This window comes from Bactrocera neohumeralis, chromosome 6 (assembly GCF_024586455.1).
Source record: "Bactrocera neohumeralis isolate Rockhampton chromosome 6, APGP_CSIRO_Bneo_wtdbg2-racon-allhic-juicebox.fasta_v2, whole genome shotgun sequence".
Classification (NCBI taxonomy): Eukaryota; Metazoa; Arthropoda; class Insecta; order Diptera; family Tephritidae; genus Bactrocera; species Bactrocera neohumeralis.
The window spans coordinates 62,887,794-63,031,972 of record NC_065923.1 but is presented as its reverse complement, the minus strand read 5'-3'; the positions used below and the strand labels follow the sequence as shown (position 1 = coordinate 63,031,972).

The 144,179-nt window shown below is 34.5% G+C and overlaps 2 protein-coding genes across 2 annotated transcripts; both read left to right on the top strand.

Annotated features, from left to right (window-relative positions):
- Nucleotides 1-33,784: 33,784 nt before the first annotated feature.
- Nucleotides 33,785-142,967, top strand: LOC126763158 (frizzled-2). The gene is made up of 3 exons (XM_050480414.1): nt 33,785-33,799; nt 95,059-95,143; nt 140,524-142,967. The coding sequence occupies exon 3, from the start codon at nt 140,844-140,846 to the stop codon at nt 142,965-142,967; it is 2,124 nt and encodes a 707-aa protein (XP_050336371.1). The 5' UTR covers nt 33,785-33,799; nt 95,059-95,143; nt 140,524-140,843.
- A 27-nt stretch (nt 142,968-142,994) lies between these two features.
- LOC126763231 (uncharacterized) lies at nt 142,995-143,839 on the top strand. The gene has a single exon (XM_050480544.1). The coding sequence runs from the start codon at nt 142,995-142,997 to the stop codon at nt 143,415-143,417; it is 423 nt and encodes a 140-aa protein (XP_050336501.1). The 3' UTR covers nt 143,418-143,839.
- The last annotated feature ends 340 nt before the right edge of the window (nt 143,840-144,179 follow it).

The following is a 144,179-nucleotide window of genomic DNA, read 5'->3' as shown; positions in this document are numbered from 1 at the left end:
AAAAAAGTGATGCATGCTTCTTATCAGTTCTTCGCCGCCGTATTTAAATAGCTCGGCAGACAATTCATCGACCCCGCCGCTTTTTGTTCTTCAGACGGATAATTGTTATTCGAACTTCTTCATGGTCGGTCAATGGAATGTCTGCTCCATCGTCATCGATTGGGGAACAGTGTTTATCATCTATTGGTTTTATGCTGCCATTCAGCAGGCTGGATAAGTGTTCCCTCCATAATTTCAGTATGATTTTGACATCAGTCACTAGATCACCTCAGGGGTTCTACAAGAGTTTGTTAAACCAGGTGAGAACTTAAATTTGCAAACCAAAAACTATCTTATTAATATTTTATGTTACTACAATAATCAAAAATAACATTTGCTCAAAACTAGTTCCAAATATAACACACAGTCAATCTAACCGGCATGCGGCAGATTAAAAAGCAACAATTGATGCAATTTCCGAGGGTACCTGAAACTATAGAGGAATAAAAAATACTAATTTTGACAACAAATTTTTTGTATCTCTATAACTGCAATAACATAGTCATTAGAGATACCCACTACTAGGTTTTATTTTCTATTCTGAACAACATACATAAACCACAGTTTTTACTCTTACTGATCTTTCCACGATAGAGGTTCCTGCCATAACAGGGTTTCGGCTTGCAAGTTATAAAACCATCCATTTTTCGAAACATGTGGAAAAAATTCCATAGAAGAGGTGTTAACATTTCATGTTCTTTCATCGGGAAAATGGGTTTCGGTCTCTCAGCTCGTGGTTGCGATTTCGGTCTTTTAAACCGTGAACCTACAGATTTTCTTACAAAAGGAATATCTCGTGAAGTGTACCAACAATATTTTTAGAGCTTGCAGCGTTAACAATAATCCATGCTCCATTTCGTTCACTTTGTGTTACAACTAAGTATATGCTTAATAGTTCGATCTGGACAGTTTTTTCGGAGATTGTACCGTTGACTTAAAAAACAATTAATGTCAAGTTTTGTGAGGACATCTCGTCATATCAGAAAGCTTTTCATACAATCATTTTATTTCGATCGTTCCGTTTATATGGTAACTATAAGGTAGTGCGGTTCGTTCCGGCAAATGAGCAGCTTCTTGGAGACAAATGGATGTGTGCAAAATTTGAGACCAATATCGCAAAAACTAGCAGACTAATTCGTGTATATACAGACGGACAGATGAAGGACAAAGGATCTGCGATCATACCATTTGGGTGTTACAAACATCGTGGCAAACAGGGTATATGTTCAGGGTATATAACCCATTAGCAATATTCGGTAGCCGTATGAACTGATAAGCTTTTGTAGCTGCTGCAAATATTTGCTTTCTACTCTAATATTTTTCACCGTTGGGTGACCTCTTATTATGTGATTTATAAATACATACATACATATGAATAGGCAATCTAATAAATTATTAATTTATTTTTATAACGCTGCCAATAAATGTCCATATACGCCGCTGACTTTTAAGCGTTTATTGTGCAGCTTGTAGGATATATATGTATATTTATAATATACATATATGTACGTACATATGTATGTACATATATAAGTATTTCTTTTTTGTACAATATCTGAAACGACATTGCGATTATTTATTTTCTTGTGCTCAATATAAATTCTTGCATATGAATATTACTGCTGTTGTTGCTGTTTACATTATTGCCTGTTGCTTATCTTTTCGAGTGTGCATTGATTTATGTGAATTTCTTTTAAATAAACACAATACAGAACGCTGAATTGCCTATGCAATCGCCATATATGTATTTGTATACATATTTATATGTATGTACACTTCCGCACACCTCTTCGCTGGCATACAGATTGCTTTGCCGCTGATTGTGTTGCACAACAGCCGCGTCTTTGGGCGCAGCGGCAGCCCAATTGACTTTATATCGTCTTCGATTGCCTGTGACTGCTTACTTTGGGCTCTTAAATCGCGTACAAAAAAGAAAACTATTTAGATTTATGATATTCTCAAAAGTGCTATATATACAAATAAGTATAAGAATACGCTTATGTGGTTAAATATGCTCGTATGTACATAATGAATGTGTTTAAAAAGGTGTCTGACAACTTGAACGCGTGTAAAGCGAACAACAAACGCAAACATTGAGCGAGTACAAAGCGACGGTAGCACGCAGTTTTGATAATAAACTGTTGTAACTGTTTAACTTCCAATCGAATTGAATTATAAATACGCTCACACAAGACATAAATGACAATTCTGTACCCGAAGATATATGGATGTGCTCATGAATATGAAAGGCTTGAGTTGCCCAGGTCCGTTAGTTTGAAAAGACTCTTGCCTATAAGGAAATACTTGACGACACTTCTCGCAGCTAAAAGCATTAATATTGGCCATTATTACTTTTTCAAAAATGGATACGAAATTTATAACTTTATCTTAGATTAAAAAAAGCAGTCAAAACTCCCAAATCTGTCGTCACCCAATATATTCAAATAGAGATCATATCATCTCAATAACGCCCGAAAAGCTCCTGGAATTCATCCGTTTACTGGGCTCGCAGTGCAAGCTTCAATTGATTTATATTATACATATTCTAGCTCTCAAAGCCTAAAATTTATATACAGTAGAGGCCCGCTAATCCGGACATGGCCTAATCCGGATTCCACTGTAATCCGGACAGGTTTAAAAAACTCAAAATTTCTATTATGTCGAATCCGGAACATCTCTATCCGTTTTCTAATCCGGAAAACATGTTTAAAATTCAATTCGTCATTGGTTTAAGTTTTTTTTTTGTTTTTTTTGGAACATGTGTATTATTAGTTATAATATACAAACAGAAATTTATAAATATTTTATTATAATACATAGATCTGATTTGTCTTCGGTAATCCGGATTTTCTTATATTCCCGATAGGGGTCGGTTTTAATTGATCCGGATAAGCGAGCCTCTACTGTATTGTTAGTTGGCTTAATTTTAGTTGAGATTTCAGTCAACATTGCCCACTCCACTATCGTTTCCTACGACGTAGAAACTTTTTCAAGACTCAGGCGAACAGTTCCTTAGTGTTGGTGTGGACCAAATAAGACAGTGGATAAGTTTTATTTACCTACTTATAACAACAAACAGAAGATTACTACACTAAGCCTCATGATTAAAATGTCACATAACATATTCCATCTTATTTCAAACATGTAATATTTTAGTGGTAACATAACACAATTAATTCAATTGAGTACTGGAGCTTTTCACCATTTTCTATGGACAAGAGACATCCTCGGATCTTCGCTGACTAATCTGTAGTCTCTGGATTAATACAACTTTACACATGGACAGAAAGAACTACTTTGGATAAGTGAGCTTTGACAATCCTAAGAGGCAAAAGACGAACGCCTGAACTGGAAACTCTAGTCCAAAATAGATCGACCTTTAAGTAAATCAGATCTAGAGATATTGACGACGCAACTTTCGACTTTAAGAGATAAAATTTATTCTTAGTACTTTCTTTGTTAGTTGTTTGGAAGATTGTGTGAAGTAGCCTTCTATAATTTCTTCTTAGATGCCCAACAGCCAACCAACTTTCTGCTGCTTAAAGCATAAAGGCTTAACCACATTACTAGTGGTAATCGGTTGCTTGCGCAATTTTTATTAATTGATTGCAAGATTACTGTTAAGGAAGTCAATATTTTAATCCCTAGCTTTATTATTAATATTTAATCTCAAACAGCTCGAAATATAGTCGAAACCAAGAAAGTATCTCAATAATTATACTTTGCTGTAGATCCTGATTCCTATGCTATATAATAGCCTTGACAGACGGCAGCGTTAATCCGGATTAACTGTGAACTTAATCAGATCCAAATTTGTAGGTGACAGACGGCAGCTATGCGAGTTTGAAACTCTCATAAACAGCTCATTGTGCTTTTTATTATATTTTCAATGAAAATTGATAGAAGATAAACATTACGGTTGTTAGCCGACCAATTTTTACCAAACCATTTTTTATTACAAAAGCATATCAACACATTATTTTTAAAACTGCATCATAACATAGAAGTTTTATTGATATTATATTGAGAATTTGATAAACAGCTGTCAGGGTTGCTTGTATTTCATTCACAATAGATGAAAATTGGCCATTTTTAACAATGTTGGCAACGAAAATCTCACAAACTCCCTAAAATTTTTAGAGTTATTTTTGGATTCAGCAACGGAGTTAGCTGTGGTAACTCCTCAATTAATCCCGAAAAATGCAATTAATCTGGTTTAACGCTGCCGTCTGTCAATGCTATAAGCTATTCTCAGAGTAAGAGCGCCATAAAACCTACATTGATATGATTATCATAGCCTCATTTATAAAGATTTCGGTACTAATGTAGATCATTTCAGGTCCTTATGATACAACAAACTTGACTTATCATAGTGAATATATAGAGACCTAAGTAAAAATTATAATTACACATATGTATAATGTTGTATACGAGTATAAGCAAAATGTCATAAACTGTTTCATATTTACTCTTCTACAAAACTGCAACCGTTGGCACCCTACTTGGCAACCAAATCACTATCGGTAACAACTCAACTAATGTCAATCAGAGCAACTCAATTCACAGGAACAACGCTTCCAAACCGACAGGCAGACACACAGACTTATCGCACTTGTATACTTTATATTACACCCCATTTTCATTTAATCTTAATCTAATTTGTTAATCAGCCAGAAAGCAGCTAGAAAATCAAATAAAATTGTGTAAACACGCGGCGTAGGTAAGCGCTACGTTTGCACCTTCATCACAGATTGCTGAAATAAAGGGACTCAACTGAGCTCAACAGCCAACCAACTAACGCGGCCTGTCACTCAGATCGAAGACCATCGTACGCAGTCGTATGTGCAAACATTGTTCGCCCCAAAGGTATCCAATTCAGCGCATCCAACAGGCGCTTGCGCTTGGACTACCTTTCCATCAATATCTGACAATAAAATACATTGAAAAGTGGTGACAATAAGTGCTGCTTGCTCGCTACTCGTTTGTTTGCTCGTTGTTGACAGTTTTAGGCGAGCTGTCTGTCAAACGAATGTCGACTGTGTGTGCATATAGTACATATATGTATGCGCATGTATATAAATTTTGACGCTATCTCGCGAGTTGTGCGATCTATCGACCCAACTAACTGTCAACATTATCGCAATGTGCTATAAATTTCGTAAGCGCACGATGAATAGGCCGAACGATTGCAGCTGGTAAGCTAACCAAAGAAGATAATGCAGGGGTTAGCTGTGTAAAATCATTGCACACCGACTACTTAGATACTTATGTATGACATATAAAGTGAAGTGCTGATTTCAAAGAAAATGGGAGCTCGCCAGTTAATCTATGGCTTAATCAAATTGTCAAGACAAGGTGCTGATAAGTGCTTGTAAACGCTGAGATACAATTGTTGATAAGGATGTGATATTTTTAACTGCGGAAAACATTTTTATTTTGTAATGAATTAATTTAATGCATTTTATATTGATTTATCTTAACCCTTCTTTGGTATATATATCTGATAAGAACTGGTGTTAGTTTCCAAAATTTACTCAAACTATTTTTGTTAATGGCAATTCGCTTGTAAGTTTATAAATATCGGCTGTCAATAGCACTAAAAGAGCACTACTAGGTGCCACGTTCATAAGACTGCCACGGAAGATATTCTTCATGCCCTGCGAATTTTGCGTTGGCTCAGCTTTGATATCAAAAAAGCAACTTGTTTTTCGTCCATTCGCAACATTGCTAAGGAGCCATAGCCGCTGTCTTTTAAGTCGCTGAACTATGTCAATGTCGTCGTATATCCCTTCAGCTCATCGTTCCATCGAATGATATTCGCCGTGGCTAGAGTCGAAATCCGGATGTCTTTCCGTCCGTCCTTTTCTCTCCGTCCGTTGACTCATCGTCCGTTGTCCGTCCGTCTGCACCATATAGCAGGACGTTTATGAGCGATTATGAAACTTGGTACACGTATTTTGTTCTCGATAGAGGACTTTCGAAGATGGGCAAAATGGTACTCACGTGTTGGCAAGAAAATCCTTTGTGTTTCCAGGCTAAGCCATAAATAAAGATATTAAAGTGGTGTTAATACTGGTTCGCAAATAGAGGGACATATTACAACTTTTTTTGACTGTCAACAGTGACGTGTGCCAAGTCGCCTACTAAGTTTTTTGATGACAGGAAATATTTCGTCTTGCCTCGTTCACTGCCAACTCTACAGAGTTTGTTTTGCTTCTTCAGGTATTTCCATATACAGTTCAAAAATGGAAGAAATCGGATAATAACCACGCCGGGTTTAAAAGGTTATGATATCAATATCATCAAAAGTACGTTAACCGACTAACAAAAAACGTCAGAAACACTAAATTTCTACGGAAGAAGTGGCAGAAGGAAGCTGCACTAGGCTTTTTCCAAAGCAGGTTGAAAAAGTGGGCCGCCCACTTGTGGACTGAGAACCTCGTCTCAGGTATCGGATTTCAATGAAATTCGGTATATAATGTTTCTTAACATTGATGACATGTACGAAACTATTTATGTTAATGGCAATTGGCTTGTAAGTTTATAAATATCGGCTGTCAATGTACTAAAACGAGCATACATAGGTGCCACGTTCAATAAGACTGCCACGGAAGATATTCTTATGCCCTGCGAATTTTGAAATCGTTGGCTCAGCTTTGATATCAAAAAAAGCAACTTGTTTTTTTTTTTTTTTTACTTTAAGCTCAAAGCTCAATATGTTCCTGCGTTGCTCTTATCTTTTTTTCTTCTTACAGCTTGTTCGGTAAAGACGGCTCGTATGGAGTAAATGTTAAGGTGGATAAAAAAATCGCTTGGTACTCTGAAAAATGGGTTATTAGACACCTCTAAGAAAATCTCTCCAAGTATCAGCACTTAATTGAAACGGAAAGGCCCACCATCTTACGGTTTTCGATTTTTATACCGGGTATACTAAGTTTGCCAAGAAATTTGTGACACCCAGAAGGAAACGTCGGAAACCATATAAATTATATAAATGATCAGTATGACAAGCTGAATCGATTTAGCCCTAGCGGAGTGTCTGTACTAATATTGTATGAGCAAGAAATATGTAGTAAAAATTGCTCATAATTTTAAAATTCTTCATTTATTCTTCAAAATCAATGTAATTCGTCTTGCCCTCAATACACTTGTGCCAAGGTTATCCCATTCTTGAAACAGTTGTTAAAGAAAATTTCCGGAATATCCTTCAACAGGCGTAGCGATTCATGATAATGTATTCAACTGACTCAAAACGGTTCCGGCGGAGAAATCATTTGAGTTTGCTGAATAGCAAGATAGAAGTCACACGGAGCTAAATTAGGCGGATGCTTTGATTGCGTCACGATTTCGTTTGAAAATTTTGTGAAAAACTCACGAATGCAGCAAGCGACGTAATGCATCGTAGTACAAAAACCAAGAGTGGTCGGCCAATAATTCCGCTATATTTTTACGAATAGAATAGCGCGCAAACGACACATAACACTCAAATAGTGTTTCTTGTTGACAATTTGGGTTGTCGCAAGGAATTCGGAGTGCACCACATCTCGATAATCGAAGAAAACTGTCAAGAACCTTAATTTTTGACCTGCTTTTTACGGCTTTGGCTCATCTTTGCCACGATATTCGGCCGATTAATCGTATATTTTCAGGTCATAAGCAAAGCTCCAAGACTCATCGCCATTATAATATATTTCAAGACATCTTGGCAGTCGGAAAGCATTGTTTTACAGACGTTAACGCGGTGCTGTTTTTTGAGAAAATTTAGTTAATTTTGGAACCAATCGTGCTTTCACTTTTCTTAGGCTCAAATGATCTTTAAAATGGTTTTAATCGATCCTTCCGATATTCCAAGAAAATAATTTAATAAAACTTCTTTGTGGAATAATTTCAATATTTTGAGGTGATATTTTTTTTGAAATCGTGCTGTACCTTTCACGAACCCAGACAACAAATATTAATAATCAGTATCCCAGTGCATTTGGCTGGTTTTATAAAGCTTTTATTAGCTTCAACTGTATGTACATATGTATTTTTCCTTATCGATTTTATTTTATCTCTTCGATCGAGGCTTGAAGGCTTTGTAACACTCGTAGGCTTGTGGTTTTGATAAAACTGAACCACCGTAAGCCTTGTCCAATATTCGCAATGATTCCGCAGACGAAATTGGATTAGAAATATAAATTTTGAGACGCATTCTTTGCTCGAAATTTTTATCCATTGTAAAAATCGCAAAGCACTCTCTGAGGTGCATCGACTTAAGCTGCTGCGGTAAACTAAATGGTTGACAAATCGCGCTCATATTTGTCATAATAGTTAAGGACATACCTACCAAGTTAGCAAAATACATTTGAAATATCATTTAACCGGTGAATTTAAATTACAATTATCTGTTACTTTTTGTCACAATTGATTTTTAGTTGTTGATAGAAATTTTACGTTTAGTGTATTACCCGACGAAATTGTAAAAGAAACTTAACTCCCAAACCTTGATACAAAAGGTATTCTGCATATGAAAATCGTACTGTGCATATGATCGTATACAATGGCATACCGCCTGTTATCAGTCCCATGTGATCACTGCTGACGCATCAATGTCTTCCCCACTAATTTACTGCTGTAAGCATATTTCCTCTGCTCACCACTTTAACTTCAACTGAATGCACATAATCAAAGTAAATATTTATTGAATCCTTCAAAAGGCAACAAATCAACGATTTTTTAAACATTTAACGAGTTTAATGAGTGTTCGGCTGTTCCCTCATTTGTTTTCGTTGAAGATGCAATTACCAACAAACAAAGAAATGATTCGAGCTTGTGAGTAATAAAAATGTATGAGTCAATGAGCACAAGAACAGTAGAAAAACAGAGCTGAGGGGCAAGAACAGCTTGATGATATCTTGAGCTTGAAATCAAGATTTTTTAATTTTTAAGCATTTATTAATAAAGTCGAAGGGAAATATGAGTATCTTAAAGTTTTTTCTTGTTCGAAATGTATGGCTTAAAGGAAGAGTGGTCAAGAAGCTGCTGATGAATATTTACGAGAGCGTGCGATAAGTGCTTAAAATCACCGGCAGATGGCGTCAACAATGCAAGAGAAATTTATTCTCGTGAAACACATTCTCGTAGAAGACGTCTACTAAAACCTCAGCGGAATAGCACTAATTATTTTGTTTTGACCTTCTGCGGAATCGGGCATGGGTTTTGAAAAAGTAAAGTCAGCCCACGATACCATTCATGCCTTTGAAAGGAAATCGCTTGGTGAAATATAAGTATTTTTGGATGTTCTGCATGGAAAATTTTCTCCTTAGATGACGATCTTTAAAAATTGGATTACTGGCTCCCACGGAGAAATAATTGACAAAAGTTCACGATCTTTTTTCGAAAAACAACCAATTTAGGTGAATGTCATTTCAAAAACGTGGATCATGTTGGCATTTGTTCATTCCCACAGCGGTATTTGACGTTGTTTAAACATATCCCGAGAAAATTTCTGCATCGTTGCGTGACGTGCGTTAAATATGAATCAACTGGTATGCTCCGAAGAAGACAAAAACTATCGTAACAGCCGGAAAGATAGTTTCCACGGTTTTTTGGGATTCACAAGATACAATCTGCTTCGACTACCTGAAGAAAAGCAACAATCGGTGAACATCTTCTATCAAGAGAATGCATCGGTTCACACATCTGTCGTCGCCACGGCCGAATTAGGTTAAGAACTGCTGTCCCATTCACCGTATTCGCCAAGTTGTTGTCCCATGTGACTTTATTTTGAATCCAAACTCGAAAAAGTCAGAAACTTCAGTCGAATGAGAGGACTATCGCCGCCACGAAGAGCTACCGTGATTTCTATATTGAGAAATAAATCGGCATTTTATAATTTTAGTTTGTGTTTTGTAGACAAAATACTTATTGGACCGCTCTCGTAGCTCCAGTCAGTTAGAGCGAACGTTGAAGGCAGCGCAATATGCGATGCAAGCGGTCGATACTTAGTGGCAAATGAGTATCCCTTGAACAAATATTTTGTAGCCTTCTGATGTAGTACAAGTGTTTGTATGTTTATGTACGTACATATATAAGTAAGAGTATGTATGTGTTTGTTCGTGCGCAAGCGCTTGTTTGTACAAATACGCAACGACAAAACGCCCTGCTGTTTCACTGTAAATATTTATATTTTACACAACCAAAGGCGCGTAGGCACAACAGCAACAACTAGAAGTATGGCTCAACTTCAGACGACGCGCTGTGAAGTCAATGCCCATTCATTAACTCAAGACGCACCGGGAGAAGGATGTAAGAGAGGCAAGACGCTCAAAATTACCTGCTGCCACATGTGCAAGTACTTGGAAGCAAAGAACATAGAGCAACAACAAAAACGAAAGCGAGATTATCGATAAAAATAATATATATTTACAAATATACATATATGTACATGATTCTACCCACCGACATATGTATCTATTGCACGACTGTCGTTGCCTTATAAGCCACAAACAGTCACTCAGACGAGTATACGTACATACAAGCACTCTCCAACACGAAGATCGATGCAGCAAGATGCGTATCTAAGCACTGTTCAATACTTCATTCGCCTTCGTACCAAACGCTTTCCCGTTTTCGTCGAATGGGCGCTGCACATGCGCAACCGCCGCTTATCTTCGGCATCAGTGGGACATTAATCTGTCGTACGCATACAAATGTTTGTTATTGCCACAAAAAAAGCAAGATGCAGGCAGTTAATGAAAATTCAAATGAAATTATTGAAATGCACCAACAAATACACAGCACATGAACACGCGCATGCGCAAGGAGTCGCAGGCGTCAAAAATGTGAACGTGTCGTGTAACAGCAAATAAATGGCTTTGCAATAACAAATTGTTGCTGCGCACACAACAACATAAGTGTTCATAAAATTTACAACAACAAACAACACATGGGTTATTAATTGCTGTCTGCGGTGACAATTTTGTGGCGCACCGCGGCAGGGATGTTGCACGTATTTGGCTTTGCTACAGCTATTGCTGAGCTGGGAATGAGGTTTCGATTACCGATTAAATCTTGAAAAGCGTTTTATGTCTAGTTTGACTGGTTTAATGTCTTTTCAACCTGTGTCCTTTTCGAGAAGATTCGTCGTTCGAGGTGGAAAGTTTGCGAAGAAGTTCTGCATATATCCCAAATTTTCTATTATAGATCTCTGTTATAAAATTTTCAGGCTTTTTATCTACAAAAATGTCAGAGAGATCTTTGGAGTTAACCCAATTTTCTTTGCCCAGAGATCCTGCGGGATTAGGAAACCTGTCCTTTATGTGCAAAACTTAGAAAACCATTAATCCCAACTGGGCAATCGTAACAACGGTGCCTCAGCTGCATCAAAATGAAACAGACTCCCAAGTTTGATCCAAACTTTACTCATAAAACCCTTACTTTTTGTATCCTGAACAGGATATGCTTGCCACGAAGTTTGTAATACCTCAAAGGAAACTTTTGAGACCCTATAAAGTACAAAGTTTCCCGGAATTCGTCATAGATTATTCACCAAGGCAGCGCTCCAATTTCCAAAGGGCTACTATATAGTTCAAATTAGACAACTATAACATATACAAATGTAGCTGCCATTAAATCTGACCGATCAAAATTAAGATAAGATCAGCAATACAACCGAAGTTAACGTTTTACTTGTTTATTATTTCGTAAACTCGTTTCTAAAAAAAATTAGGTTTGAATGGCTTAGAAACTGCTGGCTTTAAACATCTTTACAGATAACAGTGATCTAAAATTTTCGCATAAAGTAATGTTTTGAATCTCTTTCCGTTCTCGAAAAACCCGTTTTTTTACATTTGACCTCGAGAAATTCTTTTCCACTTATAGTTGGAAGTTTTGGTATATTTTTTTTAATCATGTTTTGAACATATTCACTATCTTTCTGCTTATATTAAATTTATGTAACCTAGTTTTCAAGCGATTATTCCTAAGACTTCTGTTAGATGGCTTTATTTGTAGCAATCCCGAATTTGCTGAAAACAGAGGGCTAGCCATCAAGTAAGGTTGCTGAGATTATGAGATACTAAGTGAAGCCAGGTCCTTCTCCACCTGGTCTTTCCAACGAAGTGGAGCTCTTCCTTTTCCTCCTAGCCAGAGCTGCCGCTGTCATCAATATCATCGGCGTACGCCAGCAGCTGTACACTCTTATAGAAGATTTTATCTTATTATTTAGCTCTGCAGCTTGTATTATTTACTCCAGAAATAGATTGAGGAAGGCTCGGAGAGGTCTTTTCCGATCCTGAAGGAGCTTTTGGTGTTGCTCAAAGTCAGCTTACACAGCCATATTAGCTACTACGCTCGATAAAACCTTATATGCGATATTTAGGAGGCTTAACCCACGGTAATTGGCGCAGATTGTCGGATCCCCGTTTTTGTGGATTGGGCAGAGCACACTTAGGTTCCAATCGTCGGGCATGGCCGGTAATCAATTGGCCCCCGTCGCTTTATTGTCCTTCAGGTGGGTAATTACCAATAAAGCCTCAACAAAGTCGGACTATGGAACATCTCCGGGTTTTAGCTAGACACTCACCCACCGGAGTGAAAAACGGGACTCGACATCTAAGTCTTTCTCGTCTTAATCGTCTCCGTCCTTGTCCCGTCTATAGCATTTATTGGACCGCGGTGATGGCAGCCTTTGCTTTACCGAGGCATCAACCAGCTGGGCAACGTCACCTTCCCAATTTAGGGACCGGACATTCCATGGAAATGCCCTTAAATCATAGTCTTTATTAAGTTTGCTGTGGTCGTCCTTAAAAGTGGAGTCTTTCATGCGATGCTGTTGTTTCTTTTTTATTGGGAGTGATTGCTATCTCGCAGGTCCCAAATCCAACGCCCAACCTCGCCGGGCGAGTAGTAAGGAGTTTTATACACTTTTATATAGCGATCCGCTTGTTTCAAGACCGACGCCCGCTCGCAGCTCCACCTTTGGTGAGCAGACGCTGCATTTAGTTTATTACCAATCCAGTGATAACCTTGAAAGTTAGCAAGATTCCTTAAGTGGTATCGTTAAAAAAATAAACTTTTTTCTAATTTATTGGGAGTTGGTTAAAAGTGTTTAATATGAGTAGAATATAACATTGCAGCAGTTACAACCTTTTATTCGACCTGTCCAATATGCTTTATGTATCTTCGATTTGCCACACGACTGCTCGCTACGTTCAGAAATAATGAACTAAAGTTGCTTCCATCGTTCTGTCCGAACTTTTTTGCTTCAATGAAACTCTGACCGCAAGCAGACAAACAGAAAATTTTCAGTACACAGAAAAACGCAATCCAATAAATTATAACCGTATAACTCTAACAACAACGAGAATATAAAGAACGCAACATTTACTCAAAGGAAAGAAAAGCTAAGGAAAAAGAATTGCATAAAAGTGCAGAGAAATCACAAACTTGTTGCAATATTATCGCCTGTGGACATCACAGCGCGCAGTTATTGTCAAAAAAAATTACTATTTTTTCTTCCCAGAATTGAGTCTTATTAAGTCTATGACAAGCCTTTGTAGGACCGGCTCCAAAACAAAAAATAAAAACAAAAAATGTTGCCGAAGAAAAATTATAAACAACAAAAAGGGGAGATAAAATGTTGGGATAGGAGGAAGGCGTATAACAAATACTCAATGAAAGCTGAGCTGGATTCCAAGCTGTCCCAACAATTTCTTGTTGATTTCCATTACTTCACTGTGGGCTTGGGTGGCGGTGAGAGATTGAGAATTATGATTATTTTCGTTCAAGAGTTATTAACTTCCAGCATACAATATTTCCTTTGGCTTATCATTAAAAAAAATATACGTATTTATGAAAAGAGATGCAATTTCGTTGATAATGAAAAACAAAAACCCTGAACCCTGTCGCTTAATCACTCGAAAAAGTTCAGTGTAAGATTACGGCTGCTTTCTACTACATATAGCATTCATACAAACAAATGGTATACAGAAAATAATCTGATAATAAGTATGAGTATTGCTTATGTTACCTAAACTCTTGCCTCCAAGAGTTCAAATATCATTTGAATACAACTTTTGAATCTTCGCTTCTTCCACATGTGTCCGCATAAGTTTCCTTTCTTCGTTTCGAACCTTTGTCACAATGTGGGTGCTATAAGGTTCTGTATATGAATGTGTGTAGTTGAACGTAAGCGAGTTATCAGCCGTTGGAGCCACGTAAAAGGGGTCGCAGTGAAATGTGAATGTGAAATTTGAGTATGCTCGGGACATCTTGTCCGCACTAATAAGAATTATGTTCGGCGACGTGTGTGGTTGGGAATATTTTGTTCATAAGTACATATTTAATAAATTATTCAACTGATGTGATAAGCGCAGGAACGATGTCTTGCAGCAACTACAAATCGACACAAGTAAATGATTGTTAACTTTTTTCATCCGATTTAGAAGGAAGAATCCCTTTGGGATGCAATATTCAGATAACTAATGGCTTGTTTTGATATAAATATGTATAAAGTATGTTTTGAATTATTTAAGAGATGTCACCGATTGCTGCAAAACTAAAAGAGTAAGCAACATTTTTTTTTAACTTATAAGTTACTTATAAGTTGATTAATTCAATTTATTTTTAATGAAACAGGTGTAAAAAAAAATGGCGCATCCTGGTGACATTGATCCAGACTCTCCTGGTGGTCTGAAATAAAAAATAAAAAAAAATTCTTAATCAGTAAGGATGCTGTTATAGTTCCTATTTCAAATGGAACATTTTTTTGGAAAAATGGCTTTAAAAATCATTTTTTATTTTTTTTTTGAAATTCCTGAATTTTTTTAAAATAGTAAAAACAAAAATTTTGACACGATGCTGATCGGAACGATAAAGGATTATATAAAGAAGGTTCACACAAAATTTCAAGTAAATTGGTTGTATAGAACTTGAGATAATGCCGGTACCGTGTGGAAAAAAGTAGTTTCGAGAAAAACGCGTTTAAAAAATTCGATACGGCCGAACCGGACTAGGTACTGCGTCACTAAAGTAACTGTAGTTCTTAAAATAATTTTAGTTATTAAAAATCCTTTGGAAGATATGTTCTTAAGGGTCTAAAATTTAAATATATGAAAAAAAATCGAATTTTTCAAAATTCTAGAGTAGAATACCCCCTTAAGCAACAAACCATTGTTTGTAGCCATCATCTCCCCTTGGCCCAAAGCTAAGTTTAATGGTTGTTGCACAACTCACTACATACCATTATATAATAGTGTATGTTCCCACGAGAAAAACTTAGAAACTCCAGTCTCCGATGTCCTTCCTCATTCGTTTTCTATCTTTAAAGAGTTAGAACCAACCTAGCTGATTGCTTGTTGTAGTTAGCGATGTACAGTAGTTGTTGACGAAATGTACCAACTGTATTTATACATTCCTTAAAGTAATTTCTAAACTCGTTTAATATTAGTAGCGCATTACGTCTTCAAGCTGGGTACTGCAGTCATAAGTCATAAGTAATCTCAGTATTATCTGGTCAAAAAAATAAAAAATTTCAGTAATCTTCATAGCGGTCATTTTAAGCTATAATTATTTATTAAGATTCATTCATTTCAATCAAGATGGTGTCAAAAACTGAGAGCGGACGAATTGCCGATTCATCATAAAAACAATATTACCTAGTTTATTTTCTGGTCACCTTCATCTTCAGAAAAATACGTAGGTTGCTATATATATTTCTCAGAAAAATTTTATCAACGAAAATATTTTTTTGTTATTTTTTAATTTTTTTTTTGTCGGTTCTTAGCATAGATCCAGATTTTCAAGCTGTAATTATTTATTAAGATCCATTTTTTCATTTCAATCAAGATGGTGTCAAAAATCTGAACAAACCTTTTTTACGGCCAGGACAAATTGCATAGGCATGATTCATGACGGTCTTGCATTATCAGAACAATATCTTTGAGCGAGCGTCGGCCAGTTTATAATTTTCATGAACAAAGATTTTAGTTCTCGATGCACTCTTGTCATCCACGTCGAAAGTTGTGAAAAATGATCGTTCAAAATTTTTTTGGCCGATGAATTTTTTAATTGCCTGTAAATAAAACAATTCACGATTAAATGACAAAACGTTCTGAGTGTTATGCTAACAAATGTCAAACTTTCCAATGGAAATGTCAGATTGCACCTGGCAACACTTAGTGTTGCCCTAGGCCAGAATATATATTGCATCCCTCGTATTTGACATTATTGGAGTTAGGCTCATTGCTATCATACTAAATTATGTCCTTTCTCATTCTGAATAGCGCTTGAAGTAGGAAATGTGTCATTGAAGGACCTTTAGGCTTTAAAAAATCATAAATTAATAATTTTCTTGTTACTTTCCAGCCGTGCTACTTTTTTATCTACGGACGTGGGCACTCCATAGTTACGCGACTGTGTATTTGTCAAAGTCTTGTAAAAATATTATTATTACTATTATTATAGGAACTCAAATTTTCGTGGATAAAATATTTTCGCCTTGCATTCCGACGGTGAAACCATACGGAGCAGAATGATTTGATTATTAGCAAGAATATATATCAATGTTAATGAAAAATTTAAAGGATAGCCTAGAAGTATTTAAGTGAAAATAGACTATAAAATATCTATCAGAGGACCATGAACGAAGAGCTGTAAGTGATATGTCCTCTAAGAGAACAATTGACCTTACACTACCAAACAAATAGCTGGTGGTTGTTAAGTATCAACATACATACTTAGATTCTTAGTAATTTCGTACCTTAACATAGAGGGAGCTTGAATTCAATCTGGGAAATATCAGCGGTCTATTGTGGCGGTCAGTAACTTCTGGGTTTCAAAAAACACTGAATATGTCCAATACTGTTGTCAAGATTTAGAGGTTCTCTCAAGTTCTGAGCTGAAGACTAAAGTTACATATTAACTCGCTAAACAAATTTTCGTGATTGAATTTAATAACTGTTTTTTTTTCTAGTAAAAGGAAATCCATTAATTTTGAATTTAATTCAAAGAATTTTGCACCAACAAAATCTTTCAAAATTGGCAGGACAAGGTAATAATCACTTTGTGCCAAATTCGAACTATAAGGTAGAAGAACCTCCCAACTGAGCCCTCGGAGATATCCTATTTTCTGTTGCTGTCACATTGAAACACAATTCCTTTCCTATTTACGAAGGTTGTCCTCTTCTGAGCGATTGCTTCGTTCAGATTCTAATTGTTGACAGTTTATGTCTGAGTTTGGCCATAGGACAGCAGTCCCCAGTAAATGATTCCTGACAATCTTATCAAAGACATAGTAAAACCTTGTTGATCGTCAATCCCGATTTGGCAACCTTTTGCCTCGACTCACCGCGTTTATATAACGATCGCTTCCGCTTGACGTTGACATAAGTGCCCTACTTTTTATCACCAACTTATTTTTCGGAAATGTATGGTGTTTAGAGCCACTCAGTAAAAATTCATTGATGGAAATTTGATCCATTTGATGTTTTGCATTAACTCGTGTAGAATACATACATCGAACTCTGTTTAACAGCTAGCCTTATTTGAAGTGTTCGCAATGGTATTTTGTACAAAGGTTAGCTTCTCAACAATCTTAATAGAGATTTCACTCGTGATTGAACTCGAAGATTTTCATCATTTAATCGATTGGCCTTCCAAAGCGCGCTGTATCTTTGGCAAGAAAATTACCGGTATTAGAACCACAAACACGTCGAAGTAAAAATCCAAAATTTGGAGTATTTCCTTTGCTGCTAGCCATCTTTGAGCGTTCTCCAACAATACAGAGTCCAGTAATCAGCAAACCGTTTGAAAAGGCAGACATGTACATATTTCTGAAACCATTTATTGGATAAATAATGGATTTATTTTTATTATATCTAATATTTTCGATTTAAAGTAAAAAAGCCTCTGATCCGAAAACATCAATTTCGACTCGAATTTGTTTCATTCCATTTATGTCGCTTGTTTTAAACGCTCATAACCATAAATAGCTAGGTAAAAGCTACATATGTACTTATGTGTATTGCGATCACTTGGGAAAACTGATGCAACGCATAACCTGTGCAAAAGCAACATGCCACAGAATGAGTCACCAGAGCATATTTGAACAATTTAATGGCTAAATTGGGGGAAAAGTGGTTTTAAAAATTTAGACCAACGCAAATTTGTTGTGCATTAAATTTTCAGCAGCACAAATGTGTTTGGCAATAACAATTTTGAGCGAATTATTGATTTCAGTGAATTTTCACATCACGTACGAGGGAAATGGGAGCAAATGAAAAGGCAGAATTTAACTGTTGCAGCAAATGAATTCGTGTGGCATTTAAATGGAGTTGCACAAACAAAAAAGGATAAAACGTGCAATAAAAATGTGACACTCAATTGTTTGTCACTTAACATGCGACGACGAGTGGCAAACAATTTCTGGTGGTAGCTGCCGTTTCGAGCTTGCACCGCTTTAAATTTTGTTGTATTTTTCGCTTTAATTTTCCTGCTGCTACGCCAGCTGAATTTTAATGACGATTTTAATTTTTCCTTATTTATTTTTTGTGCTTGCTGTTTTTGTTTGTGTACATTGTTGTGTTTGTACTTTGCTGTTGCTGCTCTTTTATTGTTGCAAGTAAGTAATACTTCATATACAACGTTGTACGAAAAGGAAAACAAGTGCAATTGACGAAAATACAAATGTTTGAAAATAAAAACAAAATTCACTAAAAAACATTCTGTTCAGTACTTTTTTCTCCGCAACGTCGCCGGTCTGTTATTGGTTCATTTGCATGGCCGGGCACAGAATGTTGCACGTGACTCACATTTTCGGCGTGATTTCGTTTATTTTTGGCTTTTTCAACAGAAATTTTTTATTTCTTTGTTTTTGTTGTTTGTACATATACAAATGTATATATGTATGTATGTTTATATTTTGTACGTTGCACTGATTCCTTTAAATCATGAATTTTGTACCGAAGAAGTACTTTAATTTTGTATTTCCATGTGTTGTTGTATTTGTGCCATTCGCAAAATAATTGCATTGCATAACACTGAATTGACAATCCGTAGCTGTATTAAAATCCAGCTCCTTTCCGATTTTATTGAACCGACAGCCGTGGGAACGCGCTGGAGTGTGTCTGTATCTCAAGAGATGCGCTTAATTCCAAATAATTTTATTTTATTTAGCAAATATACCCGTGGTAAGGCATGTCTGTCGTAAGAGGCGACTAATATCCTGGCCACCAGTCCAGAACCGTATGGAAACTCAACTGATAGTAGCTTCGGCTACGAGGTCTGACCGGAGACTTAATTCTGGTACACGGGGAGCAATAGCCCTTGGAGGTAACTCCAATCTGCTCATTGGGTTTGGCCCATTGTGGAGATTAGTGGTGGTTCCGGTTAAAACCAAAATGCGGGAAGAACTGACCTTGTCAGTTGAATGTGGAGTTGCATTGCAACCGGTGCCGGACCCAAAGCACGGTATGGAAGCTCAACTGATAGTAGCTTCGGCTACGAGGTCTGACCGGAGACTTAATTCTGGTACCACGGGGAGCAATAGCCCTTGGAGGTAACTCCAATCTGCTCATTGGGTTTGGCCCTTTGTGGAGATTAGTGGTGGTTCCGGTTAAAACCAAAATGCGGGAAGAACTGACCTTGTCAGTTGAATGTGGAGTTGCATTGCAACCGCGTGCCGGACCCAAAGCACGGCAGAGGTTTTAGATGGGCCTCGAACTCGACTAAGGTGGTTAATGTGTCCATGCCACACTGCCAATTGGTACTGAAAATCCTTAGCATTCTCAGGGCGCTGATCAACGCATTATTTTTATCCGCTGTGCTTTTGAGCGCCGAGGAGTAAGGCTGTCGTCAGCAGGTACCCACGTTAAACACATCGGATGTTGTTGATATCTTGCGTTTTACATAATTTTATATTTCAAAAAAACTCAATATGGTAAATTTTTTGCAATGTAATTGTTACTGGTTGTTGTTTTACAATTTTTTAGGTGAAATTATTTTCTTCTTTAATATTCTTATAAAATAGCACTAAGACCTTTGCTGGTAATATACAACCATTTTAAAACTGCTAAAAATTATCAGCCCCATCTATTTGTTGGAAATAATATAGACGAAAGAACTGGTAAAATCAATGGGTGGATTTTTGGGTTCGTTTATTCCTTTCTAATCACAATAGTTTCTATATTTCCCAAATACGGGATATCATTTTCATATTGGAGAAAATAGAGGAGCTGGAAATTCTGTCAAAACTCGCTGAAAGTCGGTTGTGCTGCTGCGACTCGATTTTTAAGCACTTCAATCCTTAACCAAGTTTAAAAAAGCACAAATTACTTAACTACCCTGAACAGGGCATACATATACTATATATTTGCCATGACACTTGTAACACCCAGAAAGAAACGTCGGAGATCCTATAAAATAATATACTACTGTACCCAAAAAATTGACATGGTATTTATTTTGAAAATTCTTTATTTATTCTTCCAAATCAATTTCATCCCCTTCAAAGTAATCCCCTCCCGATGCAATGCACTTATGCCAACGGATTTTCCAATCTTCGAAACGCTGGTTGTAGTCACTTTCCGGGATGGCCTTCAGTTCCGTCTTCGCTGCGGCTTGAATATCCTCTATCGTATAAAAACGGTGTCCCCGGAGCGGTCTTTTGAGCTTGGTGAACAGCCAAAAGTCGCACGGCGCCAGATCAGGTGAATACGGTGGTTGCGGAACGATATGGGTTGAGTTTTTGGCGAAATGATCACGAATTACGAGGGCAGATGGTGCATTATCGTGGTGTAAAAACCAAGAATTGTCTTTCCACAATTCCGGCCTTTTTAGGCGGATAGCGTTACGCAAACGACGCATAACGTTCAAATAATATTCCTTGTTGACTGTTTGACCGGTTGGAAGGAATTCGTAATGCACAACACCACGATAATCTAAGAAAACAGTCAACATGACCTTGATTTTTGAGCGATTTTGGCGCGATTTTTTTGGTCTCGGCTCTCTTTTGGCACGATATTCGCTCGATTGATCGGTTGTTTCGGGGTCGTAAGCATAGATCCAAGTCTCATCGCCAGTTATAATGCGTTTTATGACACCCTGGTAGTCGGAAAGCATCGTTTCACACACTTCAACGCGACGCCTTTTTCCAAAAAATTCAATGTTTTCGGTACCAGTCGAGATTTGACGCGCTTGAGGCCCAAAACATCCTTCAAAATGGTATTGGCTGAGCCTTTCGATATGCCAACTTCATCAGCAAGGTCTCTAATTGTTAATCGACGGTTTTTCAACACCAAATCTTTGATTTGTTGAACGTGAGCTTCGTCGGTTGAGGTTGATGGTCGCCCTGGACGCTCTTCGTCTTCGACACGTTCACGGCCGGCTTGGAACTCACTATACCACTTGTAAACATTTTTTGTAGACATAGCCTCATCACCAAAGGCTTTCTGCACCATCCTCAACTTATCCGCAGCAGAAAATTGATTCCGTAAACAAAATTTAATGCAAATTCTTTGCTCAACAAATTTCGACATCGCAAAAAACGAAAAACTCACTTTTAGCAGCTCACAAAACGACACGTATCTCAAACACTAATGAATATTTTGACATGAAATTTGACATAAATATGACTGACAGTACTACCAACCTAAAAAAAAAAATAATTATCCAAATCCTTCGACGCGCGCAGTTTAAATTCAAATGTCACCTTATTTTTTGGGCACAGTAGTATATATAAATGGTCAGCGTGACAAGCTGAGTCTGTTCGTCTGTCCGTTCGTCTGGCTGTAAATACACAAACTAGCCCCTCAGTTTTCGAGGTATCGATCTAAAATGTTACACTTTTTTCTGAGCATATGGCTCCCATAGAAAATGAACTATCAAAATCAAGTTCTTTATTTGGCAAGATATCTTGAAGAAATTGAAACAATTTGTAGAAATACTGTTTTGAGGCTTTTCATTTTTGTAAAAATAAATGGGTTTTCTTATTTAAACAGTTTTTAAATCAAATGATTGACAAAAAATCCAATTTTTTTATCGCTTGATTTATTTTCTTTATTTTTGCGTTGTTTTAATACTCCTCTCTGATCCTTTTTAATACCCAAAATCATGAAACAACATACGTATTTCTGAGCAAAAAATAAAAATAACTCGTTCTTCATTCATTCCATTCTCCAGAAGTTTTTCACATTCACTTTGTTGACAATTTTTTGTCGCTTATTTTTTCTCAGAGCTGTCAATGCGTAGACTAAACAAAACTCAAATGCGTCACATTGCAAGGCGGTAAAAATAAAAGTAGGAAATCATCCTTGCTCAGACAAAGAATAAACAATTCAATTAGTGAGACACAAATGACTAAAAAAAAGTGTAAAATTAAAAAAAAAAATAAATGTACATATATAATTAGTTAAAGCTTAACCTAACCAAAAGGACATAAAAGAAATGTATTTTCAGATTTGTCACAGCTACCAATCACACCTTTTCCAACCTTTACTTGATCCGCTCTGATTGACATGTATGCTTGCTTGAATATTCAAATCTTCTTTTATATTTACAGCTTACTGTACTTTAACACCTTAACGGAGATTAGCACATACAAAACAAAAATTAAAGAAAATATTTCACAAAGAAATTTGTGTAATGCAATTACTTCTCACAAAAACAATTCAACTTAAAAGTTGTGGAAAATTGTAATGAAATACAATCGTACAGCTGTTTCCGCTTTCATTCTTCACCTCATAAATGCCGCACTCAATCAATGCCGTTAGGTGTATTGAGAGTGCACAGCAGTTCCAAGATAACGGTGTGTGGTTCTCCCTCCGATTGCCGACGAAGACCAACCGCAGACGCGTCAAACGTCAATTCATCGTCACCTTCTTGAACTCACTCTCTCTTCACACTCGAACACTCTAATTTCCTTAACGCACTACTCACCTTACAAAACATCATATTTCTCAAATACAATATATTTTCAAATGAAAATTTGTAGCAATGTCGCTGAATGAGGCGTCTATCAAAATATACAAGCCTTGCTGCCTTTCTGGATTTCTCACTCAGCCGCTTTCACAACACATCCCTTCGAGATCTTTTGTTTTTCTTTCTCTTCTACCAAACCCATATCCCTCAATGTGTTTTGCCTGTCGCTCTGTGTGACAATAGAAAAAGTGTCACTTGAATATCCGCTTTCGTGCCGTTTAAAATGAATTGTCCCATTGTCATTGCCGTGTCTCAAATTGCATTTCGTGTACCTGCAGTCCTTTTCTCTTGTTTTTTGGTTTCAGTCTGCAAAAATCTCATTTCACAGCTGTCTGTAAATTGTCTAAATAAATGCTGGCATATACAATTGTCCTTAGACCCACACTTATGCTCACATATAAAAATAAATATTTATTTTGGGTGTAGAAGACAATTAGCGCAAGTAATGAAAATAAAAGCAAAATATCCTTAAGAGCCAGCAGGAAATTATTCCTATTTCTATTTAGTGTAACCCCGTTTGTGTTTGGAGAAAATTGCATTTATCTCAAATCGATTTGTACACATAATTATGAGCGCGTCAAAATGTGTAGAAAAAGAATCTATGCTCAAGTTAGAACGGGGCGTGACGAATATATAGTTACATTTGTATATAGTATGTAACTATATGTGTAAGTATGTATATTGAACTGCGAGGGAATATTGGTTGATTGACATGCGAATTGAGAGATTATTGTGTTGATTGATAGGTGTGAACAGTTTCTTTATTAAAAATTTTGGCGAAAAATGAAATGAAATTTTTTTTATGCTTTTCTTGCGTTCGCAACATCTTTCTCAATGAACGCAAAAGCTGATAATGCGATGCTTCAAAAGTAGAGATCTTTGTTGGCAATGAAAAACTGGTTGATACTTTCATAGGTGAAAGTCTATCCAATCAGTAAACTATTTTCATTTATTGGGATGTATCTAACATGATTAGGCTTTTAGATTTTAAGATATAAATTAGTTCATTACTTTTTACAGAACTTAACACCATTGTCAAAGTGAGCTTTTCGATCGATTCTCGAAGAAAAAGTCGGTTGTCAAATACTTTCACTCAAGAAATACTAATAGCTATCAATCGCTTTAAAACGTATTGTACTTCTGTCTTCCAAAAAGCATATTTCTTTGAGTTTGGCTATGAAACTCAATAGAAGTTTAGAGCACGTTACGAGTATAATTCGAAAACTTCAATAAAAAACATCAAGTGAGGAACAGAGATGCCGGCGATTTCGGTGCAGAACTAACTGTCATGCTTCTTAAGGGGCTATACCAGTGTGACGCATGAAAAATTAGGCGATTTTCGTGAATTTTTTTAAAAGAAAGTACTAAATTGAATGTTTCGACGTTCTATGGACGTAATAAAGTATATTTTTAGCTATATGAAAAAATTTTTTTTTACAAAAATATTGAAAAATAACGGAGTTATGTGCTGTCTGCGGAAGTGCCGAAAAAAGTGCCTCAACTGCTGGCATGATTCCGGTCGAATGAGTAGCTGAATCAAAAAAATTCAAAATGTTTATTAAACTTAGATATATTTTCTATACAATGAACTACGATCTTTGAAAAATATCAAAAATTAAGAAATTGGCGTAATTTTGAAAAAAAAAATCGTTTTTTTACGAAAAAAATGATGTTTATTTTAATGCCAAATTGACAATTTTAAACCAATCAAAAAGATCGTAGTCTATTGTATAGCAAATGTATTCAACTATGTCCAGTTTGAAGTCGATTGGTCAATTTCTCGTTTAGTTATGATGCCAGCAATTTTGAAAAATTTTGTTTCGAGTAAAACGCGTTTAAAGTTTTACTTATATATGTATGTATGTTTGCACCTCTGAGCGGTCGCTCTTTAGAACGCTGCCATTCAAAAACTATTGAAGATACGACATCACCTCTCAGGATATTTTTGAATATGTAAACTATCGAAAAAGCAAATACAATTTTTTTTTTTTGGAAGTGTCACACTGGTATAGCCCCTTAAGTTACTTAATTCATTCTGATTGGTTGGCCAAGTCTTTTACGTAATCATATTTCTTCATTGGCGTACACAAAACGTGGTTAAAGCCGACTTTACAAAGTGCGCCTGTCGTTCTACCTTTCCACTGTTTGGAACCAAATAGAGATTCCAAGTGTAGCCACACATTTATCCACCTGGTCTTTTTAACGGAGAGTAGGTTTTCTTTTCCTCTGAATACTCTCAGAACTGGACAATGTCAATCGACTGCGGTATAAAAATATTCCGCAGAACCTTTCTCTCTCGAAAAATCGTAACGCCGACTTATCAGATATTGTCATCGTCCATGCCTCTTCATCATTTAGCAGGACGGGGATGATGAGTGACTTGTAGAACTTGGTCTTTGTTCGTCGAGAGAGGATTTTACTTCAAAACTTCCTACACGACAGCAGTCTCTTAGTTGTCGCTCTCGCTAAATAAAAAATAAAAAACGTAAAATTTTTCAAAGCTCTAACAAACCTGACGTTATTTTACAAGGGAAGTTCTGTTGTATCATTTGTAATAACAATTGGTAATTTAAAACAAATAAATTTACATAAAAAATTTCACTTTGAACAAAATATTATAATTTCATTGAAGTGAAAGGTTTTAGTATGGCAACAACGAAATTGTGTACATCCCGGCGGTTGTGTTGCTAAAATAACATTTGGTATGTCGCTGCCATCTTACAAATGTTCATATAGTAGGCTTCACGACGCCATTTGCAGTTCATAGTGTAAACACAATGGCTACGACAGACTGCAGCGGCACGACAGTGAACTGAAAACGTCGTTGTTCATCTTACTACATGTACACTTTGAGAAGCAACAACAACACAATGGCCGGCATGTACACAAAACAACGCAGTTGTCCATTTTGCATGTACACAATTTCGTTGTGGCCATACTAATACCTTTCACTTCAATGAAATTTTAATATTTTGTTCAAAGTGAAATTTTTTATGCAAAAAATAAGTAAATAGGTAAATATTTTTGCTTTAAATTATCACTTGCTATTACAAATGATATAATAGAGCTATTTTATGCTTTTATTTGTAAAATAACATTAAGTTTGTTAGAGCTGTGAATAATTTTACATTTTACATATTAGTGGCATCACCACTCTACCTCCTCTTTCTATCTTCCATTCTACTGTCAACTCTACTGTCGTCGTACTGTCGTTGGCAAAAATAGGAGGATATTGAAAGTGTAAACACAATGGCTACGACAGACTGCAGCGGCACGACAGTGAACTGAAAACGTCGTTGTTCATCTTACTACATGTATATTTTGAGAAGCAACAACAACACAATGGCCGGCATGTACACAAAACAACGCAGTTGTCCATTGTGCATGTACACAATTTCGTTGTGGCCATACTAATTCCTGTCACTTCAATGAAATTTTAATATTTTGTTCAAAGTGAAATTTTTTATGCAAAAAATAAGTAAATAGGTCAATATTTTTGCTTTAAATTATCAATTGTTATTACAAATGATATAATAGAGCTATTTTATGTTTTTATTTGTAAAATAACGTCAAGTTTGTTAGAGCTGTGAATAATTTTACATTTTACATATTAGTGGCATCACTCTACCTCCTCTTTCTATCTTCCATTCTACTGTCAACTCTACGGTCGTCCTACTGTCGTTGGCAAAAATAGGATATTGAAGTTAGCGAGAACGACAACTGTCGGCCTGCAGTCGTGTAGTCGTGCAGCTGTCAAAATAACACTGCCCTTAAGAACGTGTGTATTTTAATATTTGACAGATGTAGTTTGCAGTCTGTCGCCGTCTATGTGTTTACACTTTGAAGTAAGCGAGAACGACAACTGTCGGCCTGCAGTCGTGTAGTTGTGCAGCTGTCAAAATAACACTGCCCATAAGAACGTGTGTATTTTAATATTTGACAGATGTAGTTTGCAGTCTGTCGTAGCCATTGTGTTTACACTATCACTGTCGTGCTGTCATGTCGTGACGCTCTCCATGTGTTCAGCACATGAGTCTATATATAAATTTCTTACGCTGTTAAAAAAGTTCGCTGTTATCGCTTTTTTTTAAATTAACATAAGATCATATTTAATGAGTTCACTGTAAAATATTTAGTACATTTAAAATTCGTTAAGTGATATTTTTGAATTACTTCTAGGGTTTATTTTTCATTCCTCTTTATTTTATTTTATTTTATTTTATTTTATTTTATTTTATTTTATTTTATTTTATTTTATTTTATTTTATTTTATTTTATTTTATTTTATTTTATTTTATTTTATTTTATTTTATTTTATTTTATTTTATTTTATTTTATTTTATTTTATTTTATGTTTTTAATACATTTTACTTTTACCTTTTACTGAAGCTAGCCGTATTTTTATCAAGATACCCGTACTTAGCCCTTCCTTACTTGTTGAAATATCGAACTAAAATTTTGCACACTTCAAAATCAAGTCCTTGTATAGAAAATATTCACTTTACAAGATATATGTACATAGTTATTTATATCAAACAAAGTGACTCGAAAAACTTTTACTAGGTCTACCGGAAGCTGAAACAGTCGCGATGGCCGATTACGTTATCAGGTTTATTTATACAATTTTATGCTATAAGAAATACAGCTATGAAGAGCATTTTAGCTTCGGTAAAAAATAAGGAGGAATTCGTAGATGGGCGTAATCGAACCACTGCCACACCCAAAAAAAAGCCCTTACGTATAAAGACCCATGACTAAGCACTTAAATAAGATATAGAACACTAAATTGTCACAGGGGATCGCAGTAGCATCTATGGGCACAAAATTTAAAAAAATAAAGCATGGTCTACCCTCTAATATATTTACTTTACATAACTCCTAAGCCCTTAGATCTCCAAAAAAAAAATCGTCTAACGAAAATATTATAAGAATTTCTACGGATAGTGTGAAAATGGATGAAACTGGATGTTAAGCCCGTCCACTCGCATATAACTACTAAAAGCGCGATAAATCAACAACTTAGAACGCCATAAACTTTACCACTGAGATGGTATGAGAGGGCTTTAAAGGGGTCGGGCTGAAAATAGACAACGGGTGTAACACCGCCCACTCTTATGTAAAATCACATATCTCGGGATCTGCACGTAAGATTTGAACCAAATTCGGCACATAACATACCTTTGATACTCCCATGTTACCGTGTGAAATTAGGCGAAATCGGGCTAAAATCACGCCTACTTCCCATATTACACAATATTTTAAAATCCATTTTACTCTTTCACTTTCCAGTATACAAATCAAGAATCAACTAATATATCAGGATAAAGAAAATTGCACAAATTGAACCAAAACTGTTCAAGCCTCTAATATAATAAAATCGTGTGAAAACTTGCCCTAGACCTAGCCTTATGTATAACTAACAAACCTTATGCAACTGAAGGTATTTCTCTAGCTTTAATCCTTGCAAGTTGCAAGAGCATGAAGTGTTTGGTTACACTCGAACTTAGCCCTTCCTTACTTGTTTTCGTCTTTATTTGTCATTATTATTCACATATTCTCATTTATAAATAATTTTATGCACCCGACCGCACAGACAATATACTAAATAACGGTAAAATTAGTACCCAAACAGCTCACTAATGCAGCACAACAGCCGCTCAACCAGACAAAATGATCAAAAATCAAAACAAATTAAGCGCCTACAAATGTGGCAGCCACAAATAAAATTGCCAATGTATCTAAACACACATAAATACTAGATTTGGATATGCAAATACAGTTAAATACAGTAAAATTTTATATTTGCAGACCTAATCTGATTTCGTTGCGTGCCAATGCAGTTGGTATTGTGCCATGCAAAATAGGTATGCTGCCCCTGGATTTCGGCATATGCATTGCTATTTGTATGTGTATGTGGGTGCGTGTGTGTTAGTGTAATGAAAATTTGTCTGATTACCCAGTTGATTGCCTGAAAAGCTGCTGGTTATGAATTTGATTAGTTAATTGGATGGCTGACTGTGCGCCTAACAGAAACTAACTGTAGTTGCAGCGCCGCTGACAGCAGCTGAGACCTCAGTTGTGGAAAGGATGTTGCGGCTTATGCTCATAGTACACAAACATATGCACGTACATACATAGATTCACATACATAAATTCATATTTATCATATGCCATTCATTTATGCAGTTATCCGTAAATGCAATCACATGCATTACAACAACACAATGTGACAGCAACAGTCGTTTAGTCAATCAGCAAAACTGTTTACTTCCCCATTTTGCATATGTCCACATACATCTATATGAGCTGTCTCTGTGTTTGTGTCATCCTTCGCCCGTTCGTTAGCTCCTCCAGTTGCCTATTCTGTTCATCGTGCGCTTGTGTGCGCCCTAACTTTTCCAATTTTATTGTCTCATCTGTTGTCCATTGCATGTCTGTCAATTTATAATGACAGTTAGACTTGCAACGACTACAAGAACAATGTTAAAATTGCAACAGCAATATTGTGCAATTACAAATTAGCATTTTCTGTGGGATTTTATTTACCAAAAAACCTCATAAAAACCATTACTGGCAAATTTGTTGGCAATAAACTGAAAATTTTATGAAATAAACAAAGCAATTAGACGCATTAAAATGGAAAATTGATGTCGAAAATAAATTGCCTATAAAATTGCAATTACAAATGCGTGAGTGTGTTTGTAAATGTATTTGGTAGAGTAGTAATTCCAAAAACGTTTAATTTTTGGCAGTAATTGCTACTATGTGGCATTTATGGTTTTGAAAAAGAAAGAAACAGAGAATGGTCACTCAAATACCATATATGCTGGGAAGTAGGCATTTTCAAATGTTATAAATTGAATAACAGTACCTCCAGTTTAAACCTAATTTACCATTTTCAAAGCTTTTCTAATTTCTTCATATGTGACCTGGTCTACGGAAAGGGGGCTTAGGTGCGAAAACTAGTTTTCTGGGAAAAGCTGTCAAAAATAATATTACTATTCTGTAGTTATCTATTACCTTATTTCAACTTTTATGATAAAAAATATTTGTATGTGATTTGACTGTAATGAAACAAACTTAAAGCGAATCAAAAACTTATTTACTATGTTTATTTTCATAAAGAAATTCTGAAATTACTTCAAGGGTTTTAAAAGAAATGCTTTTAGCCAATTTCACAGTGAAACTTACTGCTTAACGTATAGATATTTCGTAACTCTCCAAAAATGGAGAATTCTTAATTTAAGTCGGAAGCATTAATTTAATAGTTGTTTCTTCAAAGTAATTTGTAATATCTCATGAAGACGCTTTTTGAACAACTCTCCACTTTTTGGAGACTTGCGGTTTACGCAGTAATTGTTAACTTGATATACGGTACAATAAAATTTTAAAGTCAAAATCAATTTAGAAATTATAATATTACATGAAGACGCTTTTTGAACAACTCTCCACTTTTTGGAGACTTGCGGTTTACGCAGTAATTGTTAACTTGGTATACAGTACAATGAAATTTTAAAGTCAAAATCAATTTAGAAATTATAATATACGTACAATACAACAATTGTTTCCTTTGATTGCTACAGAGTGATCCAATTGGAGGTACGTTTTTCAATAGCCTTTTTTAACAGATCACGGGTGAGGCATGACAAGCTGTCAAGTTAGTTTTGTTCAGTATTGCTTAGCATTTTATCATGGAAAGACTGAATAGACCACATCCACCACGCAGTGAAGAAAATAGAGTAGCTGTAGCTGAGAGTGTACACGAAGTCCGTAGAGAGTCGTTTCGGCGCCGTTCGTATGACGTATGGGACGTCATGTTACGTCGAGATCTTAAATTAAAAGCGTACAAAATACAACTTTTGCCAGAACGGAAGCCGCTCGACCTCTGCAATCGACATCGTCTGCTCTATTGGCTCTTGAAAAGTTCCAAGAAGATTCAACGTTTTCGAGTCAAATTTTGTTCTGCGATGAGGCCAATTTCTGGCTTAATGGAAACAACGGTTTGGTGTGGTTTGCGAGCCGGTGGAATCACCGTCAATGGCCACCATTATCGCGCCATGATAACCGGCTATTTGATGCTTGAAATTGAACCTCGTTATTTCGGAGAAAATTTGGTTGCAACACATCGCATAAATCAATGAATTTATTGAGAGAACACTTCTGTTTTTTGGGCCGGTCGATTGGTCACCAAGATCGTTTGATATCACACCGTTAGACTTTTTCCTGTGGGGATATGTAAAGGCTAAAGTCTATGTGAACAATCGCGCTTTGATTCAGGCCTTGGAACAAAATATCACGCGTGTCAATCGGCAGTTACCAGTCGAAATGCTCGAACGAGTTATCAAAAATTGGATTCAACGGATGGGCGATCTAAGACACTGCCGAGGCCAATAATTGAACGGGATAATCTTCAAAAAGTAAATGCCAAAGAATGTTCTTTCGAATGATAATAAACATTAGCTATTAAATTTGAAGTTTCTAAAGTAGGGAATCTTAAAATAAGTTGTTTATAAAACTCTCTCTTTTGATTTTTTTACAAATAAGAGATCAAATTTTGTGAAAAATCAGAAACGAAAAGAAAGGGGTGTTTTTGGGGAGTTAAGAAAAAAATTCACTTTAATCACTCTGTATCTATCGATGGTAAACATCAAGTGTGAGAATTGTAATGTTCTACACTTAAATGATAAACAAACTTAACTTCATAAAACGGAGTGTATATAATATTAGAATAAAGCAAAATTGTTCTTCAAGTCTCAGTGTTACGAAGACGGTTTGTGTTAGACTTGTGGACTTTTGAGTTACTACAGCTACTATTTTGACTTGTATATCCACCATACTAACTGATTTGACATTGCGTGTGATTTCACCAAGCCTGAATAACTTAACCTTTCGAGGATTTAAAAAGTTTCTGAATCCCATTTCTGAATTATTTTGCGAAATCAAAACTCAGTCATTTCTGTACCATTTACAAGCTCCTCGAAAAAATATTTCACACTCATTTCCATATAAATAACTTGTTTACTTCAACTCACACACACACAAACAAAAACAATTTCGCGCCAATCAAGAAAATTTGCAAAATTTATTTCACAGCGGAAACGACTTCATTTCCTGCAGCAATTGTTTGGCGGGGAAATTTACAAAAAAGGAGCATGAAAATTTGCAAAAAATTCTTAAACCAAATAAAAAGCGACGAAAAAAGCACACATAACACAACAAACACAAACAGTGGCTTGCCATTTGACATGTAATTGACACATGCGCAGAAACTCCACTTCCGTTTTGCGGTTTTGCCCTCGATTACACGCTTAATGGAAGCGAAAATTGAAAAACGAAAAATCGCTGCAGAACAGCACACCAAAAAGCACCAAAAGCAAAAAAAAAAAAAACAAAATGGAAAACACTTTTACGCATTTGCATAACACACATATATACATATTGACAAGCGAATATGAAATTTCATTTTATGCAGTCAGCTCGTGAGGCAAGTGACTTGCGCAAATGCTTTTCCGCAATTGGCAAATTATTAACTGCGGTGGTGATATGCAGCCGCTTCGGCAATGCCAATTTGCCTGTTGCGCGTTGAATTTGTCCTCGCACCCAAGAGTCATCATTCCAATGCAACCGACAGGCACATGACATCAAATACATATGTACATACAACCACTCCGGCAAATATTCCCATCTATGCAGCCACAGAATCGATTTCCTGCCTGGCGACCATAGTCGTCTTTTGCGGTTAAGTGGTGGGCCAAATGCACTGTTGTTGTTATTGCTGTGGTTGTTTCTAAGAAAATAGCATTGCTGACGTACATACAAAGTCGTACTGGTCCGCTGCAGTCACAAGTGATGGCAAACAGGTCGAATTTGCTGAACCGTTCACAGCCAGCACTACTACTCACATGCTTACACAGCCATACCCGCGTGTTTGTATGTGTGTGAGTAATAAGCTTCGAGCTGCATTCGCCAATAAAAACTTGTTAATCGTAAAAATTGATGAATGATTTGTGTTATTTGTTGTCTGGCAGCGATTGCAATTATTGACGCCTCTTGTTGGCGTTCACACTGGCAGTCGTAAGCGGTAACTAGTAATTTCATAAAGTACTTTATGTATGTGTGTGTGCGAGTGTGTAATATTTTCTAGTTTAACAAACACTTGCAATTTGATTGGCGTACTTGATAAATGGTGAAAATCAATTGAAAGTAATGACGTGTGGTAGTTGATAGGAAATCAAGTGTCTAAGTCTATTGTTTGAGAAGCACTTAAATTCTGAAAAAAATAAATAAAAAAGCTACTTTTGCGATGCAAGTGATTTATTGTGAGTGTGTGTATGGCATCTTATAATGTAACTGACACTAAAAAGATTGACAGTAATAAAATTAATGAATTATAGCGCAACGAAAAACACTAAGTTGACTTTATTAAATATTATATGTTAGATATGTTTAAAGTAACAACTGCTTTTAAGTGTAAGAACGTACTACTTAAAGCATAGATCTTTTGTAACTCCAAAAAGTGGAGACTTTTTAATTTAAGCGTAAAAAATTATTTTAATAATGCATACTTCAAAGCACTTTGAAATATGCTTGAAAAAATATATTTTTTAAAAACTCTCCACTTTTTGGAGACTTTTAACTTTATGCCATGTTTGTTACTTTAGTATGCAGTGCTATGAAATTTTATATTTAAAATTTAAAAAATTTAAATTAAATGTAGTTTATGTGTAATTTTATTAAAGTTTATAAAATTTTATATTTTATTTTATTTGCAGCGCTGAATTTTACACTGGATTTTGTAGCGGTGAGCAAAAAAAATATTTTATTTTGATTGCATTAAATGAAATTTTATTAGATTGATTAAAATGATTAACGAATATCTGGATATTTGTAGACATAAACGTACTTATCCTACACCTTTGTGAGCTTTATAATTCCAAACTTACTTTTGCTGCCTCGATTGGCTAAAATCTTGTTAACTACACGCACTCAATTTAATTCCCTTCTCCACATATGCCATGAAATAAAGTTTTAATTGAAAAACTGTGCACATTAAAAAGTAGTTAATTAAAAGTGAGTGTTCTTCCGCGTGCACTTTCACTAAAAAGTATAAGAGACCGCTGCTACGCACTCAAACTGCTGCCCCCATAGTTGCAAAACTTGCTTTAAATCACAATAAATTATCTGCCAGTCGCGCACAAGAAGTGTGAAATAAATGTGCGAATTGATTTCGATTTGAAGGTTCTAAGTTCAATTGCAAGCCGTAAGAAGTAAATGGAGGAAGAAATGTTTGTAGAAAGAAAAAATAAAGTAAATTGCGGCGAAAAGTAGCGCGAAGAAAAGTCAAAAATAAAAGTATAAAATCTTCAAAAGGCACTGCCATAGCGGCAGAAGTCAATTGGCGCAACTTTTCGATTTGTTGCACAACATCAAAGGCGAGATTTTTATTAGCTGCGCAACAAGGAAGAGGCAGCGAAAAGAGTACGTAGTATAAGCGCTTTTTAAGACTTGAATCAACGAAGCAAGTGCTGCCACCATCATGCGCCCTGCCAAGCGATTCTTTTGCTTTAGGTACTACACACAATAACCGTCGCACAGCAGTTGGGCGGCCCTTTCAATACTGCCGCCAAGCAAGTGGTAACGATGCAATCAGTAGCAGCGTCAGGGAGAGCAGCAGCTTTTGTGCGCCCTGCATGGCAGTAAATTCTTACTTCTTGCTGCAAAAGCGCGCGGTTTTTGAATTGAGATTTATTGTAGCACCTCCAATGCCGCTGCCAGCTGGTGGCAACTCTTCTACGCTACTACATAAATTTACATATATTCCTGTAAAATTGTATGAGGTCTTCTAATGCTTTTACATTTCTACTGCTTTCTGCAAATCTACTCTCCAAATTGTTTTTTTTTTCATGCTGTTTTTCATTTGCATTGCTTTATGTCAACAAACAAAAATATTTACTGTGAAAACTGAGATCTTTTTGAAATGAGCGTTTCACACCAGCTACGATTCAATAAAATTTAAGTACCAAAAACTACTAATAAATTTGAATTTATATCAACCAAATACATTTCATTGCCCTGAACATGGTAAACACAAAATTTTCAGTTTATTTAAATAAAATATATATCTTTTACATATATGTATACAATCGCGCACATCCCTTTCAACTCTCCAATTTTGGAGACTTCACCTTTTAGTTATAAAGTTCAATTTCGATGAATAAATAACTTTAAATATTTGAATAAAACGTTCTTCTCAAATTTTGAAAGTCTCCAAAAAGCGGAGACTTCTAGTATTGAGTCATATTTGCGACTGCATAAATTCACATAATCTTAGAAATGTTTTAACAGCTATGTATATATAAGTATAAATCTATGAAATTCGGTTCCGCGCATACTTAACACTCACTTACTTGCTTGCGAAATCTTTACCAAGAGCACTGAGTAGCTACTTCTGCATTTACTACTACTACTGCTTTTACCCACTTTTTTATATCTTTTTTTATTCTCAAGCGAATTGTGCTTTGGGTTTTGATTGAAATTTATTGAGTGCAAAAGCAGCATAAAGAAAGCAGCAAACGTCTTAAGTAAATCCGAGTAAATACTTATGGGACATTGTTGGAGTAGCTACAGAGTGCGCGGGAATTTACTTTGATTTGTGGCTTGTTTGCGTGCAATTCTTTATTGAAAATCACTGCAATTCATTGCTTTTGATTTCTTCAAGCTTTCTTATACTATTTACAAAAAACTATATATATGTTTGTATGTATGTGTATATTTTCTACTTATTACTTTCCGTTTATGCATCTCCTTTGACAGTTCCAAATCGATATTATGAGAATTTACTGCCTTTTAAGTGATTTAGCGTTCGACGCAATGGCGAATACTAAGCATAAAGCCCCCAAACAAACATATTTATGTAAGAAATTGACAAATTAATGGTTTGGTGGAATTGGGGTCAATGCAAAGTGGCATAAATGACGTAGTGTAAACACAAAAGGAATGTAAAAAGAATACAGTTTGCACCAAAGAAACGGAAGGACAATGGGCATGGAATCGTTTTTTAATTAAGTAAAATAAATATTTAGTGGATTTGCATGCGGAGTAAATATTTGAAGTCATTTTTATGAGATTTAGTTACAATATCTACATATGCAGTAGTTGAACTATATTTTGCTTTGATTTCCAGTCAATTTCACGGTCAATGTAAAAAGTCGTAAAATTTATAGTAAACTGAACTTTAGCCTTGACCGTGAATGTCAAGATTACGTCAACTTCCAGAAACGGTATTTGCTTGCACATGCTCATGTGTATATGCATACATACATACATAGACACATACACAATACCTGTACACACATAATGAAATCCGTAGCTGAATGTCGCAAAGGTGTGAAACGACCCTTACATTTCAATTGTATTCATCGTAAATTTGCATTTGGAAAGAATTTTGTTGTTTGCATGAAGGTGTTAAAAATATATGCATATATATACATATATACATACGTGTGCATTACTGTGAATGTCTGTGTTTGGAAAATGAATAAAACACATTTGCATACCCCTTTGCTCGACCTTCACTTGACTTTCCTACCGCCGGTCAAAAGTGTGAAATTTTCATGGAACTCGCTCTCAAGAAAAATCAAAATATGTACATATACATATATATATAGAAAATTGAAAATGCTTTGAATATTTTATCTCCAAAAATATTTTTGACAGTTAATTACAAAACAACAACTTAATATACAAAAGTACTCAAATAATCAAAAGATTAGTACAAGTCTCACTCACATGAAGGAGAGGTATTACTGATATCAATCATATACTATACATATGTAAGTCTGTATAATTTCGGAAAGAAATTGGAAAAACAATGTTATGAACAGTAAATTTAATTAATTTTTTGCTTATGAATTTTACTTACTCTCCAATTAGTGGAGATTTAACACTTTTGTCGAAAATTATTAATATAAATATATAATCACTTTAGGAAACTTGGAAAATATTATTTAAAATATTCGTATATAAAATTCAAAATTCTCTCACTGATAAAAGAACATTTTATCTTAGCTTCCTAGTAAGTTTTTTCACAAAGTTGATAACATAGTTTTTGTTATAATGTTCAGAAAGTAATGTTGGATGTAAGTTTCTGTAGTAAAAGCTAATAAAAATTAATTACAATGGTACGTTTATTGAATTTTAAAAGTCTCCAAAAAGTGGAGACTTTAAATTTCCATAAATATTTAGTAGTTTTTGCGTAAAATAAATAAATACAACTTTGTTATAAATTGTGACAAAACAGTACCTGGAAATTATGAATGAAACGCAAAATATTTAATTATTCATCAATATTTATTTTGTCGCCTTCAAAGTTATTCCCATCAGATGTAATACACTTATGCCCACGATTTGTTCAGACCTCGACACACTTTCCATAAGCACTTTTTCGGATCACCTTCAGCTCTTTCAGGGGATTTTGTTTTATCTCCTCCATGATGTAGCAATTTCTGTCCCTCCGAAATAAATTCACTCATCTAACACCACTTTCTCTTTGGTCCGACCCCGTCGAAACAGCACGTTTCCTGGGCCTCCCGCTAAATGACGTCGACGTCAACCTGGATAACCCTTATCATCGTCACGAGAACTAATAACCGTTAGAATAACAACAACAGACCTGTTTACGGTATTCTTTTAGAAAATTGAAACGGAGGCGCGCTCTCTTGTCATCATATTTGGTATTGTAATTAAGAACAGTCTTACCAACTTAGCAAATTAAATTTTTTCGAAATGGCATTTACTCGAGGAATTTAAATTACAATTTTCGGGAATGTGTATGCCATAGTGTATTTGTATGTATGTACATATCTACCACGACTAGTTTTAGATGATACAAACAACAACATTAAGGAAACTATTATAATCTGTAGCGACATGTTGCAAGAGTATGAAAACATTACTTTTTTATTTTTCCTGCTATGAGAACTTTATTCCAATTAAATTTGACAATTTATTACCGCAATGTGTTTGTTTATCAAAATCCATCAATACTAGCTGGAAAACTACTGCCACACAGCGTACGAGCCATTGTGAAACTTTAGAACATTTAGCTAACTAAATTTTGACCAAAAAATAATTAAATTATCGCAATTCATTGAAGGGGAAATTTAAGTCTGAACTAACATAACAATGATTTCACAAAAGCGGTCAAGTGGAAAAGTTTTCAAGTGGATTTTTTATACATATATACATATATAAATTGAATGCACGCACTACTTTGGACTCGTTCTTATGAGTTTGATTTTTTGATTTACTTATTTCATGAATATTTTCAAGAAGTGCACTTCAACCAGAAAGTAGAATAATGAAAATTGAGATTTCATTATTTTATTGCACAAATATTTTTGAAGTTATATATGTATGTATGTATGTATTCACATTGAATATGCTAAGTAATTTGTTAGACCAATATGTATTTTCTTGGAGTGGCTGCTGGGCTATAATCAAATTTTTCAAAAGAAAATTTTAAAATCAACATACAAACATAAATAAATTGTAATAATACAAGTAAAACCACCAATACATAAGTTTCTACATAATAATCTAATTGATGACGTGATGTGGTTAGATTAGCCCTTGCTTTTAATAAAACTTATGAAAATAAAAATCGAAATAATCATAAGAGCTATGAATGAAGAAAATATGTACATTTTGCAATTCTACATACTAATATACAGTTTTAAAAAAGTCTCCAGTTTTTGGAGAGTCACCAAATTTCAAAAAATTTTTAATTGGTTGTTAATATAACAAGCGACATGTTTAAAATTCAAAATATTCATTATTTGAAAGTCTCCAATACATACTATTGAATAAAATATTTGAACAGTCACTTCTTTTTGTAAAATATCTTTATATTTCGCAAATTCATTACATTTGGTAAAAGTAAGAAAAGTCTACACATTTTGGAGATTTTACTATTTTCATTCAATTTGGGTTATTGATGTATGTAACGTAACGTAACGTATGTAAAAAAACAATATTATTTTCCTTTTAAGACAGTAAACTGCGCAATGATGGCTGCAATTTTAGCAATATTATATAAATAAAATTAAATATCTGATACGAGCTTTCAAAGAGTTCTAAATAATTAATTTGAAATAAAATTGTTTGCTTTATTTTCTGTGCTATCAATTCCGACTTCTTGTACTACTCCCATCGCATGAAAAATCTACAATCTGTACATCACATTATCCTATCTGCTTGCTGTTGCCAAAAGCAAGTTTTGCTTATTTCCAGCAACTAATTCTACGCCAAGGCTCAATGCAACTTTATTTACATAGCTTAAGCGTTAGTAAGGCGCAGTGGGGCATGAGATCATATAACTTTTCTAGTTGCAACACGATGAAATTGTTGTTTTCTACATAGTTGGCAGCCTTGCCAATAGCCATTATTACTCTTATCTGTTTGCCACAGGAGACATTGCAGTATCCTTTCTTGCCAATTTCGTTGTTTTTGTCCGCCAACAATGTTCCACACAGTTTTATCGTGACAAATGTGGGGAAATAGCGTACTTTGTAGCAAGAAGGACGAGAAAAACGTATTGTAAATGACAACAGGAAAAAGTTTAATAACCGAAAGTGAAGTCGTCGAAAGTACGGCGATGTTGCAATATTTATGTGCTTCTATGTACATATACACAGTGTTGCATTGAATTGCAGTGACTCCATCTCCTGATTTTTACAGTTAACTCTATTCTTGGTTTTATTGTCAAAAAGTTTGTCGCTTTCGCTTCACTTGCAGCTTCCTACAATCCTTTGCTCATCTCATTCATTCCTAGTATTTTGCATAAGTCCTTTTGTGGGTTATTGGTAACCATTGGCACCACAATTGTTGTCAACAAACTAAAAGTGCTTTTAAGTAATGAGTTGTGGAAGCTCCAAAAACCCAATGCCTAATGAAGTGGAACTGTTGTGTAAACTGGTGCTGGCTTTTGTTTGTAAGTTGATTTTAATGAAGCTTCTAAATTTTAAAATAAATAAAGAGGGTAAATACATATACAGTGTTTATAAAACATTTATTTAATTAACACTAATAACTTTAGAAAATGTTTAAGTCCGCATTATAACAAAAATACTGCTAAAATGTGCGTCTTTAAATTTTTGAGTTATTTGAAGCTGACAGAAAAAATCAATAACTATATTCATCAGGCACATTAAACTTAACATCCTGGATGACACGAGAGGGTTTCACATTTAGAGAAAACTCCATATCTGCGGATCTACTCTACCGATTTCAACCAAATTTGGCATGTATTATAATCTTGACATTCCGACATTACTGTGTGGAAATGGGCAAACTCCGTCTACTTCCCATATAAGACCATGCGAGACTCCATCGAACTTTTACTTTCTAGTATATGGTACAAGCCAAGAACCATTCAATGTACCCAAATAAAACTTTGCACAAATAGAGCCCTCAAGTATTCCATCTTTCGCACTAAAATTGAGATTTAGTTTTGAAGAACCCAGACGATGAATATTTGGACCCCAGTGCGTATGTCTGACTTTTTGCCGAAAATATACATATGTATGTATGTAAGATATGTTATTGAAATTCGGCGAAAATGTTTCTGTGATAATAATAACCCTTGTGTCAAAAATGTATGTGTAAAGATTTTCAAACTTCCAGTTGATTTTTTAATATACATACATACATACATATATACATTTCGGCCAATGTGCAGGTTTAATACATAAATAAAGTTAAAGTCATAAAATGTATGTGTAAAGATTTTCAAACTTCCAGTTGATTTTTTAATAAACATATGTATGTATATACATTTCCGCCAATGTGCAGGTTTAATATAAAGTTTTGTCAACATTCATGTATAAGTATTTCGCTAGCTTTGAATTGCAAAAGTATACAATATTCGGTTACACCCGAGCATATGTAGCTCTTCCTTACTTTATTTCTGCTTTCTTCAAATAACAAATATTTTGTAAAAAAATTTGAAATCTCTACGCTTTGCAGAATTGTCAACTTTCAATATTATTACTCAGCATGTAGCAGTAAAAGCGTCTAAAAGCACCAAATTTTAGTTTCTTTGAAAATAAAAAGTCTCCACTTTTGTAGACTTACACAAAAAGGAATAGCATGTAGTGGTAAAAGCGTCTAAATACAGCCAAATAATGAATTTCTTTGAAAATAAAAAGTCTCCACTTTTGTAGACTTATACAAAAAATTATGTACACTGCGATTAAGCATATACACTAGTTTTCGTATATTATTCTAGTGTTATACAGAAATATTATAACAATTATGCAACAAATTTGGAAAGCATCTTTCTGTTTATCGTCATTAAAGATGCAGCAGTCACATGTTCTTAATTTCTTTAAACAAATAAGTTATTAATCTACCTGCTTGGGAATTTTACGACTTTAATTACATGTATTAGACCAACTTGCTTCTTAAAGTTACAAAATATACCCATACATATATATATATGTATTTACATATATTCATTCTGTTGTTGTTGTTATCGTGCTAGCAATTATTGTGGCTGTCGGTATATAATTTAGCCAAATTTTCAAACTAATGCATCTTCATATATTAAATTTGTACTCAATGTCATAGAGAATTGAGCTGACATATGTACAATTACTAGCACACACACACTCTAATATTAAATGTAAAAAATATGTACATATACAAAATAAAATATTATGCTCGCACATTTATTTGTATATCAGCATGCATACATATAAATATGTCGTCAAAATTTCCAATACTGCTCCTCCAGACCGACAAAGCGGCAACTGTCGTAAATTGCCTATAAGAGGCATAAAGCAAATATTGTTAGGGCGTTGAAAGCCCAGCAGCAGTAGTAATAGTAGCCACAAAACCAACGTTCTCCAATCACCACCACACTAAAACAGTAAGCAGTTAGATATAGACGTGGCGAGTTATGAGGGCGCACAAAAACTGTCTCACATGTTGCTGTCAATTTACGATGCAATAAATTTCAATCTACTACCCACTCGCGCGCCAAACAATTTAGCAAAAGAAGAATTATGTGTGTGTGGAGAGTTTTTCATATAACTATATACATACAAAGATATGTTAAAAATATTATAAAGTACTCGAGCTTCTAGGCGGCGTTCGAGAAGAGTGCTGCCAACAACTGCAGCAGCAGCGAAAAGTAACGTTGTAGATAGTTCCGGCTAGCCAGCCTTTGAGACGTGCTTAAGTCAAACAAAGGTCTATTTAAAACTAAACAAATATCTATATACAAATATGTATGTATGTATGTGTGTAAGCTTGTGAGCTTGAGCATTCTTATTCAATTATCTATGCGGGTTATCTGTGTTGCAGGGAAAAGGTTATCAAGCGTCACTTACTCACAGCGCGTGTATTTATACTACTGTTGTTGTAGTACTTTCAATATTTGTTGTTGCTGCTATTATTGCCACTGCCTCCAGTTGAACGTATCTCCGCTTGTCTGTCCCTGAATGAGGTGCTTGTCTGTCTGGCCGCTCAGCTTGCCGCTTGATCTAATTTTTTTCGCTTCGCCCGTCGACGCAGTTGTTACTTATTAGCGGCGTCTTTTAAGACATTACGACAAGAGTCATACTCGTGCAACGCCAACACTGCTATTATCAATATTTACAAACAATTGCCACTTTTTACAACAACTACTGCTTTTCTACTGTATTTCTCCCTCACCATTGTTCTCATTCATTTGTCGTCGCCACTCTTATCAGCGTATTTTCCATATTTATTACAATTTTATACCACTTTTCTGGCTATTTTTATGACACTATTTACGATGTGCTGTGACGCACTTCGCTAGCACCCGTCGCACCCCTCAATGCTTTTTTCGTTCGCCTACAAATTATTTCTCACACTCTGGATTTTATGCACTCATTAATGCGCGCACATGCACCGCTCGGGTGGCGAATGTCGTTTATGCAACTCATTTAGCGCAAATTTTATTATTCGGCAATTTGTGGTAAGTCATTAAAGTACAAATATGCCACTGTTTGATTGAATGTCAAACTATAAAGTCTTATCGGTAGCAAGACCAAGTTAAAAGGCCCCTTTACCGCATGCAACAGGCTTTTAAATTCGGGGGAAACGCCGCCTGTGCCTATTTGTAGTTGTTTTGTGTGAGAATTTATGGGTAATAAATTGATTTGTTAGCACTGCTGTGAGCTGAGCTCGTGATTAGATATGTGTGATATGTTTTTAATACTGATAAGCCTGCGTTTTTCCCACTATGGTCTTGATTTCACATAAGGCAATAAAAATTTAGTAAATTTTTATGTTGTTTGCAGGTAAGGCAATAAAAATAGCATAATGTTTATGGAATAAAGATGAAGCCTCAATTTTACTTAGCTTTTTGAAGTTTAACGTTAAAAAGCAGTTTTTAGTTTAGCTTAAATAAGTGCGCACATGCTATTTTGTACAAAAATAGAAAGTCTCCGCTCATTGGAGAGTTTCAGTTTTTAAGTTTTTGTGACTTAGCGTGTAATATTAATGCCTGGGCAATGCGAATTAATGTATTTTAGTGCAAATGAAAAGCCTACACTCGTGTAGACTTTTGAAAATATATCTTACATATCTTTTTATACACATTTCTAGTTACTTAACAATTTTTAGTGTTTACAATGAAGTAATTTACGTTGCACCCTTTACATAAGAAGCAAAGAATTTAAAATAATTATTACAAAATATTAGCACTAAGCCAAACTAAAATGCAACGCAATTCTGGGCTACAAATTAATCTTGCAAATCGTTTTATTTTGTGCAACAGCTTACTTTTCTATATATTCTAGAGACCAAATGATGTATATTCTTGCTCATACTTCGAACTTTAGCAGTTAAAATTTGAAAATTTTGTTGTGTGTCTTACTAACACTACTTAAACATAATAACTTACTCGTACTCTCTTTCAATCTCAAACAATTTCTGACGGCAATGCGCACTATGTTGATCCCATGGTAAGTACCGCTATAAAATTATGTCAAAATCTCAAGAACAAAATCTTACAAACTGCAAAATATTGTCAAAAGATTGGAAATAAAAGTCGAAGAAGAAATTAAAACTCCAAAAGTACGTGATTTCTGCCAACATACAAATATACATACATATGTATATAGTTACTAATGGATAAGGCACACGCACAAGCAGTATGACAGCGCCAGCAAAAAATCAGCTAAAAGCAAGAGCATAAAAACCAATAAGGCACTAACAAGACATTTGCGTCAACAACACCAGCCGTCAAAACATGAAACTGCAGTTGCAGCCAAGACAAAAACGGAAGCAATGGCAGCAAGGGGCTAAGTAGCTGTGAAACTGCCGGCTATGGACGAGGACTGACTCCGATTGCGGAGATGGCATAAAGTTGCCCAAGTGGCAACAACAACGAGTTCTTTGAGCTGCAGTTTACTGCAAAGACATTACAGCGACGCTGGCATGCCTCATACCCACTAATGCGTGTGCGTGCAAATGTACATATGTATGTGTGTGTTGGAGCGATCAGCAAAACTAACAAGAGGTGTTGTTGCCACCTCAGTCTGTCAGTTTGCCAGTTGCCACATTCGCGAACATAACCGCCCCAGTAAGTTGCAGACAGAGTTGCGTTCGCGTAAGAACATGTGATGAGCAATAACAACAACAACAATAATAACTGAAAAATACGAAGAATTTCACTTTTATTGGCAACATTGTTGATTGTATGGCCATCATGTGTAGTTTTAAGTATTATTTTAGTGGAAAAAGAGTTTCGTCAAGTCTAAAATTTGTCAAATTCGATTTATTGCGCATTTTTGTGATTGTTGTTATGTACCGACTAAGAACAGCGCTGCATTGACTATATTTCTTCGATTTATACTCTTCTATATCAAAACAATAAAAAAACTTCCATTGCACTTAAGCTATACTACCCTTCATAAATGACAAAGTTTCCATACAGGAACTTGATTTTCATAGGTCAGTTTCTATGGCAGATATACTTGTACGCTATAGTGGTCCTGTCTAAAAACCTGTTCGGAGATTGTTGCATTGTTTTGAAGAATAATACACTCCAAATTCAAAAATCAGAAAGTTTTCAGTACAAGAACTTGTTTCTAATTATACGATATATAGTACTATAGCGGTTCGTCTGCATAGGAGCACACGATGATTGCTTAAACTTCGTTTCTTCCACTAATGGCGAGGCGCTAATGTTTTCAGCGTAGAAAAGTAAGAAATGGAGTGAATTTCTATTCGAAAGCCTAATTCTCGGATCTCGATCAGTTCTCCTCATTCATTCGAAAACGGTTAAGTGAAAGTTGGGGAGTGAAAAGTAAACACCGAGGAGAAATCAAGAGACTCTGTTTTCTTTCGAAAGATTATTTCAAGTCAGCGTTTCTCATTTCATTCCAAGCTTTATTTTGTAGAATCTTTCTCTTGAAGTGTTATACTTATAGAATGCTTCAAATAAGACGACTATACTGATTGCATACTTATAAAGCAATATTTTTTCTAAGTCAACGCTTCGGCATAGCAAATAGTTCTTTCAACTAAAGAATACGATTTCTTTCTCGAACTTTCTCCAACCGGTTTCAGGTGTTTCATTCGATTAACCTAGTTTTCTACAAGCTTTCGTAAAGAATTCAGGCGCTTTTTTATAATTAGAGCTATAAATCCGTTAATGGATTGTCCGCTTGATAGTGTCTATGGAGCAAGTCTAAAGAAGACAAAGGCAGCAAAACTTTCGACAACGGAAAGTCGGAAGCAAACTGTCATTCTCTTATAACGTACCGGCTTTTCGATGGTCACACTTGACTAATCTAAGAAACTGTTTAGCATAAATCTATAGTCAGACTAGGGTCCATTGTATGATTGTCTGCTGAATATTAACAGAGCTCAAGTCAAAATCTTTCTATTTTGTTCACTTATAACCTACTAGTATTTCGATGAGCATGCTCGGTTTTTCTGGCTTCTACTCTATCTAGTGTTTTTATAAGAAGCAATTTAGGATACATAGAGTAAGTTAATGGTTCGAAATTTCCCGGTATAATGGGTTGTCAAAAAAGTCTTGAGGTATTTTCGCTAGTTGGTGCTGAAAGCGCGTAGTTCTAGTTTTATTCGTCGCATCGGGTCATGCTATACCTTTTTGGAAAGCTCATTTCACGCGCTAACACGTGTTTGATTGATTGTCGTTTCTTTTAAGTCGTTCGTGAGTTATAGCGTCGCAAACATGCAGCAAAATAAAGAGAAAATACGGCATATTTTACAGTACTACTACGATAAAGGCAAAAATGCATCTCAAGCCGCCAATAAAATTTGTGCAGTTTATGGACCCGATACAGTTTCCATTTCCACCGCACAACGCTGGTTTCAACGTTTTCGTTCTGGTGTAGAGGTGGTCGAAGATGCGCCACGGTCCGGAAGGCCTGTCGTCGAAAATTGCGATAAAATCGCTGAATTGGTCAAAAGAGACCGGCATAGTAGAAATAAATAAGAGAAAAAAAAATAAAATTCAATAAAAATACCGCAAGACTTTTTTGACAACCTATTATATCGATTTCCATTCGTTGCTTTAGAGCTTAGTAGTGTAATCTCGACGTGATTTTTTCGAGCTCTATAAATTTTCTAATGCCCTCTGCCACATGCGGCTATCCAATGAAATTGTGGCTAGTTTCGTTAACCTCAAATTATTGATAGAAAGTCATGACTAAATTTTACTTACAAATATCTCACCGCCAAAAAACTTCATGCAGCTCATACGAAGTTTTTACGAACAAAAACATATATGTATAAGGTAACACAATCTGGTAAATTCAAATAAATAGAAAATAGCATGACAATATTTTACCATAGCTGACATCAGTATTGACCACAAAGATTATAATAGCGTGTTTACAATTCCAGCAGCGGGCAAAATAACAAAATTCTTATAAATAATATACATGTGTGTAGTATATTGACAGATTACGATTGACATTGTAGTATAATATTTACTAACCTTCACACAATGCATTTTTGATTTTCGTACTTTTGCTTATACAGTGCATTGCAATGGCGTGTTACCTTGCTCTCCGGGCGACCGATGGCTCGCTGTGATAATTCAATTAAGTTGAAAAATCGCAAATGTGAATTCCCGCTGGGTTCTGTTGTGACTGAAAAGGAGTGAGGTTTGAGTTGAGTTGAGATATTCTCGGAAATGGCAGATAACTGAACTGGACAGTGTTTTGACATTCACTTAAATACTTTTGTATTTACAAAAGTAATTTACGTATGGATGTGTACAAATGTATGTATTTATCTACAAACAACCTTGTATTTATATGCACTGAGATATTTTTCTTAAAAAACGTTAAACTCAGTTATTAATTTTCGAGAAAAAGTTTTTTATAAATATTTTAAACGTTTTATAACGCTTACATTGCCTTCCTTTCCAGAGAAGAATGGGGACGTAGGTAAGGTGGACAAGTTTTTTTTTACGGTTTCATCAAAGACAGTGAAATAATGCCTTGATCTCTTATTGGATCTATGCATGAAACATCTACGGTGGGTTCCGAAACAACAAAAAGGCAACATCGTATCATGGCTATTATAGAAACTGTAAAAAAGTTAGAAAAAGCGGAGACTGTAGAATTCTATGCGAATACAAAGCTTGGTATAGAAAGGAATCCCAACTATCAGTCAAAGATTTTTTGACGATGCTTCGGAGGTTGCACAGGTAAAACTTTTTGTATTATGTACTTAATCAGAAGCGCAGGATGTGGTTCAGAGAAGACGAAATAAAGTAGGCGGATTTTAATCCCGGATTCACAATGGACTTCCTATGAGCCTAGGTGTGTTCTCAGACAATCATTCTACCTACCTATTAACACCCGATAACTATTTTATATTGTGGTTCAATGTGCTATTACTATCTCTTTCCTCTTCTATTAAAAATATAGCAATTTATTCGATAGCAACGCAGTTATCGACCATAGTAATCTCACAATACACGACCTAATTCTGTTTTTTACAATTATTGCCCTCAATTAATCGCCAGAATCTTCAGCTCACACACCATTCTTTAAGTCAATTGAAAGTAAAATCATTGAAACGATTAACGGTTTTGTACTATTTATTTATCGAAATTTTTACTAATATGATGAGACTTTAACGAGCCCGGTACCCAATCATAAGTAGTGCGAGGGGCACTTATTCCACCTTCCATACATTTATGATCTTTTGAATGGTCTTAAAATCACGTATGGGATATCTAAATATAAAGGGTGATATATTTCGGGATTCCCTACTACCCTAGAAAAAACACAGAAACCTCAAATTTAATGGCCTGAATAGAAACGGGATTGTCCGCATAAACTTTAGACTTTAAATATCACCACAGGAAAAAGTCTAATGGTGTGATATCACACGGCCTTGGTGGCCCATCGACCGGCCTAAAACAGGAAATCAGCTGCTCACCGAAGTGTTCTCTCAATCAATCCATTAATTGATACGATGTGTGGGAACTGACGCCGGCTTATTGAAAATAAATGTAGCCGAGGTCACGAGCTTCAATTTCAGCCATCAAATAGTCGATTGACGGTTACGTTCTCACCGAACCGTTGTTTTTTCTGGATCAATTGGAATCTCTTCTTCTCTTCTTCTTAATTGGCGTAGACACCGCTTACGCGATTATAGCCGAGCTAATAACAACCGCGCCAGTCGTTTCTTCTTTTTGCTACGTGGCGCCAATTGGATATTCCAAGCGAAGCCAGGTCCTTCTCCACTTGGTCCTTCCAACGGAGTGGAGGTCTTCCTCTTTCTCTGCTTCCGGTACTGCGTCGAATACTTTCAGAGCTGGAGTGTTTTCGTCCATTCGGACAACATGACCTAGCCAGCGTAGCCACCGTCTTTTAATTCGCTGAATTATATCAATGTCGTCGTATATCTCGTACAGCTCATCGTTCCATCGAATGCGATATTCGCCAATGCGCAAAGGACCATAAATCTTTCGCAGAACCTTTCTCTCGAAAAATCGTAACGTCGACTTATCGGTTGCTGTCATCGTCCAAGCCTCTGCACCATATAGTAGGACGGGAATTATGAGCGATCCCAAACTCTATAAGTCGCTCATTGGAATCTCTTCAGGCTGCTCTTTTTTGAAATTGTATAATAAAGTTGAACGATTTTTAAACCTTGTTCAGGCGTAAGTCTTTCCATGATAAAATGCCAAACAATACTGAACAAAAGTTACATGACAGCTTGACAAAAGTCACATGTGATCTGGCTTTTGAAAAAAGTACATCTACCCGTTAATATAACAATGTAGACGTTTCTATTGGGTTGTCATGCAAAGCTTTACCCAAATTCGAATTCCTCCTTGTCCTAATAAGTAGAGCACAGTATCCAAGATATACTTCGAGTTACCAGTTGATTGTACTTATACATATTTTACAGAGTCCTCAGAATGAACTTTCTTATCAACACATTTGCAACATTATTTTATTATATTATATTTAACTTTGCCTTCAAATCACTAACCGCCATATTCTTCTTCATCATTGCTCTCAACTGCATCCCATTTCACGAATAATCAACTCAAATAATCGATGCATTTAAAGTCAATTATAAATATTTCAACACCAATTTCAACTTCCACACCCACCGTACTCCCCTCCGCTGTGTTCGCTGTGCGCAATGCCTTGCACCACGCAGCTCCCATAGTTCCTTCAACACCTTTTTGCCACTGCACTTGAAAATCGCCTGCCAGCCAGATGCCAACCAGAACAGCAACAAATTCAGCGACTAACTAACAACAGCGTCAACATTCACATTCAATGTTCAGTTCATTAGCTGCCAGGCAACAACAGCAAAATCGGTATAAGCGCCGAAAAAACAATGGGAATCAATGCATTTAACCGAACGGCACAATTTTGCACCTCAGCCTCTTTTGGAATTTCTGTTTATTTTACAAAATTGTACATCACCTCGGGCAGCAGCCACTCCAAAAGACCAAAGACATGCACGATGCCGTAAAGCTTGTTGGCGGCTTTCGTGGCTACGAAAACTATCTGCTAAATGAGCGAGACCGTTCGGGTCAAACCACAAGCCAACCGTGCTGCCACAATGTTTCTGGAGGTGCGATCGGCGCATGTTTATGTGAGATAAGCGAACCAGCATGAAAATGCGGACGACACAAACAAACAGAGAAACGGTGATGCAGACATACTTATGTATGTATATGAAAGAGCAGAGACATTCATGATAGATATATGTATGTACGGTTGGGGCACCCTGTGGCGCAACATGTTTTGGTACTGCATGCGGCCGATCGTGCCGGCAAATGTTGCAGGTACTCTGTCACTCACTTGGCACACCAACATGGGTGCCCACAGTCGCTATGTGCCTATGTAGCCAACAACAATTATCATGCGCTGCACAATGGGTGTATTGAACTCGTTGCATTCGAAACGAGCTAACAAGCTGCAATGATCGCAGTGAGCACACGATCCGCACAGAGCGCGCAGTCTGAAAGAGCGGCAGAGTGTAAACCACAAACGAAAAGAAAAAAGCAAAAAAATATGCAATGCCACAAAATAGCGTGGCAAAAGTCAAAAAGTGAGTTGCACAGGCACAAACCCGGCAAGTACGCTGTATACAAGTGTGTGTGTACAGGTATCGTACCTTCAGCTTGTGATCTTGTGCTCCCATATTGTAGTTATTTTATTGTTGGTATGCCTCGCTAACAAGACGACTTCTCTTTTTTTGTTGCCTTTTTATTTAGTGCCTTCATTTACTATCTTCTTTTTCTCATTTTTCTTTTAGTCTCCACTAACTATGCTCAGTTTGAGCGTGGTTTCACCGCCGCTAGCGTTATCTGGTAACAACGTGTTACGAATTACTTTTAACAAGACCCTTAAAAAGATAAAAGAGGCAACAACAAGACAAAGGTGTAATAAAGAATAATGTTTTGATAAAGAGAAACAATCGTAGTGTAGTAGAGCGTGAGCTAACTAAGATTATATTGTAATTGAGAGAGTATCGTTTGGGTAGCGACAGGTTGTGTGAGAAAGAGAGCGCTATGGTTAAAATATTTTGGTAAAACCTAGAGCTGTTTGTATACAAATATTTTATTTACAAAAACTGGTTAGTTACATTTGAGTGTGACATTTGACAGCTACTAACAATTTTGCGTAATATGCGCTCTCAAATTTTACTCTCTCCCACTAGTACGAGTACTTCAGTACTGCTATAAGCATACGTTTAACATAAATAACATTTTATTTTATTTTAAAATCTATAAATGTATGCTTCATATTTCTCTCAAAATATATTCTCTCTCCACATGTTCTCGCTTTGCGCTATGCTTCGTCTCAGTTGAGGCCATATTGTTTGTGTGGCGCGCACACAATTATGTTTCGGGCGCCCTGCTATTAGATATGGGTAACGATTCTCTAATTACTATTATGATAAATGATGTTAAAATTACTTCACGTGTTTTTTCACTCTCCACTCTTCTTTGCATTATGCTTTATTTAGCAACCGTGAAATGCATTTTACTACTTTTTTGTTTTTTGAATAGTTGATGAGCATATGCCAAGTCAATGTCATTTCAAGCTGAACTTACACGGGTAAATATTTTGTAATTGATACCCATTGTGCGGTGCTCTCATGTAGGTACATACGTCAAATAAGGTATCATTATAATTGGAAAATTAATGAAAATTTCAAAAATGATACTTTAATTACTACGAAGGTAAAAGGTAATCTTAATAAGAAGACCTTTCAATGACCAAGAGGTCTAGTAAATGAATCGTCGAACTTGTTGAAATGTCGCCGGTTAAACTTTTTGAAATAAATACAAAACCAACTGTTGTACTGACGCCTTTCAAATCTTAACTAACTACTATTTCATTCATTTATGTTATTATTTTAAATATATTTTTTATTGTCAAAGTCGAACCCGCCTAATGAACAGCCAGTCTTAGCATAACCTCTAATCTGTTGCGTCTTAAATTTCAATAACTTCTTTTGACTCCTCTCATTAGATTCATCGTGGTATCACTTCGTTTACCTACTGCACTTTCTGGCTTTCTTGACTTTTAAAACTGCATTTATAATGAACGAAATTCCTTCGAATCAGACCTTCAATAATCGAGCTATTTAATATTTAAATACACACCCAATAAACATTAAAATCATTACTTATTGTTCATATTTTGTATAGAACTCAATCATTGAATCGGTTGTCAAGACATCTAGACTCAGTACTCAAAACTTGAATGTCTGAAAATTACAAAATTCGCGCTCAGTAACAAAGAGGATGTCGTATAACAGTTAAAGAATTAGTTCGATTTCAGGGAACCCTCAACGATAACCACAAGGAATGTTCGATTTAAAGCATACTAATAAGTCCTTAAGAAAAGTATTTCGACGCCTAACGATCTCGACCTACTAATGATTTCAGAAACGGCAACTTTTCTGTCAACACCAATATGGATCTAAACTGCCTTTACATCTAGACTAACCAAAAAAAAAAACATAGAACTAATCCAATTTCGACCAATGCCGAAAAACAAAGAATTCAGAACGTTCATTCAACGTTGGTAGGCGATGGCAAACTCTGTGTGAGTTACGAGTATATATGTAAATGTATAATAACATCGGTCTCAGTCACAAATAGAAAAAGAACATGGGCAAACAAGTTTTTCGAGCCAAATTTTTTCAGCGATGAGGCCCATTTCTGGTTCAATGGGTATGTAAACAAGCAAAATTGATGCATTTTGGACGAAGAGCAACCTGAGATTTAAGAGCTGTCATTCCATCCAGAAAAACAAACGGTTTGGTGTGGTTTATGGGCCGGTGGAATCATCAGTCTATATTTCTTCAAAAATGATGCCGGTGAGAACGTAAAATGACGACCATTATCTCTTCATGATAACCGACTATTTCATTCCGGAAATTGAAACCTAAAACCTAAAACTTAAGCCTCTTAAGGTATTTAAACCAATCAATTAACTTTAGAAAACGATCTCGTCCAGTGATAGTTATAGTTAACTGTTGTAAAAATAGGACAACGTTCGATCGCTTGCCGAATATAACCCATTTACACGCAGTAGGTAAAACTTTACTGCCACAAACAAATTGCTCCAGCAACTTACTCCTTCAATGCCCTTCCGAAATACCAGGCCAAATGAAGAGCAACCAACCGCGGCAGAAGCTAATGACGAAGCGGCGGCAATGCAATTCCAAGCGGAGCGAGCAGACACAAGCCAGCCGACAGCCGAGCAGCCACCCAGCCATTAGCGGACCACGCAACCAAATCAAACAATCAGCGGGGCGCTACATAAATTACAGCATGCATGAGGTTCATACCTATAAATATATACAACAATATAAACATATGCGGAGCATATGAAGTATGAATTTCCATATGTGCTCAAGAGGCGAACAAGTGGAGGCCTCCGCACAAATTGAAAACGCGGTACACACATTTTTACATTTGATTTACTTTTTCTTTTGCAATTTTATTTTACGCTTTCCTTAGGCATAGCAATAACAAAGTAAATCATTTGTGGTGGCAGACAACTAAAATCGGATGCAATGTCAAGAGAAAAAAATCCAATTTGTTGCAAATCAAACTCCCTGTTGCCTTGCTCTCTTCGTCCATTTACCGCTCACCTGAAACCCACATGCTCGTGTGCTCGGAGGCGAGTGTCGGAATAGAGCAATAAATGCAAAATACTGTCAACTAACTGTCAGTGAATGTTGTATGACAGTTGCGTCAGATTTACGAGTTTGTTGTGTGACATGACAGCGCAAGGATTCGAGGATTAGGATTTACATTTAATTTTTTTCGCTGTTAGTCGCGTGTTTTGGTACAAGCGTGAGTGCGTTTGTCATTTCACGGTTCTACGTTTAGAGTTCGTCTATATTTGAAGGGTGGAAACAAGCTTAAAGGGAAGATTATAAGTATACAGATTTTTCATTGAAACAAACTGCAAAGAATAATAGTGGTATGTTTTTCTCCTGACCTACTCAAGCGTTGACTCGTTTCCAAATTGGAGAAATGGAAGGGTATTCTAACACCATCTTGTTGTTCTCGTGTAAAAATTATATGCTTGCCTAAGTTAATATTATTAATTCTACATCATACATAACCTCAATCTTAAGTGAGTGTTTCCTCAGTGTTCCTCACTTCATTTTGTCTCTTTGTTTCTTTACCAAGATATTTTTTTCGATTTTTAGAACATAAAAAACTCTATATTGTCTCTTAAAAGTTAAAACCTGAGTGGCATGTCAAAACGAGTATTCTTTATAAGCTCCATAATTATAGACTCATTGTAGACCTCTCGTTTATATCCGAACTGGAAATAATCCATTTTTGTACTGACAGAATTAAACCAAAATTTTTAAATTCTCTTTTACCTCCTTGGAAATATTATATTTTTTCACACCCTTCCGCCTCTCTGAGGAAGTACTGATCAATGAAAATAGTTCTTCTTTCCATTGATTTACACAATAGAAAGCTTTAAAGCTTTGAAAGAACTTGTATATTCATTTCTATTCAATTTCACTACCAGGAAGCATTTCGTAGGAATTATTCCAGAATATGCCAGCTTTCTAAAGAAGAGTCCATTTATATAAAGAAAATATCCAAACTGAATAACTGTCTGTGATTTCGGAAACTGACTTGTGTGATCTTCAGGTCTTCGGATGTATGTACATACATACTTTAATATGTTCTAATGCTAAGTGAGCAGTTGCAGCCTTCCTTTTATCGATTTGAAGTTTCACAATACGCGTTATTCTTATCGGTATCCAAATTTCCAATAATGATTGCTTTGGAACAAAATTCACTTAACACGAGAGATAATTTGTTAAATAATGTATCTCTGACTGAGAGCTATTGATTGTGCGATACGGAATGCACAGAATTTTCTTTGAGCACAGCGAAAGAATAATACAACCGATTACGACGCTGCTCCAGCCTTCTTACAAATTAATTACAAAATATCGCATGCTACAAAGTAACAAAAATCGCATGTTATTTCTCAAACTATAAACATCTTCTCATATCTTCAAAAACTACCAACTCACCCCTCACTAAACCGAGCATTCTCTAGCCTGTCAATTACTCTTTCTAAATTATTTTATTTTGAACTACTCAGCTGCGCTCTCTACAAACTACAGGTATAAAAAATGTGTAGTGCAAAACTAATATGAGAGCGTGCACTAATTTCTCACAATCGTGCCATGATTGCACTATATCCGCTCGCTAAACAAGGTACCAAGAGGCACACAACTCCAACAAACAATGCATTTCTGCTTTCTCCGCTCAAGAGTATCGCACAATTTCACGCTCACACTTTGACTTTACCCATGCATCATGCCAACAATCTCAGCTACATATTTTCAGATTATTTTCTTTTCAATTGCTGAGAGCGCGCTCTCATCTACCATACATTTATGTACATATCTCAGTATCTGCTGAAAGCACACATGTATTGTAGTATGTAACCGGTTAGCGAGAGCCGTAAATAACAAACAATTGGAGGAGCGACACTAGCAACTAGCGGCGTAAAGATACACCAGCAACAACACCACCAACACACCAACACACACCACTCGCAGTTGTAAAATTTGTTGGCTTTCCGCTGTGCACTCTACTCGTCGTTTGCTCTACTACAACCTTGCCCACTTTATCTGTGAGCCACTTTAATTCAGTTCATTTCTGACGATCGTGTCGTTTGGTTGATTTAAGTAAATTTACGGAAGTGTGGCCGAACGTGTTGTTGCATAGCGAATGCATTTGCGGTCGAAAGCGCACAAGTAACGGAACAATAAATGTTTTCAATGTTGTGCAAGAAGTGTTGGTGTATATAAATTTTGAAACAATAAAGTTATGAACTTTTGTGTAACAATAACAAATACTGTGTAACTATATTAAATGGAAAAATGTGAACTACTAATTGATTGGGGCAAAATTGATTTTCGGCTCAACTCGCGCAAAATTCTCGTTACAATCAACCCTGACTACACTCCGTTGGTCCGGTTTTGTTTGGGACAGCCCGGTTATTTTCGTATACACGCGTCGCTGCCATTGTTGTCATTTCGTTACGACTCGGTTTCAACAATTTATTTTCCATAAATAAATTTGCTATGCTTTGTTAAAATTAGTGAAAAAACAAAAACAAAACATAAATAGCGAGCAAAGTAAAACAGCAAAAAATCGAAAAGAAACATAGCCAACGCTAAACTGTATAAAATAATAAAAACAACAATAAAGAATTAACCAAGAGGCGCAGGCAAAGTCAAAGTGCCGGAGTAAAACAGCCCAAAGAAAACTGAGAGAATCATTGTTAGCGGCGAAAAAGCAACAATAACAACAGCAGTAAATATGTGCACGCATATAAGGAAAGCGAGCAAAGCATAAAAGGTAATAATAAATAGTGAAAACGCTAATATTGTTCGAGTTAGAAGTGGAAAAGCGGCGTAAACGTAAAAAAGGAAAATCAGCACTTTACGCAGACAGACAAATATTAGTGTTTTTGGTGTAATATTGCTTTCGGAAAAATTCGTAAACATTTAGTTTTTGTTTTTGCTTTTGTTGTCTGTGTTAATGTTAAAAATGTGGCGGCAGTGCGTTGGCCGGTGATCGATGATGTTGACGGCATCAGCGTAAGCACTGGGGCAGACGGTAAACGGCGCAAGCTGCACCTAAAAATAATGCAAAAAGCACATTTGATTTTCAATAACATAAAAAAAAAATAATTTTGTTAGAATAAAGTAATAACAAAAAGTCGCGACAACTTTCTTGCTGAAAACTTTGCTATAAACAAATTACTAAAAAAACAGTAAAAACAAATTTTAAAAGTAACGAATAATCAACGAAATCATAAAAAAATAAATTGTGTACTGCAACATTTTTTTGTACGCAAAATTTGTTGTCAAGTTCTGCTATTGTTTACTATTTACTTTCCAAATATTTTGGTTCTGTGATAACTGTGTGCCAAATTTACTAAAATTTTGCTATTTTTGTTTCATACAAAAATAGTCTTGAAATTTCAACTATTTTCTTACAACTTTTGGATAATTCGAATAACTGCTGAAAATCCCAAAGGTATGTTGAGCAATTTTTAAGAGGTTAAAATTAAATACGTTAAGCGTTATTATAAGTTTTTAAAATATATTTATAGTATATTGGCCCCTTCAGTGAACCAAACAAAACAAACAAAAGGAGTGTTAGAGATTATAAACAAGAAAAACACCACAGCACAACCCCTCACAAATAAAAAAGATTTCCATACATGTACTTAATTTCTATTGGTCATTTCGTATGACAGTTTCCCGACAAATCAACGGTTTCTTGGTGAGAAAAGAACGTTTGCAAAATTTCTGATTGATATCTCAAAAATTGGAGGACTAGTAAGAGCATATAACGGCGAACTTGATTAATTAGATAATTTATTCATACATTTTAGAGGGTATTTGACGTTTCCTTCTGAGTTTTACAGAGGTCCTAGCAAACTAGATATACCTCTTCAGGGTATTGCTAAAGAATTTTAAATTTTGTTGCTTCTTTATTATCCGACGGTTGTTATTATTAGCACAAACAGATATATAAAAATTTATTTTTGATTAAACGATTTTAATTCTACAAATAGTACATTATAACTTATTGAGTGAACACACTCTATTATGGCTTAGAATATGTGTTTCGAAGCAGCAATCTTGCTATAATAGTGAAGATTTTTAACAAGATCTTAAGATTATAGTTTGGAACGAAACAGTCTTTTTTTCGAAGTTTTCGATTCATCTCTTGTGTATCTAACGTAACACGCATACTTTTGTTGGAAACCCTAAATTTATTAATGCAATTTGGATAGTATAATGGATGTTTTAAAGGAAATCATAAGATGAAATATTCGAACAGAATCAGGAAACAAATTCTAATTTTTTGCAATACAATTAACCTAACCTTGTTCAAAAGCTAATAAATCTATAAGAGGCATCTCAGTATCGTTTTGATATATTAAATGTGTATTCACTCTCAACAGCGATAGCTTAACATAAGTTAAAAGATCACAATCAACTTTTCTTTAGTAATTTGAAAGATATTTCCGAGGTAGTCGAGTCTGTATAATTCCAAATTTACAAGGGTATATAAAAAACATTTCCAAAAATTATTGGCCAAGTTCAAGAATAAAAATCAAAGTAAGATAAGTTTCTGAGTACTGTTATGTGATTCCTGGTTCAATTCCATTATATTTGTGATCTAAAAAAGATAAAAATATAATATAGATCTGAATTTTTCGTATGCTTAAGCATTTTTGAACCCTCCAATGTCAAGTTAAATACCACAAGAGCCGAAAAGTTTCGAACACCCGACTATCAGCGTAAGAACTTTATGTTATATATGGTTTCTGTCTCCGTAATTCATGGTTCAAACAACCTTTTGCAATCCACTAATTCAATTTAGAATTCTTCCTTCAATATAGTCTACCTGCTGGAACCAAGTCTCACAAGAAAATTGACACCAACACTAAACCGCATAACTGTTAGCTTCATAACCAAACCACAGCTTCATGAAAAGCATAATATAGAAGAATTCAAGTGTTATTTAATCAAATTAAAATTGAAGCAGCTTCAAAAATTAAATAAAAAGTCACATACACTTCAAAAAGTATAATATTTCGCACAATGGCGAACCAGAGAGCATTTGATGTCACTAGTATAAGTGTCTGAAGTCACTACAAGCGAATTTTGAGAACTGTGAAAAACTGTTAACCCAGAATTATGGTTTTAATATATTGTCATATATAATACAAATAATTCAATTTTTTCATCTAAGTCTCGTTGCGTGAAGGAAATTTGATACTTTGACGCAAATGAACACCAAAAACACTACAAAAAGCAGAAAACATACTAGAGCACAACAACAAAGTGATGGGCAATATTGTATTTTCGAAAACAAGACAGTAAAAGATATGAGTGTACATACATATATATGGTATGTAAATGCAACACATTTTGGCCACATATGTGTGCACTTATGAACACACATACATACAAACGCATATATTTTATTGCTATGCCTCGGTTTGTGCGCCAAGTCAAGTATTATTTTTCCAGCGCAAATTGCTTTGTGTCACCATTCTCAGGCGCTTTGGTGTTGCTAGCTGGCAGCAGGGTTCAACTTTTGGTTAAATTTTAGCTCTTTCAAGGCACATGTGTGCTGCAGTTAGTGTCGAAGAGGCGTTTGGTTGTGATGTGTAGCGAAAATAAAGGCAATAAAAGACACAAATTTATGTATAAGGAAGTCTATTCCGTACCATATTATATATAGACACACACATATGATGTATGTGTCCATTTACTAATTATATAAATTTTGCTAGCTTTTTAAAGCTAACACCTCTATTATCATAATTTTGGTAGTGCTAGTATAGCAACAAATATAAGAATTTAAATTAAATATCTAGTTATTTTCACCATAGAACGTATGTTTGCAAATTATAGGTATTTGTGTCCCGGTTTCTATGATGGCTGAAGAAAGCTCACTTCTTATTTCAAAGTCTTTGTTTTTCGCTCATGCGAAATAGCAATTCTGAATACCGCATTCTTGCCCGTCGAGTCCTTTTTGGAACCACCGTATGAAAAGGAATCTACAACTGGGTTCAAACAGTTCCTTGAGAGTGATTTTGAACTCACTTTCTTAACTCTCTTAGAAAATAATTAAAGTAATACTATTTGAAATAGTTGAAACTCACATTTTTCCTAAAAACTTGAAACTAGATTTATTTCTTTGCGTTGACTTGAGTATCTCAGTCTATATTCCATGAATTTTAATACTGTAACACGTCGCACAACCACACAAAAGCCCAGGAACAATAGTCCGATTACCGTTAAGTAACTTCAGCACCATTAGATGAGGTTTAGGCGTGAAATCCAGCCATGTTGCTAACTAAAATCGTAGGAAAAAGGTATAAAACATATATGTGACCTGGTCTACGGAAAGGGGGCTTAGGTGTCAAAAAAAAGGAGAACAATTAAAGAGATAACGAGAAACTGACGATTATTTTTAACGTAGAAAAAGGTTATAAAACATATATATAAATAACTGAATAAATCTGGAAATAGTACATATATTGTAAGAGCCAAGCGTTCGTATCTGGTCCAATCTTTTTTTTTTGCGCCTAGTCCAAAACCTCACAGGTTGGCAATAGAAAGAGTAGTAAAACCGAAAAACTAAAAAAAAATATTAATATTATTACCAGATTTGATATTTTTCGACTTATTTCCATTAAATTTTACAAAAATGCAACCCTGTACCCCAGCAAATCGTCACTAATTAACTAGAGATACCAAATTTTTCAAAACTGTTTTGTTTATACAACCAAAATTTTTTAGCATTCGACAGGCCGTATGCATATCTACTTATGTATTTTTGAATATGTGCGATAAGCATGGAACGCACATTGACGCTGAGTGTTTGCTGCCTGAATGCCTGGTTATCGCTTTGCCGTCGCCTTTACGCTGTTGCTGCCGTCAGTGAGGTGTATGTTATTGATGACGGCCACGTAAATTTGTGTTTTTGTACTGTTTTCTTTGATTTGATAACATTTCCATGCTTATCGCTTAGCTGTTTACCGATTTTCTATACAAATTGTCCATATTGTGTTTTATCTTTTTTGCTCTAACAAATGTAACTAGTGTATTAACACACATATATGTAGATGATCTAGATATGTACATATATTTTGGTGGTTTTGGTTCAAAAACGGCAGAGTTTGTATGCCTTTTATTAATCTGCTGCATTGGTTAGTAACATTTGTGACGTTGCTTACGCAAAATCGCATAGTGTTGGCAGTAAACAGTTTGTAGTGTACTTTGGTGCTATGTTTGAAAAATATTTACTGTATATTTGTTTTAACTAAAAAATAAATTATTAATATTTTCTACAGTTAAAAGCATAATTTTTTCATACATTTATTTTCGGGATAAAATATTTGATACGTACATTTTCTTATTTTATAAAATATATTAAAAATATATATAAAAAAGTTTAAATTAAATTTTTCCATTTTAATTTAATAATTAAAAATTAAAAACCTTTTTTTGTTTACAATAAAATTTAAATAAACTAATTTTTTTATGAAAATATGGGGAGCAAAACGATTATTTTCCACACACCAAAAATTGCTTACATGTACATATAATTTTTTAAGAATTTAACTACTAGAAATTTTTATTAAAATACTACTTTTTCATGTGTTAATTTTTTGATATAGAATGTATACATATGTCTTTTTTTATTTTACAGCTGAAATTTGTAGAAAAATAAAAATATATAAAATGTCTTTAATACAAAATTCTTTCTGTAATAGCATTGACAGACGGCAGCGTTAAACCAGATTAATTGCATTTTTCGGGATTAATTCAGGAGTTTCCACAGCTAACTCCGTTGCTGAATCCAAAAATAACTCTCAAGATTTTAGGGAGTTTGTCAGATTTTTATTGGCAACATTGTTAAAAATGGCCAATTTTCATCTATTGTGAATGAAATACAAGCAACCCTGACAGCTGTTTATCAAACTCTCAATATAATATCAATAAAACTTCTATGTTATGATGCAGTTTTAAAAATAATGTGTTGATATGTTTTTGTAATAAAAAATGGTTTGGTAAAAATTGGTCGGCAAACAACCGTAATGTTTATCTTCTATCAATTTTCATTGAAAATATTATAAAAAGGACAATGAGCTGTTTATGAGAGTTTCAAACTCGCATAGCTGCCGTCTGTCACCTACAAATTTGGATCTGATTAAGTGCGCAGTTAATCCGGATTAACGCTGCCGTCTGTCAAGGCTATAACTCTTGTTACGATATTCCACAAATCTTTTTTAGCGCAAAAATGTATTTTGTTTTTGTCATTATAATTCTAACGAAATCGTCTAAGCATAATTTTACTATTAAAACTTTTAATACAGTATTTTTTATTGAATTATTTTTTTATGAATTAAATTTTCGACTAAAAATTTTTCAATATTAACATATTTCAATTAAATTTATAAATTTAACAAATTATTATTAAAAATTTTTAGCATAAAAAAATTTCGACCCAAATTTAGCCACAAATTTTTTTCAGTGCAACTCAAATTTTTTTATTTAACAAAATTGTGTTTATTTTATGAAATATTTATTTATTTATTTATTTAAAAGAGAACTAATTATAAATAATTAATCCACTTGTAAGAATCAGCACTGGCTACCAGGGCCTTCGGATTTTATGAAAAAAATTTTCGACTTAAAATTTCTCAAGCTTAAAAATTTAAATTTAACAAATTATTATTAAAGATTTTTATATGAGCAAATTTCGACCCAAATTTTTCTATTAAATGGATTATTGATTTTTAATTTTCACTTTTTTTTCCAGTGCATAAAATTATTTTTTGTCATCTCTCTTTATCATCTCTGACTTACGATTCATGTTAGTTTACGCTCTGCCACAAGGAAGCGCAAATTTTCGCAGCTTATTTCACGCCTCTCCATCATTATAATGCAGCACATCCACAATTTAATCGCAATTTATTGTCCACCGCAGTTAATTTACACATAACTTACTCAGCGCCAATATGCAGCTGGCTGCAGCAACCAGCCAAGTAGTGCTGCGCTAAATTTGGCTACGAACACTCAATTTGGCCTACAGGCGGTCGTTCGCATTGCAATGCTTGCAACACCCGTAGTTTGGCTGGTGGCACGCTTGTTTGGCTGCAAGCGCCATAAATGTCAATTCGAGTTTGCTTTTTTCACGCTCAGCCAGCGCAGAGTCTCCATAAGCGTTACAGTTACTAGTTTGGCAACTTGGCTGCCTTTCCTCTACACACTTCTATATTTATGCATAAAATAGGCATTTGTAGCAACATTCCTCGCGCTGGCAACATTTGTACTTATGTATATTTACTTGCCTGCCGCTAGCAACATGCTGCGGCGTGATCATTTGCGTGTGTGTTTGTGCATTCGGCCAACAAGGTCAGCTCGTTAAAATTTCACTACCTGAATGCTGTAAATCCCAGTGGGAGCGCGACGTGTAGAAGAGCAATTTTCTTGTTCCTTTTTATGTAACTTGCACATGCCACATACTTTCTACGACACAGTCGCCTTAATTATTTTTCCTTTGAAAGCAGCAACGAAAAAACTAGAAAATGTCAACATTTTCCGACGATGTCCTCTATATACCGCACATCTACTGAGAATTGGTTGGGACATGCAACGCCGCAGGGCGCATATTAAGTAATTGAAAAATGTTGCTACGTGTTCAGCACGACGGTTGCCTATTTCTTTTACTCCCTATTTTCATGTAACTTACCTCTAAATACTATATATGGTATAAATAAGTTTATCGATAGGCTAGTGGCGAACAGGTAATCTACACGATCAGTAAATTTAATTTTAACATGAATTTCGGGTGACAAGCATACACACATACAGCTATACCTCGATATACCAATATCTTGATGAAATCATATAACCTATAGTTAAAGCTATGTGTATGTATGTATTGTAAAAATACTAACTAATAGCCACAGAGTCATAAATTATGCGTAACATGACACCTTTTGCTTGTTAGGTCTCTTGTAAAGCAACTAGCTGCCATATTTGAACGCCTAATAAATATAGCAGTCTAGCATATTTATGTATTAAAATGCCATACATACAAATATATACATCTAGCTTTACATAAGGTGACACTTGAGCGCCGTTTTTGTGGCTTAAAACAACAGGTTTAATACGACTTCGTCCAAACAAGCAACGAGGGCAGCACAACCGGCGCGCTAAGTCTGCTAGTCTAATGTACGAAATGAAATAAAATTAAACTTTCAGCTTTTTCAACTTTTATTTCAGCCTATTTAAGCCGTGGACCTGCTTGTGCGCTTGTCTGTAACAGGTACTTTGTAATCGTATACCACAAGGCTGCGTCTGCGGCTGCGGCTGCGCAGGAAGTTTGGCAAGCATCCATGTTTGTGCATTTTTTATCGTCTGTTGATCCTCATAAAAATTTCAATTAATTACCTCAGTTTTCAGGCGTTTCAAATTACCAAAGTTGTGTGTTTGGCTTGACTTGAAGAGCGCTCAATTTATTTTATTGCAATGGTATTGAATTTAGATGAAGATCGGTCGTGTAAGTTCATTTTTTATGACTTATTTTTGGTTGTTATTGTGTAACCTCGAGTTAAGCTTTTTTAATGCTCAAATTAATATGAAACTTTTAGAGTTATAGGTGGACATATAACTCTACAGAAAACTATAAAAGCCGCAATAAACGATCTTTTGCCCGATCATGTGCTTAAAATTAAGCAAATTTTGGCGACTTGGGTGTTCACTTTACAAGTTTTAGCATGAGATTCGTTGTTTAATTTAAATATATCGCAGACATATTTTTATTTTGACAATACTTTTTTAACTACATTGTCAAAAGTGTGCTCAATAATGTACAAAAGGTCCTAATAATATTACTCAATCCATATTTAAGAAATAAATTCGCAAAAAAGTAAATTTTTTTACCATGAAAACCTTACCCCCCTTAAATTCGAATCTGGTTACAGAACAGATTTGCTGATCAGATCGCTTAATACTTACCGTTATTCACCAAATACCTAAAACTTTATTCAAAATATATACTAGGTTGTCAAAAAAGTCTTGCGGTATTTTCGCTAGTTGGCGCTGAAAGCACGTAGTTCTAGTTTTATTCGTCGCATCGGGTCATGCTATACCTTTTTGGAAAGCTCATTTCACGCGCTAACACGTGTTTGATTGATTGTCATTTCTTTTAAGTCGTTCGTGAGTTATAGCGTCGCAAACATGGAGCAAAATAAAGAGAAAATACGGCATATTTTACAGTACTACTACGATAAAGGCAAAAATGCATCTCAAGCCGCCAATAAAATTTGTGCAGTTTATGGACCCGATACAGTTTCCATTTCCACCGCACAACGATGATTTCAACGTTTTCGTTCTGGTGTAGAGGTGGTCGAAGATGCGCCACGCTCCGGAAGGCCTGTCGTCGAAAATTGCGATAAAATCGCTGAATTGGTCGAAAGAGACCGGCATAGTAGCAGCCGTAGCATCGGTCAAGAGCTGGGCATGAGTCATCAAAAATTCATTTCAATAAAAAAAAATACCGCAAGACAAAATTCATTGCAAAATTCATTTCAATTTCAATAAAAAAAAATTCAATAAAAATACCGCAAGACTTTTTTGACAACCCATTATATTTACATTGAAGTTAAACTTCGTCAGCGTCCTTTTGAAATTAACTGTATCCGCCTGATAAATACCTCGTCACCAAACACTGCCTTCCACAAATATGCCTGCCTTCCTTCCACGCCGCTCACCTCAATCAACGCAAACACAGATCTCCCGCAACTGTCCACAAATTATTAATCTGTCGCATCACCTCAGGAGGTGTTCGAACGTATGCGTAAATTTGTATGCACCACCTCGCCAACGCCATGAAAAATAAATATCAATTTACATATGAGCAAGGCAAACAAACGAGGAATATGAATAATTATATGGAAATAAAATTAAGAAAAACAAAACAAGTTCGTTAAGGCAAAAGATCAGCATCGTCAGCCAGCGATCCAACAAGATCGATCGTCTGCGCTTGCATGGTGCCACAACAACAACAAGCTGGCGGCATGACAGCAGTAACAAGGAGATGCATTGAATAAAAAATTACTTACTCTTGTCACTTGGCGTGGCGCAGCATGTGTGTAGCAACAAACAACCTATACACACAAGGATCAGGCCGGTCGATCGTGCAGACTGATCGATCGTGCTGTTGTATGGCCAAAGACACGATCGTTTGCAGCATTACTGCCTGCTGTGTGCAACAGAACCGTATGAACACCAGTGTAGGTGTAGCTGTGTGCCGCGCAGGCGTGGTTGTTAGGCATTTCAACAATGAGCTTGCAAAACTACAACAAGCAGTGACTTTGCAGCATTTGAACACCCGCAGTGCGGCGACTTCTTCGAAGTTTGCCTTGCCCATTGCTTCATACGGAGCAAAAACACTCGTCTGTGTGTACATGACTTGGTCGAAAGATGCAGATTTCCTACAACAAATACTCTGTTTGTTTGTAGCGTTTTGGCTGCTCGGCGAAATCTCGAACAGGTGATCGGTTCTACATGCACGAAATTGGGCAAAACAATGGATTATGAAGGCAAAAAGTCAAAGTTTATACGGATACCCATTTATCCAGGTTGGTATGTGTAGCCTGTGTTTGTCGGCCAGTTTAAAATTGTTCGGCGTTTTTGTTTACCTGCGTCTTGTTTGCCGCATAAGCGGTCTAAAGCAGCTAAATGACCATAAAAACCGAAGACGGCACTAAATGGCTGTCTTCCGTCTGCTTGTCGGCCAGCGCTGATGAGCGCCGTCGCTGCCGGTTAATACTACTTGGCGCTCTCTCACTTCGCTCTCGACTTTGCATCATCTTTCGTTTTTGTTTTGACTGCGCTGACGACGATCACTTCCTCTCACACTTCCTACTTTTCGCGCTCTCGTTGCTGTTATCACGCTACTTTTTCTGCTTACCTGCCTGCCGCTATTTATTAACCACTCAACTCATAATTTAAAATTAGCCCGTAAATTATGTTTTTAGTAGCTACCTCTACATGCGTTGATTTTTTATGCGCCAACCGCATTTTTCTCCGTGCTACTTGCCGTGTTTTTTCTTCGCCCACATAAAGTTTGTTATGGTTTTGCTGAGGTTTTTCTTTTCTTTGCTTTCATTACTTTTTGCCGGGTTTTACTCCTTTTTTATGTACATACTCCACGTGCTTCTGTCACAGCGCAATAAATTTTTCGACTTCTTGACTGGCTGCCAACTCGCATAGCTTGCTGTCAGTTCCTCTGCTCTTCGTTTGCACTTTTTATTTACCACTCTTCAGTCACATGCTTCTCTCCACTGCATATGTCTAAATACTTATGTGTCAATGTCAATGTTGCTATGGGATATGTTGGCAGCATAATCACTTGCAATTGCAAAAATAGCAATTCTTGATATTTGCTTTTATTGGCTCTGCTCCGTTTCTTGATTACTTTTCCATCTTTCTGGCGCTCTTCTACTACTCTTTATTTGCTAAAACCAGCGTTTAATTTATTTGTATGCATTTGTCGTTCCAAGATTTATTGACACTATTGACAGTTCAGTTGTCATTTGGCATTGATTCGAGTTGAGTTGTCAAAGTTCTGGCGGCGTCGCGACTTTTATCAATTTTATTTTAGTCTGGAGAGTAAAAGTATTTCTATGCGGAATGTTAAAGTATTCACGAGGTGTGGGAACTATCAAGCAAAAATATTTCGCAAGTTCATTTCTAGAAAATTACCATAATTATGGAATTCTGCAAACATTTTTTGAGTGTGATACAAGCGAAAAACATACATTTTTTAATATAATTTTTTATATATTTTTATTGAATTTTTCACTATATCAATTATATAACATATATTTCTTCACTATATCATATCAGTTCCATTACCATTTCATCTTGGTTCTCATTAAATATGACTGGAATTAATTAAATTTCATTAGCCGTACAGTAATGCAATTTATGTATACCAAACATTTTCAAAAAATTTTGATCATGAACCCTTTTTAGAATGCAAAAATTATACTTTTTCTATACAGTCTTCAGTAGAATTACTATACGAATACAATTACCATAATAATTAATTTTACTAACACCATTCATAAACTGTTACCATATTTTTTAGCTTTACTTAAATGATAATAACTCCGTTTGTTAACACAATTACCAGAAAAATGCCTGTAAATTTATTAAAAATTACTGTGAAAATATTTTCATTTTAATTGTAATGAAAATATACCCATTACTTCTGTATATATATATTTCATGAATTATCTGCAATTACAATTACTAATATCATTACAATTGCTATTGAAATTTTGATTACCATTGCTTAAGTGGTAATAACTTTTATTAAAAAACAAAATTGAGCTCTGCTTTACTCATTTACAGAGTTATCATTAAATAGCTTAACTTGAATTTTTTAATAGCTCTTGTTATTAATAGTAATTAAATTCAATTACAAGTTGTAATTAAACTACATACATACGTATCTAACCAGGCATTTCAAAATTTGTATGTAAAGTAGTCCATTGAAGTGATGATAGAAATGTTCTTGAATGTAATGGCAATTACTGCTAACATTACCAGTGCAATTACCAATATAGTTATGATTACTACTACCATTACTGCCATTCTCTTAATTTTAAAACATTTTTTATAATTACTTTTGACATTACCTTTGTTATTAACTAAAATTATGATTACCATTACTGCAATTACTCTTATTTACAAAACATTTTTTGCAATTACGACTAGCCTTACCATTATTATTACATAAAATTATGACTACCAGTACTTATGTACCTTACTATTGCAATGACAATTACTGCTAACATTACGAGTACAATTAGCAATATAATTACGATTACCATTACCATTACTGTAATTACTCATATTTAAATTTTTTTTCATAATTACTACTAACATTACCAGTACAATTACCGACATAATTATAATTACCATTACCGCAATTACTCTTATTTTTAAAATTTTCTAATTAACATTAACACTGTTGTTATATAAAATTATGATTACAATTACTGCAATTACTTTTATTTTTAAAACTAATAAGTCTAATAGACACATATTTAAAAACAATTCCATGTCTAACTCATTTAAGTATGCATTTGTTTTTGAATTCCTTTCTAGTCGCTTCAAAACTACTTAATCGCGCATTTTAAACGCACTGAGCCTTCAAGCCATTAAACAATTTTATATTTTTACTATCCAATTTTCCTATCGTTTCCAACTCCTTCACATGTCGCACACTTTTCGGCGCATAATTTTTCAACTTTCAATTATTTGTTGTTTGTGGTAATTTTCAGCTTGATTTGCCGGCATGTCGTCATCATAAATCATCGTCATTTTTGTTTTTCTCTCTCTGTTACACCTACATATTGTACGTGCATGTGTGCATATGTATGTTGCAGCGTCGCAATCATGGTTGATATGACAGTGCCGCCGCTGTTGCCACCGCTTTTAGGTAGTAGTTATAATTTTATAATATTTATCTATGAGATTGCTGCCGCAAGCATGAACAGATACATATATTTTTACTTGCATGTGTGTGTGCGACATCCTATGCCCGACATACTCAATCAATTTCATAGCATATCTGCTAGAACACATACACATTGCTCGCTGGTAGCTGCGCGTAGTTACCGTTTTGCCGCTGCGTCAACTGCAAGCAATAAATAACAAAAATCATACAAATAAATAGTGTATGTGTGTGTTTAGATATGGGTATCCACGCGTTCGATAGCGCTATGGGTTCATCAATTCCTCATCGCTATCTACAGTCAATAATTTCTTGTCTCACGAAAAGTTTGTACAAGGCTACATACCAACTTGCATATATACAAGCATGTGTGCTGTATGTACATGTGTGTTGTATATTTATTTGTAAGTTCATTTCATCGATTTGTTGCCTTCGTAATCAACAGCAGCAACAGCAGTTATTGTTCTGATTGAACAGCAGCGGCAGCAGCGAGCATGGTGGCAGCGTTGGCGGCATTTCGTAGCGTTGCCGCCTAGTTGGGCGCATGGTTCTGTTTCGTTTTGGAGCTAGAACACGCTTTGATATTTTTTTGTTGTTTTTTATTTATATTTTGCTGTTTTTCTTTTGCCTAATTTATACACATATTTCTTCTTTAATGTTTCAGCTCTTTCTTTTTCGCTCCATTGCCGACATTTTTTATACACACTTTTCTACACAGTTATTTATTTATCTTTGCTGCAATGCTTGTTGTGTTTTGCTATTGAAAACGCTTGCCTTATTGCAGCAAGTACACGTGTACTTGAATTTAAATACACATACATACATACACATATATGCTTATATAAGCGGCATTCTCTAGTTCAATAAATTCTTCATCACCTACTCAACTACTTTTATATACAATTGTAGATATCCATACGAAGGCACCCACACTTCCGCTCCGCAATAGATCACGTTTCTTTAAGTTCTACTGCCTATTTACAAACATGCATACATATGTATATGTGGCATGTAGATACATTTATTATAGATACATACATACATATGTCCATATGTTTGTATACTCTCCTGCCTGCAGTTATTTTTAAACTCACCGCTTTTACTCTCGCTCTTCTTCCTTTTAAATATTTTACATATGTACATATGTATGTACATCTGTTACTACTTCCTAGGTCTTGCAACCTTAGCAACTATTTACAAACTCCACGCGACATTGTCTCATAAATATACACATGTGCATGTCGCAAACACGCCTCGTTGCTGGCAGCGCTTGTTTTTTGCAATATTTCATTGCGATTCTCATAAAATATGCCGAGTTGTTTGAGTTACATATTTGTAATCAAAGAAGAAATGCAGTTGTATGCGTGCAAGTTGAGAAGTAAGTGGGAAAATATTGCATACTATTGAATTTCAATATGAATGGGAGCTTCAAAACAGTTCTTAATAACAAAAATTTACACTTAAAGGAAAAAATTAAACACACACTTAGATTACTTAGAATTAAGCTGAATTATAAAGAATCAATTGTATCTAAAATTCTTAAAAACTATCCGCAGCCAACGGATTTCCTACATACATACTTATATCGAGATCATTTCAAAAAGTTTCTCTTGCGACGATTTCGGAATTTACACGCGCTTTACAGTTATACCAAACGCATAGCATAAATCTATGCTTCCTTAAAGTCATATATACTGTAAATTTTCATAAAAATTGCTCGACCTTCAAAACATCATATTTTTCCCGCCTCTTAGACTACTAGACGTTATCGACAACTGTTTAATTAAGTCAATTACTAATTGTCTACAATAATTCTAAAGCGACTACGTTAAAAGAATAGCTGCAATATTTGTATTTATCTATTTTCTTGCACGAACGCCGACGTGCCTTGGCAATTTAAGCTAGTAACCGTGCCATTTTACTATAAATATGTAATTATTGAAAGCATATTCATCGAAATAGTGCTTTTTAGGATTTCATCAAACGATGAGTTTTGGCAAGAACTTTTTAAAATTTTAACTTAACTATTTCTGCAGGTAAAACATATTTCATATATTTTTCAGTATAGATGATCTTTTGTTATTGTAAAAATTTTTCTCATCTTGAGATATTTATTTTTTCTTAGAAGAGGTTATCGACATGGCAATTTATATAAATGATCCTAAAAAGTTAAGATCATTCGTTAACTAACAATTTTAAGCGCTATTGTAGTAAAATTTTTTTCATGTTTTTAAGATGCAATTTTGTCAATTTCCAATGAAACAAAAAACACATAAAGCTTATTTTTATGTTGGCCCGTTGATTTTGTATTCAAAATGATCTCATTTGATTTTTGGTGACAGATATTTTGATTCGAAAAAAAAATTTCGGACAAGTATCTTCTGTAACACAAAGGAATGTTGTTTGAGACATTTTCATATGCACCTTTTTTAGAGCGAAAACCCGACTAAAGGTCCATTTTTCTTTTAAATTTGGGTTAGGTAAGCAATATCTAAAAAGTCCCAGAGAGTGCCCTCCTGGGAGTTATAGCGATTTTAGGATATCACTCTCAGTATTTATTCCATAGAAATTGTCTCGGAATATATAAAAGCAGGAAACAAGGACTGAAACACAAGGCTTACCATGCAGGACATCAAAAATATTACGTTAAGATCAATCGTTACTGAAAGAGAAGAAACTGAAATTATCAGAGGAAGCAATGAATTTAGATGACAAATTTGTAATTTTTCTGCAACAAAATATGCCTGCGTTATAAAAAAGTATCTTTAAATTTTTTTTTTATTCTACATCTATTCTAGCACTCCACAAAAATGAGCATAACTCTCTTAAAACTGAAGCTATTGACTTCGGTATCGGTATTCGGTATCAAATTAAGGCTTTTATTGCCACCTTTCAAATAAGAAATGAAATGGATTTTAGTTTTATATAAAATTTTAGAGTTTTTCAACAAATGTCGAAAAATCATGAAAATTTGACGTTTATAATTCTTGTTCGGACCACCATATACTTTATTTAAAAAACTAATCATAGGGCGTTTATCAGAAATAAAAGAGTTAAAATATTTATTTTTGAAACTTTAACGAGTTTAATATTTTGTGGATCATGGAAACTATGAAGCATCCTAATGTAGGTGCTTAAAAACTCTGGGTTTAATTCTAAATTTTTTATGCTCGCTTTGTAAGAAATAAATTCGCGTAAACCGTCAATAATGACAGTAAATTTTTTTATCTTGCGGTGGAATTTTGTTTTAAAACTGAGTTGCCTTACCAAAAGCATAAACGGAAAGGGCTTTAAAGTCGGTTTAAAGTAAAATTGTATGTTGACTAAATTTCGTTTTTGTTAGTAGTATGGAATGTTACAGACCATGCTAGTCAGTAAACTCGAGTTATTCAAGCACTGACTTTTACACTACAACACTGAGTTTTGTAAAAATAATAAAAAATAAAGTTGAAAACGTATATGTGACTAACATTTAATGCTAAACTCTAAAACGGTCAATAAACTCGAGTTTAAGAGACAATTTTAACGAGCTATTAAAGCGTTTATAAGGTTAGCAGAGGAGAACAAAAAATGCTTTTGTATGCTTAACGCCGAGTTTATGACTAGGGTTTAAGATTAGATATAAAAAGTTTTTCATAAAATATTGAGACGTATATTTTTCATCAATAAGAAATCACCAAAAAATATAGAAAAAGAATTACACTCAAAAAAACGGCCAATAAACTCGAGTTTACAGAGTTTAGAGCTTAACATAATTTAATCTTATAAGATGGGCAGAAAAATCAAAACGCATTTTTGATTGCTAAACTCCGAAAATTGTTTCATAAGCGATTCAAAATTTTATAAATTACTAAATTTAGATTATGAAATGTAAAAATAGGGTTTTGGAAGCCAATCAAACAGAATTTATCAATATTTACGAAATAAATTTGTTTATTAAAAATTTTTTACGCAAATATTCTTATGTAATTTTATAATTATGACTCATCAAATATAATATCCAAATGTTTAATATTACTAAAAACAAAACCATACAATTTTTAGCAAGTTCTGTTAACAAAAAGACATCTTGAATTTCATATTCAACGCTGAAGTTCGAACCAGTATTGGCTGTAAAAATACAAAGTGGTACTAATACAATTTTATGCTCATTTGCATTTGAATAAAAAGCTAAAAGTGCTGCATAAACAAATCACTGCTTTAGGCGGGAAACATATATCGACGCTTTTAAAAAAATTGCCTCAAATGCGCACATGTGCGTGGCTATATAGTATATAGTGCATAAATATGTATGTATGTAAATACATACATATATGTGTTATATAAATAAAACTTCATATACAGGCTTTCAGTGGCAGACTCAAACACACTGAATAGTCAACCGAAAATGCCATTTAATAGCTATTTGTTTGGCGTCTTTCACGGCATAATTTTTGTTTAGTCTACAAACAAAACGCCTTCGCTGTTATTGTCGCCACATACATATCTATACATGTATGTATATATGTATAATCTTACCTTAACGTCTGCTCTTTGAGGCAGCATCTTTGCCAACAGACGTAGCTGTGCGTATATCGGTTTTATTGGCAGTCATAATTCATTAAGCGACATAATTTCAAATCGAAATACATACATATAGTACACATATGTATGTATGTATATATATATATAAATACCTGTGTGTTTATGGCATGTACGCATGTTGCTGTGACACCTTTATATTAATTAGTTGACTGACAAGCCTCATTTAAATTTCTCTCTCATAGTTTTTGTAATGTGTGTTTGAAATTAAAATTATACTTAGAAATGTAAACATATGTACATATACATATATGTACCTATGCATATACAGCTGCGCTTTGTCTTGCTGTTCGTGTTAATTGCATTTAACGAGCTGAACGAAATTTTTATGGTATTTATTTAATAACTCCATTAAATTTGGCAGTCAGTTTTTTTGAATTTTCTTATTTATTTTTCAAATTAATTTTTTTAATTTGTTTGCTATGTAAATGCACACTTACTGGTTTTCATATTTTTTAATATTTAACACAAATATTTCACAAAAAAACTATATTTGTTTACTTTATTATAGCTAAATAAATATTTGAAATATTTTTTACATTTTAAATAAATTTGCAAAAGCTAAAATTATTTAATGAATTTAATTGTGGTGAAAGCGCAGCACTTACGGGGTTGATAACGCGCTTAATTACCGTTAATATGGCATTAGCAATTATTTTTCTAGAAAATCGTTGAGCTAATGGAATTTATATAGCAGTATGCTGTGAAAAATTAAATAGTTAGAAACTATTGTGGTTAAATGCTTAATACAAAAATATGTTATTTAGCTTACATCTACTTATTAAGCGGTTGAAAAGGAAATTGAGGGTAGGGCAAGTATATTAATTAATATTGATGCTTAGGGTTTGGCGGTTAGAAATGACTAAAATTGCTTTTCAATTTTAAAAGCAGAATTTAAGTGCTTGATTACATAATACAGAAATTAATATCAGAACATTTTAAAGCAAATATTTTTTAAAACAAAAGTATAAATATAAATTGTCTATGTGAAAGTCTTAGAAAATAATAGGTTGTCAAAAAAGTCTTGCGGTATTTTCGCTAGTTGGCGCTGAGAGCGCGTGTTCATAAAAACTTACATAACAATAAAATATATTTTTTAAAAAAAATTCATAACACCTCCCATACCATTAAGCAAGACCAAAACAATAAACTTAAAATTTTTAAATACAATTTTCGGACTGTTTCGTGTTTTTATGCCTCTCTGATTTAAAAAAAAAATATTTTAAATGTTTTGACTATAAAATTAAATTGTAGTGCATCAAAAACATAGTATATATTCCCCAAAACTTAATACTTGCAAGTTTAATGTTATAAAATGTACATATGCCAAAATAATTAATAATTTATTCTTATGTACATTATTACTTTAATTTTAATTTTTTTATTTTTTGTTTTCATAATTTTAATTTTTAATAAAAGTTTATTTTTAGACTTCATATATTTGATTATTTTTTTAGTTTTTAAATTATTTATTATCAAATTAGAAAAAAACAAAAAAAAACTTATTATTATAATTATCTTTCGAATTAAAAAAAAACTAAATTTTTCAAACAATTAATATAATAAAATTATTTTTGTTTTGAAAAACTATTTATTATTATTTGTTATCAAATTAAAAAAAAAAAAAACACAAAACGCTTAAAACGTTTTTTGAATTAAAAAAATATTAAACAAAGGTTTACCAATAAATAATAAATTAATAATTTTTTGTAAAATATATTTCACATATTTGGTGGAATTGAATTTACTTGCCTCAATACAAAAAATACAAATAATAATAATATAATTGAATATTATAAATACAACTGCTCGGCTGAAGGCCTCGTAGCCAGTGCTGCGTTTATGTATTTATATAATAAAACTCTTTTTGTCATATGAATTATTATAAATAAATAAATAAATAAATACAACTGCAATCTTCTCTTTCTCCAAAAAAATTTTATAACACAATATTAAATTTTTTTTGTGTTTTTTTCATTTGTTACATTTATAAATAATTTTTCAGCAAAAAAAAACACAAACACAATTGACTCAAAAAACGTTAACAAACAAAATTCGTATATTTTATTAAAATTTCTCTGAAATCTAAATGTACTACTAATGAAATTCGAGTGTTTTCAAAAAATATATATATATATTTCAAAATATATAAAATATTCTGTTTTCATAAATTGAAAAACATATACACCATGCAAAATAACATATTATTACCACTGCGTAGACTTTGTCTTAAAATATCTGTGAAATACATTTGTCACCACGCACTATTAATTTCACCAACTAATATCTATGACGCGCGAATTATTAGCACAATTCATTACTTGTTCAATGAACTTCGAAGATAAATGATTCCTCAGCGCAAACAGCTGCTACAAGCGAAAGCTTTATTGGTAACGTGTGCGCCTTAAAATTGCCTTACTCAAATCTCTGCCCTCGCATTCCCTTCCAAATTTGTTTTGACATTCTACTCATCTACCCATACTCTTAGCAGCCAAATTCTTTTGTGAGGCGCATGATTAATAATTTTAATTTTCTTGATTAATTTCATAACAACATTCAAACAGCGCCCAGACATCATTTAGCATTTAAGATGCTCGCGCTAGCAATGCTGCGTTGCCTAATCGAATGCTTAACTGATTGAGTGACTGATTGCCTAACTGCCTTGTGTTGTTCGATTATGTTGCGGCACTCGCTTTGTGGCCAAGTGATTGTTTGGCCAACTCATAACCGATTGCTGCAGATGGCTCGTTTTTTCGGGGGTTTTCGCCTCGTTCGTTGTGCCGCCAACGTCTTATTTTCGAAAGTTAGCAGCATTCGCGTCATCAATCCTGCCAACCATCCATCTCGTTGTTGTAATTCATCAATCTTGTTTGTTTGATTTATTTTGCAACAGTTGTTGTTGTGTTTTACCTCCTCTTTTACTTTGTTTTTCCGTAATAGTGTGCTGCGGTAATTGCTATTTGTTCTTCTTGCGCTGTATTTGGTGCTGGTTTAACCTCACTTTGCTGACACCGTTCTGCTGTTGGAATTGCTTGCACGGCATCATCAGCATATCCAAGCTGTTTTTGCATGCAACGTGAAGCTGCAAGTGTGCTTCTTGCCACCACACCACTGCACTGTTTTTCGGTGCCATATTTGTTGGATTCTTTTTCTTATCTTCATTTTTTTGGCAGTGGTAATCGATACTTTACTTATTCCCTTGCAACTCATCGTTACCCCAACCGCATTTGCTTGGCTCAAATTAGTTTTATACGAGCTCCACCTTCGCTTATATGGTCTTTTTCTTTTTTTACTTAGTCACCTGGTCACCTCATTGCCCATTTTCGCTACATGTGTGGTCAAAAATCAATTTCGAGGGATAATTTGAAAATTACATCGTCACATTTATTTACTTGTATAAGTGTTTTAAGTCTATTTCTGTAATTCACTGCATAATTTTCACATATTTGTGGAGTGAACTTACTTAATTAATCGTTCGAAAATGCTTTTGAAATGTTAAATTTTGCTGTTAGTCAGTAGTATATATATACATATAAATCGCTTCGCCACTTTTTCTTCAAAATATTTTCATACCCCGTAAAGCGCACGCCCTAGGACCATCACTCATATTTGCTTCATCTCTCAAAATTACTCCGTTTGTGTTACTTTAGGCCAAATCTCGTTTGCGTGCTCTACTTCGTGTGCTCCACTTCACTCGGCTAACTGTCTACATATAACCTTACTTCGAGTCCAAAGTAATCAATTACTATTTGACGTCGCTGTGATGATTTTCAAACGGTTTCTTACTACTATACACTCTAGTAACTCTCATAGAGCACTAACTAGTCACCGGCTTATTGATTATTGCTTGCGATCTCGCATTCGCCTGTAGCCTAAAATTCCACTCGCCGACTATTATTGTAACCTTCTTCATTATTTTGCTCGTTGCTCATATTATACGCTCGTTGAAATTGTTTCGCCAAGCAATTAGCCCTGTCAAAATACACATAAAAACGATGACCCCAACTTTAACTCGCGATATGCTTGCGTGTTACCCGCTGTGCGTTGATTTATTTTCTCATATTCCTCACTCATAATCACCATCATTATCATTGATCAGCTTCGACCAACTTTATGGCATGCTTAGCGTTGGGCTCTTTAGTTTATGCTCTTATATACATACATATTTGTTACAGCAACTTGTAGCTATGCTATGTTATGCTAATCAGTATTTCTTCTATGATTCTCTTTTTTTTACTTTTCACTCTTCGAAATCATTACAATTATAGTTCGCTGTTGTTGTTGGTGATTTCTTTTTCTTCGTTGCCTTTTCCCTATTTTTGGTTTCTTTATGTTTTGTGCATAGCATAGCTGCTTAGCTATGCTGGCGTCTATTTGTTTGGAAAATGAAAAATGACAAAAGATTAGTCACAAACAAAAGTCAGCAACATCTTCAATTTTTGTGTGATGTTACCGCCGACGCCACAGCTGCTGCTGTTGCCTAGGGGTTGCTGTTGTTGCTTTCTTATTTTCAATTATGTTTTATGTTTCATTTTTTTTACAATTTTTCGTTTTTTAACAAATATTTTCCAGCGTGAGGCTCAAGGCAGGTGGCGAGTCGCTCGCAAAGATTACAAAATAGTTATTTTGCATTTAGTTTTTAGCTGTCTACAACAACTATTTTTTTGTTATATAATTTTTTCATATGACTTTAGCATATTTGTTGAGATTTTGTTGTTGCTTTATGTATGGCATGCAATTTAAAACAATTAATTGATTTTGGTTAATTTTTCTTAAATTGTTTTAATCTCTTGGCGGCTCTTCATTGATGTTTTACAGGAAACAACAGCAACACAGCATTCGGCATTGGCTTAACTTTAGCCGAAATTAGTACAAACTATTTAAAAACATTTATAATTAAATATTTGCCAACACTTAAAGGCTGAGTAAAATCAATGAGTAAAATAAGTCTTGTGGAGTTAGTTAATGGTTTGGTTGTATAACTCAAGGTCGTAGGGGACCGACGGCGCATTAGTAAGACTAATTGAATTTTTGTCTAGCGTCTGGCTGTCGAAAAATTTCTGCAATATTTTTATTATACTATGGGATCTTCAAGAGTGGCATTGATGTAGTGGGAAATGATAATGAAGAGCTATTTAAAGCATAATATTAACCTTAAATTTGAGTTTTCTTGTTAGACCGACGACACTAGTACATGAAAAACTTTATAGATTCGAAATACCGAGGAATAGTACAAATTTTAAACCACCTAAGTGATTAAATTATACGCTTGTTAGTACTGTTTCCACTTGAAATTTATTGCACACGATTTTGGGTGTGTTTATTATAAAAAAAAAACAATTGTATATAGCTTAAAGATCCCATATTGTATTGGAAGATCCCATATTGTATTGGAATTTAGTACACTTCGTATCTAACAGCGAGATCATACTACACAAGTGTCTCGCCAATTTAATGCAGATACCAAATTAGTTCCCAACTAAAATATTCTAAACTAACTAATTAATGCCAAAATCTGCGGTTTTAATTTGTTTCAGTGTTTCTACAGAAACTTAGAACTTCGTGAGTGCAAAATCTTCGTCTAGACAAGATCGTAAGATATTAAACTAATGAGTGTTTACACAAAAACTGTAAGCAAATCGGCTTTAACTTGTCGCCTAAACTAAATGCTCGCTACCTGCCTCGTGTGCTTTCGTCTTTACTTCAGCCAGAAAGCAAAACAAGAAAAGCTGCTCCACACATCACTGTATATTATAAAGACGCTCTCTCCCTTTAACTCTTCCGCAATTTAATCAATTCACCAAAAATCTTCGAAACATGATTCTTAAGAATCGACTTCATTAATTTTCACCCATTCGTAGCCCCGGCTGATGAGCTGCAGCGCTTACCAAGCGCATCAATTCCAATTAAAAATGCCAAAGGCACAACATGCAACAGCTACAAAAACAACAATTAAAATGTAAAAAGTAAATAAATAAAAGAGCATTGAATGAAATAAATAAAGTAAAGAGAAGTTGCTGCAAAGCAAAAACAAGAAAACAAGCAACAATAACCGTAAAAAGGGACATGGTTCTTTGAAGCGACAAACCAACAGCAATAAAAACAAAGGCAACATTTTGAGTTTAAGTGTGTGGATGTATGTAAATATGTATGTGTGCCTTCATGCATGTTTGTGACTGTGTGTGTGTGTGCAGTCGCCTAATGAACTTGAAGATATCAATCTGTTATTGCCATGTTGCGCCTGTTGCTCTGCTCGCCTGCATGCTGCAGCCAAAAATGTCACCAACGCAGTGTGTTTGCAGTTATTTTGCGGCGGCATTACGCTGTGCCTCTTTAACCCTGAATCTTTGGTGTCACATATGCAACGCACTGCTTTGCATACAATTCTCCTTTTTTCGAAATTTTTTAATTACATTTTTTTTTTTTTGAGTCAATATGTAAACACCTACGTACACATTGCTACATTTGTTGGCGTTTAATAGCGTATGGGGCTCATTAAAAGAATGTCAAGTTAATTAAAATTTAAATAAAAAAGTCGATTAAATTTAAACGCGCCACAACTGTGTGTGGTTTGAAGGAAATCACGAATTTAATTACGAGGCAGTTTTAAATACGCGAAATCTTCCTCAAAAATGTATAAAAAAATAGCAAAATAAAAATAATACAAAAAAACAATAAAAAAAAGTAAAAAGAAAACCAAAACAAAAGTAAAAATAGACAATAGCTTGCTAATTTCCTTGATTTGCTGCACTTTGCCGTTAAATAAAACAAGGCACTGCCATTTTATTTTTCACTTTTTCGCTGCAGCTTCACTTTTCATTTTAATTGTTGCAACATTTGAACTGTTAATGTCTAAAAATAAGTGTAATTGTTTGCGCGGTGCGTAGCGGTATCGCCCACACAGTGGATGTTGCTTGCTACAACAGCATCGATGGGGTGCTGCAAAGAAGCGTTAGTTATGGAGAAAAACGTGTTCAAGTCAGCAGATGAAAAAAATCAGAAATAATGGCTTCAGGAACTACTAAATATGTGTTTGCTTTTAGTTTTAATGAATATAATATAGTAGAAACCCGCTAAAAGAACATGGCCTAATCAAGCATTTCAAAAATTCAGGGTTAAAAACTTCAAAATTTCTATTATGTCCCTTGTAATCCGGACCGACATTCTCTATCCGTATTCTCTAATCCGGATCACATGTTTATTATTCACTACATTCGCTTTTATGCTTTATTGGTTTAAGTTTTTTTTTGTTTTTTTGGAACATGTGTATTATTTGTTATAATAAACAAACAGAAATTTATAAATATTTTTTCATAATACATAGTTCTGATATGTCTTTGGTAATCCGGATTTCCTTATATTCCGGATAGGGGCCGGTTTTAATTGATTCGGATTAGCGGGCCTCTACTGTATAGTCTTTTTATAAACGAGTTGCAAAAGAACACTCGCTCTGACTCAAGCAGTCTTTAAAAATTCTGTATAAACGTTCTCATGAAGTTTTACTTTATACAGTAGCTTTATTTTATTAAACTAGCGAGTGCCAAACGAACACTCGCTAGTTTAATCAAATGCCTTCAAATAAACAAATTAGGCCGTTGTCGGTTAAAAGAGTTCGAAGTACTTCAACCGCGTACACAATTTTACAAATATCTGTTGAGCATAATCCCTTTTTTACAAACGAGTGCCAAAAGCATACTTGCAAAATTTTAAATACGTATAAAGTATTTACAGTAGTATACAGTACTTTCGGTCGTAATTTGAAGCTCAGAAAAGTTTTTTTTTTAATATGCGACTTTGAATGCACGTAAAGCATGTTCGATTCCCCATTTTTCTGATCGCTATTTCTAAAAATTGAGTTATGTTTCTGTAAGTTATATATATCTCGCTTAAATATAAAAATAAGACTTGTTAGTGTTTTTCTTAAGGGGGTATTCTCATGTAATCACTTCGAAAAATCAATTTTGTTTTTTATATTTTGACGGTAAAACCTATTGAAAACATGCTTTGAAAAATTCAGACCGAAATTCATAGTATTTGATAAGTTACAGCTCATAGTCGCCGACGTGTCGTAAGCGACTGTCTACCAGGCGCCATGACAAGTCTGCATTTTTCTCGAATCATCATTTTCTGAAGCTGTCATGGTGCTAAAAACAGAGTATTCAAACCGATTGCTTTAAAATTTACATATGTTCTTCTACTCATTTATAGTTATCGTCCCTACCAGAATTGTTTATTTTCGAAAATATTTTCATATTTTTTTAAAACGATTTTTAACGAAAAAAAAACAAGATTTTCGTGACTTTTTTTTGAAGTTCGACATTTTTTTTTTAATGAAATTGATTATATTTGGTAGGGACGATAGCCGCAGAACTACTGAATAATAATCCATTCGATTTTTTTATTTCAGACAACATGAACAGCCGCTATCACCATGACCAGTGAACTACTTTTTTTTGTTGGGGACTACTTTGATTTAAAAAAAAATATATTAAAAAAGTAAAAAACGAAAAAAAAATTTTTTTTGTACATTTCAAAATACAAATAAAAATATATTAAAAAATTAAAATGATTGAATTTTGTTGTCGCATAAAAAAAAATTTCCTAAAAAGTAGTAAAATGTATGCGTTCACATGAGAGTACCCCCTTAATCTCTTAAGATTAGGGATTTCTAAATATCAAAGAAAATCTGCCAACTGAAAAATATTAGTTATGAGTATAGTAGAAGAAAGCGACAACTGTATTATTTTAATGAATTCACTTTAGAGTGGCTCTCTCTCTCAAAGACCAATAAAATGTATGGATTGACTGTTTTATAACATTTTTCGATTCCTCTCTGAAGTTTAGTGCTAGCTTAGTGCTAGTTTTCGGCAACATTTGCACATTTAATAATCGAGAATTAGTGTTTTTCGAACCGTATACCGTTTTACACCCTTGGTGACAAGTTTTTAGATTTTGCTGAAACTATAGGGTGACTCACATGCACTTAAAAATGTAATTCATTGAAAAAATCGACAATTTTAGGAGCACCAACTTTTCTGAAGCACTCTTTCGCACACGCCGATGTTGCACATTAATTTAAATTAACCGCAACAAAATTGTAGAAAATTTCAATTACGAAAAAGACCGATCTACCAAGCTCCACCGAAATAGCAAAAGGAGTGTATAAAGTATGCAGATGGGCATACAGACAAACATACAAACTTACATAAAAAGCTACATACAGACTTGCATATATACATATATATGTATGTACATATATACATACATATACATATGTATATACATACACATGCCTGAGTATCTACCCGCAACAAGTCAGTGCTTCAACTTGTAAAATTATCTGCTGGCTACTTTATGCTGCAGCAACAACAAAAAGTGAGGCAGTGTATATTTTGCCGTATGTTGCATGTGTTTTGCATTTACTGGAAACAACAACAACAACAAAAGCATTGATCCCAACTGAAGGCAGTGTAGCATTTTTTTAGTTTTTCTTGTTGTTGCGTTAACAAGCACATGCCTTTTCGTTACTTTTTTGGTGTTTTGTTCTTTAGTTAATTTTTTGTGTTTTTGTTGTGCAGTTTGTCGAGTTCTCTGTGCATATTTGATTATAGGCTTGTCGCGCTCTCTCTGCATAACATTTCCTTTCACTCACTTTTGACTCTGTGTAATTTTCAATCTTTGTTGTTTTTGTATTTTATATGCGTCTTCTCTGAGCTTGCAGCAGCATGTGGCCAACAATAACAACAGCGCATAAGAACTTCAGTAATTTTGGAGTTGTTGGCATTTGTTATTTTCCGCAGCTTACCTCTTTAACGCAGCAACAACAAGAATAACAAGTGCGTGCCACAAGCAGCTAACTAACATGCTTGCCGCCGCATCTTCCTCAAGCAGCCGCTAGCTATGTAGCAGCACCAGCTACAACAACAGCAAAAGCCAACAATAGCGTATAAAACAAACAAGCAGCCATGTATTTATTTTCTTTATAAACAACTGTGTGTGTATTTGTGTACGCGCCGCACCTAACAGCGCGTGCAGAAGAAGAGGCCACATACAAGCCTCGTATTGAAACATAATTAATTTCTGTTTGTTTTACGCCTTGCACGTCCTACTTCCTCCCGGGGCGCGCACACACAATGTGCGCAGCAGCAACAGCAGCAGCAGCAGCGGGGCAAGCAACTGCAATTGGAGCTGACCGCCGGCCTGATTGCTCTTGGCTGCTGCTCGTCAACATATCGCCTTTTTGTTGTTTTTGTTGCTGCTGTGTTGCCATTTCACAGCGAAATTCTTTTGAATTTCAATTTTTGTAATTCGCAGATATAAAATTTATGCGCCGCGCGCCCATACATATTCATTAAATTCGTGGCGTTCGTTGGCGGTTGCCCGCGCCGGCCGTCGCTGTCTGTCGCATTTAAATGAGGCAAGAAATTGCATACGCATCACAAGGGAGACACAATTGCAACAAAATTGCGAAATAAAAAAATTAAAATAACAACAAACAAACAAAAATCAAGAAAGAACAACTTCGGCTGTATAATACCCTACACAGGTGTATTTTTTATAAAATAAAAAGATCTCCATTTTGACTTTTATCGGTCAGTTTGTGTGGCAGCTACATACTATATCCATACATATGTATATGCTATAGTAGTCCAATTCGAACAATTTGTGCGAAGATTGTAGCGTTGCCGTAACAATACGCTTGGAGAAATTTCGTGAAGATATCTTGTCAAATATAAAAGTTGTCCATATAAGAACTTGATTTTAACGGTCAATCAGTATGGGAGCTATATGTATATATCTATATATGTATATCAGCGTTTGCGACAAATGCTCAGCTTCGGTATCTCTAAAACTGAAAGACTAGTTCGCATATATACGGACGGACCGACAGACAAACATGACTAATTCGACTCAGCTCGTCACGCTGATCATTTCCAACATTTCCTTCTGGCTGCTACAAACTTCGTGCCAAACTTAATATACCCTGTTCAGGGTATAATAGTTAAAACAGCAACAGGAAACTAAAATGATATAAATAAAAATTAAAAACAATCATCGAATTCGTCTGTCAAGCAGCCAGCCTGCACTTGCTTACCGTTTGCTCGCCGTCTTATCTGCTAAAGCACATGAGAAGAAACTCCGCGTAGTCGGCAGATGCCTCATTGCTGTTCGTTTAGCTCTTCTGTGTGCCTTTGCGCGCACATAACTCGCTCTTATAGTCAGAAAGCTCATAAATTTGCAACACTCATAAATTAAACATTTGAAATTGATCGTCGTGCGACAAGCCAATGCAAACAAATTTTATTATTTTTATATAAAAACTCACGCACACTTATATAGTATATGCAGCTATTTAGTTGGCGCTGCCAATTTCGGCTACCTCCTGCGGCATTCATAAGTAACGCCAACAGCCCACGGTTATTTGCAATAAATCTTCGATAAATTCACATGTCGTCTTCGAACTTTTTATGAGTATAAATACATATGTATGTACATATGCCAAAAATATAAAAAAAATGTAATAGCATAAAATTAATTATTATTTTGTCGTTTGTTTGCCGTATTTTTAATTTCCCTACCTTCGTTTAAACAACAAAATGCGCACTGTTCAATGGATTCCTGTCGGCTTTGAGCGCTTGCCAGCAGCATACACTCATCGCTCGTTTTCTTATTTCTTCCAAATATTGCTTCAAATTTATTTATGCTTAATTTGCGGTTTCCGATAAGTCGTAAATAATTTATGGCAAGGTTTATAAAAATTGGGTACAAAAATCACTTACAATCTCTTATTTTTGGCCCGCTCTGCTTATCGCAATATTTTTTATAGTTTTATTAGTAAGAAATTATTCTACATACTTATGTATGAACAAATCTCTAATATATGTTCGGTACTTGGAGTAATTAATTCAGTTCAGAAAAAAACTCTCAACAATTAATCTATTATTTAGTTAAAGCTTTATAATGAGTCCTAAAAATCTCTTTTAGTTACACTTCTCAACTGTAGTACATTTCGCTTGCTGAAAATAGCACGATTAATTAATTTCATTGTTCAAATTCTCAACAGGTTTATAAAATATTGTTAATTAATAGCATTGACGGCAGCGTTAATCCGGATTGACTGCATAAATCCTGATTAATTCAGGAGTTAATGAAGATAATTTCGTTGCTAACTCTCATTTAATACTCAAAATTTCAGGGAGTTAGCTAATTTTTCGTTGGCAACATTGTTAAAAAGGCCAACTTTAATCTATTGTGAATGAAAGACAAGCAACACTGACATTTGTTTATCAAACTTTCAATAATAAAACATGAAGTTGATGTTATGTTATGATGCCGTTTTAAAAATAACGTGTTGATATGTTTTGTAATAAAAAATGCTTCTGTAAAAATTGGTCGGCTAACAACCGCAATGTTTATCTTATATCCATTTTCATTGAAAATATTATAAAAATAAAAACCAGCTGTTTACGAGAGTTTAAAACTCGCATAGCTGCCGTCTATTACCTACAGTTTTGGATCTGATTAAGTGCGCAGTTAATCCGGATTAACGCTGCCGTCTGTCAAAGTTATAAAGCGCTTCGCTTAGAAAAATAAAAAACAGTTTTCGCCAACAAAATACATATCTGTTATTTTTTGTGTAGCACGAGACCCATTAAGGGTTGTGAGCTTAAGGAGCAAATCTGATGCATTTGCAACACACTATGGCACAGCTAAAAATGTATTGTGAAATTTCAAATCCTCCAGATTTGTCTCTCAAACATTGCAATATTTTAACTGTTATATGTACTTACATATTTCTACATTTACTTCAAGCTTATCTAAGTCCTTCTAAAAAATTTAACCATTATTTTGAAAACAAAAGTGAATTTTAGAGTTTTATGGCCACTGGAGTGTTAAAATTGTGCTTGAAATTATTTCTCATTAAATTATTCAAATTAAAGTAATTATTAAATTGGTATACATATATCAAGAAATAAAAGTATTTGAATATTTTATTGGCTCTACAAATTTATCTTTGGATATATTTCTAAAACACGACAAAATTTCTAAAGTTTCTTTAACTCAAAAAAAATACTTTTGGTGCATTTGGAGTGTTAAAATTATCATAAATAATATTTTATGTAAAATTTAGTTGCGGTCGTTTTAAACCAAAAAATTATATATTGTATTAATGTTAATACTTGATTTTTTCGAAAAAATATTCATCTTCAAAAAATAAATAATAATAACAATAATAATAATAGTAAAAAAATAATAATAAAAATGGACACTAAAAAAATTAATTTTACAGATCTTGAGAAAAAAGTTTCGCTCACATTCTTCGAATATGTTTATTTCGAATATATTTAGCGATCTTTTCTCGAGCCCTCGCAATATTTTATCGCTCTATACTTCGTTCCGTCGGTAATCAGCTAACGAGCTTTTTATTTCTAAGTTCCTTGTACACGATTATAATATTTATTGTTGTTACATTATTGCGTTTCAAATATATTTCATTTGATTTTATTGACGTAGATTTATAGTCACATTTAAATAAAAATATATGTATAAGCAAGTATGTACAATAGCTGGGCATATTTATCTACACAGGAAATACGCTTGTACTTGTATATACGAGTATAGCGTTTGGTTAATATCAAAGCGTTTTGGATTTTTTATTGCCAATCATTCGACTTCTATTAAGTAAAAGCATCGATTTAAACATAAATTAGCTCAACTTTTTGCGTTTGATGTTTTGTTGCTTTTTTTAGCGTTTGTAATTTCCACTTTTTTATTATTTTGTATTATTTTTTCATCTGTTTTATCACTTGTTCTTATGGCTTTCCTGGAATTCCCCGAACATAAATTGTATGCTAGTCACTTTTTTCCGCATAAATAGCATTTGTTGTGACTTTTATTTGCTGTGCGAAAGCCAAAATATAAATAAATAAATACAAAATTCTTCGAATTCATCTGTTTTATGAAGTCGCTTAGTTTGTTGCTGCTTTTGCGGTTTTATGGGAGTCTGAAAATATTTGCTAATTAATTAGCATTGACTTCGCATAACAAGCGCGCACACACCCACTCAATGTGTGCCACATATAAATCAAAATAATGTTTCAATATGCCACATGCAGGGAGTGAGAATTTTTAGAGGAAAAAATTAAGAAGTTGCAAGTTTAAAACTTTTTAAATTTTTTTTTTGTTTACTTTTTTATTTATCTTTTGCCTTTGAAAAAAATCGCCTTCGACTGTTCAATTGTTTGCTCGTGAAAGTGATGTCAAGTCTTAAGAATGTTGAGTACTGGTCGCACCTCGCTTCAAAAGTCACTTCAAACCTTAAGCATGATTTACTGGGAATTTTAACTTTTTAAAGTTTATTGAAAATTTATATTTAACAATTTGCTTAAACTAAGAGAAGAGTATAAATTGATTAAAAATATAAGATATTTTTAGAACAGTTTTATGTATATTTTTGTTTAAATTAATTTTAAATAAAAAATTATGATAAAAAGGAAAAACTAAAATAAATTGAAAACGTAAAATCATTTTTTTTTCTATTTTTTACTAACTTATTTTATTTTTAATTATTTTAGAACATATTTATAATAAAATTATTATTATTTTTTTAATTGTTGTTTTCAATAATTTACAAATCTAGTAAAAATGTTTGATCTAAATTATTTATGTTTATAGTTTTAAACTTTTTTCGAAACATTTTATTGTATAATTGTTGTTATAATTATTAATTATTGTTTTCAATAATTTATTATTTTACGAAAATTTTTTAATTGAAATAATTTCTTTTATAATTTTAAATATTTTCGTAAAATTTTTTAATTAGCTATTTTCGTACATTTCATATTTAAACTATAGTTCTTTTTTTTATTTTAGTTTTCATTTATTTACAATTTTAGTAAAAATGTTTAATTTAAATTATTTATGTTTATAGTTTTAAACTTTTTTCGAAACATTTTATTGTATAATTGTTGTTATTATTATTAATTATTGTTTTCAATAATTTATTATTTTACGAAAATTTTTTAATTTTAATAATTTCCTTCATAATTTTAAATATTTTCGTAAAATTTTTTAGTTAGCTATTTTCGAACATTTCATATTTAAATTGTAATTTTTTTTTATTTTAGTTTTCATTTATTTACAATTTTAGTCAATTTTTTTAACTCAAATAATTTTTTTTACAATTTTTAACTTTTTTTCGTAAAATTTTTTAATTTTCTATTTTTTGGAACAATTTTATATTTAAATTATTATTTATGTTTTTTTTTTGTTTTCAATAATTAACAATTTTATTTGGAACAATTTTATATTTAAATTATTATTTATGTTTTTATTTTTTGTTTTCAATAATTTACAATTTTAGTAAATTTTTTTAATTTAAATTATTTGTTTTTATAATTGTAAATTTTTTTCATAAAATTTTTTGTTTTTCTCTTTTTTCAGAACATTTTTATATTCAAATTATTATTATAATTTTTAGTTTTTGTTTTCAAAAATTTACAATTTTAGTAAAATTTTTTTAATTTAAATTATTGTTTTTGTTTATCTCTTTTCTCACAAAATTTTTATATTTAAATTATTATTATTATTTTTAATTGTTTATTCATTAATTTTAAGTTTTTTTTTAATATATTTTAATTTGTTAATTTTTTATGTATTTTTTTACGTTCCATAAATATTTACCTGCTGATAACATTAAGCAAACACTTAAGTTAATCTTCCAACAAAATTAAATAAATCCAAAAATCCCCGCTGGCATTACCCCACAGCATCAAAGACCCATACATACTGTGTCTTTCCGGTACCCGTCGTGTATCTCTATGATTGTAATACATTCCCTCAAACAGCTATATTAACTCTTTTCTTTCTTTATGCTCATAACTGTCCCTCAAAAATGTTTACAAACAAGCAAAGATATTAAAAAGTGAAAAGATCAAAGCGTTGCCGAAAGACAACTCTATTTCGTGCTTGTTCTTTCATTTGTAGGAAATCAAACTTTGCTGCCTCGACATCAAACTTACTTACAGCAGTAGTTGTGTGATGTGATTCGGCTTATCAGACTGTTTAACTATTATTTTTTTTTATTTTTGGAAAAGACAAGCAGAAAATGAAATATTTAGTTATAGAGTTGCCATGTGCAAATTAATATTTTAGGTTTCAGTTCAGTGATGATATAAACAATTATTCGGCGCGTGGTTTTTTCATGTTCAAAATATATATATACATATATATTATCAATTCACTTTCCTTTTTTTAGAAGACTGACTGCTAAAATAAGTCAAATTATAAATAAACCGTATATATATAAATATATAACTAATTGGCAACTCTAGACCGAATCTCAAAGTCGCTCACAAGTGCTGTCAATCAAATAGTTAATTAAATCTTAACAAAACATATCTTAATGTGTGTCACCATTGTTGCTGAAATGACAGGCCAATTTAGACATACAATAAACAATCGCACATCACTAGTCATAAGAGATAAGTTATAAATTCATAAAGACATCTACTAGCTAAGCCGTATGCCTGTAAAATAGCAATAAAGTGACATCATTAGAAAATTTTAGAAATAAATAAAGCCAAAAATATTAAAAGAGAATTATCTCTCAGAACATTTTGGAAATTTTCCTGTGCAATATTTATTATATTCTTTGAAATTTTCTGGCGCAATGTGTTTCAGCTAAGCATATTGAAAATATAAATATGTACGTATATTATTTTATTACTAGCTATTTAGCGTTTTACAGTTGTTGGTTAAACAAGTTCTTTGCTCAACAGTAGCGTCATAAAATATGTCAATTTCGCCTCATTTCCTATTTATTGACAACACAACTCGCATTTTTATTTATTAACAACTGTCATCTTTATTTTTCCAATCTGTCATACTATGAAAAGTTGAATGCGCTCCTTTTAATAGCGTTATTTCCTTCCCTTTGTCTCTTTAACTCTATAGACTTCCTTATGTCACCTTATTTGCCGCGTCAACTTCTCTCGCACAACTGCTTTGAAAATATTTACAGTTAGTTGGCACCTTCACAGCATGCTTATTTACCAACAAGTTTTACAACTTTCTTTCATCAGTTCTGCGCCAAGTTTACTTCGTTAAGAAAATTAAAAAAAAAAAAATAATTTACAAACTTCTTTTATGGTACAAATTATTGTCACATGCACTTAACTTTAGTGCTTCAACTTAGACAACAGTACTTTTATTCCATTCACCTTCTAAGTTGAAGCACCTGCTCTTGAATATTTACATTGCGCGCAACTATTTACTTTACCTCACTGTCTTTGCTCATACTTTTGCTATAAATACAGACGCATATGCCGCCTACACTTAATTAAATTTATTTTTCCTCTACTTTTTAATACTTTTGTTTCATTTTACACGCCGCTAAATTAATCAAACAAAGCAAGTCGGCGACAATAGCCTCCCGCAAGCTGACAAGTAGTTTAAATATAGTTTATGCACAATTCATCGTAAGCGCCGTTGTCCACTTGTATAATTTCTTTGCAAATTTTAAGTGACAGCGTAATATAGAAACCCAGCGAATACAAATTGTATTAGAAGAGAGCAATGCCTTCTCTTTCACAGCAATATTTGCTAAAAATTAAAAATTAAACTCAGTTTTTTTAACTCGAGTTATTTATTAAAAATATAGAAGTTACATATTTTTGTGCTCGTAGAGTTGTAAAAACTCGAAATACGGTATTGCCCGATTTAACAACAACAATTTTTGAATAAACTCCGTTTTTCTGAAACGCGAGTTATAAATTAAACTCGTGTTTGCGATGAATCTGCTATTTTTATATACATATGTACACTAGAGGACCCGCCCATGTTTTACTGTGGCTGATACATAGGTAGTACTACAAATACCATCTATATGATTTCTATTAGTCAGATTATAAGTATTAGTTAAGGAATAATCGCATTTTTGGTGAAGCAACTTGTGTTAGTTTACAAAAAAATGAATCAAAAAGCATTTCGTGCGTTAAGAAAGAATTGCTTTTTGTGGTAAAAATACTATTGAATTTGGGCTGTGCATCAGTGGAATCAATCGAGTCCAATCGATTGTCAGCCTAGTGGACTGCATATTAAGAAACGGTTCTCGAACGTGGAAAGACAAAAAAATCGGCTGGCAAGATTATGGCATCAGTCTTTTGGGATGCCCGTGGTATATTATTCATCGAATGATAAATGAGCCAGTTTTAATTCGTTGCACTGTGTATTTGATTGCAGTTATATTCTACCATGCCCAATATTTAGCAATTTTATTATTTTTCGGAAAGGATCAGTTTGAAATTGTACGCATATGTATGTATATGTACTTCATCGTTCCTGTTTAAATATTGCATTGCTCTGTGCAATGCTTCGAAAAGATTTCTGTAAAAACTTCAGTTCTGCCGCTATTTTTTTATGCCAGATATTTTGCAATTTTAAATTGCCTATCAAGATACCACATCCAATAGTTAGCAGGTATGAAAAAAATGTTATAGCTGCCCATAGATGTATTGAATCACCCAATTTATTACTTAAGGAGGAACAACTCTGTCCACATTATGAAAACTTGTCTACAGATGTCGCCTTTTACTTTGGCATCGTTTTGTTAATTGCACGTCTACGCCAATTTAAGGTTTGAATATTGGATACTGCGATGGTAGCGCAATCTATTGGATCCAATGCAAAACATTCAAATGAATTAATTTAAAAAACATTTTCCAGCAATTAAATTACAAATGAAAAATTCAGAAAATTTATATATATAAAAGATATGTATGTGTTACCAATTTTACGAAAAAATTTTAGTTAAACTCTACGTTTTCTAAACTCGAGTTTATGAAAACCTCACATTCGTTCCACTGGGCTGCTTGTAGCACTAACACACACCAACACTGCCACAATTTGGCGCCTAGTTTGCTCTACCCAGAACAGCCTCCGCTCTGCGCTGACGCGTGGCAGCAAAAAAAATGGAAAAGCACTTCTCTCGCAGTACCGCCATTATGCCGTGACGCTTTTGCTTATCTACACGTTTATTTTTTGTCAGCGGCATTTGTTTTTCATTTTCAATTTTTCATAAATACTATAACGGCTTATGTGCAAACACATCTACTATACACTCGTGCAAGTACATACATATGTATGTGTTTGTAACCCTTTGTTTACGCGCATAATTAAAAATTCATAATTTTAATATGGCTCTACTTAAGTCTACAATCCAACGTGCGCAGCCAAGCTTTGTAGCGTTTTAACTCCTCACCATACACCATACACCTGCTACCCCTAGCCTTCAGCCGCTTCGTCATCTTCTCGTTCAACTGATTCACTTGTTTGCCTTTTTCATGTCATTTTGCTTATCTCCACGCTTTAATTGTGGACACTTCTTGAAATTTATTGTCTCAACGCTTACCGTTGTTGTTGTTTCTTGTATTAATACTACATTTTATTATTTTCCCTTGGCAATTTTATTTACGCATATTTTTTGTTGTTCTTGTAAGTATTTCACTTCAGTTGATTACTTTTCGTGTTTAATTAATAATTTATGTAAATGCAAATATTTATGCAAATTAATTGAGTGAGTTAAGTAAATGTTGGTGTAGATGTACATATGTACATACATACATACATGAAAGGAATAGGGGCCGTTGTAAGTGTATTTGTGGTGTCTGGTGAGGGTGCGCAATTATTGAAATAGTGTTCCACATAAATATGAGTGAGTCAGAGCTGAAAACCTTTTTTTTTGTTGAAAATTTTGCTTAATTGCCACTAACTCGCGTTTAATGTTCAATTTGGTGCTTGGCTATAAACACTACTCACAAACTTCGAGTTTATCATGCTCTGTAAAGGTATAAGTCGTTTTCACAGGAATGTTTGCCAAAACATTAGGAATTAAACACAGAGTTTCTTAAACACATAGTGAGAATGGTTTGTAGATATTATGATCATAAAATATGGTAGACAAATTTCTAAAAAAAAGTAATACAAGTTCTCATTGAACTCATGATTTTTTAAACTCTCCGATGGCTGCAATCAATTGACTTCAAAAGCAATAAAATGGGGTTTAAGGGAAAACAGCTAGTCACGGTTTCATAAACAATACAATGAGAAAAGTTTGATTTTAACACCATTATCACGAAGCGTTAGTCTTGAGTTTGAGATAAAAACACCATTATTATGTTTATGCGGCTTTCAATAAAAGCAGTAGATAAATATTACGTCAAACTCAGATTTCCTTAAACACGTTTTTTAAATCTCCTTAAACTTGTGTTTATGTTATAACCACTTTTTGCATTAAAGTTAGTAAAAAATTGTTATTAAACTCACAATTTCATAAACACCTCATTGGAAACAGTTACTAATTAGTTACAAATATACCCAAAATATTAAACTTGTCATTATGACGCCACATGTTGATAGAGATATATTAAATTTTGTTTAAACTCGGAGCTTTTCTTAAAAAAAAAGTTGTGCAAAGAGAAAGTTTTGTATTAAGCACGAAGTTTTTCAAACTCTGGAGTTTGTTAAACCCTAATTTCTAAATTTTTGATTTAATTTTATTCTCTTTAATTTAGATTTTGGATAAAAAAAAACATTTTTGAATTAAACTTGGAGTTTCTCAAACATTAGATTTTTATAAAAAAATGGTCAAAAGAAGTTTTTGATTAATATCGAAGTTCCTTGAACTCGAGTTTATAATTTTTTTTACTCATAACTCGAATTTATGAGGTTTTAAGGGAAATATGTCTCTTTTAAAAAAAAAAAAAATGTCCCAAACGGAAAAGTTTTGCAATAAACTCGGAGTTCCTTAAACTCGAGTTTATAACTTTTTAACTTAATTTTTTCTCAGCATAAATATTTAGACCGTAGACCACTAGGAGAAATACTTATTTAAAAACTTATTTAAAAAAAAAAGTTATGAAAAGAGAAAGAGGAATTTTTCAAATTCTGGAGTTTGTGAAACTCTAGTTTTTTAATTTTTGCCCTAAATTTTTTCTCACTACAACAAATAATGGCAAAAGAAACACTTTTAAATTAAACTCGGAGTTTCTCAAACCTGACTTTTATATAAAATTGTCAAAAGAAGTTTCGGATTGAGTTTAGAGTTCCTTAAACTCGAGTTTATATTTTTTAGCTTAATTTTTTTAACACATAACTATAAAAAAAATGCGTCAAAAAAAACATGTTTTGCATTAAACTCGGAGTTTCGTAAACTCGAGTTTATAATTGCTTAACTTAATTTTTTTACAACATAAATATTATGACTGTAGTCTTATTTTTTTTATTTTTGGCACTATGAGCTACTAATTAATTATTTTTCTTCATGACTCTTCTCATTGCAGATCCGCAAATTTCTACTTAATTTATCAAACGCAAATGCCGCAAAGTAATTAAACTTTCAACAACGACAAAATGGAATTGAAAATGGTAAGTTTTCATACTTGTATAGAAAAATCCTTACAAATTCCATTAACAAAACAATTAACAAGCCAACTTGACAATAAACTAACACCGCTAAGGAGGGAGGGAACAGTTTAAACTTGCAACAAAAAAGTGGCCACAAAACGCTTGTGATGTTGTAGTGCTGCATATAAATAACATTTAAATGCGAATTTAACACATTTCAACTTAACTGGTCAGAACGAATTCAATTATACACAGAGCCCGAGGTGTAGCAGACATACATATACACATAGGTGATGGTAGAGAGAAGGTAAAAAGTGCTCACACGAGTACATGCCCAAGTATCATTTACACGTCAATATATCTTTTGAAGTTCACTGCAGTGCGCATTAAAGCCATAATGGCTCATTTACAATACTCGAGACAGACAGCCAGTGGATAGAAGAAGCAGCGCAGTGTGTGCCGTGTGTCTGAAAAATGCAATTCCATTCCCATTGCCACATGCAATTTCAAGTTTAATGCCAAATACATCACTGCATATATAAATTTTTATTGTGTGCTTGGCTTTCAGCGGCACATAAAAAAGCCTGCACTGTGCTGTCCACTCTTTTGACCCTGCATGACACCTAATATGGTCGCTGTGTGTGTGTTTGGGAAATCCAATTTCTCAATTCCAGACAGCACGGCAGTCAAAGTGATCCACTCATCAGCAACTCAACCGCAATGGGCATCATATCGCTTTCGAGTTTGGTCCAGCGGCGATAATGCAATATATGCTATACTACATATGCCTGTGGAATAAATTTATATATGCTCACGGTTTATTCAACCAGCTCCACTTACAGCTCGAGCTGCTTGTAAGCTAACTTATAAGCTGTTTGCCTATTTTACTGCAAATAAGTGTTGCTATTTTGCATTTCTACTCTCCTTGCCATGACAGCTCTTTTGCAAATCTGCTGAATTGCCAGCAAAAATCAAACGGTATATTTATGTATTGTTGCTGTTGTTGTTGCCGACAAGCGACTTGTTGCCCATTGTTAACACTTTGCTTTGACTTTCGGCAGTCTCAAGTTCAAGTCGTCGCTCACTTTGATGCTTTAAATTTTTATTTTCGTCTGCTTGTTGCAAGGGAATCTTTATGCAATTTTATTTTTTGCAGTTCTGAAACTTTTATAGTTGCTTATATAATTTTTTTTAATTTTATTTCTTGTATAATTTTTTTTTTGCACAATTTATTTTCCTATATTCTTATACAATTTGCTCCTTTTCTTTAAAATTTATTTCTCTGCCACATTTCATTTCCTCTGCTTTGGGTTCTTGCAACATTTTATTTATTTTCTTTATTTTCTCAACATACTCATTTGCATACCTCCCCTTTTTAGGACGCCACTACCCCCTAACCACTCTTTTCAAAACGCAATTGTAGTTCCCCTTTTAGCCCAAGACAAGCCACATTTTGACTACCTGCTTGCCACAAGCTACTCTCCGCTGTGTTGTCTGCTCACACGTTATCACCTAGCTCACCAAGTCTGCAGCATTGCATAACCTTGCAAGCTAGCATCCAGCCAACTCAACACTTTAGTACTCGTTGCGCTTCAGCACTTTAACTTTAACGAGCTGTTGACTTCTTTCTTCAAAAAACGGATCGCCCGTTCTTCCTGCCGGCTTTTGCAACGTGCTACTGCAACTTCCCTGACTCTACAACCAACAGCGTGTATTTTTTACCTTGCTAGTTAGTTTGCGTTTGCACACAGCATCCTCAACGCCGTTGACACGACTTGCAGCTGTGTTAGCCAAGTTGTCTGCTCATTCTTATTCTGCTAGTTTTTGTTCAAGGTCTTTTCTTCTTGCCACTCTTATTGCTTGCTGGCTCTTTTATGCTACCCAGATACACACATACACATACCTATGTATGTACTTCAACTTTGTTTATAGCTTCGCCGGTTACCGGTTCGCTCAGCCATACCTGCTGTCTGCTGCCGACTGCCTACTCTCATTCCAATTGCCATTGCACATTGCCTGGTTGCTCAGCTCATCTCTTCAATCTTCAATCTTGTTTAGCCTTTTATTCTCCAGCATACAACATCATACTCATAGTGCCATACCATAGTTTTGAGGCTTCTTTCTTTCTTTCTTCATTCTCGTTGTGCGCTCGTAAATTTTATGTTGCCTTAGTTTTGCTCGCATGCAACATGCTGGGGCGACTTTCAAGTGTTTGTCTGTTTGTCTGCTGCACGCTCGTTTAAGTCTAGTTAGCATCTTTATGCTTCACCCCTCACCTGCCTCAGTACCGACCGGTGTGTCGGTGTCTTCGCCGCTTGAGTGCGGCTTCTTCTTGTTTAGTGTTTGTGCTATGTCTGATTGCCTGTGTTGAGATAAGACTGCACGACATGTAAATTCATATGAATTTAAATTTTCGACGATACAAACTATTAAATGCATTTCAAAATAAAATATAATGCGATTTTGGTATGAATGCGCGAAATAAATTAAATAAAACTTAGCTTTTGTGGGTAGTTAGATTTCGAAGAGCTCTTGTCAGAATTAAATGGCTCTTTAACAGAACTCTTTTTTCATAATTCGTTAAAATATCAACAGAAAGAGAGTTTGTAAGAGCTGTAATGATGTATTCGTTAATGGTTCTTCTACAGCGGAAATGTTTTACTTGAGCAGATTTAAAGTTGAAATATTTTCCTCGGTGTCAATTTTTATGATCTACAATTTTTTTAGTTGGCAAAATTTGTATTTAAGAGAAAACAAAGTATATGGTGGTATAAGTGGTTATTTTAAAATCTACGATTGCCTTCCTCGAGTGGCGTGGTTTTAACGAATGTTTTTTAGCTATTGAAGGCTTCATTAGTTGATAATTTTTGGCTGTATTTTAAGACTTCTAAACAATTTTCTTTTGGACTTACACCTTTAATGCTGGATGTGGTTGTATTTCTATAAATGACGCCATTTTCATCATATGTTCTCAAAATAACTGATTTGCTAAAAAATTTTTATAGATTGAAAACAAGTTTAAAATTTTGAAGTAACACTAGTAAATTCATATTTTCTTAAAATAGAAGTAACTAATTTCAAAAGTGTTTAGCTACATTTAGGACAAAGGTTTAGATCGAAGCTTTTGGCAGCTAAAATTTAAATCTCTCTCAAATTTTTATTTGGTAAGATTTCAGTTTAATAGTTAGGGAGATAGGTATGGACTGTCTGGCCCTAGGCCTTTAGTGAAATCACCGCGACTTGGATCACCTCATTCTATCGTCTCCTCTCTGACCCACTGCATTCTTCTCCCGAAATTCTTCAGTACAAAAAGTTTTAACTCTGTAACCAAACATAAAGCATAACGAATTTATTTCTAACTAATTATGAAAAATCCCCTCGAGGAGCATTTTTTTTTAGATGCCAAAATGTTCCTTTAAAAATTTGTTTCCCAAAAAATGTATATTTTAACATGCTATTTTAATAGAATATTCTTAATTTTTGGGTCTCTCAACTCCATGAGGAATACTTGCATTCTAAGAACGCTTACCAAAGATATGCTGAGATATTTAGTCGGAACTCTACACTCAAATATACTTGTATATATACATTATATTGTATATCTGTATAATAATATCGCCCTTAATGCCACTCAGGCTCTCTACAGTATTGTTGTACACCTTAACAATTGCGACTGTGACCCTTTCAATCTGTCATCTACTAAACATTTTTTTATATCACTGATATACACATATATGTACATACATAGATCATGCCGCACAATGGAGGGTTTCCCTACGTTTTGCTTACATCCTAACTCATATATATACTCGAGGCGTTGCGGAATGTTCAAAAACGCATATTTCGAAATTCCTTAAGCAGAGTAGCTAGCATACATAACTTACCACACGCCACATGCTGGCGACTATTTCAACACGGCATTACTTGAAAGCTACCGTAGAGTTAAACAAAAACAAAACATCCAACAACAAATCAACCCAAATGACCCAACGTCCCAATGGGTGGTGGTGTGTTGTTTATTTTCACGTGTGCCTGCCGGACGGCGTGCTGCTGTTTGGGAAATTTGAAAAATTCAAAAATAGGCTACTTTGTATTGAAAAATGGCGCATACTTTGCTTTCGTTGCACATTACCCAAATGCCTGATATCACGCATAAAAGCGTTGTCTGTTTCGCTGCAGCTGTGGGGCGTCCCAAAAGTTCGCTCTCGTTTACTCTTCGCTATAATTTAGTATATTCTGATATAAATTTTTAATCTCGTTTATATGTATAAATAATTTAATGAACAAAGTTTGTGTGAAATATTAAGAAATTCTAATGGGAATGTGGAGCAATTGCGCTGCTGCGGGCGGCCATCAGAGTGCTTGTGTGGAAAGAAATATTTTTGATAAAAGCGATAAATAGTATTTTTATGTCTCAGTTGGAAAATAACAAATTGGCACGTTCGAGGTTCGGGTAAAGGTGTGAGAGACATTTATGAGGTATGCGTGGCATATTAGCAGCGAAGAGCCGCACAATAATAATGACATACGTGATTTAATAAAATTAGAAGTGACTTTGAATAAAAATTTTGAAAAATTGTTATTTATTTTTTACTTTTATTCAACGTTAAAAACTAAAAAAAAATGTTGGTACACCAAATTTATTTATTGAGACCATTTTTTTGTTTCCGAATTAACTTTTATATATATTTAAAATTTTTAAATTTATTTTTTTGTTTAGCGTTTTAAAACGGTATCAATACTTTATATTGTCTTAAATTTGTGTTTGTTTAGAAGTCAAAAACGAAAATTATTTTTCAACATCACAAAAAAAAATGACACATTTAACACAAAAAAACTTAAAACAAAGATAATCTAATCTTTTTTTTAATTTTAAAATAATTTTATTTTATTCTTATAAATTTGCTTATTAAAAATTGCTTACTAAGCCAAAAAAAGAAAATTAAAAATACCTCATCTCTAATCAAAAAGAATGGTTCATTATACTATACTTAATATTTCGAACTTTTTATTATGCTAAAATATTTAGATTTGTATTTTCTACAATCAGACATAAAAAATTAAAATTAAAAATAGAAAAAAATTAATTAGTTAATAAAGTAAACCAAAATTAAAAATAATATATTTAAGGTCGACCAACAAAACTTAAAAGAAGTACACAAAATTTTATTTAAAACAAAAATATAGTAAAAAATAGTTAAGTTGATTTATTACAAAAAACTAAAATTGTTTATTCTAGGTTACTAATATAACCTACGTAAAAGTTACCTCCTTAAAAACTAAGAAAAAAACATTATATTATAACCCAAAATTAAAATAAATAGTAAACTGAATAGCGCAATAAGCATAATCTCAACTGAACTTTTACGTCCTGCATAATTTTACCCATTTACTGTAGACAGACATTGTCTAGCCGCATTTCGTGCTCCTAAAAGTAGGCTTCAACATTAGAAAGTAATAATAAAAAATCCATTCGTGCCATTTCGAGAACATGCAATCCGACAGAAAATGTCAACGACTTCGTACCGCCCACGAACACACTTTTACAGCGCTTTAAAGGTAAAAATGCTACAAAGCATATTATTTTTACAACTTTTAGCAACTTCGAGTGGACTGTCACAACTACAGGTTGCTGCCACATGCGCTGCTTGCTATACTATTGTTTGCTTTTCATCACCTAACCGTTTATTGCGGCTGTTATTTTGGCGTTGACTTTTAGTAGGCGTAAAAATTCATTTCAGCAACGCCAAGCGAATGTGGTGACTTATTTTTACGGCCTATCAATAGGCGCACAGGCATACAATTTATTTCGTCGCGCATGCAATGAGTGCGTATACATGTATGTGAGCCATAATAATTTCCTGCCTCGAGCGCATATTGATTTTCACGTGCTTATTGTGCACTCAAGAGCAGAAAAAACTTTTTTTTTGTTTTTGTGTTGCGCAACACAATTACATTTGCAATTAAATTGTTGCGCCGCAGATATTAAACTTTTGTGTGGCAAGCATGTTGTTGGTTGCAAACGTACATATACATACATATATATATAGTAGATGTAACTCACTGTTTGCCTCTTCACTTCTCTTTCCGCATTTTTATGCATTTTTAATAGTTTTTTCCATTGCCAAATAGCTTTTTACTCGCCTTGTTTCTACGCTCACACAATTATTTGCTGCCTATCTGTCTATGTATTGGTATTTTTGGCATTGTTATTTCATGTCATTGCATTTCCTTTTTATGCGCCTATTCGTGCTTTATTATTATTGGCTGCCACACAGTAAATCCCACTCCCTCTCCGCTTTCTCAACACAACCTCGGCTGTTTGCTATTTTATGTTGCCCATTTTTATCAATTTCGCGCCATTTTTTCGTGCTTAAGTGCGGTATAGTGTCAACGACGAACTTTGACACGTTTTATGACAGTTTTAACGGTATAGTAAATGTGGCAGCGGTTTTACTGATTGATATATTTATTTATAGATGTTTACATAGCTGGTCGACAGAAAAGAAAGTTGCTAAATTCTCGAGAATTCATATTTAGACCGGAGAAGGTTGCCACCGGTAATAAATTATGGAATTGTTGCTGACAAAGGATTAACATAGTTTAAAAACCAAAATGAAGAAAAAGTATGCAAAACAAAGTCTTATTTTTATAAAAATATTGAAGAGATTGCCACCTGACTTAAATTTCTGTATTACTATCTTTACCTTAAAACTCTCACTTTTTAGAGTTTCTCGTTGATTTTAAACAATGACTGTTAAAAATTAAGTTCAAAATTCGTAAAAATAAACGCTTTTCTGTGGCTTGAATTTATTTGTTAAATCTTTCAGGGTTGCCAATTCATAAACGTCTTACAAACTTCTAGTCTAAAACTAAACAATTAAACAATGTGAGAAATTCATCCAATTCAAAATAAAATTTACTGAAATATTAAATATACCTGTTAACTGTTGCCACCTGGCTTGCGGTATTAAAAATTAGTAATAATGCTTTTTAAAATCGTTGAGGCACATAAAATATTTTCATGAAGATAAAGTCAAAATAGACATAACCTAGTTTTTGGCAACACAAAACACAACAACAAAATTCTCAAAATTCAGCTGAAACTTCAAATTTATCTTTAGTATTCAGTAAACATGCTACAATTACAAACAAAATCCAAAAATTATAAAAAACTGTCATTAGTTTTAAGTGGCAAAAATTATATTTTAACTTTACAGTGCGCGCTCCGCATGTTTCTAAACAAGTTATATAAACTTTAGAATTTTTAGTTAATTGTGTTGTTCGCTTCTTTCATTGTTTAATTGTGTTTTTGCACCAGCTTTATTTTGGCTAGCTCGCTTGTAATTTCTGTGCTTCGAATTTAGTACCAGCTCATTGAAATGCGCTGCCCACTCTTGAGTTTTAATGGCTTGGGTGCTTTGACGTTACCGTGTTTGGCATTTCTGAGCAGCAACAATAGTTGATTTACATTTAGCTGTGAGTATTTCTATTAAATTTTTGTCAGTTTGCAACAAATAATAATTTTTATGCAAATAAGTGAAGGCAACTTATGCCAAACAGTGTTTCTAAAAATCGCGTTACTTTGTTGAAATAACGTGTTGAATATGTTAAATACTCTGCCACATATTTTATTATTGTATGCGTTTGACTGTTTAAATGCGCGACACGCATTTGAAAGATAAATTACGTTGATAGTTTATAAAATGTTGAATAATTTATATTTATTGTGTTCGTTTTTACAAAATGATTAGACCAACACAAAGTATTTAAGAAAGTAAAAATTTTAGCAAATTTACGTTAAAGAAAATTGCTTTAGAATTTTGCATAAATGCTAACTTTAAGAGTTTTTATAACTCTCCAAACCAGTGGAGAGTTTTATTTTTATTCCATTTGCTTGATAACAAAATTATTTCCATAAAAAATTATATTTTTATGCTTTGTATTGTAATGCGCATACTTTTTCAAAAGTGGAGAGTTTTTAATTGGCTCTATTTTGCGAAATAAAATATGGTATACAAAAAGAAGCACATTTATTAGCAAAAATTTTCTTACCAACGTATTTTTGAAACTCTCCAAAAAGTGGAGAATTTTATTTTTCGCGTTCATTCTTGTCTTCAGCAAACAGAAAGTATTAAAAGGAGCATAGCAGTTTTTGGTGTGATTATTTATGCTGTGATTTTCCAAGTTGATGTACAAAAATTTTGAAATTTCCTTGTATCTTATTATATCACTCTCAAACAACTCTTACATGAATCGTACTATACCAAACATACTTTTTAATTTTGGCATGATATTTTTTGAAGCGAAAAAATTAATTGCCCTGAAACATTTATTTTTGTACCGTCCGTATTTATTTTACACCACACATTTTTCCATAAAAATATTAGTTTTCGTAAAAATTTTAACCGACAATTGTACAATAGAAAGAGCTTTTAAAATTACGCAACGAATTAATTGACTACTTGTCCAAACGAGTGCAAATAAAAATCTCAATATAAAATTGCACTTAAAAATTGTGTAAATAAAAAAGAAGTAAAAGCTAAAGAGAAACAAAAGCACAAAAAAATGCATATATACATATATAGTACATATGAGAGAACAATTTTAAAAAAGAAAACCCATTAAAATCCATTAAATGAAATCTCCAAGCAAAATACAATAAAGGCAAACTGACACAGCCAACAGACAGGCAAATGGCCGCATAAACTACGTCACAACGCATTGAGCAAATAGAGAAACAAACATATTTATACGAGTATTGGAATAGTTGTTGTTGGCTCTGCGCGTAGACATGTGTTCGCTTATTTACTGAAATGTAGAATGTCATAAAATAGAAAATGGAAAATCATACAATAACACACCAAAAGCGCCCACACTGGGCGATGAGATGGCAGAGCGCGGTAGGAGTGAGCGTGAGTTAAAGAGCAAAGGGTACACAGTGAGGTTGCTGCCAGCACACGAGAGGTGAAGCAGCGCAGCAGCCAAAAAAAAAAAACAGAAATCGTTGTGGAGCTAAAGGCCGTTTGCGGAGGTGGCTAAGTCCCCACGCGCATCTCTGAATGTGTGTTTGTGCGTGCGTGATTGCGCTTGGGTGGCGCACACATAAAAACGACTAACATGGCATTGACAATCGTTATGGGATACTGTTAACACACACATTAAAACAAACAAGCAGACATAAAAATACTTTTGTGAACAAGGATATATTTGATATGGATGTTGTAAATACACATATGCTTCGAGCGTGCGGAAATTTATGGCGCGCTATGTGACATACATACATACTCACATGTATTTTGTTATAGGCGCTTTGCTGATTTTATATGCATGGCTATTGTGTGCGTTGTTGAGCGACTTGTGGAAAAAATCATAAAAATTCCGATAGGACACATATACACACATGAGGCACATACAAACATACATACATATATTTAACGCCGAAACAATTGGTGTAAATTATGACCGAAATCATTTGTTGTTGGCCAAGCAGACAGGCAGACGTCGAGGTTGATTTTGCTTTTGAAAAAAGAAATTCCAACATAAGCACAAATAAATAATAATTTCGTATAGAGGAAACACAAGCACAAAAAGCTGAGCAAAACAAATATCTGGAATCAGTTTCATATCAAAATCAGCGAAATTCTCTGAGCATGGCGCACAATTAAGGCAGACAGGAAATTTCAAAGTCAATTGCGTGCTAAATCACAGGCTCCCTCAATGAGCAGAAAAATAAATAAATTCAGAAAAAATAAAAATAAATAAAAAGCACACATTTATATTAATTTATGTGCTATGAACTAAGTATAAGCAGCAAGAACATGTTGTTGGTGCACACATGCCATCGCAGGCAGCACATTGTATTTACAAATGCTTTTCTACGACACTCTTACTCGCTTTGATTATACGCATTACTTTTTTGACTTTTTTTCTATTTTTTTTAAGGTATACATATGTACCTACATATTTTTTTGGTTTGTTTGGTAATCTTTTGATATCCTATAATTGTTAGTGTTTACCCATCTAATTGCCTGCTGCGTGCTCTCGCTCTGTTAAAAAGAAATATTTCAACACGCCCGTTAATGCTATAAATTAATTTAGCCGCCGTCGTCACTCCCTGCCCACACTGCAACAAATCAGAAAAGTGGCATCACTGAGGGGAGAAATCTAAATCATTAGCGTTCAGCTATAAACTATATGGTATTAAGCAGCCAAAACGCATAAACAATTTAGTTGCAGCAGTAGAGGGCACCCGCAAGCTCATTTACTTTTCAACTCTATGAATATATTTTTAATCGAAATAAAGCTATTTTTATAGTGTATGCAGTAGTGTATGTGTGCTTTGTCGATTTTCACACATTATTTGTACATCAGCAACAATTTGTTATTTAATTGAAGCCATAACATGAAAGTTAAGCAAAGCAAATAATGAAAGATTGAAATAATAAATGGGCTACAAAGCGAGTGTAGAGCTTAGGAAGAAGAGCTAAGAGCTGGAAGCAGCGTGGGTGGAAGGAAGGAAAAATTTTAGCATAAGTTGGCAGCAATGATGTTAAATTCTATTTTAACTGTATGTAGCGGAGTAAGCAAGCATATGTAAGGTATGTTGGTTTACTGGAGAATTTATTGCTACTTGAAGGTAACCAAAGCATAGTTTAAAAGTTAGATGATGCAGGAAATTATATTAGTAAATTCGTTTAATCGCTTAAACGCAAATCAATAAAAAATAGCGCTGAAAGTGTTAAACACAAGTAAATAAACAGTTTTTGAAATATTAGTGGCTATAAAGAAATTAAGAATGTAGTATAAATTACAACATATCGCAATTCTGCGAATTTAGCAAAGAGTCTAACACAAACATAACAAAACAAATTAATATATACATAGGTAGTTTATAGTCTCCAAAAATTGAAGAATTTTTCTTTGAATTTTTTCCCAGTAATATAAGTATACAGAACTAGCGAGAGATAAAGAAAAATGTTATTTGACAACTCTCCAAACTGTGGAGAGTTTTAATTTTAAGTTTTACCCAATATTTTAAAGACACTGAACATCTCGCATTTAAAACATTATGAATTAAATCATTATTTGACAACTCTCCAAACTGTGGAGAGTTTTAATTTCAAGTTTTTAAAGTTCTTAATACACAAAATTTCAAGAGAAATAAAAAATAATGTAATTTTACTACTCTTCAAATAATGGAGACTTCGTAATCGTTTGAATAAGAGCGTCAAATTGACAAAAAATATCGTGTTAGTTAAATTTTTGTAAGAATTGGTGATATATTATAAATCCTTAGAAATGAAATATGTAATGCTTTTATCACATGAAATTATATAAAGGAAACTAAAAATAAAAAAGCTGCACCTTTTTAGTAAAACCCGGAAGTTCAATTGTGCAAACAATCTTAAACAATACAATACAACAATACGTACATTGAAATTTTCTCTACAACAACACATTACAAATCCAAGACCCCAAGAAGAATATAAGAAAACCGTTCAATTCTAAGCAATAAAGTCAATAATAACATATGTCTGCAGCGCATCCATCAAACAGTCAACTAGTCAGTCAATCAGTCATGCAGTCAATATGCATGCCACAACTAAATTTGAATTGAACGCTGACATGCCAGACATATGCTAAAATTACAATTGCAAACATATGTACGTTTAAACATTTTACAAACAACATGAACGCGCACAAGAATAATAAATAGAGAGATACACCTGCGCCTGCAAACGAGTATCTACATACTTACATTTATGTGTCTACGCTTACATGCATCAAATAATACTGTCTAATAAAATGCGATATAAATAGTGGAACTAAATACAAACTAACAAGCTATAATGGCAACGGACAAAACGGAATTTGCTTTATTTGAAATTAGTGATGTTGAGCAGACATGGCGTATGAGTGATATTCTAATGACAGGTTGTAAAGCAAGTCAAGCCAATTTTACATGCATTACACATACAGACAAATATATGTGCTGCAAGAAAACGTTACGCCAGTGCATCTTTACATATATTTACACATGTTTGCTTTGGCAAAAATTGCTTTCTGCAGCTGGTGGTAGCTGACAGTCGTTGAGAAAATAATGTATTGCTTGCAGACAAGCAATAAACAGAAAATTTATTTGAAGCTTTAGCGAAATTACAGCGCTAATATAAAGTAAACAATAGTTGAAGTAAAATAAAAATTATTTCCGTCACAAGCTGCTGTTAAGTTGTCCATATTATATGGTAATAGTATACATATTTTGTAAACTGGACGATAAAAGTGTCAGCGTTAGACAGTTGCGACGAATGCAAAATGTTAATGAATTATGTCTAATGGGTGCTTGAAGACTTGTTGACTGTCGAATATTTATTAGCCACTTGCATATGTTCTGAATAAATTTTAGTGGACTGCAATGATTATCATATGGATAATACATATGTATGTATGCATGTATATATGTAAATTTTAGTTTTACTGCACTTTACTATTTAGTTTTATATGTTAAATCATTAAATTTATGTGGTTTTGTTCATATTTCAACTGCTTTTGCCAATTTCTTGAACTCTCCAAAAAGTGGAGAGTTTTTATTTGACGCTCAAAAATCGTAACACAAAATTTTATTAATTGATCACAAGAATTTGTTAAAATTTATGACATTCTTCATCGCCAAAACGTTGTAACTTTATAAAATACGAGAAATATCGTAAAAACAATAAATTTTTTGCTTTCTAAAAACAATTGAAGGCGGTTTTCATTGGTATACCTCTAATCGCAATTTTCTACTTAACTAACTTTTCAACTACCTCAGTTTTACGACACTATCAACAATCACTATTCTCCAAAATAGCGCACGCACTTCCCTCGCAGGAAATCCACCAAAAGCGCCTTTAATTACGCCCTGATTGCATTTTTTTCTTTGTGCCTATAAACGAAATCGAATACAACAGTTTTATGAGTTTGCACATTAAGAACGACACGTCATAAGACGCCATAAAAAGTGAAATGCATACAAATATTTTTATGTATGCTTTGCTAGTTTACAAAAGTGCGTGCAACACATGTTTTGCGGTTGCTAGTCTATTACAACAAATTGCCGTCAAATAGTTTATTACGCTTCTAACAGCGCCAGAGGTCAAGGTTCTATTTTGACACTCATAAAAATCACACAATAAACAAAAGCAATAAAATGAAGTGCATAAAATGATTAGGTGGACTATGAGTTACTGAACGCATAGGAGCAAAGCGTGAATTTTTCAAACAGTGGAGAGAAGTTAATGGGGGAGTAAACTTTGTCTCAAAGCCGCTAATCTTTTTGTTCAAGTTTTATGTTTGAATTTTTTAATAGGAAGTCATTGACTCGAAATAATTATTTATGTGTATATATTTTCATAAAAACTTTAGCAGCAATTTTTATTGATTTTTTAAGTAATGTTTTTCTGTCTCAAAACTGGTTTCAATAGTTACTTTGAATGATGTAACAAATTCCATAAATTTTGAGTTTTTTTCCAAGATACAGTGGTGTATTCTTCAGTCAAGGAGGACGCTATGCACTTTCTATGAATTAATAATAAAAGTTGATAATGTTATCGCCTAAAAATTGACAACTGTTTTCATTTTGAGCGAAACTACTTCACTGCTTTATTGCGCTTTCTGATAAAAATGAGATGATCATGAAACTTGTATTGTTTCAGCTCACTGCAGAATCAACCAAAATCTTAGTCACTACCGAATCGAGCAAGTAATTGGTATAGAATAGCAAAGTCAAACAGAGATACAATACAATGAGTGCATATAACATCAAGAGTTATAGTACATCAACACTTTTCTATCAAATACTACTTGAGCTTTGTTGTTGCTTTCACAATTTTTTGACATGAGAGCAGAGCACGAATATATAACGAGCAGATAGGTGTCGCATAGCACACGACTTCTTCCAGTAAGAGATATTACATAAAAGCATAACCATATTTCATTGAATTTTTTCTATATCATACTAAATATAATGTAATAATATATTTTACTACATTTTAACGGTATATTATCAATGTACGGTTACGATACTTCAGCTAAATTTTTGTCACAAAATTTTACTTCTAGCCTTATCTTGAGTTTTTAAGCTATATTCACTAACTCTCCACAACGTTAGTACATAATATCGGCGTTCCAACTGCTACTCAATAGTTGACAACTAATTGCCATTAAATAAATCACTTAATTAAAATAACATAATTTTAGCATTAAGCCAAACATATTTTGCTAATCTCCTAACATTACACCCAATTAAAATCTAGTCGGAGTAATTATGCCGAACTATTAAGTAACTCTTCTACAGCAACGGTGTTTTACCCACGCACACGCTATCGCACCACTTTTTTCGTTCAAATGCTTGCCTGCTGTTAGCCAAACGCTGATTAGCGGCCTCGTGCCGTTGACGGCGGCACTTTTGCTTTGAAGTTTAACGAAGTGATATTTGGTAATTTATAATGCTCTATTTTTCACGCACTATATTGTCTCGGATTTTTTTACGCTATATTTTCTTTGGATTTTTTTATTTTTTTTTTAATTTTTTTTTATTTTTTTTTTTTTTGTTATTTTTTTTTATTTTTTTTTTTAACTTACATTTTTTATTTTGTTTTTCTAACAATATTTCTTTTCGTTTTGCTTGGCCGATAAGCATTCGACTGCGAGTGGACAGCACATAACGATTTATTTATGATTTGATTTTATTGTATAGGTATAAAGCGATCGCTTGTCGCCAGCACTAGTACTCGTTTTTACCAGTGTGTTTTTTTTTTCATTTTCTCCAACTAACTTTCTACGAAATCTTCAAAAACTCTTTGTTGCTGCGGCTAGTTGTATATTTCCACAGCTAAAACGGGAGATCGTAAATTTTAATTTTATTAGACATACCGTATAATCATTATACTTTTAACCTACATTAAGTTTGTCCCTATATTTGTGACACTCAATAGGCAACCTCAGAGATCCTATAAATTGAACTGAAATGTTGCAAAAGTTATTTTCTCTGTAAGAAGCCTCTCATTTGCCGGGAACTACTGTTATCGCATGAATGAAGCATAGAGCTGTCATACAAACTGTTCGACCAAAATCAAGTTATTGTAAACTTGGAAAACTTTTTTTGACAAGCATCTTGACGAAATTTGGCATGGATTTGTGTTCAAGGCACCACGCTTCAAAGAATTTGTTAGGATCGGACCACTATAGCATATAGCTGACATGCAAACTGGCTGATCAAAATGAAAATAAAGATATTTTTTACACCTTTTTTTAATAACCTGTGAAACAGTTAACGTTTTTCTTCTTTTACTAACATTTGCTGCTCGCATTGAGAAGACATACATATGTACATATGTATATACATACTTATTAAAGGTTTTATGCCACTCATATATAAAGCACTAATAATTATGTATGGGTGTCGGTCTGCTTCAGTTTACTAGCGCTTCAAATAATCATAACGGTGATAAGATTTGTGCTCACCCAAATAAATTCCAACTAACAAAAACAGTGTTGTTGAGCATTAAAAGTTGAACGAAAATTGCCTTCAACTTATCGATAAAACTATGATGGATTATTTTGATTTTCGGATAAAAGCTGCACAACATAATACAAATAATATATATATGTATATATTCCACATACACATGAAATCACGAAACAGGCCATTGATTGTGTACCTGAAACTCAAGTGGTTTGTTCTACATCTACTGATTATACAAATGGTATGCCAGAAGTGCTGTTATACATAAGTGTTTAGTTCGAAGGTTTTGCTTAGCGCAAGTCTCTTGGCTAGCACGCTTATCAGCGCTGCTTATCAGATTAATGTGCGTCTTTGTATGTACATACATACACAGATACTTTATCGTTTTGTACAATTTTGGCACTTTGCTGGTTTTTTGATTGAGCGTTTATGTCATTATAACGGCCGTATTTTATGCTTTTTTATTTTGGCATTTTTCTTCCTTTTTTCTTTTGTTTTATCATCAAGCTACAAGTGACCAAAATGAATAAGCTTTCGTTAGTTTCTTTCATTTTTATTTTTGCTGCAATTTTGTTGTTTTCACATATTTGTTTATCTGCATTATTTATTTTATTATTTTTGTAAATTTTTGGCTGCAACAACAGGTTAATAACAGCTTTCATTATTGATAAGTTGTTGAAATGAGCTGATAAAGTGTGGATGGATTTTGGTGTGCCGCTTAAGTGGTTATAAACCGTCGCTAATGCACTATAAATCACTGGATTTATATGCTTTATTAAAGGTATTTATCAAAGCTGTGCGATTGGTTGGAGTTCAGCCACTTTTGGAAGTATAATCAAATCTGAAAAATACTGTGCGAACATACTATAGATATTGTATTAAAAAAATGTTGAGTTTGAGTGATCGATTCGCCACTTTTCTATTGGTTTTTTTGTGCTCTGCTCCTTTTCAAAAAATTTTACTCGGAGAGTAATAACCGCATTCAGTTAAAGAGAGTATATAAATTTTATTAGTGTCATCCTTTATTTTGTAAACAGGGTATATTACTTTTGTGTGTTTATAAAATACACAAAGAATATAAGACCCTAGAAAATTATTTATAGTATATTGGGTCGTCAAAAAAATCTTAACGGTAAATTCATTGATATATATTTTTATTGAAATTGAAATGAATTTTTTGATGGCTCATGCCCAGCTCTTGACCGATGCTACGGCTGCTACTATGCCGGTCTCTTTCGACCAATTCAGTGATTTTATCGCATTTTCGATAACAGGCCTTCCGGAGCGTGGCGCATCTTCGACCGCCTCTACACCAGAACGAAAACGTTGAAACCATCGTTGTGCGGTGGAAATGGAAACTGCATCGGGTCCATAAACTGCACAAATTTTATTGGCGGCTTGAGATGCATTTTTGCCTTTATTGTAGTAGTACTGTAAAATATGCCGTATTTTCTCTTTATTTTGCTTCATGTTTGCGACGCTATAACTCACGAACGACTTAAAAGAAACGACAATCATTCAAACACGTGTTAGCGCGTGAAATGAGCTTTCCAAAAAGGTATAGCATGACCCGATGCGACGAATATCGTAACTCTAGAACTACGCGCTTTCAGCGCCAACTAGCGAAAATACCGCAAGACTTTTTTGACAACCTATTATAATCAAGTTGGGTCGATTTAGTCATGGCTGTCAGTCCGTCTTTTTGTTTCTCCATAGATAACGGATTGCCATAGCATATAACTGGCATAGAACTGACCGATAAAAATTAAATTTTTGTGTACAAATCCTTTTGTCTTTTTCAAGATATATTCACGAAATTTTGCACAGGTTATTACCCAAGGCAGTGCTGAAAGCTGAGTTCAAATTCAAATTCTTATATGGAAATTTTTTTATTTGTGAAGAGTTTTACAACTTTGCTGCAGCCGAAGTTGCCTATTTTCTTTCTTAAATAAATTTTACTTTTCATTTCATTTTAAAATTTTAAATGTTTTTGAACTAATCAATAACTCAATAGTGCTTCAAAATACTTCTCATATCTATCATATAGTCTAAGTAAGGTCAGCATTTCAATATTAGGCTGCGCTTAGAGCACGAACCAGTCATTTGTATGACGTGGAAGCTAGAAATCTCGACACGGCCAAAATACGAAAACAAAGGCGAAAAAGAAATTGCAGCACGCCTCATACATACGAATGAAATAAACTTGGCGTACACGTAATTTGCGGAATTACAACACTGCGGCACACATGCACACACAAACCATGCAAGCCACAGTACTGGCAGACGTGCAGCACTGGCCATTGTCGCACATACCGAAAAACGTTCATGCGCTTGCTGCACGTATAGCAAGCAATTTTTTTTTTTTACACAGCTGCATGCACATATGGAGCAAAGGCACTGGAAGCTGTGTTAACGAGCTGCAACGATAACGGCCACAATATATGCAGTACATGGCGGCGGCCATGACGGCACAGCGATTCCGGCGTTGTGTGCAACACGGTGTGCAGTCTGTAATTTGCTGCTGTGCTTTACTTTATATTTAGTTGTGTTTTTGCTGCATTTTATTTGTTTTCGTTTTTGGATTTTTATTTCATTTTCATTTCCATTTGTTCTGTTTTTGTAGTTCCGTTTTTTTACAAACATTTTTACTGAACCTCATAGCCAATAACAACACCCTTTGCTGCTGCTATGGTGGAACGTTAATATTTGTTTTTGTTGTTGTTATTTTACTCTTTTCACTGCCGTTTTGTGTGCTGCCTTTCATCAACTGCTTTACCGCAATATTCACAATCACGCGGCACTGTGTGGCATGTTATGCAGTGCTTGAAGTTGCTGCAACTTCATCGCCAGCGCAAGTGTGTTGCATGTGCTGTCTGCAAATCGTTTTTACACTATATTGTTTGTATATATGTTGTTGTTTTTTTATTATTATTGTTAGTTGTTATTGCTGGTGCTGCTGCCGCTTGTTTATTGTGCTGCAGCAGCCAATTGCGGCTACCAGCAACAGCGTAACACAACTACCAATTATATGTGCCTACACAGGCATACACACAATCGTACATACATACATATGTACGTATATAAATTTGTTTAGTGCAATGCGAGGCATAGCAGTCGTCCATAACGATGTGCTGCAATAACTGCAGCAAGCACGCTCGTGCAGCCAGCGTTTGCAGTAAGGGCTTGGTGCAGCCGTAAAAGCCTCAACGGCAGCAATTTTCACCCATCATCAGCAATCAATGAACTTGTTTAGAATTTGATTTTTTCACGTTTTGTTTGTTGCACTGTTGTTACCGCTGCTCTTTTGGCTTTCCCTTCGTCGTGTCTGTCCGCCCTTTAGGCTGATTTCTTCTTGTTGCACGTACCATACTTTGGCGGCTATTCCTTTTGTGCTGTTATTAGCTGGCTGTGTTCTCCCAGTGGAAGAATGTAGGAGTGGAGTTGCAAAAAGGTTTTGAATACTTGTAATACTTTTTCTGCGACATAACTGTTATTTTATTGCGATTTCGTGTGACCTGCAAATACTAAGTTGCATTTGATCGTTTTTCAACGCAGTTATTAGTGCCGGCTTGAGTGTAATACTCAATATTCACGAAATGTTAAAGCATTCATACCTTTCTCTCTTTATTTTCTCTTTCTACTAATTATGTGTTTTTTCGTTTTCCAACATTGTAAATAGTGTCTTCTAATGTCTAACGCTGGAACTGCTGTATAATCGAAACACCTATATTATAATATAATATAATTAACACCTTGCTTACTGACCAGATCCCAGCTATTTCATCTTTCCTTCTTCATTCTCTCCTTCTATTGTTGTTTTCCAACACTGTAAATAGTTTTCAATAAGTTCTAATACTCAGTCGCTTGCAAACAGAAAAGCTTAACATTTTCCTCACCTTAACTTTATTAGTATTTCCCTCTTTACCTCCTTATTCTCGCTTTATACTTCGTGCAATTGTATTTGATCATTCTCCAACACTGTTAATATTGTCCGCAAAACCCTAGTACCCAAATTAGCTAAATATTTTCAACATTTAAAACTTTCCTACAGACACAAACCCAACTTATTGCCCATCTGCTTTACCTTTCCACCTTATTTTCTCTTTCTATTGCCTACTTCGACACATAATTCTCATCTTCCTGCATAACCTTCTTGCTCTCCTCAACTCACTACTGGGTTACAGTATTGTCTCTACTTTTTCGACTTCTTCATTACATCATTATATGAACTGCAATCTTTATTTTCCTGCCAACTAAATGCGTTGGGTTACTTTTTTATGAACTTCTTGTTAGAATTTGTGTTGTAAACACACGAGCGCTCAAGTCGCACAGTCAATTTTGGTCTGTGCTTTGTTTATGTGAACGCCTGGCAATCAAGCACCGTTTCTAGCCGATCTAACACGCGCAAATCGAGGTGATCAGTACATTAGTATGCCTAAGTCAGACAATTGGCCGGGGAATTGACAACCAATGGGGAGTTATTAACGCAGCCATGTAGTGAGGGAATTGAAAGCTGTTTATTGTTTTCAATTAATATAATTTTTTTGCTTCAAGTTTAAAATATTTGTAGCACTTTTTAATCGATTGCTTAGAGCAATTTTCGTTTGCAATTGGCCTCTTCTATGTTTGTAAAGTTAGGGTCTTCTCTCTTCTAAAAAAATATTACAGGTAAGACGGCATTAAACTTCAGATGTAAATTTAACTCAAGAGAGTGTAAGGATATCTAAACATATTACTACGGTCTCTCTCTTTGATTATGACATCCCATTTGATTTATATCGGTTATTGTCACTTCCGACGATCTAAAGATTCAAATAAAATTTTAGTGGAATAAAAATAAAAAACACTTAAATATCAAAGGGATTTTAAAGGGAAAAAAATTAACTGTTAGTTGATTTCTATAAAAGACTTTGTTTATTTCAAATAATCTACATTTAAATTATTAAATATAACCTTAATTACAAGAACCTTAAGCAATGAAAACAAACAATAATATATATTTAATTTCATGTTGAACAAATTATATCAATAGAAATAAAATGATTAATTAGTAATTAATTTTCTCTAAAAATATTTTGTTTTAATTATTAAATCATTAAAATAATTTCCATTTTAATTAATTAAAAATATGGTGTAATTAATTACTTTAATTAATTAATGTAATGCCTTAACAGTAATTAATAGTATTTCTTTTTTTATTTTTCTTTTTTTCTTCTTAATAAAGTTAATCAAAATGCGAATTATTTTAATGAATTAAATAATTTTTTAGTTATCAACATTAATAATTACATAATTAATTATAATATAAATTATTTTCACTATTAAATTAATAAACGTAATGGTTTAACAGTGTTCAATTTTCTTTCACTTCAAAAATATAATTTAGTAGCTGAATTAATTAATCAAAAAAACTTAAGTTGAAAATTAATACAATTAATTTTAATTTATTTTTAACACAATTTTTTTACATTGCTACATTTTCATTTCACTAAAATTAATTAATTATTTAAATTAAATTAAATTAATTATATATAATATAAATTGATTTTAATTACATATAATTAGTTTAATTTAATTTACTATTCAATTAAAATAATTATTTCTTTGATAATTTCGAAAAGATTTGAATATTCCAATTAATGGCACAAGGCTCGAGAAACAGGCTCACTAGCGACTGCACTTAACAACTTGTATACTAACATGACTCAAGAGAGATGATAGTTAACATTTTACTATTTTTACTCTTCCAACATTGTCCTCATTATAACTTTATACATGTATGTATATCTTCTAAGTTCTTTATTTTAGAACACGATGCTAAAACCCCAGCAACCTACACACTTTAAACTGAATTCCAACAGCCACTTACTCGAAATTCCATCAGCTGATGTGCACACTAAGCGCACTTCTTTACTATTCCTCAGCATTATCCCTCCATCGACCACTTTAAGTGCATTTGAACGCATTTTATGACTTCATTAAATTCGTTCACAGTTTCCGCCATTTAACGACACTTTGACAAACGCAATATGGTTACTCATTACCCACTCATGCACCCATCGTTAGTGTATGAATAATACTTAAACCCCATTCGGAAACAATCGACGCTTATTACTGTTGCTTCGCCTTATAGTCTCCCTTTATTGCCATGCCACACTTTTATATATATTTTTGATGACTATTTTATAGCAATCGATTATTTTATGATATTAAAACCTAACCACAAATAATACCGAAGTAACCATAGAAAAAGTGCGTAAATGGTTAAATATAATGACCGAAGAAGCCACCGCCATCACTAATGTGGCAAAGTAATAAAGTCTGGCAACACTTCGGCTTGCAATTTAATCCTTTTTTGAACATTTCGTGACGTATCGTGCGCATAATTATATTGGAGTGAGCAGTTCGAGTCGTAAAATTCTATGACAGCTGAGCACCATAATAAATAATAGCGAAAGTTATGGCATTGGTTTGGTGGTTAGTTGAGCAGTTGGTAAGGTTGAGGGTGCTGCTGGTGTTGCTGGATGAAGGGAAATTTGTTGTAATAAAATTTGTTGTTATTCAATGCTGTTAATTCAATGAGAATGCATACTTATTTGTTGGCATTACGAATGACTTGGTGGTGTGGGTGAGCAATTTGTCCGTCGTGCGACGATTTTTATAGCCCACTTCAGTATTGCCTTTTCCAGATAGTTGTTCTTGTATTTATTTTACGATATTTATTGTAATTAAATTGCTCATACAAAGTTGTGAAGCACCCAATGCCTTGCAACATTGTACGCCTGGCGCTGAGAAGAGATAATTCATAAGCGGATCCAGCCACTTCATTTAATGGTCTCCTCATTTAGACGTGCCAAAAATAAATTTAAAAAACATTGAAAAATTTTCAAACTAATTTAACATTTTATACATACATACATATGTATATGCACTCTGAGCGCTTGTAGTAATAATTGACATTTCCATACTTTATTCCTCGTCATTTCTGCAAAAAAATATACTTCTTTAAATAACAAAAATACGTATTCCTTCATTATAAAAGCTGGTTTCTTCCACCAATTAGTGCATACTTATATAAGAAATTACTGCATAAAAATCACAAGTGCGCCGTTGCTCGTTGATTTGACAATGAAAAAGTGACAGCGCGGCACAGTGACAGCGAAAAAAATGTTGCCAGCGCTTATTAATTAATGTCACACTGCCCCTGGGGGCCGCTACTGCCAGTGTTCAAGCGCGATTCTGTACAAAATGTACATACATATGCACAGTGTTTTAAATAATACAAGTGAAATGTACAAATGAGATTTGTTCGCAGGCATTTCTGACATTGCTGCTAACAACGGTAATTAATGGCATATTTTTGTGATTACTCTTTCTTAAGTTGAGCTAAAAAGAGCGTCAGCGGTGTATATATTGATATTAAGAGTAATTTTGCTTGAAAAATTGTAAGAAAGTGCATATGAGTTTGCATATAATATGCATAATAAAATCCGAAAAAAGGAAAAAAAAATCTGTTAGTTTAAATGATGTTAAGTTAGTCATCTATCTGTGTAGAACTACCATGTTATTTACCATAGACAGCTCTACATTTTTTAGCGTCTTAAGCAGAAAGCTTTTTAAATACAACCTAGAAGTCTATTTGTGGATACTTTATGAAGTTATCAATTTTTGTTTTTTTTTTTTTTTTTTTTTTTTTTGAGAGAAAAATCAGATTGAAGGAAACGCACACTCAGTCAGCAATGCCTGACCTTGTAATGAGAGATGACAAAATGATGGACCAAAACTAAAAATAATAAGATTCATTCTTCTTAGCTTTCCAAAAAAATAAAGGAAACAACTATCTAGACCAAACTGCAATCCTGCAGTATCTATATTTCTACACTCTTTTTAACCTCAGTTAGCTTTCTCGATACAGCTTAGTAGTCCAATCTTCCAACTATGATAACATTTTATTTATTTTTCTGATCGAAAATTGAGGTTAAATGAACTGAGATGCCAAAATGTTTTGAAGTGCTCCAAATATGTTATTTTATCTGTTAAACAGCAGCAATCAAGTTCATAATTAGTCAATTTCGTTGAATTTAAATTATTGAATTTCCCATAATACCTTCCTTACATAACACTATTGCTGTCCTAGACCTATGTAGACCATAACTCTATCTAAGAAAGATTTTTTTTGCCAAAATCACACCAACTAAAATCGTCGAAAATACGAGCATGTGCGCAATGACAATGCGTGTTATTAGCAATAGTCACCAATTCAACATACAAACACACTTTCCTCACCACCCTAAATGCCTTGTCCAAGAAAATACAACCTTGTCAGCTTAAAGTCGCTATGCGTACAGCAGCGCAGCGCTCGCTATCGCTGGTCCTGTGTCTTGTACGCGCTATCTTTGCGTATTATGTTGCATGTATGTTTGTGCTTAAGTTGCCATGTCGTGTTGTGTCAAAAGGAAAATCGTAAATTTAATTTTATTTCCATGTTTTGCCACATTTGACATTTGTAATTCTGTGCGGCAGAATTATGGCTGACATGCAGACCAACTAGCGAAAGTGCTGTTGCTGTTGCAACGCCATTTTGGTTGACACACACTCTTGCCACACAAAGTTTGCTCGCATTTTTTGTTGCTATTTTTTTTTCTTTCCTGTATCACTAGTAAATCAAGGGTTCGTTGCGCGGAAATGAATGACAGGCGTAAAAATGTAGGAGGTAAATATATTAGAAGCGTAACAACAAAAAAAAAAAACAAATACACGCGCTAATTCAACGCACTTGTTGTATGTAGAAGTGGGGTGGTGGGCAAAAATACAGGAAATCATTTACAGTAGGTTGGACAGACAAAATCACTAGGAATTGTTACATTTAAGTGCGTTTTGCGGTGTCATTAAGCGTGCAGAAAATTGCGCTTGCCAAGTGAAGAGGTGGGAGAATTACTACTACTATGTTAGTCATGCTTAAGAGTACAGAGTATGTGCGGAAAGGTGGTATGAAAGCTCTAGTGGTGGTAGTTTCATATTGCGTACTGCTAGTAGAGCAGACATAGGCATGTAGCGTATAGTAAAGGTAGCATACAGTGGATATTATTGTAATGTGTTTGCGAATATTGATAGACTTTCTAATATAAATGACTATTTTAGTCCATTTTTTTCTAAATGTATGCAGAAATACTCTTAATGTGTATTTCTACTATAAATATACATTTTTTTCTACAAGTAATTTTCCAATAATGAAAGAGAAACAACAAAACTGAATTCTCTCCATTCCCACATTTTTTTCTTGTTTGACTTATAGCCTTGACAGACGGCAGCGTTAATCCGGATTAACTGCGCACTTAATCAGATCCAAATTTGTAGGTGACAGACGACAGCTATGCGAGTTTGAAACTCTCATAAACAGCTCATTGTCCTTTTTATAATATTTTCAATGAAAATTGATAGAAGATAAACATTACGGTTGTTAGCCGACCAATTTTTACCAAACCATTTTTTATTACAAAAGCATATCAACACATTATTTTTAAAACTGCATCAAAACATAGAAGTTTTATTGATATTATATTGAGAATTTGATAAACAGCTGTCAGGGTTGCTTGTATTTCATTCACAATAGATGAAAATTGGCCATTTTTAACAATGTTGCCAACGAAAATCTCACAAACTCCCTAAAATGTTGAGAGTTATTTTTGGGTTCAGCAACGGAGTTAGCTGTGGTAACTCCTGAGTTAATCCCGAAAAATGCAATTAATCTGGTTTAACGCTGCCGTCTGTCAATGCTATTACTCTCTTTTTACTATGCTCAACTGAAAGTTTACATCAAACCAGCAGAAGAAAGATCAGCTAACGAAAACAGTGCTTTTTTGGCGCCGATAGGAAGATGTTCATTGTTTAGAAGATTATGCTTTAAAAAATAAAAACATTTTATATTTAATATAGATGAAGACAAAACACGTACTTTCCTCCAATATCAAGTAATACATATGTATGTATGTATGTAATTATTCTTGGTCGGTTAAAAATTTGAGTTCTTTAAAGTTATATTTCATTTCATGAGGTTAGATTACACTTTTCCTTTTTGTTGGGAAGAATTAGGTAATGTTACCAAGAAAAGTTAGGAAAGGTGTAGTCATACTTCTAGGAGATAAGATAAGACTATCATTCAAATTTCATGTTATGTTAAATTCTATTGAGTTAAGAGACGCTTCTAGAATCTAGAATGAGTTGCTATGTGACACTTTTTCTATATTAGGTTAGGTGAAATTAAAATTTTCAACAGGTCAGCTTGGATACGGTCTGCATATATTACCTGCGAGTCTCGTTTCGTGCTGTTGCCGTAAATGTTTTTTACATAGAAATTTTGTATTTGAAATCGTCAGGGATTATTCGCTATAATAGGAGAAAAATTAAAAAAAAAAACTGGATCTAACTAGTATAATTTCATGATAAGTCACAGGTTTCCACAAGATCATCTTATTCTTAAAATCAATATTTCACATATAAAAGGAATATATAATAATGCTGGATATAGTACATATATGGATAGAAGTTTGCTTAACTATCAAAAGCAAAACTTTCCTAAACTAACGGAACCGATTTTTTCATTTTTTTTTTTATTTTCTTTTTTTTTTTGTGTTTGAATTTTTTACACTGAACAGGGTATATTAAGTTTGTCACGTTGTTTGTAACACCCAGAAAGAAGCGTCGGAGACCCTATAAAGTATATATATAAATGATCAGTATGTTGAGCTGTGTCGATTTAACCATGTCCGTCTGTCTGTCCGTCCGTCCGTCTGTATATATACGAACTAGTCCCTCAGTTTTTAAGATATCCTTTTGAAATTTTGCAAACGTCATTTTCTCTTCAAGAAGCTGCTCATTTGTCAGAACGGCCGATATCGGACCACTATAACATATAGCTGCCATATAAACTGAACGATCGGAATCAAGTTCTTGTATGGAAAACTTTCACATTTGACAATGTATCTTCACCAAATTTGGTATAAATTATTTTCTAAGGCAGCAATGTAATCTCCGAAGAAATTGCTCAGATCGGTTAACTATAGCACATAGCTACCATACAAACTGAGCGATCGGAATCAAGTTGGTATATAATATTTGGTACAGATTATTTTCTAAAGCAACAATGTAATCTCCGAGGAAATTGTTGAGATCGGTTAACTATAGCATATAGCTACCATACAAACTCAACACATAGTTACTAAAAGAAATGCACCTGTGAAGGGTATATTAGCTTCGGTGCAGCCGAAGTTAACGTTTTTTCTTGTTTTTTTTTTTTGTTTTTGATTAATATTTTTTTTAATTTATATTTTTTACTAAGTCCTTTTAATTTTTTATTTTTTTTGAATAAGTATTTTCTAAAATGTTGATGTAATGATGTAATTACACATGCAACATTTTCTTGTAAAAAATCATATTTTTATTTAAAGAATACAAGTGGCTTTTCTCATTAGCGCCATTAATTATTTTGATTATATTAGCTATAAACCAACTTTTAAAGCTCTTAACCGTTAGTATTCCATATCTCCGTCACTAATAAACATATTTTCAGTGCCTTTTAACAGCACTTTTCAAACAAACTCATACAAACTATCAGTCATTGTGTCCTTTGAGCTTTCAAGTATGCAGCGCGATTGTAATATCTCTTTTAAATTTGCATATACATATAAGTATGTATATATTTATATATCCACATACATAATGATGTATCTATACAAGCGCTATAATGACGTGCATCTGAGCAAGTTCAGTGTTGTTATATAATATGCCTTTGGAGCAGGTTCATTACACTTATTGATTGTGCATTATTTCTGCACTCTGCTAGTAAGAGCATATAGTTTTCTGCTTTGGTAACGTTTTCTGTTTTTTTTTCATACACTCGTTCGTTTGATAGAACTTTCAACGATGTAATTACACATGCAACTGCTTGGCTTTTAGCACAATTGCATGCATGTTGCATATATACGTATAGGGTATACGCACACATACATTTGAAATGTAGTGTTCTCTGATGATGTATGTATGTATATAGTAGTATGTATGCATATAAGCAATTGTCAGTAACTACTTCATAACTTTTTTCCCACCAGAAACGCCAAAGCCAAAGCTGCGGAAGAAGGCTTATATAAATTGCGAATACACACACACATACATATATTTTTACCTACTTGCAACATGCATATTACAAATGCGCCTATTTGTTGCACTTTCCAACCAGCATCGTATTGAAAAAGCATTAATTAATGAGGCAAAGTCAACATAAAAGAGTTGCTAGCTTGTTTTAATGTGCTTTGAAGTGGTCGGCAAACGAAGGTGCACGCTGCAAAGATACCAATACATACTTAAAAAAAGTAGAAAATCAAAAAATTGCAGCAGCCTACTTATAACGGTTTATTACTGTGTTCAAAACACATTTTCGCCTATAACATAACGCTGCTCCATATTAATTATATTACGAAGCGTCAAAGGCCTTGCGAAATGTAGAGGAAGGAAAAAAACGTTAACTTCGGCTGCACCGAAGCTATAACACCCTTCACAGGGATGCATTTATTAAATCATAAAAGCGTATACAAAACCTTTGTTTTGAGTTTGAACGAGCAGTTTGTATGCTAGTTATATGTTATAGAGGTACGATCTGGACAATATGTTTGAAGATTGCAGCGTTGTTTTGGACAATGATCTATGCCAAATTTCGTGAAGATATATTTTCAAACAAAAGTTAAGTTTGTTAACCGATAGTGGTACGATACCGTTGATTGCAGCAAAAGCGCAGCTCCTTGCGCAGAAGAGGACGTGTGCAAAATTTCTTATCGATAACTCAAAAACTGAGCGACTAGCTCGAGTATATACGGCGGACATCGACTCGCGCTGAACACTTATGTATACATCTACCGTCTCCGACATTTTCTTCTGTGTGTTACAAATTTCATAACAAACTTAATATACCCTGTTTAGTCAAAAGCGCGCCGACAAAACCTCGTTTAATAAGTGGCATAGCGCTAAAAGTAACAAAAAGCGGCTGAAATTATACAAAGTATCAGCATACTTAGCAATGCAAAGCAAACGCTCTACCCGGCGAAAAAACTGTAATATTCATTTTGTAATTTTGCCACAAAGCAAGTGCCAAAGTATTAAATACTTCTTTCCGCATGTAATGTCAAAGTAAATTCAAAGAGAGCGCCATTACTGTGAAACAAAAAGTTGTAGACGCGTTCTTGGCTATGGGACCACTAGAAGTGGCTGAGAATTACAGGCAGTGCATGAACTACTTAGCTATGACTAGTTGAGTGAGACACACTTACAGCATATTACGCTCAAACGTTGTGAGAAAAGCAGCTAGTCTAGTGCGCTCTTACTCAGTTCGCTGTGCCACATTCTAACGGCGTTCGAAGTTTTTCTCAATTTTTTTTTTTGTAATGTCAAAAATATATATTTTTAATACTTATATTCAAATGCAAATGATTAGAATACTTAAGTATTTAAGCTCCGAACAGTGCTTTTTTAAAGCTGAACATTCGTGTGTTAACATTTAAATGCTAAGCTTTACATTTCAAAGACATAACGTCATGAAGTAGCTGCACATTAAATCAGAAAATGTTCTACAGCTGCTGCAAACGCAGTTCCGGCCGCTTGTTGGCGAAAATGAATGAATGAAAGCGGCAACTTGATGGCACTTTGTATTTTCCATTGTAGTTGTTGTTTGCTTTGCTTGTTGCTTGCATTTACGTCTGCTTTCGTTTTGTTTGTGTTTTTGTTTTTGTATTTGTAAGGTCATAGAACTTGTTGTCTGCGTTCAGAGAAACTTTTCCATTTTCGCTTTTCACCAATCCAACCGCAACATCGAAAAGGAGCAGTGTCAAGCGGCTTAGCGACGCGGTTGAAGGCCAGACAAGTGCAAAAGGAAAGTGGGTCCGCAGAGTTTTGTATTGAGTGTGGGCCGCGCTGGAGGCTACTACTATCAGTCTTGATATATTCTCTCTTTATTTTTTACAATTTCCATAAAAATTTTAAAGTGTCGCCAAAAATATTTTAACCCCTCAACAATCGGATTAAATAGGCGAAAATCAGCGCCTAGCCAAATAAAATCCGATTTGATTACATCAATGTATCATCAGTTGTCCTGGGACTCTGACTATCCTGGAACATCGTCAGTGTAAGATGAGTTCTTGCATGGTTCGAGTATGTAGAACCTCTTCTTTGTATTTGCTCCCAACTAAAAGTTTCGTTAGATGGCGCTAACAGTAAAAATTAATGCATAAACAACATTAACAAGTCACAAGACAAATTTCTTTACATTCCACCTTTTGAACTTACGTCTTTGCCAAACATTCGGTAAAAAATGTCCGATACTTTACAAAAATCCCTCAAATCTAATTTATTCGAAATCAAATCCTTCAAGCTTTTTGCTTCTCTTCTGTTTTTCGACATTTTCAAAAAAAAAGTTTGCAGTATGCAGAGGTGAACAAAAATTTTAACTCGCTCTCGAGTCTTATGAGTCGTAAAGAGATTTTGTAAGACTATCTATCAAAACTGTCTTCGAAAAAACTTACCTAACCTCCATTTTTATTTTGTGCTCTCGGCAATCGTTCAACCATCTTCCCTTTGCTACTCTTCTATTTTCTGGCCATTTTCAAACTCTCTTTTCAACATCTTCAATATTTTTAGCTTTAGAAAAAAGAAATTTAAATTTTGACTATTTTATGACTCCAATAGATGTTCTAGAGATGAATAAAAATTTTAACTCGCTTTCGAGCCTTTGAGCCTTAATAAGCTTTTGTATGATTTTTATTTTGGAATCCCGCAAAGGATTATCGTTAAAACTGACCTCTAGGAAGGTTATCTAACCTCCATTTTTTTGCTGTCGGTAGTGTTATAATATATTGTTTATATCAGAATATCGGAACTTACTATAATAAGTAACGTTATACTCTTGCCATACGCTCCAACGCTTCCTCACTTTATGTTATACACTTTTTATTGTTATTTCACCTGCCAACCCAACTGAACTCGCCTCACGACTTGAGTTGGACATTATAAATGTCGGTGGTTGGGTGCGTGGCTTCACCTCGACCTTACCAAGTTGTTAATGCTAGACTAAAGAGCTTTTAACGGAAATATGTATGTATGTATTTTTGTGTGTTCCAAAATAATATCTGCATCTGTCGGCTTGTAAACCACACATTGTTCACTTTATTTGGTTTCTACTGTAGATTTGTGCATTAACTTTGAACTTTTGCCTTTTGTTGTTGCCTTGCGCGCGCAAAGCTGTCATATGCCAATTGCTTTTCGCGGTTGATTGTGTTGCTATTTTTGTTGTTTGCAACTGCCGCACTTCAGTTCGTGCACCACCTTCAACTCCACAAGCGCACACTCCAGCACACCGTTAGCCTTACTTAGTTGCAATGCGATTTTATTGCCACCGCGTGCTTGTAGTGAAGTTGGCTGCAATTGTGGCGGAGCAAAAGTAAATTCTCCGAAAAAAGGAAAAAAACAAACAATGTATGTCTCCTTGTTTTTCTGTATGTACATATGTATGTATGTATGTATGTGTGTGTTTGCGCTGTAAAAGCTTCGTAGTTGTCTGCACGTCTGCGCCTGTTTACCCGCTTGTTTATTGTTGCACACACATACAAATACATGTTTGTATTGCCGCTATTTGCGCTGGCAATTTGTGTATGTTTGTATGTGTGTGTGTGGGTGTTAGCGGCTATTTGCCTTTGTAAACGCCGATTTACGTTGTTTTCTCTTATTGACCACTGTGCAAACGAGGCTCTCCTCTCAATCTCCCTCGGACTCTCCCCATATTGGCTACCGCGAGTAGTCCTTGTCAGCGCGCTCTTTCAATGGCATAAGGTGCCACGCAGTGGTATGCTTCGGCATGCAGTCAACGTTTGCCCTGCATATTCTTCTTTTTAGCCAAACAATCGAGGTTCAAGTTTTGATTTCAATTTGATTGAATTTCAATCAAACTTTTTCGCGCAAAAGTTTGCATTGTTGTAGTAAAACAACAATAACAATAAACTAGAGTGTAAAAATAAGCAACTTATTTAATCGCGCGGAAATCGATGAATTTAAGCGAGATGCTTAAGCGAATGTGAATATTTTAAATGCAATTAATAGTAAAAAACAGGAAATATATAAAAAAAAATTTCTAATCTTAAGCAAAGTTTGCAAATATGCATATAAGAATTATATTGCCTTATATAGAAAAGTTAAAAATTAAAAAAAAATTAAAAATTATAAATTAAATTGAAATATTGAAAAAAATAATTGATTTTTTTTACTGAAAACTTGAATTTTTCTTAATTTTGAAAACTGAATTAAATATAAAAATTTTAAAATTCATATCCAAATTTTTTATATTTTTTTAGAATCTAATTATAAATATACTTTAGAATTTATTTTTTAGATATTTTGCATTAAACTAATTTTTAGTCAAAATCGAATACTTCATTGATGGTTTTCTTCATATCAAATTAAAATTATTTTTTCAAACAACAGTTTTCGCATAATTAGAATTAGTTTCTAATAAACTATAACTTATACATTACATTTTTTTTTAATTTGATCAATGGAATTTCATTCATTTCCAACTTTCCATAAATTCATGTTTACTTGCGAGAAAATCTATTGTGAATTCACAGTAGTTCCAGTAGCCTCAACGCGCTCAGCTTACTTAGCTGCACAGTAGTAGCCTTGAAAGTTGTCAACTTTTGCACCATTACATGTGACCATGCTAGTTTGCCACCGCAGAGTATACTTTGCATTGCCATAGTTTTACTGCAATGCAAGCTCGTTAGCCAGCCGCCGCGCTGCTCATGCGCACCGTAGCATTTTGTGTACTTTGGCTGCTTCAGTTGCCCACTTAACCAAGCATTTGCGCGACGCACTCACTCAAGTGCGCGCGGAAATATTTAGCGGTATATGTACGTATGTATTTTTAAACGAATATTTACATAATTAATACACCTCTCGATGCCGTGGCAACGAGCTTCAACGTCAGCTTAGAACAGTCCAAACGCACAAGTCAACAACAGCAACTAATGCGTCGACAACAAGTTCGTCCAAACATTGCAAACAATATATAGATTGTAGTTGAGGAAGTATAAGGATTATATTTATATGTACATAAGTATGTGTCGTATAAATATATTTATATGTGTGTACGCATTTTTATACTCGCACAAAGTTGCTAAGGAGAGTATTATAGTTTTGTTCACATAACGGTTGTTTGTAAGTCCTAAAACTAAAAGATAGGGTTATATATACCAAAGTGATCAGGGTGACGAGTCAAACAATATAGATTGTAGTTGTGGAAATATAAGGATTATATTTATATGTATGTGTCGTATAAATATATTTATATGTGTGTACGCATTTGTTTGTATGTATTTGTATATTGTTTGTTGGCATATTTGTTGTATGAAACACAGAAATGCTAACTCAAGTGATCTTGGCTGCATGCAATATGGGTGGTGGCGACCTACAGCAGCAACAACAACAAGAATTGGTTGCTTGGTTATCAGCGTTAGCCATCGTCTGCAACTTGGCCGGCAACTGATTATGCGTGCAGCTATGATTTCAGCCTTTCTAAAGGTAGTATGTCTGTTGTTGTTGCTGGTTGCTTGGCAAACATGCTAACTGCCTAACTAAATATTGCTACTGTGTCTGTGTTTGTTTTGTGATGACCTCCCTTGTGATTTTTCTGCATTTGCTTTGACTTTAAATTTTTCATATTTTTTTTTTGCTTCTTATACCCTGAACTGGGAGATACATATCTAGCTGAAATTTTGCACACACCATTCTCTCATAAAAAATGCTCATTTGCCGGACTCCGATATCACAACACTACAAGATGTACAAAGCTGCCATACAAACTGACAGCTCAAAATCAAGTTTTTGTATGGAAAATTTTTTTATTTGAAAATATGTCAAGAAATTTGGCATAGATTATTGTCCCAGGGAAAGCTGCAAACTCCAGAAATATTATTCAAATCGGGCTCCTATAATATACAGCTATCCCGCAGACTGACCGATCAAAATCAATATAAATACCTTTTTATGCTATAAGAAATGCACTTGTATAGGGTATTTCTTGTTCTACATTTACTTTTGTTTTTAACTTTTTCATAATTTATTTATTATTATTATTTTTTTTTGCTTTACTGTTATAATTCTGCTCACTCATTGTTTTCTATTTATTTTCAATCTTCTTCGCCTTGCCACACGCTTTACAAGTCTTTAGCAAACAATTGTCATGTTAACTGCGCCAACGGACGTCTGACTCGCTGATTCGCCAGCCGACTGCTTAACTGCTTTAGCGATCAGCAAGTGATCACTGCTATGATCTTGCAGCAATTTACGATGTTTGTAAGCAACTGAAGTTGTTTGTGGTTGATTTCCTCTACTTTGTGCTGTTATACCTGTGGCATGCCTCACTGTCGTGCGCTGGGTCTTTCAGTGATCGTCTTACCTTCGTTGAGTACTTGTAGAATTGCTGAGTACTTTAGGTATCGCTGAGTGTGTGTAGGCCAGTTGAAATGTTAGCTCATTTGCCTGCGCAATTCATGGTTGTTTAGTAGTGTTTTTCATGAAGTTGGCAGTGTTTGCTTAGGCGTCTGACTCCCATTATAATGGATTTGTGTGGTGTAGACACGACCGCCGCTGTAATGATGATCTGCTGTGTCTAATGCATGTATTTGCTGAAGTTGTTAACTTGGTGAGATGTTGAAAAGAAACGTGCATTTAGTTGAGGCAGACTGTGAAAGGATATATTTTTGTAGATATTACAGTGGGTTTTGTAGTGGCACTGAGAGTTTAAAAGCAAAATTTTTATTTTTTATATTATTCTTATATGATTTTATAACACCCAAAAGGAAGCGTCTGAGATCCTGTAAAGTGTATATAAATATAAATTATCAGTGTGGCGTGGGTTACCCTCAATTCTTGAATTATCCATTTGAAATTTTGCACACGAACTTTTTCCCTAAGTAGCTGCTCTTTTATCAGATCCCCCGATATCGGATAATTCAAGGAAAAAGCGTTTTTATATTTAATTTTTTTTTTATTTCTTTGCCACTTCCTACCACCAACATTGCATTCCATTCGAAAAAAAGTGGAAATTTCTCACAAAAAATTGCAATAAAATTAAATAAGCGCCAGAAATCAATTGCAATTATCATCAACTTCTCAACTCCCCAGGCATTCAGCTCCACTGCACTCACCACTTGCAACCGACAATTTTAAACAACACTCGTTCGTTTGACTTAAACCAAGTCCAAGTCCGTCCGATTGCCTGGACAAGCGCTGCCGTGGGCACTAACGTCTCGTCGCTAACTATGCAATCAATTACAAATTAAATAAACATGATTACCAGGAAAGTTTTTCTTACCTCCAAACCAAATGGCAATGGTAGTTGAGTAACCACTGTATGTTTACTCCGATCTGGCTCCTTGGTAATTTTGTGTGCTTGTTGGTTAGCAACATGCAGTTGCTGTCGTTGTTGTTGATTTCGCTGACTTGTAACCAACAACAACAACAACAATTGTTGACAATTGTAAACTCCTGACAGTTAACGCCTTTTACTCGCAACGCTGTCGGCCATACGTAGTCCGCAAACATGACTCGACTAAGGCGAAAATAAATGAAACTACTTTTTTCTGGCGCGAGGAAATAAATGTTGGTAGTGTGCTCATAGCAATAGAAAAAAAGTTAAAAAGTTAATAAAATAAGCGCGCTGCTTCATTACATGTCACAACAAATAGTAGCATAGAAGAAAGGAGTCAGACTAAAACATAGTAAACAATAAGTCTATAGAGCTTGTATATACACACAAACTCGTTGCAAGCGAACTTTTCTCAGTGTGTATAGTACTATGAAGCATTGAGTACAGTAGTGTCTGGATATATGAATTCCATTTTTTTTTTTTTTTTTCATTTTCATTAATTGATCCGGTGTTTCTTACACATATTTATGTTCGATTGGCATACAACTCGTGCAATTCTTATACATTAGGCATAGGATATGTTCAGCAGTTCGTAGTAAATTTGAAGCTAAACATTTTTGTGGAGAATTTTAACCGTTTAACTGCCCAGTATATAGTAAATTTCTCATATAATTTTTTTTTACACATCAAAAAGTACTATAAAACGATTTGCCATATTCTACTAAAGTACCTGTTAATAACAGAACTCGAATCTTATTCAAAATGTTAAAGTGTGTACATGGGTAACTTTGTACTTTTGTCGCATTGATGCTAAAAAATTAAAAAAAAAAAACTGATTTTAGTTAGAAATGTTAAAAAAAACTTTTTTAAGGCACCGTTATATATTTGACTTGTTTTTTTTTTACACCTACATAAAAAGCGTAAAAATTCCATATAAAACTTAATTTTTGGAAATACAAATGTGAAAATGTTAAAAATAAATATTTTTTAAAGACACCATTACATTTTTTAATTATTTTATTTTTTGCACTTCCACAAAAAGCGTAAGAACTGCATTTTAAAACTTATTTCTTGAAAAAAAAATTCTTTTCAAAAAAATATTTTGTTGTTCAGTGCTGTAATTTTAATGGAAATCTGCATAAAAATGATTTTAGAGTACAAAAATATTTAGAAATATAATGTTTTTCGAAACCCTATTACATTTGTAATATTATTGTTTTTTTTACACGTCTAACAAAGAGCCTGTTTGGAAACTAGTTTTTGAAAAAAAAGTTGTTGTAAAGTGTTATATAAAAATTATCACAATTTTAAGCGTGAATCCGCAGTACGTTTGTATACAAAGTTTTTTGTTCGCAATACTGCACCTTTAACAACCATGCATGTATCACTTAACTGGGACATACTGTACTTATTTTCCTTTTTTTTGCTGTCTAGCGCGCTATTTATACTAGTAAGTTCACATACCATTTAAGTTTATTTAACATTAAAGTTATGCGCATATTTTTGCATTTTTAGAACAACAACAAAAGTAACTAGCACAACAAATGCAACGGGAGCAAAATGGTAAATGCATTTTCCATAACAAAAATGGAGACTTCATTTCGCAGTAGCCGGTCAACTTAACTACTATACAGTATATACATATATAAAGTACGTTCGTCTCATTTATTTATTTAATATTTTGCACATCATTTTCCATGAATAAAATATTAGTAAACAGCGCGCCGGACCTCAAATCCTAATGAAATGCGTTTCAGCACTTAGATCAACAATGACAAGTCAAAGACGATCTTAGAGACACACACACACACATACATATATATAAACATTATATGTGCACTTGTGATCCACTTCAATTTCAATTTGAGTTTCATCAACGGCAACATCATCATCAACTCGAACAGTTTGACGGGCCGTGGTGTTGGGCGCAGCGCGGAAAGAGCGAGTCGTAGCCTCTTTGGGATTTGTCTGGAAAAGGCGAAAGACAAATATTGTCTTACTGCTATGTTTTCTTTAAGAAAAATGCAGTTGCATGCCACAACTATAGCTGCTTGCCGGCTACAACATTTCCTACTCCAATTTCCAATTCCAATTTTGTGTTTGCTGTGTCGCTATTTTTCTTCGGAAACATTACTCATACTCGTCGCCAGCAGTTCGCACACTCGTTAATGCAACAATGTCCAAGTGGCATGTTTATTTAGTGTGCTCAACGCGAACGCACACATAAAGGCACACGAATTTTTTCGAAATCAAATCAAGTGGTCACAGTCTGCAGCATCACCAAGTGAGCTGATAGTGAGTGCTGAGTGTTGAGTGGTGAGCGCTGAGTGCCAGACTGCACACTTTGCTATTTACAAAGTTCTTGTGCTGCCAACAAAGCGCACGTTTGTTGCTGCCACCGTTTGTGGCATGCTGCACTATCAGTAAAGCGCCAAGAATTTAAGCGTGGTCTAAAAAGAGCGCTTGTTATCTCATTAAGACGGCCAAGTTTAACAGTTATGCGCTTTCTTCTTTGCATTTGGTTTTCGTTGTTGCTCCAGTTAGCTGTTGCTCGCATTTTATTTGCTATTTATTTATCTTGTAATTGCGACAGTGCTTCTATTTCCGTTTGCATTCTACAAGTATTCTTCAAGTGTTCGCTGCACCTTAAAAGCAGCCAGCGCACAATACATACTTGCAACACATTCTTGCCACAAGTGTTTGTAACGTTTCTGTTTTACAGGCAACTTCATTATGTTTGCACTAATCCAAAGTTATGTTATGCGGCGTCAATGCTGCAACTAAGCTGTGCAACAGCTTGAAAGCAATAAGAAGAGTTTTTGTTTTTTTTTTTCTAAAACTCTACGTTCTTGCTATTTTTCGGCTCTTTTTACTGCACCACGAATTAGCGCTCAGTTTTTGTATTATTGTTTTGCTGTAATTTTTTTCCTTTATCATGCTTTTGGCGCTTCAAACCATTTGGTCACGTTTTGGCGTTTAAGTGCCTCTGCAGATTTTCGCAGTTTTCATGTATATGTGTGTGTATTTCTCATTGTTTATAACATTTGTCTGCCTTCAGTGCGCTTTTGTGGCTTGTTGGATTTCTTGTTAAGCTGTTTTTGATTTTTGTAGCCAATGCTTAGACCAAGTTCACATTTGACGATGTTATTTGCTTTTACACAGTTATTACTGTATAAACATGCCTTACAGATAAATAATGATTTTGTAATTTTTTCTTGTTTTTTTCTTTTTTTGTGGGAATTGTGGAGTGCCATTAAAGTAATAATGTTTCATTATTTTAAAGCGCAGAAAAAAAGTTATTGTTATTTTAAAACTGCAGAGAAAGGCGAATACAATTATATTTACCTATCAAATCTATTTGAATATGAAAACGATTTATCAATTTTTTTTTGCACTTATACTTTTATTATTTAAAAAAATTTTTTTTTCAACGAAATTAATTTTAATATATTTATATACCCTGAACAGGGCATATTAAGTTTGATTAAGTTTGTCACGAAGTTTGTAACACCCAGAAGGAATCGTCGGAGACCCTATAAAGTATATATATAAATGATCAGTATGTCGAGCTGAGTCGATTTAGCCATATCCGTCTGTCTGTCCGTCCGTCTGTCTGTCTATATATATACGAACTAGTCCCTCAGTTTTTAAGATATCGTTATGAAATTTTGCAGACGTCATTTCCTCTTCAAGAAGCTGCTCATTTGTCGGAACGGCCAATATCGGACCACTATAACATATAGCTGCCATACAAACTGAACGATCGGAATCAAATGCTTTATTTTCACATTTGACAAGATATATTCATGAAATTTGGTATAGATTTTTTCTAAGGCAACAATGTAATCTCCGAAGAAACTGTTCAGATCGGTTGACTATAGCATATAGCTTCCATACAAACTGAACACATACATAGTTACTAACAGAAATGCACCTGTGAAGGGTATTTAGCTTCGGTGCAACCGAAGTTAACGTTTTTTCTTGATTCAAAAACACAGCATTGAGAATTGTAAATGTGTAAACTCATTTTTGTATGAAATCCAACAACAATTTTTTTTAAACAAGTGCAAAAATGTATTATTTTACGATTTTACGATGCTTTACGACGGGTTGTGAGTACAACAATTGTTTTTTTTTGTGAATAATTAATTAATTTTTAATTTTTTTATAATTTTCTTTTTAAATTAATTTTATGTTTTATTTAATTTTTTTATTTCTTGTTTTTTTTTTTAATTTTTGTAAGTTGGTATTTCACTTTTTTATATCTTAATTTATTTTGTTTTACTTAGTAGCATTTTATATTTATTTTTATATTTTAATTGTATTTTATTGTAATCTATTAAATTTCATTAATTAATGCAATTTACTTTATCTTGATTCTTATATTTCATTTTTATTGTTTCGAAATTCGATAATAACATTTTAATCGATAAAAATGGCAAACTTATCGATTAATATAAAAATATCGACTTTTTTATCAGCAACTCTGCTCATGAGACAACCCACGTTTGTATATTGATATTTCAAAAAAAGTGGTACACCAACATATGAAAATGTCAAAAAAAGTAGTAAGTATTGCACCAGAGTGCGCGCAGGCATGGTTGCTTCACTGCCCGTGTACCACTCAGGGTCAAATTAGTTCATTGTGCTGGTAAAACCCAAAAAACTCCTTTGACCATTATTATTTTCTAACTAACTATGTATTCTGTATAGTTTAAAAATAATTTTTTTTTCGAAACAAATGATATATGGATTCGAAATTTTGGAATTGGTTCTTATGGTTCGAAAACTCAAATAAATCTAATCAATAGTCACCATATTAGCATCTAACAGACACCAAAATTTATTAATTATAAACATTTTACGTTTTAGTTTGAAAATAAAGCACACTTATCGGTATAAACACAAACTCAGAGCAAATTTTACATTCCACTGTAATATTGAATTTTCCCTAGCTTCAAATATTGAATTACACTGCCACACACAGTCATGCGCCACACTCACTATATGCAGTTGTTATTTGCATAATTAATTGCACAACAAATAAAGAACAAAAATTCGAAAGCGCACGCTGTGCAAACAACTACAACTGCACAAGATTTCGAGACAACAAAAAATGCCAGCAGTTTCGAAAACATATTTTGGAAACCCCCCAAAAAGCAGCTCCACACATTTTAGTGACAACACTACAAGTGCCACTTTATGCGCAACATGTGTAAATGTTTCAAATGTGCTCACTTGTTTGTATGTGTTTGTGTGCTTGTAAATTGTTTAGTGTCAACAAATGTTATTAATTAAAATGTCATTCAAATTTAACATAATCATCTAAAGCAGCATTGTCATTTGTAGCTCAACTAAATTGAAAAACTTCACCAGCTATACAAGCATGTACATACATACATATACATATGTATGTAACTATATGCTGTTACTGCGAGATCAAAACAATTTCCCTATATTTCGTGCACAGCACTTTCCTCAACTTGCCACAACGCGCCGTATAGTTGGAGATCAACTGACAGCTGTGCAGACACAGCAACACTTGCGGCTGTTGTGGGAACACACACATACATATGTATATAAAACATATATACACTGTTTTGCTAGCAAATCAGCCGCCCACCCAGTGTACGAGATGCCACCTTTGGTTTCTAAATACACTCGATTGTGTGTGTGCGCATTTGCCACTGAAAAGTAGTGTAATTTTAGGGTCGCCTCGCAAGTTACCAATTTCACCCCTTGTCAGTCAGTCACTCAGTGTTTTTGCGTCCTCACCGTCACTTTACGTTTATCCCTCTGCCTACTGCTGATTCACTAAATGCTTTTTTGCTGCATTTTATTATTTACTTGCCACGCTCTGTACGATTTTCACCCTCTTTGCGGTCTTTGCCTTCTGCCAAACACTCTCGCCACGCTTTTCACAACAATTCAGTTGCAGAGGGCGAAATTTTCCTTTGTGCTACACACATAACGGTAGGTTTGTGTCAGTGTGACAGCTTTCGAAGTGTCAACTTGGCAAAATGTACACAATTACAGCCGCTGCTGGCCGTCACTCGGCGCTGCTTGCCACTCGGATACTCACATATTCCTCCATTTCTGTTCTACCCACATTTTAGCTTATTTTCTTTGCAGTCACCGTTTATTATTTGCTATTGTTGTTTGCGTATGACAGCTGCTACCGTTGACAGCTTTTCGCCTGCTCTCCTATTGTTACTTTACGTTGGTCATCCTTTAAATCGGCTACGCTCTAAATATTTGCATAAATATGCTCAATAAGTGGGCTTGTAGTTCCATAAGGGGTGGGTGGCTGCGTGGTAAGCGCTGGAGTTGCAAAAGTTTGAGTGTTCAAATTTATTTGGTTTATTAGTTGGTCAGTGTACGTTTTAGCAAGGATTACAATAGAAAACTTTGCAAAGCAGAAGTCGAAAGTTTAATTTAGCAAATTGATTTCTCAACTATTTTAAATTTAATTAAGCGCGAATGTGGAGCAAGTTTTATTATATGTATATAAATTTACAATATTATAATAAGTAAGCAAGGTTTTCGCTCAATCGCTCACTTACGCTGTCAGCTGTCATAGCACTTCCCACACCACATATTGGCTCAGCGGCGAATATGATAACCCACTTGAAGGTGAACAGTAGCCTAATTATCGTTTCAATTTATTTATTACAAGTAAATTTTTTATATTGAATAAATGTTCAACTATAGTCTAACTAGCTGTCACGTTACCCTACAACTGTCACTCAGCTGCGGTTTGACCACCAAACTGTTACGACGTGCGCGTAAGTTTCCATAGCTCGTTATTATTCGACAGTTAAACCGCAACATGTAATTAATACTAACAGTATATTTCTTATAATTTTATATGTATAAATATATATGTATTTGCATATCTTCAAAGATTGATTGATTTTTTTATCGTCGTTCCTATCCGCATCTATCATATTATGCAGGGAAATATGTTACAGCTGTTTATTGTTGTATGTAATTTTCTAACCACAGGTGTCAGCTTTCGTAATATTTACAAGTACTCACGTGATATACAATATATTAAGATAATCGTCGTTATAGGTATACAAGCTTTCTTCATATCTTCCATATCTATAAAATGTTAACTGTAAGTCGTGGCGATTTAAATATTTTTATATACTTAAGTATATTAATAGACATCAACCTAAATAATCACATCCTAACTTATAAATTACATTAAAACAGAGTGAGAAACTCTAAATCACTCAGACAAAAGAGTTAAAGAAGTAAGAGTTAAAATCAACGTTAGTCGCGCATATATTAGTTTGTCAAAAAAGTCTTGCGGTATTTTCGCTAGTTGGCGCTGAAAACGCGTAGTTCTAGTTTTATTCGTCGCGTCGGGTCATGCTATACCTTTTTGGAAAGCTCATTTCACGCGCTAACACGTGTTTGATTGATTGTCGTTTCTTTTAAGTCGTTCGTGAATTATAGCGTCGCAAACATGGAGCAAAATAAAGAGAAAATACGGCATATTTTACAGTACTACTACGATAAAGGCAAAATGCATCTCAAGCCGCCAATAAAATTTGTGCAGTTTATGGACCCGATACAGTTTCCATTTCCACCGCACAACGATGGTTTCAACGTTTTCGTTCTGGTGTAGAGGTGTTCGAAGATGCGCCACGCTCCGGAAGGCCTGTCGTCGAAAATTGCGATAAAATCGCTGAATTGGTCGAAAGAGACCGGCATAGTAGCAGCCGTAGCATCGGTCAAGAGCTGGACATGAGTCATCAAAAATTCATTTCAATTTCAAAAAAAAAAAAAAATTCAATAAAAATACCGCAAGACTTTTTTGACGACCTAATATATATTATAATATATTTTCTTGTGGCCTTCCGATAACTAAAGCAGTAACTTTTTCATCCAAAAATTCAGATTTTTTACTCGCAGATAAAAATTTTTATACTTGGCTATTTAAATGAGAATTTAAACACTCTAAATCAAAAAGGTTTGCAAAAAATAGTTATAACACATTTTCTATGAAAGTTGACAACTTTGTATTTTGATGTTTTAAGAGTAAAAACCCGTTAGCAGAGTTACAAAGTATCTTCATGCGGAACTAGAAGAGTAGCTGAAATTCACTTTGATGAATGGAAAACACTGCTTGCCAGTGGCATAACATCTTTAAGTAAGAAATCAGGATGTCACGTTTCCTTGGGGTTTTTGAAAATTATGCTTCAGTTAGAAAACCTGAGATTTAAAGACGAGAAAAAAGTAAAAAAAAAAAAAACAACACGCTTTAATTTAATATACTTACTTTAAAACCATTCCTAAAAATTGGTACAATCATCTTGGCTTAAGGGGGTATTCTGGTCTAGAAGCATGAATTTCAGGTAATTTTTAAAGTGTCGTAAAAAAAAGGCAATTAATATTTTTACTATACATTTTTTATTAGTTATTTGTTAATTTTAGAAGAGTACAGAAATAAATGAAAAACTTAAAAAAATAAAAAATTTCAAAAATTATGAGCTGACGAAGTGGGGGTCTCTAAAAATTTCCACGTGACCATACCCATGATTTCAACCCTCCTAGTTATCTGAAACCAAAAAAAAAATTATTATTAATCTAGAATAATGTCGCAATGGCCGGAACTACAGAAAAGTGGGAAAAAATTTTTTGCACAAAATGGCGACTGCCTGAAAAAAAAAGTTTTTTTGCATCACTTTTTCTGACTATTTCGAATTTTTTAAAATAATAAAAATAAAATTTGGGGATGGGGCTAGTTACAACCATAGACAAGCCTATAAAGAAGACGCTATAAAAATTTCAAGTAAATCGGTCGTGTAGAACCTGAGAAATCGTGGGTAGCGTTCCGAAAAAGTCAGTTTTGAGAAAAACGCGTTTAAAGTTTCGCGTAAAGTCTTTTGTTCGATTAGTTCCGGCCGAACCAGTTTGGCTGGCGGGTCAGAAAAATGCCTATATCTCCGAAAATAATTTGAATTTTGAAAAATCCTCTTGTACACATACATACATATTCTTGAATAGTTAAACTTTGAAAATATAAAAAAAAAATTTTCGATAATTTTAAATTTCTAGACCAGAATACCCACTTAAATAATGTTGACAAAAACCCTTGCCTAAACTAGTCATGCCATCACAAATTTAATATGTTATTACTTCGTTTTTGGTTTTGGTTTTGGGGGCCGAACCTGTCAAAAAATGGAGAATGATAATTCGGTGTTAATAAAGGTTGAAGAAAATTTATTGGTAGTTAAGTAGTTAAGTGCTCGGTTCATAGAATCTGCCACTATTATAAAATCAGAACGCGGAAAATAATTTTCATTCAAACCAAAAAGAATTTACGAAATATCATCAATATTAAAAATATGTTGGAATATATTTTTTTGTGCAAACTACATATGTACATACATATATGGTGTACAACAGAGCGACATATACATTGGTCTCTACAATGTCAGCACTACACTAAGCCGTCAAGCTGCAAAATGAGCAATTTTCTTAATTTAGTTTTTTCCAATCAACACACACGCACACGCTCATACGCACAATACAACATATATGTATATGTATTCCGGTGCAGCAAAAACTCAAAGAATTAATGCAAAAGCGCAAATTCATGCTAGAAATTCACTTCCAAAGCGCGCGCACACACACAACAAAGCGCGCCTTAATATACGCCCTTACTCGCCGTTAGTTAATTCATTTCACCACCAATATCACACTATATAGCGGTGTTAATGTGTAACAGCAGCCGTTTGTGTCTGTCAAATTTAATAAAAATCACTGATTTTGATTGATGTGGCACAACTGAGCAGCGCAGCGCGCGCAGAGCATCATCTGGTCCAGTCAAAGTGAATTTATATGTAAATAACTTTTATACGTATGTGCGCGCTTAAGCGCAAGTGTGATTGTCACGCGCGCTCACTTCTATTGTTTGAATATACGGACATATGGCAACCACTGTGACAGTAAGGGGTTAAATGCAGGCAGCGCTAATGTCAGCAACCATCCTCAGCTGTAGTCTATTACTTATCTCTCATAACTTACTTGTCTCTCACCCTGCCTTTGGCATAGGACCAAGTGTTTGCTTGCCACTTTCGCCGCCTGTTTGCTTTGAATTGAAACAAATGAAATGGAAGTAAGAAAAACAATATTGGAGCTACTAGTATTTAATTGCGTATATGTGCACGCGCGTGTGTGTGTTACTACAACTCGATATTTAATAGGTTTTTGTTGATTTAGGCTCAATTGTTTTTGTCATCCTCTGGGGGTACGCGCGCAGCATACAGCATCCGGACTAAAACTAATCGTTTGCGGTTACTAAGAAAACACTCAACATAAATATATATTTATGCATACACTTAAGCGCATACCCCTGCTCTCTTGCTGCTGAAAAATTTATTAATTTTTGCCTCTTGTATGCTCTTCTCTTTACAGTTGTCCTTCATTTGTCGTCCAGCGTTGATTTGACAACGTGCTGCGCCTGCGGTTTGAGCGTTCGTACGTACAGCGCGCGTCTCCAGCGTTGCTACAGCTACTTACTTCGCCACACATTTCAGTTGTCTACTGTTTTTAGTCAGCTGTAGGCTGTCAACTGTCATAGACAGCTGAAACTTTTCAACAAGCGCAACTAATCCTTAACATTTTTGTTGGACACAGCGTCGCTTTGGAGTGACTTACACGTTTGCGCATAAGTTTCGTGCAACATATTTAAATAAAAAACTTACAAAACATACATATAAATACCTACAGACGTCATGTTACGCACAACGGCACACAGCACTAAGACGACGCGGCGGCATCCGCTTGCGTTATGCAACTCTGTCTTTGCGCTCAGCATCGTGCTGCTGCTACACACACATAACTGTCATGCGGACGGCATGCAACATCTCGCGGATAGCGGTGGTGGCGTCGGCATGGGCGGCATGGGTCCGCACTCCATGGATGTCAGTCCTGCGCCGGGTTATGGCCTACCCGCCATACCAAAAGATCCCAATTCACGCTGCGAAGAGATCACTATACCAATGTGTCGCGGCATTGGTTACAATATGACTTCCTTTCCGAATGAAATGAATCACGAAACACAGGATGAAGCCGGTTTGGAAGTGCATCAGTTTTGGCCACTCGTTGAAATCAAATGTTCGCCAGATTTGAAATTCTTCCTTTGTTCTATGTACACGCCTATCTGTTTGGAGGACTATCACAAGCCGTTGCCGGTTTGTCGTTCGGTTTGTGAGCGCGCACGTGCCGGTTGTGCGCCCATCATGCAACAGTATAGTTTCCAGTGGCCAGAGCGTATGGCCTGCGAGCACTTGCCGTTGCATGGCGATCCGGAGAATTTGTGCATGGAGCAGCCGTCGTATACAGAGTCGGGCAGCGGCGGTTCGGGCCGTGATGGCACGTCCGGCAGCGGCTCGGGCGGCAGTGGTGGTAGTGGTGGCAGCGGCAGTGGAGGCGGTGGTGGTAAACGCAAACAGTCTGGTTCCGGTGGCTCGACTTCACAGAAATGCAAAGGCAAAAATTCAAAAAACTGCCAAAATTCCCTAGGAGAAAGAACAAACACAAAGGATTGCACGTGCTCGTGTCGCCCGCCACTCCTACTCCTGGGGAAGGAAGCGCTGATGCAGCCACCACACATGCATTACCCGTGGTACATGAATTCAACTGTACAAAGAATCGCCGACGTACCAAATTGCGCGATCCCCTGCAAGGGCCCGTTCTTCACAAACGACGAAAAGGACTTCGCCGGAATATGGATCGCCCTGTGGTCGGGTCTGTGCTTCTGCAGCACACTCATGACACTAACCACGTTCATCATCGACACCGAAAGGTTTAAATATCCCGAACGTCCGATCGTTTTTCTCTCCGCCTGCTACTTTATGGTAGCTGTTGGTTATCTATCAAAGAACTTTTTGCAGAATGAAGAGATCGCTTGCGATGGTCGCTACTTGAAAGAGAGCTCCGCAGGACCACACTCATGCACTATGGTATTTCTACTGACATATTTCTTCGGCATGGCTTCGTCCATTTGGTGGGTAGTGCTCAGCTTCACTTGGTTCCTGGCTGCTGGTCTTAAATGGGGCAATGAAGCCATCACCAAACACTCGCAGTATTTTCATTTAGCCGCCTGGCTCATACCCACAGTGCAATCGGTAGCCGTATTGCTGCTCTCGGCTGTCGATGGTGATCCCATTCTCGGCATTTGCTATGTGGGCAATCTCAATCCGGATCATCTGAAGACATTCGTGCTGGCACCGCTCTTTGTATACCTCGTCATCGGCACCACTTTCCTAATGGCGGGCTTCGTTTCACTTTTCCGCATACGTTCCGTTATCAAGCAGCAAGGCGGTGTTGGCGCTGGCGTTAAGGCGGACAAATTGGAAAAACTAATGATACGTATTGGCATCTTTTCCGTCCTCTACACCGTCCCTGCAACCATCGTAATCGGATGCTACCTGTATGAGGCCGCCTACTTCGAAGACTGGATCAAAGCGCTCGCCTGCCCATGTGCACAGACAAAAGGTCCTGGCAAGAAACCATTATACTCAGTACTAATGCTGAAATATTTTATGGCCTTGGCAGTTGGTATTACATCGGGCGTTTGGATCTGGTCCGGTAAGACGTTGGAGAGTTGGCGTCGCTTTTGGCGTCGTCTCTTCGGCGCACCGGATCGCACTGGCGCTAATCAAGCGCTCATTAAACCGCGACCGCCCATACCGCATCCGTATGCTGGCTCCGGCATGGGTATGCCAGTGGGTTCGGCGGCCGGTTCGCTACTCGCCACACCATATACACAAGCGGGTGGCGCATCGGTTGCCTCCACCAGCCATCACCATTTGCACCACCATGTTCTTAAACAACCGGCAGCAAGCCACGTATGACATGGAGAGTCAGGCGGAGCTTCAACAATGGGCGGTGGTGGTGGCGGCGGCGGCGGCAGTACAATTGGCGGTGGCAGCGTGCTGGGCGGACACGGTACTCTGATGAGCACAGCGGGTATGAGCAATAGTACGGTTGGCGGCGGTGGTGGTGTTGGTGTTGGGGCTCCTCCTGGCAGTATGTTGCACGGTGGCGGTGGCGGTGGCATGGGCGTACCAACGCCCGGCAATATGGGTATGCCTGGCGTTTATGGCAATGGTAATGGCGGTGGCGGTGGCGGTCCCGGTGGTGGTCCAATGGGCCCCATGGGTGGCAATGGCGGTGGTAATGGTCCCAGTACGGCACCCGGTTCGGTGATCGATTCTCGCGCGGTGTCCGTGGTCGTTACGTTGCCTGGTGGGCCGGGCGCGCAACACCCCGGGCAGGCGCTGAGCGACTATGGTCCTATATAGTTAATGGTACGGCCAGATACAGCGCACTGGGTGTCGACGAGCAGTTTTTCGCAACTGTAAATGCAAGCGATTGCAGTGTTGCAATTTTCTTTAAGTTTGCGCACTTTGGCGCTTGCGCCTTTAAACACATCTGAAGTGTTAATATGTATTGTAAAGTTACAACAAACAAGGCGCCATATTAATTTCTGCTAATTTATAGTTGTACAATAATAACATATTTAAATACATAAATTTAAACGAGTATGTAATAAAGTAACGAGTAAGCAAGCTAAACTATATAATTCTAGTCCATTTTCATTGAAAGAAAAAAGCAAAAAAAAATATTAAAAATAAAAAAAATGAAGGGTTAAAAATTCAAAATATATGAGACAACAACAAAGCACAATTTCTATTAAATATCACTAAATGAATTAAAGCAAAAATAGTCAATAGCTTATAGAGTAACACTTGAACTTGCAACACCTTCTTTTCCAAATAAAAATATTTAACAAAAAGCAAAGAATTAAAAAAATAGCAAATGAAAGTGTTGAAAAGTTAGGAAAGAGTAAAGCGATACGAAAAGCACATCAAATGCGCGCGAAAATACATTTTTTCTATAAAAAGTAATTTTATAAAAAATGTCTATAAACATTATTTCACTTACTCCTAATTCATTTTCAACTCTCTACTCAAATAGACTGATTTAAAGTAATATTAAAATCTAAAGAAAAAACGTATTTCACTAAAAAAGCGAAATGCAATATTGTAAGTGTGCAAATTGTG

Excerpts from the sequence above, each read along its gene's own strand:
- LOC126763231 (XM_050480544.1), top strand. The coding sequence starts at position 142,995 with ATGGGCGGTGGTGGTGGCGGCGGCGGCGGCAGTACAATTGGCGGTGGC.
- LOC126763158 (XM_050480414.1), top strand. The coding sequence starts at position 140,844 with ATGTTACGCACAACGGCACACAGCACTAAGACGACGCGGCGGCATCCG.